This window comes from Lissotriton helveticus, chromosome 12 (genome assembly GCF_964261635.1).
Source record: "Lissotriton helveticus chromosome 12, aLisHel1.1, whole genome shotgun sequence".
In the NCBI taxonomy this organism is placed as follows: domain Eukaryota; kingdom Metazoa; phylum Chordata; class Amphibia; order Caudata; family Salamandridae; genus Lissotriton; species Lissotriton helveticus.
The window spans coordinates 98,419,656-98,563,834 of NC_136073.1; the positions used below are offsets into that span (position 1 = coordinate 98,419,656).

A 144,179-nucleotide genomic window follows, 5' to 3' on the forward strand; every position below is an offset into this window, starting at 1 on the left:
CTTTACTTAATGTTCCTACTCTTCCAGAGAGCATTTTGGGAATTCTCTGTTGTGTGAATTTCCTTGCAATCAAGTGTCTCCTTAATTTTTTTTGATTGTTTTTTTCTTGGGGTGCTCCTTTTTTCTCTACTTCCTTCCCTTTTTTGCTAAATTTCACCTGTGCCCATCTCCTTTTTTATTTTCCTTTTCCTTTTTCACCTTCTAAGATATTGCATTGAGTTAGTTTTGGCCGTCTCGCTACCATCAAAAGCCCAGACCTTCGCGTCCATTAGGAGCATAGGACTATGGATAAACCATTACCTCCTCGTCCTGTCTTCCTCGCCACAGTAAGTACCCATGAGCCTCCGGCTCCCACAGAAAACTCCCAGCTTAAATTACGCTCTAGTCTCCCTCTCCCTCCACCAAGATGGCTCCCAGTGGCTTCAGCCAATCACATAAAGGGACACATAACACACAGCACGACCTGCTTCTTTTTTCTGCACTGCTCCCAGTGCTGTCTCCCTGTCAAGGTGAGTGGGGCTGGGGTCCTGCTTTAGCAGCCCTTGGGTCCTGTGGTATTGCGCTGGGGGAATGTATTGTTTATACGTTTGACATTCGTTGTTCTGTTCCTGTTGCTTTCGTTTTTTTTTTTTTAACGGTATTTATTCCCCTGCGTTTGCCTTGGAACGCTCGTGTCCTGCTTTAGTGGACTTTGGAGGCGTTTTCTGTTTTCGGATCGTCGGTCGCTTTGGACCTCGATCTTTGTGGGGGCACCTTAGGTCCTGCTGTGCGGGGCAGTTTTGGTGTCCTTTTTTCTCCCGGCCGCGCGTCCTGGTCAGCGGACGTGGCGCGGCCGGGTGAGGTTGCCGGTGTTGCGGTTTGCTCCGCGTGTTTGGGGGCTTACCTGCGACCGTCTCGGGGGCTGATTGCGGCGCGCCTTCGCTTTTCTGGTGTATTTGCACACGTGCCGGTCTGCATTGTTGGGGGCGTGTGTGCGCGAGGCTTCTGGGTGCTTTATTGATTTGTGGCATGACGTGTGTGGTTTTTCTTGGTTGCTTGGCAACCTCGGGGCCTTTATTTGTCGGACTGGTGGTTCTGGCTTTCGCCTGTTTTTCTTCACTAGTCTTTTGTATTTCGACTGTCATGGAGGATGGTTCTGCTTCTTTTGATGATCCTGGATCCCTCGATGGGGCTTCTGGGTCGGGTGTCACGATTCCATCTATGGCATTATTGCAGCAGATGATAAATTCTGCTGTGGCTACTGCTTTGCAGGGTCAAGTCCCTGTTCCTCCTGTGAAACCGGCACGAGTTGATGGGACTGATGCTGCTGACTCTGACAATGATGAGGATCTTGATGTCAGGGGTTGCTTTGTGCAAGGTGCCGACCTGAAGGAGGTGCTGGGACACATTCGCAAGAACTTGGTGTTTCCTGAGTCTATTGTTCCTATGGATGACGACTTGTTTGCACAGTATCAGCGTCCTGAGCCTGATTCTTTGCCTTTGCATTCTTCTGTTTTGAAAGTTTTGGAAACTGAATGGAAGGATGTGGACAAGGGTGCTTTTCCACGTTTCTTGGGTAAAAGGTACCCGCTGCTGAATTTTGCCTTGAAATTCCCTTCTTCGGTGAAGGTTGATTCCTTGATGGCCAGCATGTCTTCTCGTGGGACTGTTGTGTCTGAGGATTCTTCTCCTGCTGACCCAATTGACAGGAAAGTTGATGGTGCGGTGAAGCGCACTTATGCTGCTGCAAATTTTTCTATCAGGGCTGCTGCCTATTCTTCCTACACGATCCAGTCTTTACTTAAGGACTTTCAGTCTGTTGCTGAATTATTGGATCAGGGGGAGGATGTTTCTTCGACTCTAGCTATGATGGAGCAGCAAGTTCGCCTCCTCTCGGATGTTTCTTTTGACTCTTTGGGGGCAGCGGCTTCGGCGGCTGGGTCTTCGGTCGCGGTGAGACGTCAATTGTGGCTTCGATCCTGGAAGGCGGATGCTGCGCAGAAAAACCTCCTGATGAAAATTCCTTTTTCGGGTGTGAAACTGTTTGGTCCTCCTTTGGATGACATGGTGAAGAAGACGGCGGAGGACTGTAAGCTCCTTGCCCCGGATCGTACTGGTCGTTCCCGTGCCTTTGGCTCCCAACGTGCCTTTGATAATTCTCGGAAGGGCCGGGCTGGTCAGCCCTTTCGTGGAAGGTGACGTGGCCGGGGCGCTCCTTCCTTTGCCAAGTCCCGGTTCTCCGGTGCTTCTGCCTCCTCTGCTCCCGCTTCCAAGTCATGACTGGATCATTCCTGGTGTAGGTCCGGTTGGGGGTCATCTCACTTGCTTCATGGACTCTTGACGAGAGACCGTGTCGGATCGATGGGTGCTTCAGGTGGTGTCCGAGGGCGTGCATCTTGGATTTTCCCAGGCTCTCCCAGACTGTTTCAGGTCCACTCCATGTCCTAGAGACGCTGTCAAGCGCGTGGCTCTTTTGGAAGGTATATAGTCCCTGGTTCTAAAGAAGGCGGTGATTCCCGTGCCCCCAGGTCAATTGGGGTTGGGTGTCTATTCAATCATTTTTCTGGTGACAAAACGCACAGGGATTCTGCGACTCAAGGGGTTTGGCCTTGGTCGAATTACATGGAGCTCAAGGCCGTCCTTTTGGGTCTGTTGGCCTTTTCAGATCTTCTTCGGGGTCACCATGTGCAAGTCCGGACGGACAATCAGGTGGTGATGTCCTATATCAACCATCAAGGGGGGTGCAGGGTTTGATCACTCAGTTGCCTCGGCCGTCAGATTTGTTGTTAGGCGGAGGTGCACCTGGAGTCCCTGTCTGCTGTTTACCTGCCGGGTCGGGAGAACTCTGTGGCGGATTGCCTGAGCCGTGTGTTTCCTTCGGTGGGGTCTTTGTCCCTGTCACCCTTGATGTTCAGGACGTTACGGAGGATGTTTGGGTCTCCGATTGTGGACTTCTTTGCTTCCCAGTGCAATGCCAAATTCCGCTGCTTTTGCACGATTATGCCTTGCCAGGATGCTTGGAGGGTGGACACCCTGTCGTTCCTTTGGCCGAGGGGCCTGTTATATGCCTTTCCTCCTATTCCCCTGATTCCGAAGGTCTTGCAGAAGATCAAGAGGGAGGGGTCGTTTGTCCTTCTGGTTGCTCCGGGGGGGTGCCGTCGTCCTTGGTATCCCCTATTGCTGGAATTGGCTGTGTCTCCGGGCTGGACGTTACCGTTCGTGCCTTATCCTCTGTTGGGTCCTCTTCTCCCTCTGCCTGTGTTCCGGTCCCTGGGTCTGTGGGCCTGGCTCTTGAGAGGGGATCGCTGATGCGTGCAGGTTGTTCTTTTGCAGTTGCTGGCGTCATTCAGCAATCTCGGAGGCCTTCTACTCTTAGGTCCTACGCTAAGCATTGGTATAAATTTGCCTCTTGGTGTGTGTGTCACGAGCTGTCGTTGGATTCTTTGGACCCTGCTCGTATTCTGGATTTTTTGAATGATGGTTTCCTTTTGGACTTGGCCATTTCCACTCTCAGGGCTCAATGGGCCACCATTTGGGCATTTCATGTCCTGCCTTTGGTTCACATTTCTCCTTTGGTGGCTCGACTTTTTAATTTGCTTTCTTTGCAACGTCCCCGTCCTATCTTATGTTCTCCTCCTTGGGACCTTCCTCTGGTATTGCGTTCCTTGCAGTCGGCTCCTTTCGAGCCTTTTGGAGTCGGTGGACCTGAACATTTTGACACTCAAAGTGGTGTTTCTTGTGGCTATTGCATCTGCCAGGCGTATTGGTGAGCTCGGTCTGCTCAGTTTTTTGGTCATTTTGTCTGATCGTGTGGTTTTGCACCCTCATCCTATGTTTATTCCTAAGGTGGATTCTTATTTTCACCGTTCTGCTGAAGTGGTTCTTCCGGTTTTTTGTCCTGATCCTTCCTCGGCTGCGGATTGCCTTCTCCACCTGTTGGATGTGCGTCGTGCATTGTTGGTTTATTTGTCGCACACTTCTTCCTTTTGTAAGGTTGACAATTTGTTTGTCAATTTTGGTGGGTCTCGTCAGGGCCTGAAGCCCTCCCTGTCCACTATCAGTCGTTGGATTAAGGAGGCCATACTGTTGGCTTATGGTTCTGTTTCTGAACTTCCCCCTCTTCCTGTTCAGGGCCGGTCCACCAGATCTGTTTCTGTGTCGTGGGCCGCTTTTAAGGGGGTGTCCATGGAGGATGTTTGCCGGGCTGCCACTTGGTCGTCCCCGCATACTTTCATGTCCCATTATCGCCTTCAGATTGGGGGTGGGGGTTCTGTTTCCTTTGCCTCTTCTGTACTGTCGGCTGGGATTCCTTGAGGTGTCTGTTTCTGTGGAATTTTTGTGCCTCTTGTGATTAAACTATGTTTCTCTGCATTATTTCTGTGGAGTGTTTTCCTTGCATGAAGCTGATTGCTTTGGTATGGGCTCATGGGTAATTACTGTGGCGAGGAAGACAGGACAAGGAGGTAATGCCCCGGTTACTTACCGGTAATCTTCATTACTCTGAGTCCATGTCTTCCTCGCCACAGTATAGTTTCCCTCCCGGCCCTGGTGGTGGCTTCATGTCTGCGGCTTGGTTTTTCAGGTCGTGCTGTGTGTTATGTGTCCCTTTATGGGATTGGCTGAAGCCACTGGGGGCCATCTTGGTGGAGGGAGAGGGAGACTAGAGCGTAATTTAAGCTTGGAGTTTTCTGTGGGAGCCGGAGGCTCATGGGTAATTACTGTGGCGAGGAAGACATGGACTCGGAGTAATGAAGATTACCGGTAAGTAACCGGGGCATTATAGCCATTGGCCCTCTTGCACTGTAACTGTGAAAAACAGCATGTGCATACCCATCTTTAAAAAAATGCACTTCCTCATTTTTAGGCACCCATGTGGGTTAATCTATGCCGTCATGTTCTTGTAAGTCATAGTCAACAAGATATTGTCTAATCACCAATAAGAATCATATTTTTCAGGTATGTGCATTAAAAGTAAATAGGATTTTCATATATGTTCGGTGTAGATGTTTACATAGGTTATGAGTAACCTTCCTGCTAGGAGGCAAGACTACTTCTGCATTCAAATCATGTGCAATTGATATCTCTTTTAATTTAAATGTTTATTGCAAGACTATGGTAGCAATATTTAGGCTGCATGTTATCTTTTCTTTTCTGTTCTTTTCCTTTCTTTTCTTTTGTTTCATAATAATCACCATTGCCATAGCAGGGCCTAATGGCTTTGTCTTTGCTGATTTTCTTTATTGTGATAACCACCTGTTCCCTCTCTTGTTGATTTCTCCCACTACACCTGTCCAATATTTTGAACACCTAATTGAGCACTCGATTTGGCAATGAGAGTGTCTCAAAGTTGAGTATTTAAAGGTTAGAAATACATATACTATGAAGAGAACATTTTTTGACATAAAACGTGGATTTTGCTGTCAATTTTTTTAAGACCTGATTGCTTAAAGACAAAAAGTGGAATAGAATGAGGGCATCATGCCTAATCTAGCTTAGTAAAGTGTGAAAACGTTTTTGTTTCCAGTTTCTTAGTGACAGATAGCAGTGCTCCTGAATTTTCCGGCATGCTTACTTCCAGATTCGCATTTTATTGCAGCGATGTGACTTACTACTGGAATTCTGAACTTATCCACTATTGTGCTAAATCTGCAACGCCGCAGAACATTTCACAGTAGTAGTAGGTTTAGTAATGGCTTACTAAATTGGTAATGTTTGGAGAGTCTACAAAGGTGTAACAAAGTGCGTATTCACAAATATTTCCATTGAAATTTCCCAACATCTCTGTACATGTAGCTACATAAAAAAAGTGGTGTAAGTGATCATATCGAACGTGAAAATGCTATAAATATCTCACAATATCACTGAACATGAAGAAAGTGTTCCACCATATTGAAAAATAGTTTTGGGTACTAGGAAAAAGTACACTTTACATATGCAATGTTCTGCTATGTTTAGCTGTCGTAATGTGGATAATCAGCAGTCCAAGGTGTAAAGGAGTAGGATTATTTCACCAAAAATAGATTACACAGTGCTTGGACTGCCTGTAAAGAGAAGATCAAACTTCTGTAATATAGTCAAACCGGAACTGTTATGCTTGACTAATATGGCTTACACAATTGCAAGGGAACGTAGAGAAATTAAACATTTTAATAGTACTAAGTATCTATAAAAATCCACATAGTCATTAACATTATAATGCATTCTTTGATACTTCTCCTCATATCAAACATTAAAAGATACACCAAAATGTGCATCATTTTTAATCATGAATTATCATGATTACTAGTGCACTATAATGCATTTGATATTACAATTTGATGTTTATGGATGGCAGATGGCCCTAGGGGGTAAGGACTGATGGTTTGGGTAACAAGACACGTACAATCTATACCACAATATTTCGTGAGACTGGGAAAAGTGTCCATAGTTTTTAAAACAGTTTCTCGATCACTCTTCCAAACTAGTGCATGGGTCTTTCAGTACAACATCATAAAGCTTTTAAGACACCTTCATCAGGATGAAAAGGTGACTTTACTTTGGCTATAAAATTAATAAATATCTTCTCTATTTTACACCTATTGCAATAGAATTGTTTTTTTCTAAAAATAATTAAACCCATTACAATGTGTAATATCATAACACCTCTCTTCAACATCTTTAGTACAATCAATGTTATTTAGGTTGTGCATTAAAATACAGAATTTAGGACATAATTTACATTCATTCAGTAACCAGACCAATTAATAAGTAAAATGCAAAACGATATTTTTTTTAATGAAACCTTGAATTGAAATATACACATATAGATGACATTTCAGGGCTAATCATAAACATGGTTTTAAAACTGTACAATATTATTTTAGCTGAATGATAGTCACCCTGTTCCCAAAGGCCTCTTTAGAATCAATTTGGACTATATCATCAATTTATTGAACATTTTCCAACCTTGCCCCACAAATGTAATATTACCCTAGGCATCTTACCAAGTATAAGTATGCTGAATTAACACATATCATGTTACGTTTCTAGCAAACAGACTTGTATTCAGTTTCATCAACAGCTCTACGCTCATTTCTGAAGTTGTCCTACCAAATATGACAACACTGATTAACAGTAAGATATTTTACATACCTCAAGGTACAGGCTTATACTTATAAATGTAAAGTCACAACAATGCAGAGGATGATTCCTTCTGAGAGTTAAATCTCTATACGCACCTCAGCTACAAATTACAAATGACAGCAAATTTCACCCTGAGTGGGACCTTAGTCCACTACCTCCAGGCTCCTCAGCCAACTTAAAAAACAACAGCACACACTTCTTTGCCCACCTTGTCGTCAACACCAATGCTTTCAACCTTCTAGGAGACATCAATTTCCATCTTAAAGATTGGATAGAACCCAGCTCAGCTGCCGTTCTTGACAAGCTGTGACTAAACCCCATTGTCAGGGAGCAAATCCATGCCGTCACACACATTCGAGACCCTGGTTTCACATTTTTAAACAACATTATAATCAAAACCACAAGACCTGTCACCTGTACAGACGTCACCTTAGTAAATTTTACAATCAACATTCATCAACCCAGAAGGGCCCACCCAGTTGGTCCAGCATGCAGACACTGGATCAACCTAACACAGGTCGAATAGAGGCCTGTCCTACACAAGAACACACCGGAACCCGCAAACATCCTGACAGGTGACATTGAGAACTTCAAGAAGTGGATCACCAACGGTGCAGACACTCTGGCATTTATGAAATACAGAAAAACTGTAAAAACCTGAAAATAAGCCAGATGGCACACAGAAGACCACAAACTGACTAAGCGACACTCCAAACAACAGGAACAGAAATTGAAAACCATGAAAAGAAGTGGAAAAGCATACCTTCAAGCTGTCCAAGGGCGGTACCATCAGCTCATTCGTGAAACCAAGAAGAAGGCGATAATAACATCAATAATTATTAATAAATAAAAATCAGCTTCAAAGGCAACAAAAAAATCTTTTCTGTCATCAAAGAATTCACCATTCTCACAGCTGTCACCAAAAATATCACCCCATCAAAAGATAAGTGCAAAGACCTCTTGAATTTGTTCTGCAGAAAAATCTCAACTATATACAGCAACTTCCCCCACAATATGATCCCCTGGTCTTCTCAAGAAGTTTCCCAGTCACAAAGGGAATCAACACAATCACCACATGCGACAATATTAGCAGAAAGGAAACCAAAACAATCATGTAGACCATGGTGGTCCTTGCCTTCAACATTAGAGCAATTCCTATCAGTGAGGCCCTTGCCCCTTCCGTCAACACCTCCATCAGAAGTGCCATCTTCTCGGAAACATGCAGCTGTCAATGCTCTCCCGAAGAAACCCTTGGCTTACCTGACTAAACTTGCCAATTTCCGTCCCTACCCAGCCAAAGTCCTAGAAAAAGCCATGGGACTACACCTGGTGGCCCAGAGACTTGGAGCCACGCCCACACGCTGCTCCCAAGTGAGAAACCTTGGAATCATCAAACTGGACATAACTGCTCCAGTTAATATAGAAGTCTTGGCCTGCTTTATTACACTAAGGATGCTGAAGAAAAACTTCAAGTGACTAACAAACAAACACCAAGAAAACAATCACCCAAGCAATCATCACCAGAAACCTAGACTTGGAAAGACTCTTGGGCCTATTTATGAGAGACCTGAGTGACTTTTGAACTGCATAAAGTAGTGCATGAATGATGAAAAGCTCTCATTTTGATTCATGTATCCACGCAAAGCCAACCTGTGTGACTTTGAGTGGTCTCAGAAATCATGAGTAAGGTGGCACAGCACAAATCACTGTGTCACCTTACTCAGCACCTGGGAAGCATACCATGGGTGTTTCGGTGTGTTTTCCCACTCACTGGAATTTGACACTGCCCAAGATTTACAAAGTGCTGCTAACCTGGGGAAGCACCAAATCCGTATGCCTCCTGAGGTGAGGCGTAACAAAGAGAAATATGTTTATTTCTCCTTGTTATTGCTCTTTCCATATGTGCTGCATCCTGCAGACAGAGGGAAATGCCCCCTTCCTGCAAAAAAACAATCCTGCATGCAATAAAGACACCCTTGCACCTAGCCTGCTGAAACAGTGCTAGAAACGGTGCCAGTACACAAAGAAAGAACAGGAATGCACTGTATAGTTACAATACACTGTATTCCTGCCCTTTGACTTTGTTGTAGGGCAGCACTGCCAGGTGCCCGGCTGCTTTGCCCTTTCCACAATCCAATAGAGAAGCCCCTCTGTATGCAGAGATTACCCATCAGCTCACAAGAAGAATGCAGGTCATCCAAACTGAGCAGCCAGAGTAATCCTCAATCTCCCATGCTGGGCCCACATCACACCACACTTTAGGAAACCCCACTGGCTCCTAATTCACAAGTGTGCACATTTTACACTGCCTGTCCACACCTACAAAGATATCCATGACACTGGCACTTAAAACCTGAACCGCTACTTTCACTTCCACCTCCCTTGAAGACACCTCTGCTATGCCCATCTCTCGCTAGTACACACCTCACACAAACACACACACACAAAAGCAGGCAGATGGCTGTGCCTTCTTGTACCTGGCCCCTAAAGTCATGAACAACCTCCCACAACACATCACAGCCTCCTTCTTTATTCTTGACTTTAGCAAGACGTTGAAGACCTCGCTTTTTGAGTTAGTCCCCGGGGCTGGCCACACACGCATGCAACAGAGCACATGGATACCGTCACGGGTGATTAGTGTGCTATAAAAACACAGATAACATCTCATAAATAGCAGCACAAATAGACAGATAGAAAATGATGACTTCTACTCATGCTGTCATCTTTAGCCTTGAGCAATAAGCAAATTAGGATTTGCACAAAGAGTTTCAACTCATATTAGTACTCGCTCTTCGGCACAAATGAGAAAGCACACAATCGGGCCATAGGGTGTAATCATTTTTAAAATGGCCTTCTGCCTCTTTACAGTATACAGAAGAGACGGAGATTAGATTATATGAGTTGCTTTAATGTACTGATTTTACCCATATTTTCAAACTGGGGCTCATTACCTCATCATGTAGGAAACAAACTCAGTCTCCTCATGGTTGGGAGCTACAGCTACCCACCTGACATTACAGTCTATATATAGACCAATCCGTGCCATTTCCTGAGCATAAAACTAGAAATGTGCATCCCCTTAAGAAACAGCTAGACCTCTACTTTTAAGTCACGGCTCTCCATTCTATTGTCAGTGGGTTGCCTGTTAAATAATTATATTCCATTATTCTGTCACAATAAATAAGATGACTCCCAGTTATTACTTAACCTATGCTCAAGTATATGTGTTCAACACATACTCCTAAAACACAAATATCTTATTATGTTTGCCTAGTAAATTCCTAAATGTTCATGCCCAGCATGGTACAATTATAGTCACTTTTTTAGCAAAACAAGGGCACCATTTTGTAATGCACAAAATGTTATTCCAAAAAATATATATCTAATACAGTATATTTACAGTACATGGTACTCTACATCACTCAGCTCTAAATAACTAACAGAAAAGAAGTTAATCAGCAAAGCCATCATTACACAATTCACAAATACTGGAAACTCTCTGTCAAATTTATAATTACGCTAATTCAATATGTAATCGGGGGTGGGGGCACAGCACCAAATCGGCCCTCACAACATGCTTGATGATAATGAATCTTGCCTACTGATCCTCCTGGACCTTTCCTCAGCTTTTGACACGGTTAATCATGAAAACCTCCTATCCATCCTGCAATATAGAATGGGTTTCTCAGATTTGGTGCTTCAATGGATCTCATCCTTCCTTCAGCACAGATCACAAAGATTCACGTCAAACCACTCCGTCTCCCAGCCTTCTCCAGTAATCATGGGGGTCCCCCGAGGATCCGCCCTTTCTCTCATCCTCTTCAACCTCTTTTTGGAACCTCTAGCTAACGCACTAAATTCCACGAACATTTTCTTCCACATGTATGCCGACGACACACTACCTGAAAATTTCATCCCTGGAAAATATTATCTTACACAATACCATCATAACGTCTACTCAAAATTTGTTAACCAAGAACCAACTCCGGCTCAACACATCCAAAACAGAGTTCCTGCTCATCTCCCCTCAGAAACACTTCCCCAAGCTAGATTTCTGGCTGACTTACTTCACTGCTTTAAACGGCACTCAGATTATCATAGACTCAGCCAAATCGCTCCGAATCCCCACTGACAAGCACCTGAATATGAACAATCACATCAGCAATGTTTGTAAAGTGACAAACCACTTGATAAGGACTCTTAGAAATATCAAACCTTTCCTGTCACAAAATTATTTCAAGCCGGTGGTACAAGCACTTGTCCTGCCAAGGCTCGACTATGGCAGTGCTACTCTCTGTGGACTTCCCAAATACGCCTTGACGCCACTAAAGGCCTCACTGAACTCCGTGGCAAGACTAATTACTGGCGCCAAACGAAACAAGCACATTTCACCAGTCCTTAAATCTCTCAACTGGATACCCTATGAAGCACAAATTCAGCTCAAGATTGCAGTTCTAGCACACAAAGCCCTTCACTTCAATACTCCCAGGTACCTGGCACAAAAACTTGAACTATCGTGTGGGGGAGAGCATCAAGAAGCGCCTCTACTTTCCTCTTGAAACCTTGCATCCTTAGCAAAAAGAGAACTTGTTGCAGAGCTTTCTCAGGTGCAGCCCCAAAGACGTGGAACTCTCTACCACCGGAAGTACGCAAACTCACCTCGACGACGCCTTTCAAACTGGAAACTAAAAGATTACAAATGAGCAAATTCTTACCCTAGTGGGTTAGGCTCACGGGATCGGGTGACTTTTGTTCTTATTACAATGGTACCTTCAATTGATACGGCTCTTCTACTTTGCTTGTTACTGCCCCCCCTCATGGCCCGCTTGCTTATGTTTATTATATGATTCCCGTTTTGTACTATGCATATTATTGACCCCCTCATGGCCCGCTTACTTCTGTTTACTGTATGATCCCTGTCTTTTACTAATTTGTTGTTGTCATTACACTCTTGGCCTCTCTTATAAAGAGCTCTCCTGGATCTAGTTTGCGCTATATAAAACTTTATAAATAAATAAATAAATATTCACAACATTGAAACCAAACAGACTGATATACCTAATTGTATAAAATGGTACACTCAACACAAAATAATTATCGTTTAAAAACTATACAAGATTAATGGTTCTACTAAAACGGAGACCCCAAAATGGAGAGAAATCTATAAGTCATTGTAAAATAATGCATTCCATACATTTGACGATCTGTCAATAATATCATCATGACGAAATGTCTTCAAAAAAAGTATACAGAATTGAATATATAGATATCACTATTTACAGTTATTATGAAATACAAATGTATACTTACCTATAGTAATGAGTAACATATAAAACCATGTTATCACCATACGTCAAAATGCTTTGCACTTTTTTTGTAAAGCTAGGTTAACTTCTATGACATGATCACAAAGACATAAATCATCAACACTGGTAATAATCTAAAGAAAGAGTCCACCATATTAGTGATTTACATCATTAGTATCTTCATTATATAACAAACAGCAGAAGAAAAATAATGAAGTCATGCATTAAATTGCACTAGTCCAGTTCTCTATTCATATCTCTGTTCATGATATCTAATTTAGAAATACATGAGGCTTCCTGAATATTAAATATTTTAGCTCTATCATTCACTCTACTGATATTCATTATTTTTGGGACAACAAACCAGTGCAAGTGTTCATGTGTACGCGCCTTTGCAAGAACATGCTTTACCAGAGAAGCTTACAGACGGTTCCTGATTCAACACCTGTGTTCAATGAGCCTGACCTTGATTAGTCTTTCTTCAGGTATGCCTCACAAAGGGCAGACCACAGGAACACAACACTATGTAAACAAAGGTTTTTGCATTGTAATGTGCATGCTCTCTTCTTTATGTTGAAACCATCCTGTCCCCCTTCTCTCTCTTCTCAGTTAATCAAACTGCTCCACCTTCTGAAGGCTATTCAGGCTAATGACTTTATTAAGGCTTTGGTGAGAGCCCTGTTGTCCCTTAGGGTCTTGGAGGCATTTCTTTACATCTCTGCTTGCCTGGCAAGGATCTCACTGCTGTGAAAGGAGCTACTGCCATGGTGGCTTCTACCACAGCGGCAAACTTTTTAATTTTTAAGAAACAGAGTGCCAAACGGGCAGTTTGTTTCTTGAAAACAATAAACTAATGGCCACATGCACAGGGAGCTTTCACCCTGAGGGTGTAGGCCATTGAATCATTGTCCCTACCTGTGTCTACCGTGATTTATGTAGTAGACACAAACAGGGATGATAAGGCAAAGTCATCTTGCTCAAAATGGAAGTGGACAACTGTCACTGTGACCCCAGTGTGGACCCAACAGAGGCAGACGTTATTCATCCTTTCCCTGACTCTAAATAGAGTAGATACACATCGGGTTTGGCTGCATGGGAGGAACACCGGTAACCTACTGCACTACCAACCATAAATAAACTCTTTGGTTGATTTGACAATTCCTCCAAACTCTGCTTTCCTGCAAGGTTAAGCTTTTCTGAAAGACAATCTTCTTACAAGTAGTTTGCTTGTCTTGAGCTGGACTTCAAGTAACAGTTCATTTTAACAACATGGACTTGTCAGAGAGAGGGAAGTAGCTTTGCCACTCGTGAGTTATGGTCCCTTTCTACACACAAGTGTTTAAATACCATAGTGCACTCTGTGCATATGCATATATATTGTATATGCAGATGTCCACTGAGCAATACCTAAGAAACAGGTTCCTGATAGAACCGAAGCATCAGATTGCTCTGATCAAGATCAAGCCTCCACTATAGAGGGAGAGGTTGAAACCCCTGAGGAAGACAAAGCATATCAACCCTTGTAGTGTAGCTCCTATTTTCCCAATAGGCTCTGTGCATTGGAATAGTACCTACAGCAGTAAAGGCCTAGGCCAGACGTTAACTAGGTCTACTACTGTCGAAACTAGACTTAATTTTTGGGTTTGCCAGCTAAGCTCAGAGTTCGCTAGAAACTTTCTCGAATGTTCAAGGAAGCATTAACTCCCCTGATTAGACAAGAAGGGATTTAGTTTCTGACAACCATAGAACATGACAACTTTGCTCTCCCCTAATCAAGAGTCAATCTCCAGAGTCGTGTGAGCACAAGGCAATTATTTTACTCAGTCAGTACGTGCATTCTTAGTCTCATCAGAATGTAGAGAAAAGGAAGAGACGGGCGTGTTCAATAAAAGATGTTATTTATTGATCAGTCTCTTTTCTCGTACAAGAGAAATGGATCGATATTATTGCGATACTTATAGTTAAGTAAAGTGCATACGTTAAAAGCAATAGTACAAAATAATACTGTAAAAACATTGATATGGTTTCTGAGCCATATGATGTTTAAAATGATTAAAATATATTTACATATACATATACATTTGACTAAACGCTCTCAACTGGTGTTTCTAAATACGCCTACCCCGTGTACCTGACCTAAGTCTAATGTGTGGGCGGGAATAGAAAGTTACAGTTTAAGTTAAGTTTGTTTTTTGCCAAGTGAATAACTAAAGAATTCTCTAGGAGGGGTTATTCAGTTCTGTACCTGGAATTTAGGATGAATGAGGAATGGTATCTCTTTCTCTGCTCTCGATATTCCAGGCTGCCTGCGAGGGCTGCCCAGAAGCGCCGGTGCTGGGTCTCTCGGCTTGAGATAGCAGCGCGTCTCTCAGCGCGTCAGGAAGGCGGGGCTGCTGCCTGCGGGGTCTGCTTCTGCTCTCTGCTTCGGCAAGTATGGCTGCTCCGTCTTGTCACCACGCGTGTGTTTGCATAGGGCAAGGTCGGCAATATTTATACCTTAAAGGTGCCGGGATTGACGTAAGGATGGACATAGGTACGTCAATAAAGATGTCATACGACTTGCTCGTTAGCACATTCTTTTGCAAAAGTTCTCTGTGAAATCAAAACAATGGCCGCACGGATTATCCAGGTTGTCATAGGTTTGATTTGTTATGAGAACGTCGTATGCCTTATCAGGGGCTGGAGGAATATCGCTTGTCTAATTAGATCTCAAGCGTTATGACCTAATCAGATAACACGTTCCTGTGCCGTAGTGTGACTGCGTCAGATAACGATATCTGCATCATGGGGGATTTCTTGCCTCATGGGCTGACTGTTAGTTGACTAGCTAGTTAGTTTAACCAGAATAGGGCCAGGAATAGGGGGATCGATTCAGAACCTATAGAAATACACGACACCCACTCCACGCTAACTATGGTCATATCTACTAATCTATGCATAGTATAACATAGTACAACATACTATAGAGTATAGTGTATACCTTACCACCCCAAAATACATAAATGCATTTTGAAATTTTCAAATATACTGGAAAATTGCAGTCATATATATTGTATGCACTTAAGCTATGAATTAAATGCAAAAGTAAACACGCATTTTATGCATTATTGCTTGTTGGTATATGAGAAATACACATGAAATGGCTCTTAATCTAGCTATACAGAAAAAAAGTCGAAACCATTTCATCACATAATAAAATATTTGTGAACATACCAGCGGGCAGCTAAAGTCTATATAAAGTATCTAAAAATAGAAATCTTAGTTCTCTAGGAATAGTTTCTTACTTTAAGCAGAAGATCAGTGTCCCGGGAAAAAATATATAGAAAAATATTTTAGGGGCTTGCTGAAAAAAGTTGCTGTCCGTGAACTGGATTGTAATTGTTCATGTGACTTTATTTTTAAAGTTGAAGGCCGAATTCAGGGAACGCCGTGTGCGAGTTTACTCAAAAGTCTCTATTTCTGTTCCGGAGAGAACATCATATCATTCAGGCTTTCGAAAAAACTGTCAACAGCTTCATGGGAAAGTTCCTCTAAGTCGGAAATTGGGGTAACCATGCATTCGTGCGCATGATTGTCTGCATTGACATTCTGATTCGCATTGCTGACAGAAGGTCGTACCTGTTCGATGCTGCTTTCATCTTGAACTTCACTACCCTTCAATCGCAGTGGTGAAGATTCCAGGAATGCCGTCATCAGGATTGGCAGCCTTTGAGGGCAGCACAGTGCGTGAACCTTGGTAGGGACCAGCAATGTATCTGCATCCACCGGTGCATCCGATTGTAGCGTCAGACAGGTGTCTAACACGCATTCTTCTCCGCATAGCAGACACCTTAGTACAGGTAAAACACACCTTTGCCACATTGGTCGAAAAGATAGAAACCAAGTCATGTTCAGGTCTCTAAGCCGGGAGAGTCCCAGGATTTTTGATATCCGGTCCCGGTATCCAATGGCTAGGATCGTTTCTTCCATTGTCGTCAGAGTTTGATCTGTGACATGGGTTGCCATAACGAAATATAAGGACTAGGAATAGGATTCCTGCAATTAGTCCCAGGATCAGGGGAAGTCCGCCAAAAATCGAATGGACGAAGTCGGGAAAAATACCCAGTATGGCTTTGAATGGTGTTAATGCCATAGAAAATACTGTCTTAAATACCTTTGAGACCCCAGTGGTATCAGAAATATTTAAGATTTCGCTCAGGATTTCCGCGAAATGTACGGGGGAATTGGTTGATAATAATGTATGTATCTCTGCAGTCGTCCTTGCGACTTGTAGATCATACGTTTCTTTTGATGACGTGAGCCTTGTAGGCGTCTGAAGAAGCACTGTTTTCATTCTGCTTAAAGTGTCTATTCGAATAGAAGTAATTTTCAAACCGGGCCATGCCCTCGCCTCCTTGTCTGGAAAGGAGCTGGGGAATAAAGAACGTCCACAGCACTTGACCTTCGCTGTAGTAGTTACTAGATAAGGAGTCCCGGGCATGAGACTGCAACATCTGCGGTCTACAATAAGAATGTAACTCCCATTATAGAGTCTTTGAAAGAATGGTTCTATTTCAGTTGCAGGCGCGCCTTGCTGGTGACATGAAAGGTTGTATGAATTCCCTTCACAGGCTCCGTGCAAACTAATACCGTTACACAGAAGCGTGCCGCTTAGTGACATAGCACAATTGTTGCCACTAAGAAACACTTTCTGTCCTTTATTACTGACACATGCATGTGAATAGGGCAGGTTCCAAGTTGTTTTAAGGTACCCCTTTCCCAATTTCTCGTACATGCCAGCCTGTATATATTTTTGGCAGTATTGAAACCTGAAGGTTGAGATTGGAATATTTATTATTCCGTGGATTATCCATTCACTGACAGGTCGTTCTGACATTGTCATTGGTAATCTTTCAAGTTTTTCAATGCTCAAGATTGTATAATCAGCACCCTTCTGCGCCATACCGATTTGTCTATCAGTAAGGTTAAAGATTTGGAATAGTGACGTTGTGTTGATTAAACGCCAAGGCACATAGCCTGAACGCAGATTTTGTAACGTCCAGCCAAGCTGTACAATAGAACGCAATTGTGACTGACCATGTTGTAATAACAGTAAGTCTTGCGATAGTATATCGATTGCTGAAGACACAATGCTGTCCAATGAAAAAATTCTGGAGGACAGAGTCATTAACCCATTGTCCACTACAGAAAGTGATTTTTCCAAATTAATACGGTCAATTTCCCGTATTCTCTCTGCTGTCTCAATTTGAGTAACCTTCCAGGCCTCATTGTATGCTGCATATACAGAGGCTGCTATGAAACGCTTTTGACGCTGTTTGCGTGGTCCCATTATGAAATCACGCAAGTCAGCACCATCAGTAAGTAAAGTTAGGTGTTGCTTAATTTCAGGCAGTGTGGAAGTCTGTAGCCCTTGAAGGCATAATTTGCCCACACTGTAGGTTGTTATTATCCCTGGGTGATGTCTTTGGGGATATCTTGGGTCTGGCCTGGTCATTTTGAAACCCTGTGTTTTATTCAGGAATCTATCTTGACAGTGATTTGTATCTGTGGGCCAGATCAACCATTGTTTCCAATCAGGATGTGTTCTGTTTTGGTTAAGTATATGGTTTATGTCTATTTCTTCGTCTGTTTTAGAGTTATTGCTAAACATTGTTGGCTTTGGAATAGACAGGTTATTTAAATCTTTGATTTTTGCTAGGCCAAGACAGGTGGTTTGTTGAACGGTGTCATTTAAAAATATCATTTGTTCTGGGACCATGCAGGCTCTAAACAAAGCTTCTAAACCCTGTACTTGCCATTCTTTTGTACCCCAAACACTTTTCAAATCAACATTTTTGTCCCAATAATCGAATCCGAAAGTATTCATTTTTTCAAAGAATGAATCAGAATAAATCAATTTTGTGTTGGTTATCATCGTTTTGGTCCCTGTCTTGTTTGACAATTTGTAATAAAATGTTTCAGCATTACTTGTGTTAAAACCTGAAAAATATGAATATTTGCCATACACGGTTCTTGAGCTCCCTTTTGGAGGTGTAGCACAATGTTCCCATTGATTATAATTTAAAACATTTCTAGGTTGTGCAGATTTATGCAAGAAATGGTTACCATAATGGTTATAGCAGTACATGCTGTCATAATTTGTAGAACCCTGCAAATAATCATGTTTTGTAAATTTAGCAGACATTACTAAGTCAGACATCATATTGTTAATACTTTCAAAGTCCCAATCATCAGCAAATGAGTTTGGTTTTGCAAAGTCACTCAAAGAGATCTTAATTTGGTGTGGATATTTCAGGATCTCGACCGGACCATAAATTTCATAGTCAGTGTTGTCCCAGGCTACCCCACCAGGTATCGGAATTGCTGTGAAGTTGGCTGAAGAAAGTTCTGAAGAAAGTTCTCTTTTCTCGACGTGTGAAGATGTGTGTGGTTTGAGGACCAAGTTGATGTTCTGACTTGCTGTGTCCATTTTAGCATATTTTCCCTCAATGAAGCGTCCCAAAGTAAATACCATGATGAGCCAAAGTATGAGGATAAATGCACCAAAACCCACCCAAAATTCAATCCATGGAGAAATCAGATATGTTTCTTTTAGTTGTTTCAAAAGTTCCTTCGCTTTGTCTTTAAAGGATTTTGATGATGGCTGTGTCTTTTGTTCGCTGAAACCGTCGGAGGAATCATCGAAGTTGATGAAGTAACCAGATGCAGTTCTGTCAATTGTTCCAATTGGTTCAGGATTTTTGTTTCTTGCATTTTCACTTGGTACTTCTGTATAGATTGGTGTGTCTCTGCTAAATGTCTTTATTTGGGTTTTCAGAGGTCTTAGTTCTATTGCATTGTTGCATAGTCCTTGTTGTTCTTCTGTAGGCGTTTCGAATGTGATGAGCCTCTTTGTTAGAACCTCTGTACTGGTAGCAAACCTTGGTGTTCTGCTACTTATTGGGAGTCCACTTGGCCTACCGTTGGTTATCGGCCACATGTTGTGGTTTTACCAGGTCGATGGATACAACTCGGTTCTCCTTTTTTCCAGCAAGTGGCGGTAGTACAACTGATCTTGTCCCGTTGACAGACAAGACAGGAACTGCTTTTCTGTAAGAAGGCCCAAATTCCTTCTTTACCGCGATCTTCTCCCTGACTAGATCCCCGACTTTTGGAATCCAGACAGGTCTTGCTGGGACAGGTGGTGATTCTTCAGTGGTTGTTGGCTGTTGTTTCAACTGTATGTTGCTCAGGTCTTATCTTGTTTTGTTTAAGTCCTGCAAAATAGCCAAACGGTCTTTGACATCAAAGGTTTTTTCTGTTACCACTGAAGTCTGACTATCAAGGTCAGAGATCAACATCCTAGTTCCGAATAATAATTCGTACGGACTGAATCCCTTCAGAGAATTTCTTGGCAAGTTATTTAGACTACGTTGGACACTTATTAGATGTTTGACCCACCCAGCTCCCGAACCTAATATCCTTTCTATTATAGATTGCTTTCTGCCTTGGTTTTTTCTTTACACCATCCCATACCCTCAGGAAGGAAGTGAGAAGATTCCCGCTGGGCTGTGCTCATTTGGCCATTCTTTCCCTCCCCCAGGCTGGATTGCCTGAGAAAAAGAAAAAAAAAAAAAATGGTCGAACGTAGCATGCTCTTAGCGTATATGCCATTTAGACTCGCAAATCTTGTATAACAGTCCGGACGTCAGCCGAGTGCTGTGGATCTACATTATAAGTGGGAACTAGCCTGTATATGTTAATCGCAAGCCATTCTTTTTACTGGTAATATTATCTGCCTTGATACGACGAGGTATTAAACTGCTTCTCTCCCCACTGCGATCTCTGTTGCAGTTTGGGCAGTTTTTTACAAACATGGTGTAGTGCAGGCTCATGCCTGGCCACCAGTACCGTGATTGTAATTCTTCCAGAGAATCTTTTAATTTAAGGTGTCTGTGACCCTCGCCCATGTGTGCATCTGCGATTAACAAGTGTCTCCTGTCCATGTTTGGAATCACTCTATCCCCCACTCCAGGGATTCGAGCAAAAGGAATGGAGTTTGCATCTATGATGTATGTGTAATTGAGTGGATAGTTGATCGGTAACGCTGAGCAGTCGCCTTTTGATGACGTTTTTACTACCAGTAATGTTTCGCCGTCAATGTATTTTAATGTACGCTTTTTTCGATCCACGGGAGCCGGTTTACTGGCTGCCGCTGCGGCTGTTTCAGCCAATGAATTCCCTACAACGTGAACGCCATCACGTTGATGACTCAGTGAGTGTGTCACGTGAGTCTTTGGTAGTTCTTTTTTCAAAAGAGCTACCTGTTCCCAGAGCAGTCTCTGTTTTATTGGTGCATCTGTGTCATCTTTGTAACCGTTCTGAATCCAGGTCTGCAAATCGCTGTTATATGATTTGACGCAGTAATATGAATCTGACACTATAAGTGTCGGGAATTCGCGATCCGCATTATCCAGCGCCATTTTCAAAGCTAATATTTCAGTTTGTAGTTCTGAATTAGTTTCTACTGAGTGTGATTTTATTAATAGAGGTCTTAGTTTACCTCCGCGCCACACTTCTTTTGTAATCTCACATGTGGGATTGTATGCATGTTCTCCCCAAACGGAGGGTTGAGCATGTCCGTCTGTATAAATTACACAGGCGTAGTGTCGTAGAGGCAGAATGTCGATTGGCAGAGGATACGTTTTTTCATATTTTATATTTTCCAATTCTTCTAGTTCTGGATCAAAGAAGTAGTATACTTTGTCCTTTGTGATCGAATTTACCCATTGTAACCATTCTGGATCCAATGTTGTTGTTGGTAAATTACACGGTGTTGTTAGTGCCTCGAAGGCTGATTCAGCTGTTCTGACTGTGATATGTCTACCGTCAGCTATGTCTTTTTCTCTAGCTATTGCGGTTTGAACTGCTTGAACAATTTTTCCTTTGTTGTTGAATCTCTGTTCAGCTTTTGTGTACAAGTGTGATTTGAATGCAATTGGTACCTTATCTCCCTCATTAGAGGTTAGGTATGTGAATCCGCATCTCCCTGGGATGACTCGGATCACAAGGTTGCGTGTATTATCACGGCTTTCTAATTTTGTTTTCATTAGCATGTCTGTTTGTAAGGATCTCAAAATTTCTGTGTGTGCTTGAGTCCAACTGGATCTTTTAAAGTCTGGTTTAATTAGATCATAAAGGGGTTTTACCCTTTCTGCGTAATTTGCAATGTAAGTTCTTCCGAAATTTAGGAAGCCTAGAATTGACTGTAGGTTTTTTAGTGTTTTAGGAGCTTGGATTACGGCACATTTCTCTAGGAAATTGTCTGCCAGGCTTTTGCCTTCACTTGATAATTCATATCCTAAGAATAGGACCGTCAGATGGGCAATTCTGGACTTTTTGAAGTTGAATTTGTAACCCTCTGCAGCGAAACCAAGTATTATGGTGTTCACTCTTTTCAAGTGAGTCTCCAAGTCATCATCTGTTAAGTAAATGTCATCGACATAAGATAATGCTTCATCATCATATTGTTGTAGTAATTCTGTTACTCTCGCTGAGAATACCCCCGGGCTGTTCTTGTACCCCTGGGCTAACCGACAGAATTGTTTTTGAGTGCCATTTACTGAGAATGCAGTTAAATATCTGCTCTCTGGTGCTATGTTTTGACAAAAGAATCCGTTGGAGATGTCCAAGGTTGTTTTGTATTTTTTGCGCACTATGTTATTCATTAGTGCAGCACTGTGTGAGTTTTGCACTGCAAAAGTTTTGCAACATGTGTTAAGGTGTCGGTAATCCAAAACTAGACGGTATGAATTGTCTGGTTTGGCGACCGGAAACAAAGGATTGTTCATTTGTGAGGTGCAAGTTTCAATCACCCCCTGGTATTCTAGCTGATCTAGTATTTCATTTACTTGTTTTTTAGCTTCTTGCTTAATTGGGTACTGCCTTTGTGCAGTTGGTTGTGATTTTAACTGGATTTTGTGAGGAGGAGACTCCTCATCCCATCCTACATGATTTTTATATAAAGCAGGTGCTAAGGCCACTGCCCACTTTCTAGCAAGTGTGTATTTTTTATGAATCGGTATTTGATTCGAGAAGGCAGGCATAATTACTTCTTCGCCATGAGGGCACTCCCTGACAAACTCTGGTGGCCAGTCTTTTTCAGCTAGAAGGATGTCATAACCCTTGGATAGGTTATCCCAAAATAGTCCCCTTATTTTCCTAGTCTTATCTCCCTCTATACGTAATGTTATCTCGTATATTTTGTGGGGCTTGCTAACTCTGGTATCTGCAGTTTCCACTTGAAGGTATTCATTCGTGTCCACTGTCTCCAGATGATTCATCAGGACTTTGCGAGCTATGCTCACCTCTGCTGCGCTGTCTAGCATTGTCTGAGCCCATTCTCCGTTTTTCAGTTGTGTCCTCAGTATTCTCGGCATTGTTAACTACCTTGATACTGGCTACCTTCTTTTTTGGAAATTGTAATTTCTTTTTCAATTGAGCAGGTTCCTTGTCTTTGGACTTGGCGTGCTCTTCTGATCGTCCTCTTCTTTCCGATTTCTGCGAGGAAGTCTGAAAAGATTGAGAGGGACGTGTATCAATGTCTTGATATCTATCAGGTTTTTTAATATTATCCCTATTTCTAAGGTTGTATCTACTCCCAGAAGGGTCACTCTGAGGTGACCTGTGTCTCTGGTTCGGAGATTTCTCCCTTCGCCTAGGAGACCTTCCTCTGGACTGGAATTTCTTTTCTTTAGGATTGGATTGTTTGTTTCCATCCCAGTTCTTTTTTGGTGAGTTATTATTATTAAAAAATATTTTTTCTGGACTAGTAGTCAGTTGCGGTTTTACTGGTATTCCACCTAGACTATCTCTGCCTAGTTCTTCATAGGATTTTTCTATGATTCTGGCAATTTCAGCTGGTTGGTCTGCTATATCTGTCTCTTTTAACCTCTGGCGGATCGCCACGTTTGCTGCTTCACCTTTTATGTTGGCTAGTAATATAGCCGAGACCTGCTTGAAGTCTTTCAGTAATTTCATACCAAGAGTTAAAGCAGGTTCTGGACCGTATTCATCTTGAATTTGTTTAAGCACATCTGGTATTACCGAAATGGATGGAACACCGTGTGTTTTTGTATAGATGGAAGCAAAGACTGTACCCCAAGTGTCACAGTCCTCAATGTGTGGTGCGATTCCCATTGGGAGACATATAGTCAGAATCCTGTGTTTTTCTAATGGGGTGGTGTCAGGAAACACCGCCTCTATTTGGGTTATTTTCTGTGCCAACCAGAATGGTATTTGTTCCCGTTTAGCTGGAACTTTACCTAGGCAGGATTGGATGTTCTGTGGTGTAATTTTATTTGTGTTCCCCTGGTGAGGGGTCAGCTGTGGAAGTTTAATCGCTGGCTGAATTGTTGAAGTCCGCATTACATACTGAACTAATTGTCTGTGAATTTTTAGTAATTGTTTCAGCTGTATTAACAGCTGTGGGGCAGGCATCTCATCGATGTCTGGATGTGGTGTGTATCCGGCTAAGACCGGCCACGTTGCTCCTGGTCTTCCTAAAGGACCGAGCCTTGTAATGTGATTATTATGTTTTAGGGCGCCATCAAATAAGAGCAAATGCTCTTGGAATTTGAGTGGTACTTCCACCTCCTCGAAAGGAGTGTACTCATTAGGAGGTTCCTCTACTTTGTAATAATGGAAGTACTTTGTTACAGCATTAGCTGCTGGAAAATTTATCCATGTATAGTATACCTCTGTCTGCCGATATTCGTGTGCCTCTATTACGAATATGACTGTGCCACCTCTAGGTGTCAGTCCATTTTCTATAAGTTTTAAGGTTATAGATCTCCTTTTGGCGACCTGGATGAGTATTATATCCGGGTCTGCCGCTTGCATGGTAGCATCAACATCTGCTATTTCAGTGGCTAATCTGATTGCCTCTCTTTCTCCATCACTGTCTGCCATTTTACAGACAGGATGGTATTATGTTTGTTTGCAGATCAGGTTTCTTTATGGAAACAGAGATTAGATGCACAATATTCTGGAACTGTTTTATCCTTCAACGTTGACTAGACCAAAAACCATACATAGGAGTTCCCTCCTGCGAGGTTTTGGAGGATATTATAACCTTTCACCCACTCCAGACGTCTTTGGAGTATTTGGGAAAAGGGGTCTGAGTGAGAAAGCACGACTGAGTTACTCTAAATGTCTTACGTTAGTTTTATCGCCCTTTCCAAACACGTTGGGCGCCATGTAGTGTAGCTCCTATTTTCCCAATAGGCTCTGCGCATTGGAATAGTACCTACAGCAGTAAAGGCCTAGGCCAGACGTTAACTAGGTCTACTACTGTCGAAACTAGACTTAATTTTTGGGTTTGCCAGCTAAGCTCAGAGTTCGCTAGAAACTTTCTCGAATGTTCAAGGAAGGATTAACTCCCCTGATTAGACAAGAAGGGATTTAGTTTCTGACAACCATAGAACATGACAACTTTGCTCTCCCCTAATCAAGAGTCAATCTCCAGAGTCGTGTGAGCACAAGGCAATTATTTTACTCAGTCAGTACGTGCATTCTTAGTCTCATCAGAATGTAGAGAAAAGGAAGAGACGGGCGTGTTCAATAAAAGATGTTATTTATTGATCAGTCTCTTTTCTCGTACAAGAGAAATGGATCGATATTATTGCGATACTTATAGTTAAGTAAAGTGCATACGTTAAAAGCAATAGTACAAAATAATACTGTGAAAACATTGATATGGTTTCTGAGCCATATGATGTTTAAAATGATTAAAATATATTTACATATACATATACATTTGACTAAACGCTCTCAACTGGTGTTTCTAAATACGCCTACCCCGTGTACCTGACCTAAGTCTAATGCGTGGGCGGGAATAGAAAGTTACAGTTTAAGTTAAGTTTGTTTTTTGCCAAGTGAATAACTAAAGAATTCTCTAGGAGGGGTTATTCAGTTCTGTACCTGGAATTTAGGATGAATGAGGAATGGTATCTCTTTCTCTGCTCTCGATATTCCAGGCTGCCTGCGAGGGCTGCCCAGAAGCGCCGGTGCTGGGTCTCTCGGCTTGAGATAGCAGCGCGTCTCTCAGCGCGTCAGGAAGGCGGGGCTGCTGCCTGCGGGGTCTGCTTCTGCTCTCTGCTTCGGCAAGTATGGCTGCTCCGTCTTGTCACCACGCGTGTGTTTGCATAGGGCAAGGTCGGCAATATTTATACCTTAAAGGTGCCGGGATTGACGTAAGGATGGACATAGGTACGTCAATAAAGATGTCATACGACTTGCTCGTTAGCACATTCTTTTGCAAAAGTTCTCTGTGAAATCAAAACAATGGCCGCACGGATTATCCAGGTTGTCATAGGTTTGATTTGTTATGAGAACGTCGTATGCCTTATCAGGGGCTGGAGGAATATCGCTTGTCTAATTAGATCTCAAGCGTTATGACCTAATCAGATAACACGTTCCTGTGCCGTAGTGTGACTGCGTCAGATAACGATATCTGCATCATGGGGGATTTCTTGCCTCATGGGCTGACTGTTAGTTGACTAGCTAGTTAGTTTAACCAGAATAGGGCCAGGAATAGGGGGATCGATTCAGAACCTATAGAAATACACGACACCCTATTGTTGTTTGGGGCCAATCAAAATGTTAGGGGTGTTCCCAGTTAGCTGTGTTGATACTGTAATTTCCAGCGTCAAGAGTGTTAAAGAGCTGTGAAAGCTGAGGTGGCCTCCTTACCAGGGCCTGGCACTTATGTATTTTACAAATTAACCACTGGGTGGGGGGCTCTACTTGCTAGAAGCCTAGCTTGTTCACCTCATAAATTTGAGCTGCTGTTTGGAAGCATCAGTATTTGTGCTGAAGACTCAGCATCTCTTTGAAATCCGGCATCATCTGAAATCTTGATGTTACATTCCTCGGAAATTGAGGCGCATTGCTAATTGTTTCCTGGTTCAGGTATGTATCAATATTTGTTCTGGCATTAAAGTGATTTATACTGAAATGGCTTGTACTTACTCATAAATGTAGCTTCCTATTACTTTTCAGGCTTGGCTTACTCAATTACCAGTGGCTTCAGGCAATGGTGTTTGCCATTGAGGAGATCAACAGGAACCCTGACATTTTGCCCAATGTCACGCTGGGATTCCGCATCTACGACTCTTGCTTGATCCGACAGCGGGCCCTGGAGGGAACCTTCTGGGTGCTGACGGGTATGGGGAAGCTTGCACCAAACTATAGATGTCTAATGAATAATGTCCTAGCAGGCATAGTTGGAGATGCGGGGTCATCATGTTCAATCGCTATGTCACGAGTCTTGACCCTTTACCGGCTCCCACAGGTATGAAAGTGTCTCAATCTGATCACCAACAATATCACCCTCGTATGTCAAAAGAATCCCTGGAACTGTCTGTAATGAGATGCATAGTGCCAAATTCCCAACACATTTTTTGTGGGGAGTTGATTCCTACTTCTGGGTTAGGTGTGTGATGTACCTTTTAATTTCCAGATGTAAAACAGTCTTACTAACTGAAAAAGCCTTGTTGAATAGGGCTATAATGTAGTACAATTATGAACTAGAAGGTTTCCACAGGGTTCCTGCAGCCAAGGCCAGTTTCTTCTGAGACTGTAAGGCCTGTACCACACTGAACATGCAGGTTGCACTACTCCTTTTGACTAATAACAAGAGACCTTGATTGGAAGAGTTATAAATGAGCTTGTTGTGCCTTTTACATGAGAAGTGTCGGGCCCAAGATGATGATGGGTGAAAAATCATAATTCTATCAGAGCCCAGAGGAAAGAATTTAGGACATTTGTCTCCATCAATCAAATATGTTATGTTATTGTTTATGTTATGTTATTTTTTATGTTTCTGTCACATATATATGTATTGTACACAAATCACCCAGTAGGGTATCCTTGCATTGAAGCAGGAGCAGAATTGTCTGAGCCAGAGTCTGGGCTAGGTGAGCAGCCAGGTCTTCAATTCTTGAATTCCACAAGAAAGGTAAGAGGAGGCTCTGATGTTCAAGGGCAGTGAAGTAGGGAAAGGCATGACTGACGGATCTTCTCCACCTATGCAGAATGTGCGTGTAAGCATGACTGGCTGAGAGGAAGTATATGGTAGGTGTGAAGAAGTTTATGCAGTTGTTTGTGGATTGGGAGCCAGGTGGAGCTCTTTGAGTTGTAGGGTGATGCAAGTGGGGGGCAGGAGGTTGAGGGTGAGTCCAGCCACAGAGTTCTGTCTGGCCTGGAGTCTTCTGCTCAGTTAATTATTGATTCCAGCATAAATTGTGTGACTTTAGTCGAATTTGGTGGTGATGAGAGCTTGGGTGATGGTTTTGCGATGGTTAGTGGGAGGAGATTTGAAGACCTTCTTGAGCATTTTGAGTGTGTGGGACCAGAAGATGGAGACTGCATTCGCTAGGCTGATCATGTGAGTTGGTTGTCTATTATTCTGCAGTTCTTTGCTTGGATTGCCGGGAGGGAAACGGGTCAAAGTTTGGCAGGCCACCAGGTGGATTCACAGAGCAAGGTGTTTTTGCTGAAGATTACTACTTCTGATGTGTCTGTGTTGTGCTTGGGGCAGTTGTATTTCATTCATCTGATGATTTTGATCATGCAGGTGGAGAATTTGGTCTGGGCAGAGAGGGAGAGCATGAGTTGGGTATCATTAGCATAGGATATGGTGCTGATTCCATAGGCATTGAGAGTGCTGGTGAGGCGTGTCATATAGTCATTGAACAGAGTAGAGCTGAGTGAGGATCCTTGTGGAACTCAGCAGATGAAGTTAATGTGATCAATGTGAAGGTGGCTATGCAGACCGACAGGATACTGGCTGTCAGAAAAGAGCAAATCCAGCAAAGTTCATAATCATGATGCAGGCTTTGTGCTGTCAATTGACAAGGATGGCATATTAAAAGTTGCGGAAAGATCCAGTATGATGAGGGCCCTGCTGTCACCTCTGCCCATGATCATCCAGATGTCATATGTGGCAGCGATGAGGGAAGTCTCTGTACTGTGGATAGACCGGAGTCTAGAATGAGTAGTGTCAAGAAGGTGGTTGTCATTAAAATCGATTGCTTAGTACTTGTTTGTCATCTTTTTTCCTGACTTCTGCTAAGTAGGGTAGCAGTGATATAGGCCTGAAGTTAGCTAGAGTCTTTGAGTCTGCAGAGGGTTACTTGAGGAGCAGGAGAACTATGGCATGTTCCAGGAGTCCATATATGTGGCAGTGATGAGTGCATTGTTCAATATTTGGATGAGGGGCCATTCCTTTAATACAGATACGGTGAGGGCAGGGGGCCTAGGGTGCTCCGGAGTATATGTACTGCATGGTTATTGGGGTTTCTCGAGTGGTGATGATTGGTTAGGTGGTCAGGGTGGTCCTATGGGTATTGATAGAGATGGACAGGAGGGCTGAGAGGATGGAAGGGTCAGATTGGGGCTTGATGTTTTCGCAGATGCCGGTGATCTTGTTGTTGAAGAATAGGAGCAGCTGGGGAGGAAAATCCTGAGAGGGGTTACGCTGATGGAGCTTGCTGGCAGCGGAGTGAAATCTTTCACAATGGAAAAGATTTTCTTGGTACTGTTGGTGCTGCTTTCGATATGGCTAGTCAGTGAGTGTGAAGCATTTGTGGCTCTGATTTGCTGATGGTATGAGTATGAGGGCAGATTTCTATGTACTCTTGTTTGTGTCATTGTCGAAAAAAATTCTGTTTGCATTCAAGTTGCTCACAGTGGCGTTTGGTGAGCCTGAGCTCTTGGGCGTACCAGTTTGCTTACGGTCTGGTTCTTCTAACTTTGTTGTCTTTGAGAGAAGCCAGGCTTTCTGTGCAGGTGGTGATCCAGGCTTTGAAGCAGGAGATCAATTCGGGAAGGGTGTTGCTCTGTCTAGGTTGGTGGTATAGTAGTGTGGATGTCCAGGATACTTTTGATATCTGGTTTCAGTCCTGTTGTAAAGATTTTGTGATGGTTGTTTCTATGGAGATCTGGGATGGTTATATTCAAGTTGATGAGGGTGTGGTAAGACTGGTTGATTTGTCTGGGCTTGCCTACAGTGATGTTGCTGAAGCTGGTGAAGATGGGGTCCAGTAAGTGTCCAACAGTGTGTGTGGGGCCTTCCATTTGCTCTTTGAGTCTGAAGTTGGTCGGGTACTTGAGGTTGGTTGTATTAGGGCCGCGGGGGTCCCCAGGTGGTAGTTGAGGTCACAGTGTAAAGTGTGTAAAGTGTGTACATTTTCTGTTGTTTAGTTAATTAAAACCAGAACAATTGTCCATACTGTTTATAGCAGCCATGATAAAAGAATCAAGCAGGTTTTAAAATCATTCGATTGTCAGATACACCAAGAAATATATCACAGATTTAAAATCAACTGTTAACCATAAAAACGCTCCAAGATTCAATGAAATAGTGCCTGTACTCTACTTTTTTCTACAGGGATTGCAGAAGTGACCTGGCAATTAACAGATGACAAGAATTAATCAGTTCATTACAGGCAGCAAGTCATTATGATTGATAATAGTAGTCTCTACATCTGGGTGGTCCAGTCCACTTGCTCCCTCCTTGCGGTATCGTCCTCAGGATGGTTGCTCAAAAATGATCATTTTTGCTGGCGATAGTCCTTCTGTAGGTGGACCCTCTCGTTGCTGTGTTGACTTTATTGCCTGTTCATGTATGTGAAGGAACTTAACAAGTTTACAGTTCATCTGAAGGTCAGATGGACCAAGCCCTTTGATAATAGCTGCCTGGAATGTTCGTATTCCTCTGTCCAAAAAAGCTTTTCTTAGTAAAGTGAGTCGTGCTGGGTGACGCTTCTTACAGATGCATATTAGGTGGATAAGATCTTCTTTTGGACTTTCACATAGACAACATCTTTTTACCGCTGTATATTTCCACTTTGAAGCATCTGCCAGTGGAGGATATTTTCCGAAATGCAAAGCCATTAGCTGTGTTTTTAAGTTGACCGGAAATGTTAGATCTAAGTAAGCTGTTGTTTTAGGAACCTTGTAGTTGTTGAGAACTGTCCAGGCGTGGGATCTGTGGCTCAAAATACTTTTGTCAAGCAAGAGTGAGTTACGTTTTGTGACTTTATTAAGTGTGGACTTAAAGGTTACATAAGACAGATATTTGTTCCAGAGATCTAAGGTGCAAGTATATTTAAGCGCATTGTGCAAATAGCGCATATGTGATACGTTAGGACCTTTCTCTTGCTACAAAGCCTCGTTTAGTTTAGAGCCCACCAAATTTTGCTTTATACGGTACCACACTTCAGTTGTTGAGTACAGCCTATCAACTGTTTCATTCATTGAATTCCAATCCCAATTGGGCAGGGCAATCCATTTGAGGGAGCTGAAAAACGCTTTTAAAATACTAGTTGTTAGGTTATTTAGGAAAATTGCATCTTTTCCTTGGAAGGCAACGCTGGCGTAGGTTAAAGTTGGTAGTGTTGGTAGTGTTTTTGCCGTTATTACAGTAATCAGTGGTTTGAGAGAGGGGGCCCCAATTTTACTGACTGAGGTCACAGTGGATGATGAAGGTGCTGGGGTCTAGGACCATGAGGGCGACAAAGTCAGCAATACTGCTGAAGTTGGTGCATTCATGGTACAGGAGAATGGTAGATGAGGTTGGTGCACAGGGTGTAGTTGGCGGTCATGAGGAGTTTAAAGGTCAAGTGTTCCACGTTGCTGGTGGTAATTTCTGAGGTGGTGAAGCAATAAATAGATTTTTTGAAGATGATAGCTATTCTGCCTTTGGATCTGTGTCTCCTATCCAATCTTGCAATCTTGTATCCGGAGGGGATTGTGGTGGCTTTGATGGGGTCTGGTAAGGTAGATAGCTAGATTTCAGTCAGGAAAAGCAGGTAAGGTGAGTGGTTGTGTAGCTGAGTACACATTTTGGTGGCATTAAACATTTAGTGAGGGGGCAAGTGTTCAATAGTATGCAATACAGGAAGGCATGTGGTGTAGTTAACATCAGGCGTGTGGCCATATTTGTTGAGTATGTTGGGTGTGTGGGTGGAGTCTATTGGGTGCGTGAGGGTGGTACAGAAGAACATCAGTGTTGGGTAGTGAGGCGAAATGGGAGCTGGGCCTTTGGTGTACTTTTGATGTGGCATTGTCTTACCTGCTGTGCATGTCCACATTGCAGCCTCCATTAATTGAAGGCAGTTTTGGAAGGAATCCAGTGATGTCACTTCCTGTAGAGATGGCTAATGGAAAATCCAGGGATGTCACTTCCTGTGCAGATGGATGATAAGAAAATACATAATATGACAATTAAGAAAAATAACAGACAACCAATATCTCATGGTCCCATTAATGTTGTAATATTTCTTTACCTTCATGCTGCAAAAGTGAAGGTCATAATAGGGTTTAGGCAAAAAAAGAAATGTTATACTTCCAATTGAGCATTTCAGTAACCTCCATTGAAATCATGGGCTGCTGCTCATGTTAATTTTTTTACATTTAAGGAGAGTTCTATATTACATTACCAGTTGCGGTTCCTCTTAATAGGCACAAGAGCGTCGCCTCGCCTGCTACAAGCGCAGCATGTGAACACATTTTACCACTTTATCCATCTGGCTGTGTGCAGCATGAGTGTGTTGTTGGGCAGGGCACATTCCTGCAGATTGTAGGATACATCTGCAGGTTCTCTGTGTGCATGTTAGATTGGCTGGCCGCATACAGCCAGCTAATCTGTCATGCACATTTTGAGCCAGCAATCCCAGAACTGTAAAACAGCAGAGGGATTGCAGACACAGGCCCCAGCTTCAAAATGAGCTGTGGGTGAGCCTGCTCCAACCAATCCTGGAGATGCTCTCAACAGCATGAGAGCAGCTAAAGGATTGGTTGGATTTGGCACTTGGCAGGAAGTCAATTTCTTCTCTTTCCTGATCATCCATGCCACTTCTATCCCTGTTTCCACCCACCTGCTTCTTGCCTGGAGAGAAGAGACTTGGAGGAGCAGCACAGCAGCATCACAGTAAGTTTTTTTTTTGTTATCACGCCCCCCAACATTCTAATGTTACTAGCCATCCCTGTACATTACAGATGTCAACAACAGGTAGTTGTGCAATTTTCCAAAATGTCTTTGTTTTTAGCAGATTACAAAACGTTTCATATATGGCAGCCAAATTGGCTCTTCAACTCCCTCATGAGGAGTCCACGTTTGCAACACTGAGGAAAATGCAGTGACTTCCCATGTCTCAAAGGATCAGTTTTAAAGTGAAATGACAGGTCTTTTGAGCTTTTCACAGGCTAGGCCCGCAATATATTTAGAGACTAATTTTCAGAAATATGTTCCAACTGGGCAACTGAGATCTTGTTAAGTTTTGTTTTAAAGGCCCGTAGAGTTAACAAACCCAGACTATTTGGCTGAATAGTTTTTAAGTAGCGGCGAGGGCTTGAAATGCATTGCTGTTTTAGTTGCCGGGTGCTCCACAACTTTTGATCTTTAGGAAGGAACTTAACACCTGGTTATTCCGACAATAGGATATTAGGATGGCAATAAGGTCACATTTAACACATCCGTATACCTGACACCACCAGGACACTATACCTAGTGCCATTCCATTACTTTCAAAGTGACCTTGCAAAACGTTCAATGTGGCATTTCATTTGCAAAAAGGTTTCCCTTTTCAAACACAAACCGAGGCCTTGACCCTCAAATGTGGTCCTAAAGAATGCATTACATGTTTCAAGTATAAATGGGGAACACTTTACCAAGGGACCACATAAGTAAGTTTATTTATAAAAACAATTGAGTTTCTATTAAAGTGCACATGAAGTTGTGACCTGTTTAGCAGATCCCAACTGGTTGGAGATAACACTGCCAGATATCCAGGATAATGAAAATGAAGGAACCACTCAAGCAAATGGGTGTCCTTTGTGCACGAATTAGTGCCTGCAATTAAAAGTGTACCTAATGGGTGCAAGCAATTAGTGCACAACTTATATCAGTTATTACTAAATTGACTACGTTTAACACTCCTTTTCTTGTTAAAGAGGATACTAAGGCCTCGACTCAAAATTAGAACTAGTGTTAAAAGAGCACATAAGTTTTCGCATAAATATCAATTTGGTCTTTTTAGTCAGACAAGAAGCATGGGCTGGCTCACACCTGACTAGACCAGCATGTGGTCAACGTTGTGCCCTCTAAATAAAATGTGCTTTTCTTTTAGTTGAGCATCCATGTTTGCCACAGATTGCATGAAATCTAATTACCTTGATGGCTGCTTATAATTAAATGGTCTTGAAGTGCAGTGAAGCTGGAAGTCCAAAGAAGCATATGAGGCCACTAAATTACGTTAATGTCTATTTTTTTTAGCAACAACATTGTAATCAGAAATGTTTTACATATATATATATATATATATATATGTGTGAATATATATATATATATATATATGTGTGAATATATTACCTACTGGCGGTCGCCAGTAGGTATATATAGTTAGGATTTTTTCTCTATGGGTTTTTTGAAAATTCTATGTCTAATAACTTTGGCGTTTGTGGACGGAATTGGCTGAAATTTTCAGGAAAATGGCACATTTTGTTTCTGAGCAGCCCCTGAAAATTTTGGGGGGGTTCGTCAAGGGGGGGCCGAGAAAAAAGGGGGGTCCCAAAACGCGTTTTTCCCATGTTAATTTCCATAGGGCGGTTGGCCTCACTTTTAGCCCGAACGGCTGAATGGATTTGCACGAAACTTGGCAAAATTGTAGGGACTGGTAGCCCGATGTGCCTTTTGTAGGTCTCAATATATGTGCTCCAGTGTATTTTGAGAAATTAACGTTTAAAAAAAGATATATATCTGTAACAGCGGACCTGGCAGCGGCCCAGGACGCGTACTTTTCGCGCAACGGAGCTTTGTGAAGCGAAGCTGATTGGTTCTCCGGCGTCTGTCAACATTCCAAACAGTCCGTAGCGGCCGCCATCTTGTCTCTCGGTAGGATCGAGAGACAAGAGGAGGCCAAAGCGAAGGGGCAAATGACCATAAGGGGGAATAGTAGATCCTCGGTGACCCCCTACGTTTGATGTGGAGGTTTTAAAAGGGCCCCGCGGGGCAAAAAAAAAAAAAATAATAATAATCGAACGGCTGAATGGATTTGCACGAAACTTGGCAAAATTGTAGGGAGGGGTAGCCCGATGTGCCTTTGCTAGGTCTCAATATATGTGCTCTAGTGGATTTTGAGAAATTAACGTTCAAAAAAAGATATATATCTGTAACAGCGCTCCGCTTCGTGTACTTTTCGCGTTACGGAGGTTTGCGAAGCTGATTGGTTCTCCGGCGTCTGTCAACATTCCAAACAGTCCGTAGCGGCCGCCATCTTGTCTCTCGGTAGGATCGAGAGACAAGAGGAGGCCAAAGCGAAGGGGCAAATGACCATAAGGGGGCATAGTAGATCCTCCCTGACCCCCTAGGTTTGATGTGGAGGCTTTGAAAGGGTCTCGCAGGGCAAAAAAAAAATATACGGTTTTTTTAGTTTTTTTGCGTGGAGTGCGCCCGGTTCGCGAACCGGGAAGCGGTCTGGGGAGCGTACTTTCTTGAAAATTAGTGAAAAAAGTTAGAGTAAAATAATAATTGTGAGTGATCAGATGTAGGGTAGCTCTGAGAAGAGCTTTTGGGTTTATGGTACATTTAGGTACTTATAAGTAGGTACCAATGCACAGTCTTAAATTCAGAGTGAAAACTCTGTTGCCCTCATCTGAGAAGTGAACTCCATCTGCTCTGTAGATATCTTGCATGTAGTAACGCAAGTTATTGTTGTACAGGGAGCCCATTCCATGGTCTCTCATGTAAGCTGAAACAGATTTGTTTACATGCTTCCTCGATTTCTCAATTTGTGGACAAAATTGGTTCGACCACCTCCATTTCTGTCTTTGGCATATATTTGAATATACCAAGGCAGTCTGAGGAAAAAGTGCCATCAATTGCTCAAAGGTGTCCTTTAAAAGCATTTCCAGGCCTACCCCAGTCAAAGTGCCCAAATCATTACCTCCACAGTGCACAATTAACAGGTCAGGTTTTGGCAAATGCATAAAGGTTTTCACCAATGGTATCAATTGGTGACATTTTAATCCTCTGTGGCCAAACCACTTAATTTCCACATCTTGTAAATTGAGGTTAGGTAAATTCCTGTTTTCAGCGTACCTTTGAGCCCAATAGATGTAGCTATGTCCAACAATCCAGACAGAAAACATGGCGAGAGAAGGTTCTCCTGCAGTCAGATGAAGTGTGGCAATGAAATGGCAGTTGAAAAAATGAGAGTGTAAAATGAAAAAAACTGAGGAGTTTCTGTGTTAATGAAGCAGTAAGAGTGATTGGTGGATTTTGATTGCTGAAAACAGAAAGTTAGTGTGCATGGATGAGTTCGTTGAAAGATGTATTTTGAGTGGCGAAGAAAAAATCATTAAATGAAAGAATGCTCTGGATATGCAGGTGCACTGAGAGTTCAGAGTTCAATTGCAACATTGTTGTGTGAGAGGTCTTGCAAGAGGTGGTTGCTATGCAGAAAAAGCAGAGAGGGGGCAGAGGGGGGAAGGGTTTTGCTTTGAAAAAAAGTGAGGGAAGAGTTTTGATTGGGTGACATGAGAGATCTGTGTGAGGAATTACAGCATTTCTGTGCTTTTGATAGCTGCAGACTCTGGAGTGCATACCTTTTGCTCTGCTGAAGACAAATTGGTGTGTTTCTGAGACTGTTTTGAAACTCAAAGTATTTGCTAAGGTGAGAAAAAATTTCTTTAATTTAGATAGAAAATAGTGTGCTTTAAGGAGAAAATTATGAAGAAAGTTGTGTTTTTCAAATGTTGCTTTGTCTCAAGTGTTTCACAAATAGATTTTGTTTCTTTGAGAAATTGTAATTGGAGAAAATGTGAAGTATTAGTACTGACAGGGCTTTTATGTGCATAGGAGTTGTGGAGTGTTTTCAAATTATGACTTGTAAATCGTTTTTGAGAAAAAGCAATGGTTTTAATATTGATGAGAAGGACATAATGGTGTCTGCTTCTTTATAAGGTAATTGAGAGTCTCTGATGTTATTTTTCCCATTTCAATGTAAGAAGTTTGTCTGTGGAGCAAATTGCTTGTAAATATGCTCCCACCTGTGCATGGCAAATTTAGATTTTGAATGTTTCCGTTACATAGGCATGTTAAAGGTGACTGAAACATGCTGCAAAGGCAATCAAAAAATGCTTTTATGTGTCTTAAGGACATTTTAAGTCATTTCCCCATGTGCAGTGTTTTCAAATTATGAGTTGAAAATCGTTTTTGAGGTAAAGGAATGTTTTCAAAATTTATGTGCGCCATATGACCCCAAATTTCTTTTTCAGGGGTGCAGCAGGGTGTTCTTGAGACACCCCTGCACCGTCGGAAAAATTCGTAATTTGCGATGAGGTAATTGCTAATCGCAAATTGCACCTTCATTCCTATGGGCCTCCTGCTGCATGGAAATGAATGGGTAATCTTGCTGAAATGCAAAGTCGAATCTGTATTTAAAAGGGTCTGCACCTCTGTACGGGTGTTCGCTATGTGAAGCACGAAAGTTTTACGGGCCGAACTCAAGGCCACCTCTCTCTGAGACAAAAGAGCTCTTATTCTTGCCATGCCGTTGAAATGTGCTCCCAAAGTTGGTATTTGTGGCCAGATTGAAAACTCCCTATGTTCATGTGTGGGAGGAAATAGAACATTTCTGCAGCAAATAACCCGTTCATTTACTGTTACGATAAAATGAATACTTTTAATTAACCCAGAACAATCTTCATTATTGAGCATCAAATAACTACCATTTTCCAAGAACTTCAACGTGGGGATGATAGCAGGAACTGGTGTGCCTTGCAACACGCAAGCCATATTTGGTCGGTGTTTGTTGCATGAACCGTGTAACTGTATGTGCCTACACATTAGTGAATGATCTGGCGTCTCAGTGCATTCCTCTCCATTCAGATAAAGTTCTTGATCATCTTTGAAAATCTGTATGTGTATGGAAGCGACCAGACGTCATGAAGAAAACCACTACCTAAAGGTTAATAACGACCTATTGGTATATATTTCATACAATTTGAAAACTTATATAAAGCAAAAGGCAGCGTTATTAAACCGTGGATAAGGCACGTTGCCAAAGCAGTCAACCTTTTGGATTTATACTGGAAATGTTAAAGGAAGAATTACGGAGTAGGGCCTGTAAATCTTTAATGGACAACGAGTAAAATTACTCCAACCATCATATTCCTCTAACTCCGGGATAGTAGGGGTGTTTAATTTTTTAGAAGTAGCCAATCCAAAGCATTTGGTCTGGGAAATTGTTTCATTCACAAACAACATATGATTTGGGATGAGACATGCACGGTGGAAAGCCTCAGTGCCTTGTACCTGCCAGGTTCGTGAACCCCAAACTGATGTAGATCCTGGATATTTTTACTCTGTGTTACGTTAGCATGGGCTCATTACTGGTTTAAACGCCATTTTTCCTTTTTTGTAACTTCTGCACACGATACTTAGTTGTTGCTTTAGCTTTCAGCCTACCTGCGTCAAGATCTATGCCTGCTTCAAGCAGGCGCAGGGTTTTGATGTAGCTTTGTCCTATCTGATTGTAAATGCGGCACACCGTGGGTGGCAGAGCAGTGGTGCACGTTAACTGGTGCATCCCTGGGGATGTGCTAGTTAATATAAATCTGCCCCTTTACATTTAATTATGTGCAGGGGACACAGAGTAGGTGAGGTTTATCCAAGGTTAAGAAGAGATGAGTCTTGTTCAGTGAAAAATTGGAGATAGGCTTCAGTATATTATATACTTAAGTAGTGTGTTAAGTTTTTGATGACTGTTATTAATTTACTGTTGGGTAATAGTGGTTAATAACATTTTTTATTATATTTTACCACAGATTCAACTGCAGATTATTTCAAGATTTTAGGATGCCTAGCAAAGAAAGAGTAAGAAAGGCTGCAAAACGTCAAAGACAGCAGGACCATGGAATAATGCAGCAGTCCTCTAACAAAAAGATTTGTCAAGTCACCAAGAAAGCACCGGGTAAGAGTCGAAAAACAGTCATAAGAAATATGTGTAGTAAAAAAAATATTACTACAGAAAATGTTTCAGTCCAGAAAAGGAGAAAGAATTCAAATGGTAAGGAAAGGCCAATGAGAAATGTTACTGCTAGAGTAAGAGATAACTCTATGCATGAAAGTAGAAGGAAACAAGAGTTTAGGGATATTCGTAAACGAATGTTCCGCAACAGGATAATTGGGAATTTGTTAAAAAATATTAAGAAAGGTCAGCAGAAAGTGGTTTTTTATAAGAGAAAAAAAATAGTTGAGAAAGTTATTGATCAGGCATTTGAAATTAAACGTAAGTTATTTATTTTGACAATCAATAGAATTAGGAAGCTAAACAAGGTAATTTATGATTTCAAAAGAAATAGTAGATGGAAGAGAATAGTTAATCGTAGTAATTTTTGTGAAGTTTTTTCTGGAGAATGGATGCATAGTTCAAGCTCTGAGGCATTTTTTAATGAGGAGAGTTATTTCCAGGATAATGATTTGGTGCATGCAGTTGACACCAGTGGTCGAGCTTATGAAGTGAAAGATGGTTGTCCAGTTGAACAAGAAAAACTTGTGAGAACAGAGATAGAAGAGGTGTTAGGTAATGAGGTTTTAGGGAGACGTCCTAAGGGTCCTGTGTACACCTGGAACTGTAGTAGTATTTGCAGTGTACGACAGGATTCCATCAATTTGCTTTGTGATTTTATACGGTCATTTAGTAAGAACAGTTTGAAGCAGAAAATGAAGTTGTTGCAAGTATTAGATCCTTGCAGAGTGAGAGAAGTGATAGGTTTGCATGGTCATTCACTGGCTTGTCTTTCCAGGAGAGTATGCCAGAGTGTTTTTCATCATTTCAGGATGCTAGCAGTGCATCATAATAAAGTGAGGAAATTAGTTAGAATGTTGTATTATGCTAAGAGTCCAGCAATTATGCTTAAACAATTATGCGCTGCTCTTTTGCATGGTTCTGAAATAGATGTGAAGAATATATGTGAAGAAATTGAGTTTTGTTACTTTGGAAGTAAAGAGGAGAATGTTGAAATTGACCAAGAAGAAGAGAGTAATGTGGAAGATAGTGTACAGGTTTCCAGTACAGATAATTTCCAGAGGGAAATTGCGACGTTTGAGGTGAAATCAAGTGAGAGGCCAAATTTCACTTGTGTGTGTTGTCGACGCACTTATTATAAGAATCAGACTAAGTTAGTGGATTTATATGGAAAAAGTGAAAGGGAAAATAATAGTGAATGGAAGGATTTTACAACATACTTGATGGTAGAAAATTGTTTTGATTTGGGATTGGATCAACGTGTGTGTACTTATTGTTGTAACAAATTAAATCAAAACCAGATGCCTGCTAGAGCAGTTCATAATAATCTGGAATTGGTTGAGATTCCTTCTGAATTGAAGGATTTAAATACTTATGAATCTATTTTGATTCAAAGTATCCATCCCTTTCAGGCTATTGTAAGAATGGAGCCAAAGACAGGGAAATTGCCTCCATCAGATTTACAGAGAGTGTGGTAAATAAATAAATAATACCCTATTTTTGACTAGACTTATAGCATAACAGATAGCTCAATAAAATAAGAGTCAAGATTCGAGGTAGTAGGAGTTTCTGCAGGTTTATTACAGCATAAGGACAGGATCAGGACAACCTGCATAGGAATAGGACAATAAGGCCCGGCAGCTGCCGGGGCTGGGTCTGGGATGAGCGCGCTAACATTTAATAACAAAACATTGACTTATATACATAGCGCAAACACATAGCATTACATTGCAGTGGGCGTAACAGTAGGTGGAGTAGAAGGCGTGACGCGTAGCAGTCGCGAGAGATAAGAGAAATAAGAGGTGTAACTGGGCGTATACATAGACATGTGGTGCAAACGTAACAGAATATGTCATGAATGGGCGGAAACATTGGAGGGGGCTACCTAAGGAGCCGGGACCTCTAACCTAATGGTGCGCGAAAACTGACAATAACGTGTTACTAGGAGAAGCTGGGGGCTACGAACTCTGTGCTAGGAGCAGAGACTAGAGTCTGGAGGGTCGGAGCGACATGTACCTAAACCCTATCTGGTATCTAATGTTTAGGGAACATGTTGATATAAACTAGAAGTCATGAGGGGAAAAGCTAACTTGATTCTAAGACTGGACCATGCATTATTCTACATGTAGTGCGTGAAGAATATTAAATGACCATTAAATACAGTATTTCTCTAACGTGGAGACGAGAAGGCTAGACAATGACGGAAACTATTGATGCAGTTCAGTAGCTTAGGAATGCAGAGGAGGAGGACTGAACTGATAGCTGGAACTATAACATACTTTTGGCAGACTCAGAGGCAGAGCCGGGGTGCACCGGGCACTGCAAGGCAGGAAGTAAGTGAAGGGTCGAGGATACAGGTGGGGGCTGCATCGCTCCTCAGCGAGGCTTTCAGGAGACAGGAGCTGAATCTGTGGTCCGGGCCCTTTTGAGGCCTGGAAACGGAGACTTTATAATTGAATAACGTGCACACTGAGAAACGTGGCAACATTACTTACATAGGCCTGATATTCGTAGTATTCACGAAGACTGGAAACTAACATACTAGAGGTGGACACAACTGTAATTGCGTCTTTAATCAGAAATGGGGAATAACATATGCATATTGATCATGCACACATAACATATGATGGATGAGGCGTAGGGACACAGAACATGGCAAAATTTACTTTTCCACATTCCCTCCTTGTCACTACGTTTCCATCAGGAAACATCAATATTCATGATACCGTCTATCATTTCATACAGTACCATTTGCTCGTCTCGAATTGTCTTGGAACGGGATTTAGAACAGGGCTTGGGACTGGGAATACAAGAAGTAGCACACATGCTGCAAATCGCAGGGCCACATTGTATACAGAGGCAGCAGCTGAATATGATCGCTACTGCAATACCTAAAAAGGACAGGACTTTCCAACCCCACGCGGAAATTATATTCCAGAACCAACCGGACCATGTCCAGGTGCCTGGATCTTGGTGTAACAGATGGGCAATTTTATGGAGTCTGGTTATAGCTGAATAAACAGACGGCGCGTTATTAGGAATGAAAATACAACAACTGGATCCGAGAATTCTACAGGCCCCGCCCCTATCGGCCAGTATGACGTCAAGGACGAGACGATTCTGTAAAACGACAATTCTCATAAAGGATTGCTCTTCAGTTAAGTTACCTAGAGCGGAGGCAGTCTCATCTACTACTGCTTCAAGGGTTCTTGTTAACCTACGGATGAGCTTACTATTTACAACTGTACCTAAATAAGGGAAAACACCTTTATCTATATCAATGAATTGCTCTGAGGCGGTTTCAGTATAATCGACAATCGGGAGGTTTCTCTTGTGTCTAGTGTGTACTAAGAAAGAATTCCTATGATAGTCAGGTGGGGCTAGAAAAACAGGTGGCAGTAGGAAAGCAATGTAACAGGTTCCCTCCCAATCGAGGGGCAGACGGACATATGCAGTTTGACCACAAATAAAATAAGAATGACGTGAAGCTTTGAAAATAGATTTCCCACTGTCACTATACTGGATAACAGTAGTACATTCACTATGACCTATATGTACAGAACCATAACCACGGACACATAATTCGCCTTTGACTGGTAGTACTGAAATAGCGGGTGAGTCTGGAGTAGTATCAGACTGAACATTCAGAACCATGAAATTCGACGAATAATTTCCTAAATTATATACTTCATTTTCTAAATCTAAACCTGTTCTGTGGGGGAAACCTTGCTTGTCTGGGAAACATGTACTGTTAAGAAAAGACATATCTGTTGAGGATGACGTTAACGTGGACCATGCTCCACACGAACCATTGTGTGAGAATGGATAAGGAAAGAGTGGCAGAACTCCCTTCGGTGTCTGGAAAGGGGGGAGTCGACCACACACCCAACAATTAGTGGCATTGCTGGTCTGGTGTGAATAATGTAACATACGGATAAATGTGTTATTACGCATGGCGAGGCGGTATGAATATTCGTGAGGAGGCAGATCACTAAACGTGTGCTCTACTGTAGCATGAGCAGACATATTTACATGAGGAACTGAAAAACACAGATAGAAAGCATAGCTGGTGCAGGAAATCATTATGCTGAGAAATAATATGAAACTCAGAAAAACGATACATTTGATTGAGCTTTGACTGACTCTCTCACTATGGGGGTCTATTTTATACATGTCAGAAACAGTCTAACCGTTTCACCTAGGGGAGGACTTATACAATCAAACTGGCTGACTTATTAGACCTGAGCTTTAACTTATACTCCTGTTGCAGAGTTTTCTCTAACAAGGGAGGGGTTGTAATAATGTCTTGTGCGGGACAGTCCTTTAAAACAATGTTCTGGCAATCCTTCGAATCCTGGGAAATGTTCTTGGAAATGTTTTTGAAGACTGGTTTCGATCCTTTGAAAAGTTTTACATGAGAAAGGTGGACCCACCCCTTCCTGCCTTCCAACTTGACGGCAGTTCGGGTGGTCAAGAGGACCTGACGTGGCTCTTTCCAACGTGGTTCCAGCGGACTTGATCTGTCGAAATTTCTGATCATCACAAGGGAGCCTGGAACGATCTCGTGCGGTGCCACCTCGGTATTGTCTGGAAATGCGGCGGCAACCTGTGAACGACATGAGTTGAGGGCAGACATCAAGGAAGCTAGGTAATCTGTCAGCATATTACATGAAACATCGGTAATACTTCGGGGTCTAGGAGTACCCCACATATTAGGGGGGCGGCCGAAAACGACCTCATACGGGGACAGACCTGATCTGGAATGTGCGACCATACGCATATAAAACAGAGCGACTGGCAAAGCTACTAACCAGTCCACACCCTTGTCTTTACATACTTTTGCTATACGGATTTTCAGAGTCTGATTATGCCTTTCGACTAGTCCAGCTGCTTCTGGATGGCGTACACAATGGAACTTCCACTGGTACCCTAACAAAAGGGAAACATGTCTCATGAGTTCAGATGAGAATGGCTGGCCGTTATCAGAATATACGACTCTAGGGAGTCCATATCTAGGGAAGAATTCACGAACCAACTGCTTGGCAGTGGTCGCGGCTGTGTAATCTGGGACTGGATATGCTTCTGTCCATCTGGACAAGGCGCATACAACTACAAGGACATACTTGAAACCTCGACATCGCTCCATTTGAATATAATCCATCTGGAGGACCTCAAAAGGGTGGTCAGGGGGCTGGAAACCACCTTGTTCCACCGGGACACTTTTACCTGGATTAAACTGGCAACATATCATACAGGTACGGACTTTCTGCTTGGCTGCAGCTCGTAAATGCTTGTTGAACCAAATGTTCTGGATACTGTCTAACATAGCTTTTTCTCCTAAATGTGCTGGACTATGTGCGGTATTGATAATGACTTGAACCATAGAATCGGGGAGAAACCATGTGGCTCTACCCTTCGTTAACCATCCTTGATCTGTCTGGACCCCTCCTTGTACAGACCATTTCTTGATTTCATCGGGAGTAGCATGTGACTGGATATCTATGACATCTTGAGTAGGGTCCTTAACTGTCATGCATGTAGTCAGATCTGGAATATGTGTCTGATTAACTGAAATGTCTGGAGTCTGTGCTGTAAGCTTGGCTGTGCGGTCTGCTAAATCATTACCTTGGGAAATTATGTCAGTGACTTTCGTATGTGCTTTGCACTTCATGATAGCAATAGATGTCGGTAAATGTATGGCATCTAACAGGGCTTGAATAAGGAGACCATGCTGAATCTTGGTTCCATGAGAAGTCATAAAACCTCTCTCCTGCCAGAGCACCCCGAAGTCGTGTACAACTCCGAATGCGTAACGTGAATCTGTGTAAACATTAACCTTCAGGTTCTTGGCATGTATACAGGCTTGTGTCAGAGCAACTAGCTCTGCTGCTTGAGCGGACAGGGTATCAATACGGTGTGTTTCAATAACTTCAGTGTCAGTAGTCACTGCATACGCGGCGACTAGTTCTCCTGTACTAGTTCTCATACATGAACCATCCACATAAAGTGTCAGGTCAGGATCTGGTAACGGAATATCTGTCAGGTCTTGTCTTGGCTTTGTCGTAATGTTAACTACTTCCACACAATCATGTGTGTCTGGATTTGAACTAACTGATGGTAACAGTGTAGCAGGATTCAGGATGTTGCAGCGTCTAATTCCTATGTGTGGCTGGAACAGTGTCAATTCATAACCTGTTAAACGTGCAATTGTCAAGTGCTGAGTTTGTGTTCGGTTTAAAAGAACTTCTACTGAATGTGGAACTTGTACTGTCAAGGAATGTCCTAAAACTATAGAATCACTTTGTCTGATAGCCAGTGCTGTGGCTGCAACTGACTTGAGGCACGCAGGCAACGCCTGGGCGACTGGATCTAATGTGCTCGAAAAATAAGCACAGGGCTTGTATTGACCTGCTTGATCTTGTGTGAGAACAGATAATGCTGTACCTTTGCGTTCTGTAACGAAAAGTGTAAAAGGCTTACTGTAGTTCGGTGTAGCTAGAACTGGAGCTTGACATAGGGCTTTCTTTAACTCGTTAAAACTAAGTGTATGGTCAGATGTCCAAGGGAGGACAGTCGATACGGCTGCCTCCTGTGTCGTTAACTGTATCAGTGGCTTGGCTAGAAATGCATACTGGGGAATCCATTGTCTACAATAAGAAGTAAGGCCGATAAAGGCACGTACCTCCTTCTGGGTTCTGGGCTAGGGAAGACTCGCTATTAACTGGATACGGTCGGGTGTCAACTGCCTACCCCTCTTGGACAGCAAGTGTCCTAAGTATACCACTTGCTGGACACAGAATTGAAGCTTCGAAGGTGACACCTTGTGCCCCATCTCGGCTAGAAAATACAGAACTGTAAGTGATGCTCGCTCGCAGTCACGTTCAGAACGGGCTGTGATCAGTAGATCATCGACATACTGGAGCAGGGCAGTGTCAGTTGGCATGTGAATGTTGTCTAGTTGTCTCTTGAGTGCTTGACTGTAAATACTAGGGCTTTCTGTGAAACCTTGAGGAGCGCGTGTAAACATATAGCTCCTTCCATTTAAACAGAATCCGAAAAGAAACTGGCTATCTGGATGAATTGGAACACTAAAAAATGCATTCTTGAGGTCAATAACAGTGAAAAACATGGCTTCGGAATCAATGGCTGTTAACAGGGAAGAAATGTCTGGAACAACTGGGTACTGAGGAATAATACATTTGTTAAGCTCTCGTAAATCAATCACTAATCGATATACTGGGGGTGCACTTGGATCAGTACGTTTCATGACTGGAATGATCGGAGAATTACACACATTGGAGTCAGTTTCTACAACTACTCCTTGAGCCATGAGCTCGTCAATAATTTTGGATAAGGCTGCTACAGCCTCAGGTGGCAATCTGTACTGCCTGATTCGTGGTAACACTACACCTGGTTTGAGAGTCACACGATAGGGTGTGATTTGCATGTAACCTACATCAGTTGGACCTTGCGCCCATAAATGCTGCGGAACATTAGACAATCTTGAATCAAAATCTCGTAATACATAGTGACCCTTAAAGTCACGTAGGAACAGACGTATTCCCTCTGGGGAACAGCAAATAACTGCACCTAATTCTTTCAATGTCTTAATGCCTAATAGATTTTCTGAACATGACTTAGTAAGTAACAGATCAGTAGTACGGGACAATGGACCTACTTCTAGAGTAACTGGCTTTGATATCTCATTAACTATGGGTTTTCCTGAAAATCCAAGGGAAACATTTCTTGAGCCTGAGAGCGGAGCCCCTGGAACTTCGGCGTGACTAATTGTGGTCCTACTTGCCCCTGTATCGATCAAAAACTTTCTGTCTTTCCCTAATACTTGACTATGAACATAGGGACCTTCTTGGTCTACAGGTATCTCGATGAGAGGCAAGCCTACCTCCCTCTCTAGGCTGTTTCATGAATATGACTGGTACTCTGGATACTCGGACTGGGCATACTGGTACATCTGTGATGTAACGTGCTGTGTTGCAGCAATAGGCTGCGGAACTGTAACTGTCTGTAGTGCATTCTGTGACTGAGGAGTCTGTGAAACTTGTTCTTGTCTCGGCGGACGTGGTCTTTCTTTAGTCTTACCAGTAGCTATGTTGTGTTTCAGAACTGCACACTCGTTTATAAAATGACCTGGCTGTTTACAATAATTGCAGTTCCCTTTAACGGGAGCCGCAGGGTGACTGGCTTGATTCGGACCTCTCTTCTGACTGTCTTGAGGAATGGACTGTGCAACTAGCACTTTCATTTTCGTGTCTTTCATACGTTTTCTTTCGTGTTCTTGCTCTTCTCTAATTCTATTCTGGTGATACTGAAGCATCTGGAGCATCTGGGACGGAGTATTTGCTTGCCAGGTGCTTTCGACTTTCAAAACTCGGTTTTTAATTTGTGGACTTGAATTCTCGACTAATTTGGTAACGAAAAGATGAGGGTATGACTCACTACTTGTCTTGAGACCACTATTAATACTGAAACATTTCTCAAATCTAGAATAAAAATCACTAATATCCTCATCTTGTTTCTGTTTACAGGCTGAGATTGCATCCCAGTCTTCTTTCCTAGTTGTCAATAATCTGGGTAAAACTTGAATCAATAATTCTGGTAATTCTTTACATTTATCTCCAAGACCGGTACCTGGTACTCGTGCCTTGTCTTCAGCTTCTAGAGCTGTCCAATCGATCTTTTTCTCTCCCACCTCCCATTCTTTTTCTTTTAACTTTTCATACACCCCTGCGGGTAGCAGGACCTTTAACATTTTAATGATATCTGGGTAAGTGTATTCTCCCATACGGAGCATGTCTTTTAATTCTCTATGGAACCCCGCTGGATCTTTGTCATGACAGGGAATTAATTTCTTCATTTCAAGAAGTTCCATCTTTGATATCGGAGTGTATACAAACACTCGTTGCATTACGCCGCCCGCCCCTTGGACTGGGTGGACTTCTCGTAACGGATTCTGTCTGTCTATGTAGAATGGTTTACTTTCTGGGGGTGAGACATGAACAAAATGCGGGTTCAGGAACGTTCTATACTTGTGGCGCTGTTCTAGAATGACACTAATTAAATCGGTACCTAGACCTCTCCATCTGTACTGGAGTAACTCGTTCAGGATATCATGTAACGGGCCTGGATCAGAATGTTGACCCTCATACTGAGTAATGAGGTGCTGGATCATATACATACCCACCAGTCGTTGCTCGGCTGGGGGCAGTTTCAGAAACATTTGTGCCACTATTTCGTCTGGAAAAGTGGTAGAATCAGTAATCCATCGGACTGCTGATCGGGCTAGTTCTTGTTCGTGCATGGTACTTAATTCACTGTAACCGACTCGTGATTTCAGAATGTGATCGGTAGCTTGAAATACTTGTTCTAAGGAACCTTGTTCTGGTGCTAGATGATGAAAAATAGACTTAGGTTCTGGACGTAAATGGCGATCTGGAAATCTGGATTTTCCTACATACGCTATTCTGGCGGGATTCTCGTCTTCCTCTTCAGGATCAGAGATACTTTCTTTCTCGCTTACTTGTGCTGCTTTACGCTGTTCGTGTAACCTTATTATTTCTTTACGAATTTTCTTGTACATACTTTCCATGGCACTAATGGTCTTGTGCTTACCCTCGGCTATATTATCACTCCACCTTGTTAGGATTCTCATTTCGGCGGGATCTTTAGACGGGTAATCTTGTTCTCTTATTAGACAATTGATCAGGAACTTTAATATCATGAGCTGAATCTCGGCTTTCCTTTGAGACATAATTTCGCCAATACTTTCTGGATCATCCCCTGTACGGATGAAACGATATATTCTGTCTAGATCTTCTTTCATATTCGGTAAGGTGACTAGATACTCGGTCACCCTTCTTACGCGTACGGAATATAAAACCATATTATACTCGCCTGGGACTGTGTCATAGATACATTCGGCAAGGGCTTGTCTGATTTCTGTAACAGACTTATTACTTTTTGGAGTACGCTGTGATGCTTGAGCATGTAATTCGAGTGCTGATAAACGTTTGTGTGGCGGCGGGGTTTGAGGAGGACCTCCTCCTGCGGCCCCTATACTAGAATCGTCGACTGACATTCTTCGTGCTTGCAGGGTCGGTAATTGTAACGTGGGCTGAACCTGTATGGCAGGCTGACCCGGGGGTACCGTAACAGGTACTCCGGTGTCTGGAGGAACGGGAAGTGCCTGATTTACAGGGACAGGGGGAGCGCGAACTGGATTTGCATATTCTGGAACTGTGTCGTCCAAATAGGACGAAATAAAAATATCAGCTGCGGTCGGTTTGTGACGTAGCTTGGTCGGAACTAATGGTGGCGGGAAATTACTGGGTGCCTCTGGGGTCGCTTTTGGCAAGCCTTCGGCAAGGAGAGGATACATACCCTTAATAAGGGCATGCCTCTGTCTGTCTGACTGTTCGGCTTTGACTTGTTCACCTATCTCGATTAATTCTCTTTCTTGGGCTCGTTCTTGGGATTCTCTACTTAACTCTGACTTTCTGACTTCCTTTTCCGTTCTTCTATGCGCTTCCTTACGCCATAACTCGATGGCATCTTTCTGTGACTGTCTGGCTTTCTTTTTCCATAATGCTTCCTCTACTCGCATGATACATTCGGCATCCCATGTACCCGATACGGGCCATCTATACTTTTCTTCTAACTGTTTGGTATACTCTACCCATAAATCTAGATACAATATGGCGCTTATGCCATGTTTCTGATACATAAAATGACCTGGACTGTCCCTAGGCGGAACAGGAACTGCTGCTTCCAGCAGACCCTTTCTAGTTTTTAACTGACGTAACTTGGAAAAGAGCGGCATTCTAAACTTGAATCGGAACACAATACAATACACGAAAAACAATAACAATTGGGAAAACAATTCAGGCATACCACGACGTTGAAAATACATTAAACAACATTATAAATAACAGTTCGAACAGAATACTACCTGAAAATACTGAAAACAGAAACAGAACAGAATTCTCGAGAACGGAACAGACTAGAGTTACTGGATGCACTGCTGTAACAGTACGGAACATACCGGTCCCATAAAGGAACGCATCAAGACCCGTATCCACCTAGGTGAACACTTCGTTTGTGGGCTTGGGTACCACCAACCCACGGACCAGGAGTCAATTTAGACTGACCCTGTCTAGACACTACCCCAGCAATGGTACTCACCGGGCAGCACGGAACGGAAGGCCTCGGACGGGACTGGACTACGACGACGAACTTCGGACTTCGGACTTCAGTTACGGGTGGGCCTCCGGATACCTCGGACCTTGGACTCTCGGCTTGGGCTCTGGTCGGGACTCGCCGCGTTCCTCCACCGTCTCGTTCGGATGCTGGACCGCCTCCTCCGTCTCCTCCGTGGGCCTGAGGGATACTTGGAGCAGAAATATCTGCCAGTGCACGGTATGGTTCCGTCACGACTGCAGAGGGTCAGGGGGTCGGCGTGGCTTCACCGACGCGTGGGGAAAGGGCAAGTCCCTATTCGGGCGCCATTATGTGGTAAATAAATAAATAATACCCTATTTTTGACTAGACTTATAGCATAACAGATAGCTCAATAAAATAAGAGTCAAGATTCGAGGTAGTAGGAGTTTCTGCAGGTTTATTACAGCATAAGGACAGGATCAGGACAACCTGCATAGGAATAGGACAATAAGGCCCGGCAGCTGCCGGGGCTGGGTCTGGGATGAGCGCGCTAACATTTAATAACAAAACATTGACTTATATACATAGCGCAAACACATAGCATTACATTGCAGTGGGCGTAACAGTAGGTGGAGTAGAAGGCGTGACGCGTAGCAGTCGCGAGAGATAAGAGAAATAAGAGGTGTAACTGGGCGTATACATAGACATGTGGTGCAAACGTAACAGAATATGTCATGAATGGGCGGAAACATTGGAGGGGGCTACCTAAGGAGCCGGGACCTCTAACCTAATGGTGCGCGAAAACTGACAATAACGTGTTACTAGGAGAAGCTGGGGGCTACGAACTCTGTGCTAGGAGCAGAGACTAGAGTCTGGAGGGTCGGAGCGACATGTACCTAAACCCTATCTGGTATCTAATGTTTAGGGAACATGTTGATATAAACTAGAAGTCATGAGGGGAAAAGCTAACTTGATTCTAAGACTGGACCATGCATTATTCTACATGTAGTGCGTGAAGAATATTAAATGACCATTAAATACAGTATTTCTCTAACGTGGAGACGAGAAGGCTAGACAATGACGGAAACTATTGATGCAGTTCAGTAGCTTAGGAATGCAGAGGAGGAGGACTGAACTGATAGCTGGAACTATAACATACTTTTGGCAGACTCAGAGGCAGAGCCGGGGTGCACCGGGCACTGCAAGGCAGGAAGTAAGTGAAGGGTCGAGGATACAGGTGGGGGCTGCATCGCTCCTCAGCGAGGCTTTCAGGAGACAGGAGCTGAATCTGTGGTCCGGGCCCTTTTGAGGCCTGGAAACGGAGACTTTATAATTGAATAACGTGCACACTGAGAAACGTGGCAACATTACTTACATAGGCCTGATATTCGTAGTATTCACGAAGACTGGAAACTAACATACTAGAGGTTTACACAACTGTAATTGCGTCTTTAATCAGAAATGGGGAATAACATATGCATATTGATCATGCACACATAACATATGATGGATGAGGCGTAGGGACACAGAACATGGCAAAATTTACTTTTCCACAAGAGGATTAAAGGGAAGAGTTGTTTATTTGCCTCTAGATTTGAAGAAAAACATTAACACAATTGGAGTAGAAAAAGTGGAAGAGGAACCTCTTGTTATCTTAGTTAATGGGGTTCTGACAAAGAATAAGAAAATATGGCAAGATTTAGTAGATGTTAGGAAAGTCAAAAGGGCAACATTGTATTTGAAAAAATATAATAAGTACTATAAAAATGTATATGTTGCAGAAGAGGAAGTAAGTGAGGAAGAGGATAACGATTTGTGTGCTGGTCAAATTGAGAAAGTAGAACCCTGTACTAGTGAAGAAATATATGAACATTATAGTGTTCATCCTTTGCATTCCAAGGAAGTCATGGGGAATGCTATTGAGTTGTTTCAAATGAAACAAGCGAAAGGGAGTCCCATTAGTGTTTGGGAGGAAAGTTTGGAAGCTCGGTGTTTCCCACAGCTTTTTCCAACAGGTCAGGGAGGAAGATATGATGAGCGACCTCATCAAATTCCTGCTTCTGAATACCGGACTTTGCGATTGTATGCAGGAGATCCTAGGTTTCGACAATGCATTCCTTATTTGTTTCATCTCCTGTTTGAAAGCGATCTGTCTGGACTGTCATATGCAGTGAACCACATCTTGAAAAGTGGTATACACATGCAAAACATCTCGGCAAGTGACTTTATGGATAAAGTCAATGTCCAAGACAGTATTTTGGATTCTCACCTGATTAATCTCATGGCGTGTCAGCGTGGTACTAATGAGTACTGGTACCGTCGTCATGGTGATTTAAAATGTATGCTAAGGAACTTAGGAACTCCCACATGGTTCCTCACTTTGAGCTGTGCTGAGTATGGCTGGGAAGACTTACTTGAATTTCTACGAGAGGCAAATGCTAACGTAGAAAACATCGAATTCAAGACACCCGGAGAACTGTGCTCTTTGGATCCAGTCAATGTATGTAGGTACTTCAATCATAGATTTGAAGGTATGATGTCTTTCATCATGAATAAGAAGAATCCACCTCTTGGAGAGGTGTTGGATTTCTTCTGGAGGAAGGAGTACCAAGCAAGAGGTGCTCCTCATATACATATGTTGCTGTGGATCAAGGATGCACCTAAATTTGGAACGGATGCAGAAGACTCAGTGATGAGTTTCATAGAACAGTATTCTACGTGTGCTGTTCCAAACGCAAAGGAGAAAAAAAGCCTACGAGAAAAAGTTCTACGTTTCCAAAGCCATCGATGTGGAAAGTACTGTCGTCGTAAATTCCGGAACAAAGACAAGTTCTACACCAAATGTCGTTTCGGCTTTCCACGACCAGTGATTTCTAAAGGAAGAGTGAACAGTTTGATGTCTTCGCTGCGACATAATATGATGAAGAAATCACCTAAAAACACATACAATTTGAAGAGGAACGAAGAGTCTAAGTACATCAACGACTACAACCCGGTGATTTTGTCCATGTGGAATGCTAACATGGATATACAGTTTGTGGCTGATAACTGTATGGCTGTGGCTCGGTATGTGACATCTTACATCACCAAAAAAGAGAAGACAGAATTGAAGGATATGTGGGAGGACATTTCCCATGAAAAGAGCCTCAGCAAGAAGTTGTACAGTTTCAGTCTGAAGATGTTGTCGCATCGAGAAATCGGAGCTTACGAATGTTCTGACCGGTTGTCTTCAGCAAGCCTCTATGCCAAGTCCAGGAGTATCGTTTGGGTGAGTGTTGGTCTTGCTGCAACGCGTAATCGAGTTCTGAAACCTGTGCGGGAAATTGAGTATTTGGCGGAAAAGGAGCCAAACAGTACCGACATTTTGAAGAGCAACATGTTGGATACATATTATCCAAATCGAAGCAGTCATCTCGAGAATGTTTGTCTGTATGAGGTTCTGCAAAATTACATATTCAAGAGGAACATCAAAGAAGATACTGAGAAAGGAGTGTATGCTGTAATACGAAGTGAGGGATGTCTGGTCAAGCAAAGAAAATGCCACTTGATAAACCATCGAAAATTGAGTGGCGAATCTCCTGAAAAAAAGGAGTTTTTCTATTTAGCACTTTTGCACCTTTTTAAGCCTTGGCGTGCAGAAGAGGAACTGCTTGGAGATTTCCTTTGTTATGAAGACTCATTCAATGGTGCCAAGGAGACCATAGAATGTCCTGCTTTTCCTAAATATGTAGAAATGTTGAATGTGGAAATTGAGCAGGAAGCAACGATTGCAGCCGAGATTGCCAGAGACAGTTCTCAGGACAGTCAGAGTTCTGCTTCATTGAGTCAGGATCCACTAGGAGGACCTCTTATCGAAAATGAAGCTGCCACTGCTATGAATGAAGTGGAAAGAGCCATGGCACATGCTCAGGAGGATGCGGTTAACTTAGAAGAGTTGGAAAGACAACTCAACGTTGAGCAGAGGAAAATAAATGACGAACTTACCATGCAAATTGATCATGGATTACGTCATGACAAGAAAGAGTGCTCATGTACGTCGTTGAAGCCTGTCCGACTGTACGTGAGTGGAGAAGCGGGAACTGGAAAAAGTTTCCTTATTAAAGCAATTTCGTGTTATTTGCAGGAAAGGACAGAGTCATCGCTGTCTTGTGTTGTCACTGCTCCAACTGGACTGGCAGCACATAACATTAAAGGGATTACTTTACATCGTTTACTGATGCTGCCAGTGGAGCATGACAACAAATTAGAATATCACAAGCTATCTGGAGATGCTTGTTTTGAAGTTTCAAGAGTCTTGAGGAAAATGAAACTTCTTATCATTGATGAAGTAAGCATGGTTTCCAATGTCATGCTTGCCTTTGTGCATTTGAGAATGCAAGAAGTTCTCAAAACAGAGTATGATGTGTTATTTGGTGGCAAACACATCATTGTTTTCGGAGATCTTCTGCAGCTGACACCAGTGAAAGGGCAACCTGTGTTCAAAATGCTCACGCATGAAGATACCAGGAAGTGCTTAGGGAGCATTGGCAACGTCAATATATGGTTAAACTTCAATTATGCTGAACTGCATGAAAATATGCGTCAGGCAAAGGATGAAGTTTACAAGACTATTCTACAAGATGTTAGAATTGGAAAAGTGACCGAGCATGGGAAAGAAGCTTTACATGCACGATTACTGACAAATTTATATCCAGACGAAGATGTTGTGCCTGAGAATATTTTTCAGAAACTTACTGAGAAAAAATCTGGAATATGTTTGATGCCAACTCTTGCAGAATGTGCCAAATTCAACAACAAAATGTTGCATTTAGAAAAGCAAGAGATTGTGAAACTGGAAGCTATTGACAGAGTAGAGCATATGGGATCAACAATTATTTTGTCTGAGAATCTGAAAACAAAATTGGATTTATTAGAGAAGAGTATATCTAAAACTGCGGGTTTTGAAAAGACTCTGAATGTGTGCTTGAACTGCCGTATAATTTTAAGAAGGAATTTACATGTTGAAAGAGGTCTGGTAAATGGATCAATGGGTAATGTTGTTGATTTTGTGAAATACAGAAATAGAGATGGAATTGAATTTTTAAAGATTAAATTTGATGGCATTGAGGAAGTACAGCTAATTGCTCGTTGTTCTGGTAGATTTTTGCTTGTAAAAGACTTATATGTTCGTCGTAAGCAGTTTCCTGTTTGCTTGGCATATGCGGTGACAATCCATAAATCGCAAGGTTTAAGTGTAGACTGTGCATTGGTGAATATTGGCAGTTCTGTGTTCAAGGAGGGTATGGCATATGTGGCATTGTCACGAGTTAGGACTTTATCGGGATTGTACTTGATTGAGTGTGATGTCACAAACATTTGTGCGGATCTAGATTGTGTTAAGGAATACAATAGGTTGAGAAGAGAGTATGCGCCACATTTGCCTCAGTATCCTTTGTTTGAGAAACGTGTGGTAGGCCGGAAACGAAGAAATGTGACCAATACTGGGGAGGTTGTAGCAAAAAGACGAAAAGTCGATGAACCTGAAATTATAAGCAGAAACAAAAAGGATTCTGTTGAAGATGTTGTTGGTTTTCAATTTGAAAACAGTTCTGGTGTCAACTGCTATGCTAATGTAGTGGTTAATGTTTTGTTTTCTCTAGAAAATGTAAAAGAAGAGATTGTGGTCAATTCTGATCAAAGATTTTGCAGTTTGTTAAATTCTGTGTTAGAGAAATGTAGCACTGATAGAACAAACATAGAAAGTGTGTCTGAAATTCGAAATCTGTTAGACAGATGTTCAGGCCAAACACAATTCTCTCAAAATAGTCAGCAAGATTGTCAGGAGTTTTTAATGTACATGCTTGATGTATTGCATGATGAAGGTGTAGATGTAGATCACCTGTTTGGGCTTTCTTATCAATGGCAGCATGACTGCGAGAACTGTAGGGTATCAAGTACTACTAGTGTAGACTCAGAAAGATTTATATATTTAACTTTGCCAGACAGTAAATCAGTCTCTTTTAATAAGCTAGTAAAAGCAGCTGATCACAACATGTAGCCAATGTAAATCTGAAATGATGTCCACATTATTTATACGAACATATGGCCAGTATGTCATTTTAATGTTCCAACGATGTAGGCCTGATGGAACAAAATTGACAACTTTAATTAAAAATTTTGTGGCTTCACAGTTGTCAATATCAGGAAGGACTTTTGTAACTGTAGCAATTATATATCATGATGGTCCTTCAATAACATCAGGACATTATACAGCTTATTTAAAGTGTAGAAATGGCTGGTCATTCTGCAATGATTCTGTTTTAATTTTCAAAAAAAAATTGCCGTATGACCTTAAAAACTCTTACCTGGTGTTTTTAAAACCAAAATTTTAGGGAAAGAATCACGGGATGTGCTCTGAGGAATTTCAAGAAGTTCTCATGGCTCCTACACGATTTGGCCTTGAGGATAAGTGTAGTACAGAGACATAACTTCTTACCATAACACTGGACTTTATGGAGAAATACGTGCACTTTGAATGAGTTCAGAAAAACTGTTTCTTTTTATAAGCTAATTGAAGCAGCCAATCAAAACATGGAGTAGAGGGAATGTAAGTCTGCAATGCTGTCTACTGTTTTACATTGCTTTGTGATTAAAAGTGATGTAGAGAATTAAATAATTGTACTAGTCATAAAGGTAGTGTAAGTCTGCTTCATAGTAAGCAGTATCAGTGTGATAGGAAATGTAGAACATGATTGAGCAAGAAGGGGAAGATATTACTAGTCCAGGATTGTGTAAATGATCTTCAACATTTTAATTCTGAAAGTTGCGGAAATGCGAAAAGACGGGATTGGCTAACAAGAAATCCAAGAGTTATACATGGCTCTGACAAGATTTGGCCTTGTGGAAAATTGTGGTAGAGAGCAAGAAGTCATTTATTGTATGTAACATGTTTTTGAAAACGATGGAGGTTTTCTTTCAGAAAGTGGCGGGTTGAAAGTAATAACAGCACAACAGAGTGTAAGCTGTTCATAGGACATCCTTGGCCGTCATGGAAAGTAAGTTAACTTTAAGGAGTTCTGAATTCTGATTTGTAATTTTGTATGGGTTTTTTAAACACAATCATTTTGATTGTGTTTTTTTTTCCCCGCTGTTATATGATGAATACCTTCAAGTCACTGTTTTAGTGAAATTTGATACATTCTGAGAACAGCAAAAATAAACCATTTAACATGTATAATTAATTCTGTTCTGTTTGCATTTATGATGTACATGTAGAACTGTGTAGGAGGCATGGAGAAGGTGAGGCTTCTGTAAGTGTCAAGGTTGTTGCATACAGTGCTCATATTCTACGTAGTCTTTTATATTTCATTACTTTCACTGTTTCTGACTGATCTAAAAAATTTTTTTTTAAAAAGAACAGTAAGTATAAGGGAATGAAACAGACAGTTATGTTAAAAGAAACACAGCTATAGGGAATAAACTAGGGATACTGTTACCCGCAATCCTCTGCTGATGATGTCACTGAGCATGTCATGAATGATGTAATATGTGACATCATCAGCAGTGGATTACGGGTAATAGTATCTCTAGTTTACTCCCCTATAGCTGTCTTTCTTTTAACATAACTGTCTGTTTCTTTCCCTTATACTTACTGTTCTTTTTAAAAAAAAAAAATTTTGGTTCGCTTCCGGTTCGCGTACCGGGGAGCGAACTGGGAAGCGAACTAAGAGAAATAGAGGTTGGCACAGTTGCAAATATTGTACCAATTTTTTAATAACGGGGAGGTAGTTCTGAAAAGAACTTTTTTTTTAATTGTTTTTGTTGTTTTATATTTTTTTTATTTTTTTTCTGAACATTTTTTTACTTTTTTTGAATTTTTCTGAACAGTTTTATATTTTTTTTGTTTTTTTTTCGGAGGGGGCAACGAAAACGATTCATTGTAAAGGGCTCAACAGGAGCAAGAAAACAAAAAAAAAGAATTTATTGTTTGGGGAGTTTCGGACAAACATGAGCATGATTGTCAATAGCTCTGTTGATCAGAGTGATGCTACTTTCTCCGTAGGAAATGAATCCACTGCAATGTACGCAGACTTGTTTTACTTCACGAAATCTCGTTTGTATATTTGGCACCATCTCCCTGCCCTCTGGTCCCGTTACTTCCGGTACAACAGATCTTCTGGCCATAATAGGGAGATTATCTAGGTCTTCCTGTTCCTCTTCTTCCTCTTCTTGCTGAATTATAACTTTAGCAGGTGGTCCACTCTTCCTTGGATGTGGTGGAGGTGGTGGGGAAGCACCAGCTGAAGCTAGTAAAGAAGCCATTGCTCACTGGTAACAAAGGGTCTTTCTCTCACAATGATGAAAGTCAGAGTGAGGAAAGAAGGAGGGATTTTCACCATTTGGGAAAAAAAATAGTTCTCAACCAATGAAAAGTGTTCATTTTAGATCATATGACCTAGTCTTACATCATTAGGAAACCGAAAGTGAAATGAACCAATGAAAAGTGTTATTACCAAGTCACATGACCTGCTGTGTTTTCGTTACGCGCTTTGCAGGGCCTCCCGGTTTGCTTCCAGAAACCTGTGCTTTGCGACTCGGTAAGCGTACGAGTTCGCTAACATAGCACGTCATATGACGTATCACGCGACAACGCGAAACGTCATGCGGACGGGAGGCGTCACGATGTTGTTTTCTAACGCGGCAGTTGCGGTAAAGAAACGTTTACCGGCTCGCGGTCTATTTCGCGGCATCAAGGTCAGCTAACGGGAAGCTTCCCGATTCGCGAAGCGGGAACGAAGAAAAAAAAATATTTTAAAAAAAAGTTATTAATAAACATATAAAATATATTTTTGGATTTAAAGAAGAATACATTTTACAGCTACAGATATTAGCTGTTAAAAAACCAATGAAATTCACTGAAAAAACCATAGGTTATAGACCATATATAGTTAGGAATTAGCATTTACAAAACCTTGAAAATTCACTGAAAAAACCATAGGTTATAGACCATATATCGTTAGGAATTAGCATTTAAAAAACCTTATTTTACTCACACAAAACCATTGAAATTCCATATATAGTTAGTTGCACTAACTATATATCGCGCACCCGCAATCCACTGCTGATGATGTCACATATTACATCATTCATGACATGGTCAGTGACATCACTGATGACATCACTGATGACATCTCAAATGACATCACTGATGACATCACTGATGACATCTCATTTGACATCAATGACCACATCACTGATGATATCATTCATGTGACAATACAATGCATCTCCTCACATTTTAATATAACCTCTGTTTCACCCAGTGTTAAATACAGAGTATAATTTTTGAAACCATTGACACACCAATAGTAGTTACTACATACGCACTCACTGATTCCTACGTCTACACACACCTTCACTCATTCACCCATACAATCATTCATACATACAATCACTCATCTTTACAACACTATCATATGCACTCATACACCTATACAGACACTCACACTCTGCCACTCATCCATGGAGTTACTCACACACCTAGTCAGTCCTGTAAAGAATCAATCACACTTCCATTTTCTTGTCTATACAGTTAAACATAGAGCACCTTACATTTTCAAACATATACTAACACATACTTACTTTCTTATACAATCATTGATACAAGTACACATTGATCTGCACAGAGTCACACACCTCCCAGCCAGCCACACACACACTCAGTCTCCCATACAAATACTTGGAGAATTAATCAATAACCCATATAGTTAATCATATAGCTACTGATCAACACATGCAGCAGTTTACAGAACAACAGACATAATGATGCACAAATTAAGACAGTTTAGTCACTAACTCATGCACTCAGTGAGACACATTTAATCACTCACTCATACATTCAGTCATGCACCTACTAAATCCTTCGTCCAGACACTTATACATCTACTCATTCTTCAATATGTAAAACATATTTAAACTTTACAGAAACACACAATCACTGGATGATGTCATCAGTGATGTCATCAGTGATGTCATTTGAGATGTCATCAGTGATGTCATCAGTGATGTCACTGACCATGTCATGAATGATGTAATATGTGACATCATCAGCAGTGGATTGCGGGTGCGCGATATATAGTTAGTGCAACTAACTATATATGGAATTTCAATGGTTTTGTGTGAGTAAAATAAGGTTTTTTAAATGCTAATTCCTAACTATATATGGTCTATAACCTATGGTTTTTTCAGTGAATACATATATATATATATACACACACACACACACATATACATACATATATATCATTAAGTAATTTATGATTAACTCCTATATGATGTTAGATAAATTTCCAGCCTTCTCCATTGTTTTTTATGGAAACCTGTAGCAGCACCAGTGGTTCTCCATGTGTGATACGTAATTTACTCCAAGGCTGGTCTGGGCTACATTTAAGCCTGTTATGGGAGCATTATAGTTGTATTAACTTTAGAATTTCAATTTGGGAATTGCAGTGGTATTACTATTTTGTGGGTATGTGTTTTGTATTACCATTACCATCCTACACTGCTCATTAAATTTCCATGAATCTACCCAGTTTTGAATGATTACTCTCCCCAGGTTCTTCACACTTTTATGGCAAAATAGAATAGTTGCATGTGCAGAGGGGCAAAGATCTGCATGCAGAAAAGATATGCAAGCATCACCAGTATGCTTGCGAACTGCATTCTGTAGTAAGTAAACACTACCACTAAAGTACAACTTTATGATGTAATATTTTGATTGCCCTATGTCCGAGGACACCAGAAGCTTTGTGTAGAATAGGGCATAAAAGGAGGGGGGATAGGCATATGCGTAATAACATGGTTGGAAACTAGGGGGTTAAGTAAACTAAGCAGTAAAGGAAATGAGTATAGCTTGAGTTCAGGTGGCCAAGCAACATGTGTTTTAAAATGTTGTTATTCATAAGTTACATTATAGGCCTGTGATATTTAAGTGCAAATTCACTTTCAATCCCCAGGATACGTTCATTTAAAATATAAAGAATAAGTAGCGCTCTTGAAATGGTGGCACATGGTAAGTTACTATCAGGCTATTACAGTTCTCAAGTAATACAATTTTAAAAAAGATATGCAGGTAGAACTTTGATGGGAACAATATAATTGTCTTGATATTTTCTTGGATGGCTGGAAATTTTTCTTTGAAGAGAGTTGATTTTAGTTTTTTACCCAGGTCAGGTTTATGTTTCAGGGTTGTGCATAGAGCCTCCCAAGCAAAATGAAGCATAACAACACCCATCCTAATAGAACGTCTTAAAATCCCTGGGATGAGGAGAGTACAGAAAAAGCGTGTGCTTGACTGACCGTTGCCCTACTTCATTGAGGTAGTGACGTGGGGCATAGTCATAGAAAGGGTTGCGGTTCCACACTTTACCACTTTCAAACTTCTTAATCTTGCTTTCACAGATCAGTTACTTTTCTTCAAGCCCCCTGCTGAGTGATCGCATTCAATTTCCGTCTTTTTTCCGGACGGTCCCTAGTGATGACTTCCAGTCCCGTGGGCTGGCGCAGCTGCTAGTACACTTTGGTTGGACATGGGTGGGCCTTGTGGCAGAAGACAATGACTATGGTCAACAAGGTGTCCAAATATTACAAGAAGAAATTATCAAGGCAGGACTTTGTGTGGCCTTCTCTGAAAGCATCTTCACAAGTAGACCTGACAAGAATGCTTTTCACATTGTTCAAGTAATTAAAGAATCAACAGCCAACGCCATTGTCATTTTTGCCAGTGATGCTGAGTTCACTCCAGTTGCCGATGAAATAGTAAAACAGAATGTGATTGATAAAGTGTGGATTGCAAGTGAGTCTTGGTCAACTTCACCACTAATATCTGCAGAGAAGTACTCCAATATCTTCACTGGAACCATTGGATTTGCTATCCATAGTGAGGAGATGTTGGGTTTTAAAGAACATCTCAACAAAGTGCACCCTTTACAGTCTCCTAGTGATATAACTGTTAACATTTTCTGGGAAAACGCTTTTGGGTGCAAGTGGTTGAAGGAGAAACATTTGTCAGGTTCTTCGAAAAATGAAACACCAGAGTGTACAGGGACAGAGAAATTAGATCACATCCAAATCGGTTTTAATGATGTCAACAACCTAAGAGTTGCCTATAATGTTTACACTGCTGTCTATGCCATTGCTTCAGCTTTACAGGATCTCATGCTCTGCAGACAGGGTCAAGGCCCTTCCCATCTGGTGAGCTGTTCAGATATTAGGAACTTCCGGCCTTGGCAGGTACACTTTTTACCTTTTATGTGCTGTAAGAAGCTATTCACTTTTACCTGTAATACATTATCTGGTGTATACGTTGCTGATTTTGGGACATTCAATAAATGGAATTTACGGATGAACGTATATTTGCAATGTATATGACTCATGAAGTTCATGCTGAGATACTTGGAGACTTTTCAACCTGACCACCAAGATATATGACCCACAAAGTAATCAATTAAATATAATTGTTCTGTCTTGCATTAATGACTGACGTTAATTGTTTTTAGGTTTCACTTCATTGGTTATGGGGTTTGTATATGGTAAACACTGAAAAAACAAAGGGTAAAGTAGTTATATATTAGACATCTAACAATAAACAATATTAAAAACTGTTTTACAACCAAAAATCATGGGAATTTAGCAATTATACCTAACTGACCTAAATATTACTTACATCACCATATATGTCCGATATCCTCAGTGAATTAATATGAGAGGTCATATGGAGTGCATCATTGCAGTATAAGCTATTTCAGGTTTTTTTTTTGTTTACAAACTGTATTTCTTTAATTTTAGAAAACCCACACATAACCCCACTTTAACCTTTGGATTTTCAGTGAATTGCTGTAGTCTTTTTTAATGTAAGTTACATTCTTACTACCTTATTTATGTATAACTCCACTTTAACCTTAGTTTTTTTCAATTCATTTCTATGACTTTTTTTTAAGTAAAGTCATATCCTGTTATAGGTTATTAGTTTGTGCGGAGGAAGGATCCCCCAGGACACTCACACAAAGGCTAGTGGGTCAGAGTATATTTGGCCCACCACTTTATATCATTTTTAACTTTATTTTTAGGACTTGGGGATTGGTCTCCGAGTCCTTAAAAACTGGCATCCAAATCTTTTTACATGTTGTGGTCAACTAATCATGGCGCTTCGCCCTAAAGGTGTTTGTTTCCTGGAGTTAGCCCATCAGAATGCTTTTTTGTGGTTTATTTCCCTCTGGAGTCCTGATGGAGTCCCATTGCACAAGAGTTTACAATTTTATAAGCTTTAGTTTCACAGAAATGGCTGAACAGATTCACCCCAATACAAACAAAAAAACACACTTTATGGATAGCTACCTCGCTTCCATCCAACTTTGGTGTAATTCTCTTCAGCCACTTTTTTGCTTTATCGTTTTCTATTTTAACTCATGTGTGTGCCCGCCTCAAGTAAAGACCTCAATCCTTGCTAGGTAGAATCACTAAAGTTACCAAAAGAACTTGAACTCAACCTCCTGCTAGCCAGCGGCACAGAGCAGACATTGTGTAATATATTTATGCAGTACCACAATTAGTACTAAAGTCAAAACACAACATAAAAAAAATCTGAAGTAAACTTAGACAATGTTTAAAAATAAAAGAACACCAAAGAACAAAAATCGAATAATGGATATTTGTTTTTAAAGTTTAAGATTCAACATAGTGCCAACTGTGGTCATCTGATTGCGCTCGATCTACACTTAGGTGCGAGTAAAGGCTAACTGCGATAGAGCACAGTCTGGTTACAGAAACTAGGTTCAACCCCATCATAAGATGTACCTATGGATGAATTGTTTAAAATGGAAGTCTAAAGTCCTCTGTGTAGCAGGACAGCAGGTTGTGGCCGAAGAGGGTTCCGCAATGTCAGATAGCAGCTGGGCAGGTTCCCAGTTAAAACATTGACTTTTGACAGCAAAGCTCAGAGGGCGAGACATTTAAATTTTACACCAAAGAAATGTCTCCTATTACCCTAATACTTTGGTGCATTCACCCGGTGAAGATGTCTATGTTCAAAATTGGTCACACTTTTGATCTTGGTTTTTTCCAATGGGGCAAGGCTGCAGTCTGTAGCCAAAGAGGGCTCCACAAGGCCAGATACCTTCTATGTGAGGTCCTTCTAGATAGGAATTGCTGATGCGAAATAGCTCTGATTTGGACCTACCCAAATCTTCAGCCCATCTGTGACACATTCATCTGATCAGCTTGGCAGATTGTTTCCAGTCCTCTAGAGGTCTTTGGAGCAAAAAAGTTTCTAAGACCCGGGTTTTAGGGGATGATAAGAGGAGTATACTTTGACACAGCCCTGGGTTCCAGCAGTTCAAGAACATAACTTGGGAGTCAAGGCTCAATCCAGCAGATATCACCAGCAGGGTCCAAGGCAGGTCCAGTTAGAAGTTGCCAACTGGGAAGTAGTAGGAAAAGCCTCTTGTAGCTTGTTGTGCCCCTATAGCTTGAGCATGTTATCCTCATGACCCTTGGAGTTCATGTCTTTTTCCTGGGTGCACAAGCGAGAGTAGGTCCCGACTCCTAGGCTCTTCTCGGGTCTCAGACAACAGGTTCTCTTCTCTTCTGATTTTCCACAGGTCCAATGGTGTTCTGAAGAGGCTACTGTGGGTGTCGGCTTTATGCCTAACACCTGTTTGTGGATGTGGATGCCCCTGGCCCCTCTCTAACAAATAGGGAAAAAGGTCCCAGAGCTAACCCTACCTACTTTTGCAGTAGTTCATGTGTGACCTACAGCAAACTATCCCATAGTATCCTTCCCTGTCTAAGCCCAAGATGGCAAAACCTTTCTTCCAATGTGAGAGCGTGAGTGCATACCCCATAGGTATGGCAAGGGAAATAAGCACCTCATCTATTGTCACTCTAAACTACTTTGTAGGGCAGCTCCTCTACCATTGGATTTGGTGTTTGTCTCACGACAAAGAAAGGTCCTATTCAAATGTTAGCAGCCATTGGCCTATGACAAGGTAGGATCTTGGAAGTAAATCAAGTTCCTGGGTGCAACCCAAATGGTCACTCTTCTTGAGGAACAGAAACACCTCCCGACACACAAGATTTTTTTCATGCACTGAGAGCAGTTTTCACACCTCAACAAAGGGGCTATTTTGCAGCTGGGAGACAGTTGGATCTGATGCAAATGGGCCTATGGATGCTTTAGGTAGGTAAAAGGTCACTTTCTAAAAGTAACGTTTCCATTATATTTATTATAAATCTGACTTCACCAGTGAATTGGGCTTTTAATCAATATGACATAAGGCCATATATGAAATTTGCAGTTGTTTCCTAGCCATAGATAACATTATTAAATGCAATATTACATTCCAATACTTCCCTAAAGAGCAACCAGCCTTGCCAAGATAACTTTTGGGGATTTTTCACTGGACATGTGTAAAATAACATTTCTACATATATTTTAAAAAGGAGTACACGCTGCCTTTGGTAATAAGGCCTACTTATAGGTGCCATTTTGCTATTTAAAAGGAAGGTTTTGACTTTTTGAAAGGTTTTTTTTGTGTCTAATTTGCTGTTTAAAAATGCAACAGACAGGCTGTAAATGGTAGAACTGTAGTTACGTTTGCATTGCCTCTGTCGTGGATGGCATAACAGGTTCTACAGTCCACTAGTGACCTTTAAATTACAGGCCATGGGTACATTTTGTAATTCATAATATGGACTTCTAGGTACGTTCAATATAACAATTTCAACTTGATAAAAGGAGGAGCACAGTCACTCTACCACAGATTAGCAAAGTGTACAGAGTTCTACAGCTTGTCAATGCTTTCAAGGCAAAAATATGGTGGTATACACGTACAAAATGGTCTTTGCTAAGGTGGAAAAACATGGAGAGACCATCAGCACTGGCACAGTCAGATCCAGGTCTATATTCCACCGTGAAATCCATATACTGTAGAGAGATGGACCACCTTGATTCATTTGCATCAGCCAACTAAAGTGTCTATGGTCTGTCTGAACCGGGTAATGAGTCTCAAAAAGCTATGATTTCAGTTACTTCAGTTGCCAGACCACTGCAAGTGCTTCCCTCTCCAATGCATTCCATTTTTGCTCTCTGAATTGTAGGTGCCTAAAGTTTGGTCCAGGCCCCCCTAATTTAGTTGTGAAAGAACAGTCCCTATACCATGCTCTAAAGCATCTATGACTGCAAGAAAATCTTTACTGAATTCAGGTGTGTCGGGTACTTTTGCTAAATACATGGCTTTCTTCAGGGTGTCATATGCATCATCAAATTAACTTTATTCGGCAAACAGCCATAAAAGTTTCAACTATAAAGACAATCCAAGTTTAAAATACACAATTCAAGTTTAAAATACATTCTTTTGTCCATTAAAAATGTTATATAAAGGATAAATGTTCCTATACAAGCTAAAAACATGATTGTACATAGACAAAGTAATGACCATCCAGTTTGGTTCCTGTTTGACATCATTAATTTCCTCAGTCCCCCTTAGTTACTGTACTTCATATCGTTTCCTAATGCCCATTGCTGATTTGATAACATTTAATACTGCAGTGCAAATAACAGGATTAGTCAATGATTGCAAATATCTGAAGCTCTCTAAATGTTTACATGGGTGAATGTTCTTTAACAAGGGCACCAAAAATCTGCTGCTTGGATCTTTATAAAGTGCACAAAAAAGAATAAAGTGCAAAGTGCTCTGAGTAGTACTATTTTTGAATGGGCAAAAAATAAGGAGGTTCTGTCCACCTGGATTGTTTTGGGAACCCTACCAAAAAGTGCAGCGTGCTACGATGGAATCTTGTTAAAAGAAAATGCAACTGGCTGTTCGTGGTGAAGGAAATGTAATATTGCTGTTCAAGCATAAAAGGGCAACTGGGGCCGGGTGCCTCCAATTGTACATGGCGCATTTTTGCCCAGACACTATACTCATCTTTAATTTTGCCCTTCGCATTAGTGGGGATGCTTGACGGGGTGTCGAAGTACTCGCCCAGCCCAATCTGGAGTAACCTATCGCTCACAAACCGAAGCCAAGGGATCCTCAGAGACTTGTCCGAGTTAATACAGTCTTCGATGATCTCTCTTGAAAACAGTAACTCTTCTGAGGCCCAGGTTTTGGCCCACAAACATAAGGGGGCAGTGCGGATGTGATCTTCTATATATTCCATTCCCACTTCTTGGTAAGAAAATGAGGTGGCAGCACTGCTAGGAATCATCAACAGGCATTTTATAAACTTGTTCTCCACCACTTGCAACGGGCGGTTTCTTTGGTAACCCCACACCCCCGTCCCATACAATGCAGCCAACATGCATTTTGTCTTCTGTAAGGTAACAAGCTCAGGCACTGGCTTGTGGCCTAACATACAAGCAAACCTAAAAAGCCCCTCTACTACTCTGCTTGTTTGCTGTGCTCTAGCCGTGATCAATGAATCCCATTTCATAATCTTACTAAACATGTTACCCAGATATATAAACTGTCCCACCCTTTCAATGGGCTTACCCCTTACAATAAAACTTCTAGTTTTAGACTTTTTTGGGCTGCATACCATTATGTAAGACCTTGAGAAACTAACCCTCAAGTCTAGTGCTGCCATAAAGTTTGGAAAGGCGTCCAGGGTGGTTTGGAGGCTGTTAGCCGTCAAGGCCATGAGTACAGTGTCATTCGCATGCGAAAGTAGCAGAACTGGCTGTCCTTTGATGCGTGGGAAATCAATTTTCTTACCTTATAAAAAAGCTTTCAGGCCGTTCGTATATATTAAAAAGGGGCTAAAATATACCCCTGCCTGACTCCTTCTGTTGAGGCAATAGGCCTCATCTTTTCCCCCTGTGCACCAAATCTTATGGAAACAGATGTGTAGGTATGTAACCTTTTGAGGAGCAGGATTAGAGCACTTTCAAATCCCATGTCTGTCATTAGTGCCCATAATTTACCCCTGTTCACAGTATCAAAGGAAGTCCATGAAGGCAAGGTGGATAGAACCACTCTTTGCCCTCATGTACTTGCCCATGATCAGGGATGAATTTAGGCACTGCTCTGTGGTTCCATGTCCCCTCCGGAACCCATACTGCGTTTTTGAAATGATACCCCTGCTAGTCACCCAGGTCTCCTTAGGGCAATGATTACCCTACCCAATACTTTGGCGGTGGAGTCAGTTAGGGAAATGCGCCTATAGCAGGCAGGATCATTTCTGTTCCCTTTTTTGAACATGGGTACAACTATGGCCTCTTTCCAGGACTAGGCCGGTCTTTACCGATTTACCAACCTGAGTAAGCAGGGGTGCCCAAAGATTTTTTTTTAAGTTAAACAGGTCTAATGGGACTCCATCTGGACCTGGAGCTTTCCTACTCATCCCCTTTGCAAGTGCCTCCTCCTCCTCGGTCACTGTGAGTGGGACACTAAGCTCTACTGCCTGTGTCAAGTCCGGCCGGGAGATCCTCATTATACATCAACAACTCCCTACCGTTTGGATTAAAAATGGGCGCAAAGTGTGATTCCCAGGTATCACCTAGGAGCTAGTCTCCATTTTTTCCACTTCTTCAGTGAATTGGGGGCGGTTGATAATGGCCCAGAAACATTTGCTATCTCTAAGAGCACTTGCTCTTTCCACATCATCCCACACTATGCGCCTCAGCTCCTCTTTCCTTACGATGAAAGTGGCTTTATATAAACATCTTGCATGTTTTATTTGTTGCATATTGTGGGGGTGATTGTAGACCAGTTTTTAAAATGTTGCGGGCTCTAGAGATTCTACATTAAACCAACGTGCCTCGCGGTGCTGCTTAGGCCTAGCTGGACAGGTTAATCTTTCAGCTACATTAGCACAAAGCCGTTCATAGCTCTGAACAATCGTGGATGAGGAAGAATCCTTCCTGTTCCAAGCAAACCATTATCAGGTCTAATTCGGAACAGACTTCCTCAAAGAGTGTTGCATTTATTTTCCCCCAGTTTACTCTTACGCCTTTATTATGATTGTAATCGATCAAGTGACCATCACCCCCTGAAGTTCTTGCTATTACTTTAAGCGAAACAATTAATGGGTTGTGGTCACTTGCTATTTCCGGAGCCACTTTCCCTACCCCCACCAACAAAAGTAGGGCACTGGACTCAAAAACTGTTATTCAGACTGACCAGTTTATTCTCGATGATTATATTATTCAGCGCCTCTCCCTGTGGGGTGTGAATGAAATGGGCCAAAGGCTGATCATCAGTGTCCAAGAAACCACAAACTTTTTTGTTACTAAATTCACAAGATGAACAATTAAAATCTCCCACCCATAAAACACATAAAGGTTGCCACTTCCCAGAAACATTAGTAATTTCCATTTGCAGGGCTTCTATGACATGACAATTCCTTGGGTCAAAAATGTTATAATACCAGTTTGCAAGAAGGACTCTCATCTGCAGCATGTTAGTAATCATAATCAATTGGAACCACTGAGAGGATCTTACTCAAGAAACTTTTAGGGAGCTAAATCTAACTGAAAATAGGGCTACCAACCCTCCTTTTTCATTCCCCGACAATAATGCTGTAGCGGGCACCTCAAAGGCCTGGTAACCAAACATCTCTATACCTTCTTTGGCCCACATCTCCTGTAAGTAGATGACATCAATATCCCTGATATATTCCATCCAAACCTGGTCTGTTAATTTAGATCGAATACCTGCAATGTTCCAGGAGATTAACTTAACTATGGGTATAGGGTGGGCCAGATCCATATCTGATGGTAACACCGATGGGACCAGGGGACTAAACACGGGTATCTGTGACAACCCCTCCCCATGGCGCCTATTTTCAGGGGTTATATTTACGTCCACCGTGCAAGGTGTAGGGCTATTCCTATTCACCTTTCGCAAGACGTCCAAAAAATGTATACTAATATTTTTAAGAGGCTTTGATTTACCAGATGCCATTTTAATCCCAGCTTCCCCTGCATCAGCGTATGGGTGGCCCTTTGACTTTGTCAAATGCCTTTTAGCACATCTTTATCCAAATCATCTTTTTTGACTGCTTCTTAAAGTAAGCTCCAACAAGGGGCTATACTGGTGCCATATGCACCAACTTGTGGGCCCAGATACACCACAGAACCCTGCCCTATAGATTAGATTAGATTAAAATACTTATAAAGTTCATGACTGCCAAAGCAAAGAGGTGTCCCAGCGCTAAAGCGAGATGAGAAGGGTTGCAGTCTAGGGATTAGAGTTGAGAGAAGAGCCATGTCTTCACAAGCCGACTGAAGGCTTGGTGGTCAGAGATGTTGTGGATGTGTGTGGGAAAGGAGTTCCATAAGGTTGTGGCCAGTCGCCTAAAAGAGCGGCCACCAGATCTGGCTCTTTGGATGCGTGGAATATGAGCGAGCATAAGATTAGCTGAGCATAGTGCACACAGTGGGGAGTAGAGGGAGCACATGTCACTCAGAATATTTGGGCCGATACCAGTCAGAATCTTGTGCACGGTGCAGAGTGTCTTGAAATGTACTTGATGTGCAAGGGGAAGCCAATGCAGACGAGAGAGAAGATTAGAGACATGACTGTACTTAGGGAGAAAAAAAATGGCATGTGCTGCAGTGTTCTGAACCCGCTGCAATCGGTTCACAACAGCCTTATTAGAGCCAAGGAGAAGCATGTTACAGTAATCCAATCAGGCCAATATGCAAGCTTGGATAATCAGCTGCCGATTTTGGGCATTAAAAAGGCCGAGTATGAGTTTAAGGCCTCGTAGCAGCCCGAAACATTTCCCTGCCACTGATTTGGAGTGTGTCTCAAAGGTAAGATCTTTGTCAGGCATAATGCCCAAGTTTCTCACTGCAGGTTTAGGGGCCGGAGGCCACCATTCATCATTCCAGAGATGGTAGTCTTTGCCAATCAGAAGGATCTCAGATTTCTCAGAGTTCAGCTGCAAGAAGTTAGCTGTCATCCATTCTGCAATGGCCAGAATATCTTCTTTAAACTTCGCTCTGTCCTGGCTGGGATTGTTAGACAAGGTGATCATCACCGATTGGGTGTCGTCAGCGTACGACACCAAGGAGATTCCCCTTGCTTAGGCCATCCTTTCCAGTGGACTCATGTATATGTTATAGAGCTAAGGGCTCAGCGCTGAGCCCTGAGGGACCCCACAGCGCAGAGGATGGATACAGGAGGCACAAGGAGGGGCTATCACTTGAAAGGTCCGATCGACCAGGACGGAAGAGAACCACGACAAGGCTGTGTTACTAATCCCTATCTCTGCCAGACGGTGGAGCAGGATTTCGTGGGAGACCATATCAAACACCGCACTCAGATCCAGCAGGACCAAAGCTGAGGTCCTGCCAGTATGTGCTATGGATTTCAGTTGTTCTACCACCGTCAGCAATGCAGACTCAGAGTTATCAAGTATATGATTAACTTCCGGAAAATGAGTTAGTGTCGAGTTCACATGAGCTTCCAGAATTTTGGATAAAAATGGGAGCAGAGATATTGGACAATAGTTTTCTGGCTTGGAGGTGTCCAATTAAGGTTTTTTAAGGAGTGCGACCACTTTTGCATGTTTCCAAGATTTTGGGATCACCGCCGAAGTGAGGGATAAATTCAGTAGATCAAGGCACTTTGGTAGGAGACCCTGTTGAGCTTTCTTGAAGGTGTCCGGTCTAAGGGGGTCATCTGGAGATCCTGATTTAATTTGATTCACTAGTCTCTCTAGGTCTTTGAGGAAGATGATGGGTAGAGAAGTGAGTGAAATGGTCTCAGAGCAGATGTGCGTATTCCTCTCATTGATGTCATGAGTTCCAGTGTGATCAAAGTTTTTATAGATGCTCTCCACTTTCTCAAGGAAGAAATTAGCCAGCTCCTCGCATTGTTGACTGGAGGAGTTGGCACTACCCGAAGCCGAGGGAGAAGTGACCATATCCTTCAGAAGAGAAAATGTTTTTTTACTGAGATTTGTGCTGGTGGTAATCAGGCTAGAGTAGTGAGCAGCTCTAGTTTTATGGACTAGTTTGTGGTAGGATTTGAAAGCTGCTCTATACTGAGATTTAGCCTGAAGGTCATATGTACGTCTCCATGCTCTTTCTAGAACTTTGCAATTCTTCCTAGCTAGGGTCAATTCCTCATTAGACCAGGCGTTGGCCAGCGTTCCTTTAGAATGGGTGAGTTTGAGAGGAATGCAGGTATCTAGGGCTTGGGTTACCCACCTATAAAAGAGTGTGTCAGCCTCTTCCATATTGAAGGATCTGTCTGGTGGATTTGTCCTCAAGGCTGTGAGAAAACCCTCCTGGTCAAATTTATGCCACAGCCGTTTCAGTGATGGGGGCTGATTAGACTGGGACTTAGTCAACCAGTGTTAGTCGCATTAGGATGAGAGAATGATCTGTCCAGATCAAGGGGAGAGGTGTTAGAACTTCCAGTGACTCAAGGTTCGAAAAAACAGGATCAAGGAGATGCCCGGCGCTATGCGTAGCACCGGGAACCAGTTGGGTCAATTGGCAGGCTGCTAAGTCTCCTTAACGGCTAATAGTATATGGCGTTTCTAGCATTTCCAGGTGGAGATTTAAGTCACCTATAATATTAAAATTGGCAGTCTGGAGAGCTAGTATTGAAGTAGTGTTTGCCAGGGCTTCTCTAAAAGTTTTAGATGGGCCATCTAAATAGTCAGCACTGACTGCTTCAGGGCCTGGAGCACTTCCTTCAGGTTGTACAGATGGTTATCCCATCTGAAAATAAATAGACGGTACTGACCTTCTCCAACACAGCCAGAAGCCAATTGACCAATGTTTGGAAGGTGGCAGGAGCATTCTTCAAATCAAAAGGCAAATTCTTGAACTGGAAGTGCATCCTGATGACTGAATCTTACCCTCATTGCACACAAAATAGTGCAAGAGAAGGTGTAAAGGTTAGCAGTTAAGGAGTGTGACCATAAAGATCACTTTGAAGTATAAAATAGTTCCATGTACATCTGTTATAGATAATTCTCGAAATGTTTTAAACAAATTTACAGTGAGACTTGAGACAATGAGGTGTCAAGATCCACTAAGACAAGATGGTCAGAATATACCTACCCATTGTTCATAAAATTCTATGTCCTTGCACTTTTCAAATATTAATATTCTCATAAGTAACAAATAAACACACAGTTTCTACATATTTCATAATCTGAGCACATAACAGCTGTACTTTAATAAGAAAAACCCCACTTGCACTTAGCCACCAGTATTGAAAGTATTAACACCAATACACTTAGTAGTTTGAACAACAAGGGTCCGAAGCAGTACAAGCAGACTTGTGAAAAACCACATAAAAATGTTAAATAACTACAAATGAATTAAGAGCATTATCATTTTTGCACATTTCATACTTGTGAATACTTCTCTCCTATAGCTTCTTCCTTTCGTCAAAAAAGTGAAGTTTCACAATAAAGTTGGAGCAGAAATATTTTTTGATGAGAATGGCAACATCCCAGCTCAGTATGATATCATGAACTGGCAGTTTGATACCATGGGCACGGTCAAGTATGTGAAGGTGGGCAGCTACGAGTCCGGCGCCACAATGGAAAAAGGTATTTTTATCAATGTCACTGCCATCAGATGGGCTGCAGGATTCCCACAGGTATGAGAACTATTTTCTGAAAGATATTAACTTTGGGGATAGATACTCCAGGAATAAAAAAATAAAGTTATTTCTTTAATCTCATGTAAAAAGCAATTAAATGGAAAAATGCAAGAGAGAATCTAGTGCAAAAGCAAAACTGAAAACAAGGGTGGGAACAATAAGACAGGGTAGCCACCTTCATTTTGAAGGGTACATTCAATTTATAGAAGGCATTATTGTCATTTCCATTTTACCATTAGGTCTTGATTCAGTCACTGACTAATGGGATGGATAGCTGCAAACAATGTGCCTTAAACATCATCCTCACAATCTCAATACTGAATGGTGAATGCTAAATTCTGGCTTCAGTGGTCCTCCTTATGCCATTTTGGGAGGAAGTGTGATTTGAACCAGACCTACTCTACATTGAGTTGGAAGGCAAAAAAACAGTCCTGTAAAAGCCTAATTGGGAAACTAATAGAAGTTTTCTTATGAATCCTTCATTATTTACCTAAAGCTCCTACTGAATTAAACTTGATCAGTATGAAAAGTCACTTCTTTGATACACCAATCTGATAAATGTATCAAAGGTAGATAGTTGTTTCAGAAGAACAAACATTCTTACTTTTTCAATTAAGAATGTGTAATGCAGCTCCACATTTTTTCAACCAAATGAACATGTTAGTGGAATCATCTTGAACTCCTCTTTCTAAGGAAATATCAGATCAGCCATTGGCCACCTGTGAGACATCCTTTATCACACATCCATTACCACGCAGTGTGTATATATATGGTAGGTTCCCCCAATTAGAATATATATATATATATATATATATATATATATATATATATATATATATATATATATATATATATATATATATATATATATATATATATATACTGGCAGTTGCCAGTAGTTAGTCATAGTTAGGACCCAGTTTCCATAGAAAAAATAATTTTTAGATTTGCCAATAATTTTGGCGTTGTTTGACAAATCTTTGTGAAATTTTCAAAACTTATGGGGCGGTTAGGTCAGCTGCTGTGCTGAAAGTTTCGGGGTGATTCATCAAGCGGGCCGGAGTAAAAGAGGTTCTCAAAACACAGCTACGGCTCGAAATGCTGAATGAAAGTACACTAAATTTGGCAAACAGGAGCTCCTGGTTCATAAAGCACTCTTTTTGTTAAATGGTGTAAATCCATTCAGTATTTCCAGAGAAATTGAAAAATGTTTCAGATAAACAATTTGGCTGTGGAGGATCTGCTAACCCTCCCGATCTCGAGACTTCAATCTGATTGGCTGCCAACACTTCAAATCAGAAGTGCTGGCAGCCATCTTGTGACTTGGTTGAACCGAGTCACAAGAAAAAAGGTTACAAAACCTAAAAAAAAACAAGAAAAGAGGTCAGGGTAAAAATACCCTGACACCTAGGCCTACTCAGATGGTCCCACAGGACCCTAGGGCCAAAAAAGGCATTTTATTTAAATTTTTGAAAATTAAAATAAATGAAGCGTGAGCTCATGTGCTTTGCTTCCTTTAGGCCCGTGGGTGGGCCAGGTCCGGGAGGCAATCATAAAAAGAGACATGGGCCTGCATGGGCCCTCGCAGCCCTGAGGACTGCCATACCTCCCTGGGGCTACTTATCAAACCTCCTGGAGCCCTAAATGGCCCTGGGGACAGCCACCACCCAGGGCTGCATCCAGCAATGTCCCGGGGTGCCACCCCCAGGGTATGTAAATTATAGTGCATGGGGGGGCTCCTGCCCCCATGCAGCCTCAGGGACACCACCTCCCCGGGGTTTCTTATCAAATTGGCCGGGGCTGGGCTGCCCCCTCCTGGAGTCATGAAAGCGCAAACCCCAGGGACCAGCTCCAGCAATGTCCCAGGGTGCCCACCGGCCAGTCCTTAGCAAACATTGTGCTCGCTTTGAAAAAGAGAGAGCACTTTGCTCTCGCTTGTTCAAAGCAAGCGCTCTTTGCTTTTTGCCCCCAGGGATCTGCATGTCAGGAGGTCCCTGGGGGTAAAAAGCCATGCCGGCTCCTGCAGGAGGCAGGATCCGGCCGGGACCGAAGGGCCATCAAGCTCCCCCCACTGTCCCTAAAAAGCTGGCCATATCCCAGGGGATGGGGTCCCCGGGCAGACAATGGCATGGGAGGGGGGCCCCTAAGCCCACCTCCCTTGAAAATGCATAAGAAAATGCCCATGCCCCGGGGGGGGAGGGGGGTGGAGGTCCTCAGGGCCTAATTTTGCCCCCTCCCTTTTCCAACTGAAAAAAAAGAAAGGCCTGGCCCCAGGGACTGGTCCCCGGGGTCGAAATTGGCCTCAGGAGGGGGGCGCGCGGACTCAGGACCAAAGTGACCAGGAGGTGCGTTTGCAGAGTGGTGGAGATAGTAGGCGTGGCATCTGACCACCTATCAGCAATCTAGCTGTGTGGGGCTTACAGAGGTAACAGGAGGGCTAGTTGGCCTCCAGGGATCCTCAAGAGGCAAGGAGACTTCATCCTCCAACTAAGAACATGCCAGGAGGCATGTTTGCAGAGTGATTGGGTTCGGCCTTCGACCACATCTCTGCAGTCCCACTGGGTGGGGATTACTGGAGGTAATAGGTAGGCTGTTTGGCTCCTAAGGACCCCCAGCAGTGAAGGGGACTTCATCCCCCAACCAAGAGCACACCAGGAGGCGCGTTTTAAGGCTGGTGGAGAAAGGGGGCATGGCCTGCTATCAGAACTCCTCAATCATGCTGTGTGGGACTTACTGGAGGTAACAGGTGTGAGTGGAAGCTGGCCCACAAGGATATCCCTCGGCCCGACTACCCCTCTTGTTACCCCCAGTAAGTCCTACACAATGGGATGGCTAAGAGGTCTTCAGATGCCCCCCTTTCTCTGCAAAAACACCTTCTGTTGCACTACTGGGTGGGGAATGAAGTATGCATTGCTCCAGAGGGACCTTGGGGGCCAAAAAGCCCTCCTGGTGGCTCCTATAAGTCCTACATAGCGGAATTCCTGAGAGCTGGTTGGAGGACCAGCCCCCTTTCTCCACCACTCTGCAAACGTGACTGCTAGTTAAAAAAAACTTAGAAATTCACTGAAAAAACCCACAAGTTTTAGGGATGTTTTAGTTAGGAATTAGCATTTAAAAAAACCTTAGAAGTTCATGGAAAAAAACACAGTTTACAGGAACGGTATGGTTAGGCTGACATTTCACTTGTGCAAAACCTGTGAAATTCAGCCGTTATAGTTAGGTGAGCCAAATAGATCAAGGAACATCGACCTGAAGCTCAACATGGACAAGACAGAAGTGCTGATTTTCAGAAACAAAACATCTCCAGGGGATGCATCCTGGTGGCCCTCAGAACTGGGACATTTTCCTACCCCCCACTGATCATGCTAGGAACCTAGGCATCATTCTGGACAACAAGCTAGTCATGACGACTTAGGTCAACTCGTTTTCCTCCTCCTGCATCTTTATCCTCTTGCCTGCAGTGTAAGATAATCAAACGGATACCACAAAGCTCAAGACACACCATCACCCAGGCCCCTATCTCCAGGCAACTATAGAATGGCAACACTCTCTAGACAGGGATGACAGTGCACCTCCTCTGCAGTTCATCTCCTGTAGCGACTGCAGACCATACAGAATGCTGCAGCTAGGCTCATCCTGGATTTTCCAACACAAACCCACATCCCTCCCTACCCCAGTGAACTCCACAGGCTCTCTGTACCGAAAAATGCCAATTAAAGCTCCTGACTAATGCATTCAAGGCCCTACACAACTGCGGACTTGCCTATTTGAACCACCGTCTGAACTTCCATCAACCCACCAGACACCCCCACTTCGTGTCCTTGCTCAAACCCTCACTCCCCGCATCAGATGTAGAGGTCAATCCTTCTCCTACCTACCAACAAAGACATGGAATAAGCTACCCATTCATCTAAGGACCTCCCCATCTCTTCCAAAGTTCCAAAAGTCCCTGAGGACCTGGCTATTCAGCTGATCAACTTGACCCTTTCAGCGGCTGGAGATACTCACTTGTGACAAGTAGGGCTCTACAAATCTTTTGATTGATTGATTAAAGAAAACAATAAATATATTTTTCTCAGGAACTGTGACTCACCCATAATTACATGGGCGCTATCTACTTTGGTGCCACTTTTAGGCACAATATTCAAAGGGTCACTGACTGTTTTACAACAATGCATGAATGTAAATGTTGATCTCATGAATGCCCAGGGGCCATATGATAAATGTGGCACATTTTCCTGGATTGTGCAGGTCGCACCATTTGAAAGGTGCACTCAGTGCAATCCAGGAAAATGAACCACAATATGGTGAATGCGCTGCACCCACGGTAGCTGCGAACTCAAGCTGCCTTGGGGAACGCAAATTCATGTGAAAAACGGAACGGCTGCTTAAAGCCGCTCTGTGTTTTCACAGTGCAGGCTTCAACCTGCCTGCACTTTTAAAGGGGATTAGAGATCCCTTGCAGGTGGGTGCAGCCATTGACTGCACCCTCCTGCATGAGGATGTCTGGGGGCGCCCATGTGATCTCCTTTACCTCTACCATATGGCTGCCATTAGGGATGCACCACATTTCAGGTAGAGAACTGTCAACCAGCCCCGAGAGATTCTGTGCCTCTCCGCCCGCGTCTTTAATGAGGCATATGCGCAAAAGGACTCCCTCATTTACATGGGGCATGCCCCAATGCTAATGAGGGAACGCCCACTGAAGATACCACATCCACTTTATGTGCGCTAGCGCTATCAATATTAAAGATGGGGCAGCACAAGTGTTTACGTCCCCTTCTGTAAAACCAAAGGTTCCTGGGGTCAGGCAAAGAGAACCTAACGGCCCGCTGCTCCCCCGGGGCACCTTGAGTAATACGGCACCAGATGTTTTAAGGCACAATAAAAATTCTTGTGCAGCATTTTATACATTGAGCTATGAAATTATGATATCTTGAGCTCTCGCTTTTGTGTACTGCAGAACCTATATTGCAGATAGTTGGAAAATTTGTGAGACTACTGAAGCTTTTAGGAAGGGTCTTTACCAAAGTGACCAGTCCACAGATGGGCAAGATGGGGGAAAGTGTTAAACTTTCAGCAGGGCTGTCTGACTACACACAGAAGGGCATAAGGACTGTTCCATGAAGCCTTCTATAACAGTGTAAGGTGTCTGAATTGTTTGCCCTAAGTGTGGCAGGGTATGCTCGGACGTGAGTCCCTTGCTCACTTGGCCATTGGATTCAAGATAGCCTGGCTGATGAGGATTATGATTTCAAAACCGGTCCCAGGATGCTTGTTTCCGGTCCATGGAAGACATGGCTTGGCAGTTCGGGCTGGACTGTTCCCATGAGGCACAGGGTCAGACTGATTTGCATATAGCCATGTCTGAAATGGGGTGGCTGAGTGGGCTAAAGAAATGTGATGGATTAAGCCCAGATCAGTTGACTGGGGGTGAGTGTTTGATTTGCTCAAACGCTCCGTCCATCATCCCCTTTTGTATCGCTTTGTTTGCCCTAAGTGTGGCAGGGTATGCTCAGACGTGAGTCCCTTGCTCACTTGCCACTGGATTCAAGATAGCTTGGCTGATGAGGATTATGGATCCGAAACCGGTCCCAGGATGCTTGTTTCCGGTCCATGGAAGACATGGCTTGGAAGTTCGGGCTGGACTGTTCCCATGAGGCACAGGGTCATACTGATTTGCATATAGCCATGTCTGCAATGGGGTGGCTGAGTGGGCTAAAGAATGGTGATGGATTAAACCCAGATCAGTTGACTGGGGGTGAGTGTTTGATTTGCTCAAACGCTCCGTCCATCATCCCCTTTTGTATCGCTAGGTACTAGGACCGTCAAACACCAGTACTTATGGCTTATGCCCTTTATGGCTGTTAAAAATGGTTGGATAGAGTATGCTCCTAAGCCAGGCAGAACCCATCACTCCAGTCAAGTCAAGTCAAGTCAAATGTTCTTTATTCGGATTGTAAAACATCCATAAAAGTACACATAAAATCCAGCAGAAATAAAAACACAAATTACGTCCCATTTGATTACAAATTCATAGCGATGCAACTACTTCCATGTGCAAAAATGCAATCGTTAGTGCAAAATATACATTGTGCAATAAGCAAAGTGCAAAATATGCATAGTGCCAGTATTTCAGTCAATTAACATAGAAGCACGGGACCGTACAGCTGCTTTAAGAAAGCAGCTCACTCTAAAAATGGCCTCGTCCGTTTTTAACAATAACAAATCTTTAAAAGCTAATTTTAAATCCATCAGAGCGTTTTTTCTACAGTACGGCATTAGAAAGTGCAAAGTGTGCATTCGGTAAAAACCACAAAAGAAAATAAAATGAAGCAGACTTTGTTTGCCGCCTATATTACAGGGACAGCTTAGATTTTCCACATTTTTATTAAATCCTAACGGGAAGCTGAGTAGATTTATAATGCTTCCATCCCTGAACCGAAATAGCAAGCTCCTGTTCCACCTGCCAAGCTTTAAACAGAGGTAGCCCTGGGGCAGAGCAAATGGTTTATCACTTGGCTCCATGAGGGAAGTATATCTAACTATGGTCGGCTTAGCCGAGTCAAGCCTTAGCCTCTCCTTACGGTAGGAATCGTAAAGGGCCTTTTTTATTAGGTTCTTGTGCGTGTGGTTAATCAGTTATGGGCATGTAAAGAGATGACCTAGCCCCACAATCGATAAACTATTTTCCACAGCCTTAAACCAAGGAATACCTTTGGCCCTCTCGCAATTTAAGCAGTCCGTAATAATATCACGTGACAGAGAGGCAGCAGGATTACACCAGATTTTTATCCAAAACAATGGAGGTCGAGTTCTTATGAAATCCTCTATATAATGGAGGTTGAATACCCTGTGACAAATATGAGTTGGTGCGCTAATGACCCCCCCCAAAATCCTCCGACAAAATCTATTTTCTTCAGTCTGTAGTTGGGTGCAGTTGGAATAACCCCACACCTCAGCACCATAGGTGCCTACAGGAAGACATTGTGTTCTATAGATTTGTAACAATGACATGATCACGTCTGCCTGATTGGGTTGGCGAAGGGAGGTTAGAAAATGTATAGCCTTACTCATTTTTTTCCTTCCCTGAGCGACATGTGGTTGCCAGGAGCCAGTGTTTGAAAATAACAACCCCAGATAGGGGAAAGTGCAGGTGCTTTTTAGGATGTTGTCCCCTGATTGGATATGGCTTATTTTATAGCTTTTAGGGCCGCAAGACATTATAAAAGATTTTTTAAAATTGGTGCAAAGGCCCAAATCTGCCATATATTTAACAAAACCCAGGATTAAAATTCGCAAAGCATTGGGTGGGCGGCCCATAAGGACCGCATCATCCGCATAGAGTAATGCAGGGACAGGTTTGCCATTAACTTGCGGAACATCGTTAGTTATTTTGCCAAAGAAACACTCAAATCATTTATATACAAGATAAAAAGCAGGGGGGCCAAGACACAACCCTGTCTGACCCCCCTGCCGATTAAAATATCGTTAGAAACTTCACCATCATTGTTAATACGGACACGTGCTTTCAGGTCGCTATGAAGATGTGCCAGAAAATAAACTAAAGATTCATCTAGGCCATAATTCAGCAGGACAGACCATAAGCGGGAACGGTTAACAAAATCGAAAGCAGAACTTAAATCCATAAAACCAAAGTATAAGGGTGATTTTTTGGCAATCGTATATTTTGCCATGAGTAGGTTTAGGTTCAAGCACTGCTCCACCGTGCCAACTTTGCTTCTAAAGCCTAGCTGGCAGGGATGTAAGATGCTGTTTTCTTCTGCCCAAGTACTAATTCTGTTAAAAAGGACCCTGCCTAGGACTTTTAACGTATTGTCAATTAATGATATGGGGCGATAGCAACCGGGGTCGAGTCTATCGCCTTTTTTAAATATTGGGACAATGGTGCTACAAGACCATGTTTCTGGGACAGTGGTGAGGGATAAATTATTAAAAACGTTGCATAGCAGGGGAGCCCAGAAATCTGGTTCAGATTTAATTTGGTCAATAGATAGGCCATCTGGACCAGGGGCTTTGTTCCCAGCGCTTTCAGTAATGGCATCCTCCACCTCCGACAACAAAATGTTTAAAGACTTGATTACTGGGGTGGTTTCAATTGGGTTACCAGACGCAGAGGCATCATAGATCTTAGAAAAATGGTCAATCCACACATCCCCTGTTATGTTACAGTTGATAGGGGAGATATTAGAGCCCAATGATCTAAGCTTCTTAACGGCCCTCCAAAACCCTGCAGCTTCTCGCAAGGCGGCTGTGCGGACGATCGAGTCCCAATGGTCTTTTAATAGCTCTTCAGATCTAATTTTTAGATAATGTTTATATCTAGATCTCAGAGTCCTTACCAGGGATGGATCACGCGGAGCAGCAGTAAGGGCAGCCCTGAGTTCCTGGTTAGCTTTAGATCATGAGGTATCAAACCACCTAGCATTGGTATTAATAAGGGCTGGGACAGGTTTGGAGATTTCAGTTTTTATTGCCTTACAGAGCTCACAAAATGAGTTGACAATATAGAGCCCCGGGCTGGAGGTTGATAGACATACCGAGACTAGAGTAGGATGTTTTTTGATAACTCTAGCCAGGACATCCTGGTTGTCTATCCCCTTCCAAGCCACCCTTAACCTGTCCGTTGATACAATTAGGTTTTTGGCCCCAATTTCTGTTTTCTTCCTCAGGGTTTTATTTGATTTAAGGCAAATTAGAATGGGATAGTGGTCACTATACGAGGACCTGATAACCTTATATTTCAATAAAAGATCCTCGAGGAGAGATGAGATGAATACGTAATCTATGGTGGTAGAGCTCCCACGCCCAATATAGGTAGGGACAGGTACATTGATCACATCAGTATCTAATTTCTCCATTACGTCAACTAAATCGCGTGATGCCAACAGGTCAAGTAATTCTTCTCCTCTCCAACAGGGTGGAGTTCTGGGATGGATGTGGGCGTTAAAATCGCCTCCCAGGCAAATGCCATCAAATCTGCTGTGTTTTTGACCATCCACGACTTCATCAATGAAGTTAAACAGATTAAAAAAGTTAGTGTTAGGGTGGGTTATAAAGTCATTGTTATAGAAGTTAATAAGACATAACTTTAACCGGCCCATATATTTCAACGCCATAAAGTTATTGTTATTAGTTGGCAGTAGTTCAATTTTAACTCCAGCTGTAATTTTGACCCAAGTTGATAAACCCCCACTGGGGCGACCAATGGGCGGGGAGGGGACAATCAGATTATGGCAGCTATAACCCTCAAGGAGTAGGGATCTTGTGCACCAGGTTTCCTGCAGCATTAAAACATCAAAACTGGTGACCCAATCAGTCCAGGACTTTATGTTCATTTTCGCATTGAGGCCGGCAATGTTCCAACTCAAGATTGATAATTCATCGGAAACTGTGGTAGAAACATGGCCCTGAGCACCCTTGGTGGGGTCCGATGACAACCTATGCCTGCCTGGGGAATTAGGCGGTATTACAATGGGACGGATGGACGAAACACCTGCGGGGACTTCCTTATTGATATCATCTCTAGCTGAAATGTGAGATGAAATGTCTAATGGTCAGTTCAAACTACATGTATCTGCTACTGCAGTGTATCTGTTAAAAAGTGGGAAAGACGGTGGTACTGGAAAAAGTGGAAAGGACGGTGGAGCTGAAAAGAATTGTATGGGTGGTGGCCTGTAAAAGTAGGCCAAAGGCAATGGGGTAACAACAGTAGATGGTCCAGGGTAAATACTGTTGCGATTGAGTATGTGTTTAGTAGTGCCAGGGTACCTGAAGTTTAGAACTATGCAGTCCCCATTAAAGTCTTTGCGTAAGGGGCCAACCCAACTTACACGACTGGCAGACAGCATTTCGTTTGAAATGTCGTGGCCTACCCCCTTGTGCTTGGTCAGCCAGTCAATACACTTATTGTTTAGCTGGACCCAGGACTCACCTTGTCCCTCCTTAAGGGGTGGGACGCCTGCCAATACTAAGACGTATGGGCAGGCGTCATGTGGTAAATGGAGGGCAGGTTCTTGAGATTTTCTGGGTCTGCTGGCTGCTGGTTGTTCCTTCCTAGCGTTATTGCAGCTTTGGATTGCAGGTTTCACAGGGATTGTGTTAAGGCCCTCCTGTCGTGTGCCATTGGGTGTAATAGTGATGTTAGAGGAGGCGGCAACTGCGAGAGAAGTGGGCTTGGCTTTAGTGGCAGGTTTAGTTTGCCCTATGTTAGTATGGCTAGGTATATTATTAGCTGTTGGGGTACTGCTGGCAGGTTTAGGAACTCCCTTCGTGCTGCTAGTACTAGGCGCGCCACACAGGAAAACCTTGCCAGCAGACTCCAGATCTTTCAAAAGGCGATCGCCCCTCAGCTGGTAGCGGCTAATCGCCCCTTTCCTTTTTACCTCTTCCTTTTTAATTAAATTTTCTAATTTATCTAACCTTTTAAAAACAATATTAAATTGCTTGATCATTTGACATTCTAATTGTTTAAAAATAGAGTCCACAATTGTCTCAATAAAATTCCCATTTGGCTTGGGTTGAATGATGCTCTCAGTCAAAAACTCAGTCTGTGTGCCCAAGGAATTGGAGTCATCAATAGAAAGGGTTATGGGGGTAACCGAATCAGCATTTTGCAGCATTTCGGTGTTAACAGTGTTACCCTCAGATTGTTGCTGTTTCCCTCTGGTCCACATGCTCTGCGGAGTTGGTTGGTTTTTGTTGCGAGCAGGTGTGGAGTTACGAACTGTACAACACTGTCAGGCTGAGAGAGAATGGTTATGACCGGACTGCTGTCCCCAGGCAGCATTTCCAACGATGTTACCATGGTAGATGGTTTCAAGATGGTAATTGCTGGAGATAGCGGATGAGTATTAAAAGGGCTAACTTGGGGTGACTGTAGGTCAGTGGTGCTGCAACCCAGTGACATCCTCCTTTCCATGTTAGCAATTTCCTCCTGCACCATTGTTAGGGCGTTTTTCAGTAAGCATTCAAAACAGGGAGGTGGAATAGGGGAACAGACAGGGGCAGGCGTTGTAGACGTGATATTACGCTTCCCCATGATGATTTAACCCCAGCTCACCTCTTATTGCAGATGTCAGAGCTGTGGCCCAGCCTCTTCTGGCCTCTGAGGGCCTAAGAGGGCCCGCCCTTTGCCCGGGCTTCGCCCGGCGCTGCCCGCGCGCTCCCGCGACGCGGGAGATGAGGCAGTAATTTAAGCGCCTCCTGGCACGATTAATCCGGGTGCGGCTTCCGGCCGCAAAGGCTGCTGCTCGTGGTAGTTCTGTTCCCTCGTCCCCTCCTCCACACTGCGGCCGCACGGAGATGGAGTTGGAGTGCGGCAGCGGGAGGCGGGCTAGCACGGCGGAACAGGCAGCGGGTCCATGAAGGTTCTCAAATGCGGCCCCACAAGTTCGCACAAGGACGCCAACAGACAGGTCAGTTTTGGCGAGATCCCCACTCCCCCGGAGATGAGGCAGTGATTTAAGCGCCTCCTGGCGCGATTAATCCAGGTGCGGCTTCCGGCCGCAAAGGCTGCTGGTCGTGGTAGTTCTATTCCCCCGGCCCCTCCTCCGCACTGCGGCCGCACGGAGATGGAGTTGGAGTGCGGCAGCGGGAGGCGGGCTAGCACAGCGGAACAGGCAGCAGGTCCGTGAAGGTTCTCAAATGCGGCCCCACAAGTTCGCACAAGGACGCCAACAGACAAGTCAGTTTTGGCGAGATCCCCGCTCCCCCGGAGATGAGGCAGTGATTTAAGCGCCTCCTGGTGCGATTAATCCGGGTGCGGCTTCCGGCCGCAAAGGCTGCTGGTCGTGGTAGTTCTGGTCCCCCAGCCCCTCCTCCGCACTGCGGCCGCACGGAGATAGAGTTGGAGTGCGGCAGCGGGAGGCGGGCTAGCACGGCGGAACAGGCAGCGGGTCCGTGAAGGTTCTCAAATGCGGCCCCACAAGTTCACACAAGGACGCCAATAGACAGGTCAGTTTTGGCGAGATCCCCGCTCCCCCGGAGATGAGGCAGTGATTTAAGCGCCTCCTGGCGCGATTAATCCGGGTGCGGCTTCCGGCCGCAAAGGCTGCTGGTCGTGGTAGTTCTGTTCCCCCGGCCCCTCCTCCGCACTGCGGCCGCACGGAGATGGAGTTGGAGTGCGGCAGCGGGAGGCGGGCTAGCACGGGGGAACAGGTAGCGGGCCCGTGAAGGTTCTCAAATGCGGCCCCACAAGTTCGCACAAGGACGCCAACAGACAGGTCAGTTTTGGCGAGATCCCCCAGTCAGGATAAGGGAGTTACACACACAAGATAACCCTTTCTCGTCCCCTTGGTAGATTGGCCAGAGCAGTTAGGCTTATCCCAGAGGTGATGTGTAAAGCGTTTGCGCACCACACACACACACACTAGTGACACAATCAATACACCACAAAAAAGACAAAATAATATATAAAAAAATACATTTCTATATTGCATATAAACATAGATCACATAAATCAATAATCACTTTGCCAACAAGAAAATTGTCATAATATCACTGTTGGTGCAATAGGATAGAGACCTATGTGTTGTACACATCTTAATAATACGGCACGGCGGATACAAATGCAAGTCCTGGGATAATATTCCTTATCCTGACAAGAAAAGGCAAAACCAACATATATCATGACATTAGGGGATAAAATGCAGCAGTTAGGGTAGGGAGAGAAACACTTGAATCATCAATCATCATTGTATGAAATAAACAATTTATGTGCAGAATCCCATGTGTGTCTATTACAATATGGTAATTCAGGCCAATTGTGGGTACACAGGAGCCCATGCACACCTACCACAGTTAATACGGTAACTATACTGGTCACCAGAACATCAATCCTTTAAGCAGGCCTCTGTTGAGGACTCGCCCCTGGATTGCCTCCGATGTTCATCCAATTTCCTATCGAGAAGCGAGGGCCTCCGAGGTCTCAGGCAATCAGTGGAGCCAAATACAGTGTCCCCAAAGGTGTGACCAAAACTGAGGAGGGGGCCACCTACTGGGGGATTTACCAGGGGTCCTCAGTGGGTCAACTGCATGCCAAAGATTCAGAAGTTGGCTGCCCGTAAAGAAGGTGTGGGAGGGCCTCTCAACTCCCTCACACCCGACTCAACTCCTCAGGCCAAAACAACAGTGTCATCAACAAAGTCAGCACAACACAGATGTGTGACACCCCAGAGGCCACTCAATATGGGAGACGTATCTCTGTCCCCAAGGCACAGAACCCTGGGTGATTGGGCAACCCTCGCATCACTGGGACTTCTTCTGCTGTCAGCACAGTGCAGCACTGGGCAACGCAAGGATATAGAATATCAAGCTCATCCACTCCCTGTGGCTGAAGTTGATTCTTCAAGTGGAAGCCTGGTCATTCTGGCAATGCGTCCTGAGGGTCTCCTCTCGAGCGCTGCAGTGGCATTTGGAACCAGTGGATGGTGTCATGGAGGGCATCCTCAGGAGACCGAGAGAGAGAGGGCTGGATGTGCAAAGAATGTGGCGCCCAGCCCACAGCCTGTTCAATACAGTTGACTGCACTTCAAATTAAACCAGGGAAAAACACTCACCACTCGCTGTGCTGAGTCGAGTTCAGCGCTCTGCATGTGATGAATACTAACATATGCTACTATCAGGCAACAAGCAGTGTTGTCCTGGGATCCTTGAGTGATCCTCAACTAAGCTGGGAGGGGGCCAGCCCACCCATCACTGGAGAGCAATGGAGGCATGAAGAGCAGGTGGGCAGGCAACAGGCCAGCAAACTAGTGTTCTTAGCGGAGCGACAGTTTCTCTAGTAGTAGTAGTAGAAAAGCTTTATTCGATTTCACAGTATAATAAAATCATAAAAGCAACAGTGCATTCAATAATTAATACAGTCGAAGAAATTACAATTCATATCAATTATACATCAATAAAAATTTAAAAGCAGATTAAGCTTTTCCTTTTTCTCAAAATACTTTTTTTTTAAAACGGTCATTATACTAACACAGTACATGTCATTTAATAATAATAGAAATGTTAAAGCAGGGCGTCATTGACTCCATAAACCCTGTTTTAAAAAGGGTTTAATCCATCTAGCCCTTTCTGAAGAGTACAATTTACAGAAAAAAATCACATGCAGTGTAGATTGGTCAGAATAGTTATCGCACGGATATTTGCAAAGCATTCTGGACCAGTCGTTAGTTTTTGGAAAGGTAATCAAACGAAATAAATACTCAAATCTAAATCTGGTCAAGATGTATCTATCAAACCCCTCCTGACACCAGACTAGGTAAGGTTGAATTGAGATGAGACCAGGGTAAGTTGGTGTTGAACTACTGTTTTTTTATTTAACTCTACTCCTAGTCTTAAGGTATCAAAGTGAAACCAGCATAGTACCTTTAACTCTTTCCTAGAAATGGTAGTTAGAGAATCAGGATTGCTATAAAACTCGGGTCTCCCCATATCTTTGGTGAGTTTACAAATGTAATTCAGCCATGGGATCTTTGTCACCTGATCTAAGCCCATAGAATCTTTAATTATTACTCGGTTTAAGGATAAATCTGGTGAGGTCCAGGCTCTATGCCATAACAGTAAGGGTTGCATGTTTATTATGTCGCTAATATGGTGAATCCCTAGTTCAATATGACAATTAAAAACCGATGTACTTTGGGGAGTTGCTAAGACGAATGTTAAAAACGCATTCTCTACCCTTTGAATAGGTGATGCATCATGCACCCCCCAGACGCCTACTCCATATGTGGCTATACAGATGCACTTAGCCTGGTATATTTTTAATAGGATTTCCCGGGGCCTCTTACCCACTTTTTTGGCAAAGATCATTACTGCCGCTGTTCATCTTTTGAACAGCAATGTCCGATTTTTTATAGCTGGTCCCCAGGGTCCTGATTCCTCCAGAAGGATACCTAAGTAGGAGAATACTTTAGCCGGTGCGATTTTCTCGCTCCCAGAAACCAGGGGGCAAGATCTTTTTTTACCTCCTCCGCAAGACATGACAAAAGTTTTTTGGACATTAAGTTTCAGTCCCCGGGTGTCCATAAAATTTATATAGGTATTTAGTGCCATCTGGAGACTGAGTTGGGTTCTCGCCATCAAGACGGCGTCATCAGCATATAAGAGCGAGACAATCTGGGTATTATTGACCTGGTAGGAGTCCTTTACTCTGGTCACCAGTTCCTTTTCCAAATCATTAGTATATAAAGTGAAGAGGAACGGAGCAAGGACACATCCTTGTCTGACTCCTCTTCTTACATGAAAGGGCTTGTTGCATTCACCTTTCAAACCGTACCTCACCCTAGCAGTAGACCCTGCGTACAATTGCCTTAAAAATGATATAAGTGCTTGTTCTACCTTTAAATCTGCTACAATCTGCCATAGCCGACTGTGGACTACGCAGTCAAATGCCGCGGTTAAATCGACAAAGACTGCAAACATTTTACCTTGCTTGGCCTGGGTATATTTCCCATGTAAAATAGAAAAATTCAACACCTACTCTACTGTGCCCCGCCCCTCCCTGAACCCATATTGGATTGGGTTTAGTACGTTATTGTCTTCCACCCATTGTTGTAGGCGATTTAAGATAACCCTTCCGGCAACTTTCATAAGTGAATCGAGCAAGGAGATGGGGCGGTAGCATGCGGGATTTTCCCTATCCCCTTTTTTAAAAATGGGGATAATTATAGATTCCGACCAAGATTGTATAAAGCCCTTCACGCAGCTGGCTTCGAGGACACGGATTAACAATGGGGACCAAAGGTCGATCGAGTATTTATATAGATCTATCGGGGTCCCGTCAGGGCTCGGCGCTTTGCCTCCTTTGCTATCTTTTATTGCTGCCAGTACTTCTTCATTTTTGATGTAGATATCAATTGGTGAAAATGTTATTCGCTCCTCTTGGGGGGTCATCATCCATAGTTACTATTTTATCCTTTCCCCCTGGATTATACACCTCGGAGAAGAAGTCTATCAATAAGTCTTCAGTAATGGCTACCTCAATTCTAGCTCACTCCCTCGTCCTAAAAAAAAGGTGCCTTGACAGCTCCCCAAAAAAGGGAGCAATCCCTCCTTATCGAGGCTTCCTATGAGTTGGACCAGGCCTGTTCCTTGATTAACCTCTTGCGCCTATTTCTTGCTAGATTATAAGCCTTCCTCCTCCCCCTCACTTCCTCACTGTCCCTCGGAGTTCTTTAGAGGTCAATTTTTTAGGAGGGAATGGGCTTTAGTGCAATTGGTATCGAACCAACCATTTTTGCAGTTTTTAAGGTTTCTACATGGACGGTTCAAAATGTTTTGTATGATCTTAGTAATATCAGAAAAGGAGCCCAATATTTCTTAGTGGGATAACTCTTCATGGAGGCAATTCATTATTGGAATTTTTGCCTGTGTCATTATTTTCAAATTTGTGGCCTCTGGGTCACTCTTGGCCCAACTTAGTGTGTAGCCATTCTGGCGTTCCAGCACGCACCCTTGGGTCCAAGCTAAAGTCTCAACCAGAGGGCTAGCACTATTATGGGGGAGTGATATCTTAACACTAAGCGGGAAGTGGTCACTGGTCCGAAATGAATGTCTAACAAAGTCCGCCACACGTGTTGCATATCAGTTTGAAAAAATAATAAAATCAATCAAAGTGCTATGGACTCCGCCCACAAACGTGGGACTAAATTCAACCGGTGGAGAGTACAGCTTATTTACAAAGCCTAAATTATGTGTTGCCATGACTTCATTAAAGGCGTCACCCCCGTTAAAGTGAGTAAAATGGTCCTGTTGGCCAAGGTCCTCATTCTCCAGGTCCACATGGCCGCACGAGGGGTAAGAGCAGATGTTATTATTGAAATCGCCACCCCATAGAATAATGGAATCCTTCCCCGACAGATCACTTATCCTCTCAAGTTCTTCATTAAGTTTGTGTGTCATAACAGTAATGAAGCCCTTATCCAGATTATTGTACATGTTAATGATCACTAGCTCAACCATTGCAGACACTTTGATGATTACGATTTGATAATAACTTGATGATTTTACAGTTTTTATCCACACAGACCAAAGAAGATTAGTAATGTACACACAAATCCCTCCTTTGTGCCTCCCACGACTCTAGCGATCCGCTGGAACATGGAATGTTTTGAAGCTGTTAAAATGTGTTTCCTCCAATGTCCAAGTCTCCTGGAGACAGATGATGTCAAAGTTCCCAATCAAATCTCCCCAGATAGGGTTATTAATCTTTGATTGAAGCCCAGATATATTCCAAAAGGCTACCCTTACCCGCCCCTCGATGTACATGGATCGGGTTCCACTTGGGGTGGCCCTCCCAGCCCCCTTTCTTATATCCCCTGGGGCCTGGTCATTGCTCTTGTGTCTACCACATGGTAATGAATCAAATTGCAGTGACGTATTTAATTGACAGATAACCCCCTGCGATGCCGCAGCCATACTCCGGGTTTCGCCTCCATCGGGCGTTAAAGGAAGAACTACGTCTGTGGGGGAAATGATGTGTACCACAGCTTTGTTACTCATATTTTCCCCCGCAGATACTCTATCTCCTAGACTTTGTAGGGCTGTGCGGCCGCTAGTGATTTTACATTTTCTAGATTCCCTGTCTAGTGTATGTCAATCCACATCATCTAACTAATGTAGGGGTCCAAACCTATTGGAGACTTCCGGATTATATCTTGGAGTATTATTGAAAGGGTGACCGGTTAAGGGAATGGACCTCTTGTGGATCATGTTGGGTTGATAGAAAAATCCAAGCGGGAGCACGTTTATCCCCTCCACCCACCTACTATTGATACCAGCCCGATTCAAGAGTTCTTGTACAAGGGCGGCGGGAGAGGCTAGTGATAAGACTACACAATCCCCTTCTAATTACTTTTTACTCGGGCCAAACCACCTCACACGTTTCACCATTTTAAATGAATGAAACATCTCTTGCGTTAAACCCGTCTTGGGTCCTTGAAAGTGTATGGCTTTATTTCTTAGTGATTACCAATTTTCACTGTCTCCCTCGTCTGATAAGGGGACGTTAGCTAATATCTAGGTATACGGGGCTGCTGCCGGGGGAATGTTCAAGTTAATCAAGATATTACTTTGCGCCTGGTGAGGAGATTTTCTAAATTCCATTTTTGCGGAATTATCGGTCATAGACAAACTAATTCTTTGCCCTCTATTTGTTTGTGTGTCAATCGTGGGCAAGCACTCTGTGACCGGCTGACTACGCTTTGTATTGCTGTCCCTATCTGGGACAACCTGCTTACTGCTTGCGCCTTTTAGTTGCCCAGATATAGTAACCAAGCTGGACTCTATTTGACCCAGTCTGTTCCCCATAGTAGCTATAGCTTCTTTCACAAACAGGGTTAGGTCGGCAAAGGATTTCAGTATGTCAACCAATTCTGTGTTCTTTTTGCCTTTATTTACACGTTGGTTACCACTTGGTTTTGGACACACTTTTGTACTATTCCTAACTGCCTTTTTGGCTGAGCCCTCCTTTCCTATCACAGCTCTGCTATTAGCCTTAGAATTTTTGGGGGATGGCAGGGCTTCATGGATCAGTGGGGGTAATGCAGTGACGGCTGATTTCTTCGATACACATGCTATTTTGTGGGGAGGAAATTAAGTCCCTTCCATGTCGTTTACAGAGATCTCATCACAACCCTTCTGTACACACCCATTTTGAAATCCTGCTATTTTTTCATTCGGGATTGCAATACGAATTTCGCCATTAGATTCCTGGGAGGTAGAGTCATTTACACTAGTGGCGATAGCACCCGACGACTCTTTATTCAGCTTCTCCTCTACATTTGAGATTTGTTTCTCTATCGCTCCAACTGCCCCCGTCAGGTACTTCAATAGAGATGTATTTGAATCTTTAACTTTGGTCATTTTACTGCCAGATGGACTAGTTTGTAGTTTTCTTTTACCCATTTAAATGACATATACGTAAAACCCTCTCCTTGGTCAATAATATGAGGATTGGTCACTTAGAAATGGAGAATACGACTATAAAACTACCCAGCAGAACACAATACCTCTACTCGATAGTAAAATAGGAGCAAAAATACACAGCCTAATGTGCCAATTAATTCAAAGTGTTCCACCGACTTTCAACCAAATGCCCTGAATGCCCCTCACGATCTATTTGGCAGATAACAAAGTTAACAGAGTTATGCTTGTCCCTATTGACTAGGGGCTGGAAACAAAGGTAAAAACAATACAAGTTGCCAAGGTTTCCAATGTACGAGCAGTTCCCTGAAGGCAAGTACAACCAAGTGACCTGGCCCAGCCCGACCTCCTCCGGCCTATGACGGGCACGAACGGGCACGGACGGTCCCGCCCTTCGCCCGCACTTGTCCCGCGCTGCGGGAGCCCTACTCCTGATTTAAGCGCCTCCTGGCGCACACAATGACGCCTCCGCCGCGCCTCAAGGGACTTCTGGGTAATAGAGTCCCCCTGGCGCTGGCGGGGTAGTTCCTTCTTAGCCCCCTCGAGATGGTAGCAGGGGCCAAATTAAGCGCTGGAAGTTCCATTGCAGCCCCCACGGGCTGTTAGCAGGGAGCAGGCAGGGTGGCAGAGAAGCTCCGGTTCAGTGCAGGGACCATACTGATGCCTCCTTGCCACTCTTCACAGCACCTCAGGATAATGTGGGAAGAGCCTGTAAAATATTTGCCCAGGAACAATTATTATGGCACTTGACGCCCTACAATGAACTACTTCTCCCAGAATGCAGCAAGAGTTTAAATCAGTATACAGCCAACGTAAACCAGCAGGAGAGGCACTTTTTTTTAGTTTCTCTAGTAGCCCACCAGGTAAGTAGAGCAGTACAAGAAAGCAAGGACCAAGTAGTGGTTTTCCTGGAAGCACAGCAGTTCCTCCTGGTGCAGTATTTAGAGCCAGTACTGTTGGTTACAAGTCCTGTTAGACCTGGTATCATTGGTGTGAGTCTCCCTTCCATTGTTTACTGATTGCCTCCTCTGTTTTTAATATGTTTTGCTAGTTAGATGTTTTGGGCACTGTGCCACTGCTATTCAGTGCTACAGTGCAAGTGCTCCCTATGTTAAATTGATGTGTTGATTAGTGACTTCATGATTGGGTTATTTGATTTACTTGTCAGACCCTAGTGTAGTGCACCATGTGTGCGTAAATCAAATGCTGCTGATGGGCTTGCAGCACTGGTTGTGCCACCCCCAGAAGCAGCTTGTAAAGCGTGTCTCAGGTCTGCCATTGCAGGGCCTTTGTGCAGTCTGTGACTGCCATGTCGACTTGGCAAGTGCACCCACTGGCCAGTCCCTAAACCTTCCCTTTTCTTCATATCAGACACCCCTAAGGTAGGCCCAAGTGCACGGTGCATAGTAATTATAAGGTAGGACATGCCCTGGTGTATGTGGCATGTCCTAATAGTGAATTACAGCCATTTTCGTTATTTACTGTTGCAAGGCTACTGTAGTAAAGTAGTAGTAAGTATACTTGTAAAGCGCACTGTTACTCCATCTCGGAGTGTCCTGGCGCTGTATACCGCTGGGGAACCCGTCCTGGCTTTCCCTGTGAGATGGTCCCTCCTGGGCACCTCCAAGGTGAAGCCAGGCATCCCCAGCGCTGATGGGGCTGTTGTGGAGATTAAGCAAGCTATTGCCCAGAGTTGCAGAGTGGGACCCATGGTTAGCGTAGGCACCTCGGCGAGAATTATCGAGTCTGCGGACATTGACCCAAGACCCTGCCGCATCGGGAATTGAACCCTGGTCCCGGGCCGATCTCTGCTTCAGGGTCTGCCGCTTCTAGCCAGTGAGCCACATGTTCCCCATAGGCCAGAATGGGCAGTTTGATTATTGCACATTATAATCCTAACTGACTCAGGGAACTAGGTAGAAATTTGAGTTTAGTATGCCTGAACTCAGAATGATAAAACACATCTCTTAGTGAAGATGGTTCTAACATTCTGTGTTTGAAAATACCACTTTTAGAAAGTAGGTATTTTCTTGCCTAACTATCCAAGCCTGACTCTGCTAGGTTGTGTATTCCTTGTCTACAGTTTTAGTGGCAGGGGCTGGGGGATTCCAGGAGACTGGGTGAGTCAACTCATGGCTGAATAGAGAGATCTACATGCAGATGGGTGGGAGGAGTTGAACCTGGGACCTGAATAGGGCTGTGCCTTCCCTCCTCAATGCTCCACCTCCTGTGTGTCTGATGTCCCTGGCCTACACTGTGAAAGGAAAGAAGGAGCCTTGTCGACAAAGTGCTCCAGGACTGACCAGAACTGGTTTGGACTAGGCAGAGGCCTCTCTGCTTTCAGAGAACAAAGAGAATTCGAGTATAAATTGGGGACCCAGACCCCAAGACTTTAGATCACTTTGCAAACAAGACAAACCTTTTGCCAAGGAGAAGAACCAAGGAAGCTGCAGGAGTTTGGACTGCCCATCTGCCAGTGTACTGTTTACTGGGTTGTCCTGCAGTGGTTTCTTTATTGCCAAGGAAAGGAGAAGGAACCTTTACAGAATTTTCATCATCTTGCAGAATATTATTACAAGGGCGTGAACTTGTGCTTGCCTCCTGTTGAAGTCACAGGGACAAAAGACTTCATTACCAGCTCCCCCCTGAATTTCCTTGCTTGGAATTCTGTATGCAGAAGCCTGCGTGTCGCTGGGAGCTGGAAGCACGACGCATCGAGAAGAAGCGTGTTGCAGCTGTTGCCATTGCATCGCCAGGGAAGCGTGTCACCGCTGCAGAGGTTGCCGCCGCATCACCAGAGAAGTGTGCCTTCGTCAAAGCTGTTACCCGACGCATCACCGGCAAAGCGTGTTGTAGGGCCTGTCACGGCTCCAAAGCTACAGAGTTCACCGCACGGCTGCGGGGCGTGCAGGCATCGTCTTCACGTCGTCGCAGCAAGGGTGCCATCCTTTCACATCGCACCGGATCGTTGCATCGAGGCGCCATCTTGTCGCATTGCAACCCGGAACGCATCACGAGAATCTACGCATCACCTCCTCTGCGGTAAGGAACAAGACGCATCCCCTACTCTGCACTAGCATTGAGGCGCGACGCATTGTCTTCCCCGAAGCAAGGAACCAACACATCTCCATTCCTGCGAACCTTTTGTTTGTTTTGTGTTACGCATCCAGGTACTTTTCTGAGAATTTTGTCGCATTCATCACCAACTTGAATTATGTAACTACTACGATCTTTAAGCCAATTTTAAGTACAGTATTGTGGATTTTTGTTGTTTGTGGTCTTGTGTTACGTCTATATAAAGAATACTTATTTGTATAAAACCTGTGTAGTGTCCATCTGTAGTGTTTTCACTGTATTACTGTGTGTATTCACAAATGCTTAACACACTGCCTCTGAGATAAGCCTGTCTGCTCGTGCCAAGCTACCAAGGGGGTGAGCAGGGGTTATCCAGTAGTGTAATCCCCTTTCCCTGACTTAGAAGCAAGGGTCCCCATTTGTTCAAAGGTGTATACCATTGCCAACTAGAGACCCCTAGCTCTAACAAGTCCCATGCAGTGTCGAAAACATGGAGTCAGAGCCCCTGTACTTATACTCAAAATATGGAGGTAACTTCCTTCAAAAGAGCTTTTTAAAGTGCACAACACCTCCATTAAATCTTAGCTCTGGCTACAGACATCAGTAGGGGGTAAACAAACCAATTGCTTGAGGGCAGGGCTCAGCCTCTACAAATGGAAGTGTGCCCCACCTCCCTCTGTCCCAGGCCAGGAAGACCATTCAGTATGCAGATGCATGCCGATGCACCCTGTTACACCCCCCCATTCTGCACGATGGCTGTCTGGAAAGTCTGCAGAAGCCCAGCTGTCATGCTACCCTAGATGTGGCTTGGAGTCAGGCTGCAAAGCACGAAGAGTCAGACGCACATAAAAATGCCCACCTCCTAAAAGTGGCACTTCTCTAATATTAATGAAAAATCCACTTACCCCAATAAGCAGGATTTATCACCACTATTCCTAACACACCAAACATGGCAAAACTACTTCTTTCAGATCAAAATTACCATTGAAAAAGATATAAGGGAAATCCCAATGCAAACCTATGAGAGGAGCAGGCCTCACAGCAGTGATAAACCAAAAAGGCTGTTTGTCACTACCAGGACATGCCACACAATGAAGGCACATGTCCAAACTTTTACCTACATAGCACCCTGCCCATAGGGCTACCTAGAGTCTACCTTAGGGGTGACCGACATGTAGTAAAAAAGGAGATCCAGGCTTGGCAAGTAACTTTAAATGCAAAGTCGCGTGGCAGTAAACTGCATACACGGGCCCTGGAGTGGCAGGCCTGAGACAGGTTTGAAAGGCTACTTTGTGGGTGGCGCAAGCAGTGCTGCAGGCCCATTAGTAGCATTTAATTTACAGGGCCTGAGTATATGGGATACCACCGTAGAACTGACTAGACTAACAAGTTAATTAAATATACCAAGCTGGTGAAGACCAATCTTACCATGTTAAAAGGAGAGAGCACATTCAATTCTGCACTGAATAGCAGTGGTAAAATGTCCATGGTCCTCAAGTCAAGAATATCTGGTCAGAAAAAATATAGGGAAGGCAGAATGTTTGGGGATAACCCTGAAGAAAGGTCCAGGTCCAACAAGGGCCCATCCCATGTAGTCCAGAATTCTCAGTATGGCGCAGGACTCCTCTTTTAACTCCTTCCAGCCTATCCTTGTTCACTTTGTTGAACTTTTATTGAATACTTAACTGTGAGTGAAATTTCCAAGAACAAACTTCATACTTTCATTGTGCTAAACAAATGCACCCAAGAAAAGCAAAATGAAGATCCACCTTGGTTGAAGTCCTTCCTTATCCCAAAATAGATTCTTTTCCACTGCTTCTGCAACAAATAATGTGTGTGTTTCTGTACGATTTTCTGTAAGATGCCCTGACATTTCTGCCATACGATGTTGTCAATAAAAACTATGATAGATTGCATGCACATCTGCCCGTTTAGACACTCATTGTGTTCTCCTATATAGCTATGCTGTACTAGCTCTACTGCAAAGGAGCATAAAAATACTATAAATAAAAAAAATGTGTTGCTTTCTACTGAAGGTCCCAATATCTGTGTGCAGTCCCAGCTGTTCTCCTGGTTTCAGAAAGCTTGCTTTGGAAGGCGAGCCTGTGTGCTGCTTCGAGTGTATCCGATGTCCTCAAGGGGAGATTTCAAACCAAACTGGTATGAACTATATATCTGGAGCAGTAATGAGTCATATATGGCAGTTCACTTTTAACATGACATTGATTTTATCAGAATATCTATGTTAATTTGTACTTAAACATTCTGCTTTACCTTTCTTTCAGACTCTGCTGAGTGTTACAAATGCGGTTGGGATTCTTGGCCAAATGTAAAGAAGGACACTTGTGTTGCAAAAATTATTGAGTACCTCTCCTATGAAGAACCCCTTGGAGCCACCTTGATGACAATCTGCATTTTCTGGTCTTTGTTCACTTTTGTCATTCTAGGACTCTTTAAGCATTACAGAAACACCCCCATTGTCAAAGCAAATAACCGCTCCCTCAGCTACCTGCTGCTCTTGTCTCTTTCCCTATGTTTTCTGTGCTCATTGGCTTTCATAGGATATCCTACCACTGTCAAGTGCCTTCTTCGTCAAGTGGCCTTTGGCATCACATTTGCTTTTTGTGTCTCTTGCATTTTGGCAAAAACCATTATGGTGGTCAGTGCCTTCAAAGCAACAAAACCAAACAGTGACTTAATGAAATGTATTGGACCACATTTTTCATACATAGTCATCTTTGTCTTGACATTCATTCAAGTTATTTTATGTGCGATATGGCTATTTCTGTCCCCACCTTTCTCAGCCTACAACACCATCATCAAACCTGAGATGATAGTAGTTGAATGCAATGAGGGGTCTCCTCTAGCTTTTTGGTGCATGTTGGGATATCTTGGAGCGCTGGCCTCTACCAGCTTCATATTGGCCTTTTTAGCCAGGAAACTGCCTGACAGCTTCAATGAGGCTCAATTCATCACTTTCAGCATGCTCGCCTTCCTCAGTGTTTGGCTGTCGTTTATACCAGCCTACCTAAGCACCAAGGGCAAGTATATGGTGGCAATGGAGATTTTTGCTATGTTATCTTCTACATTTGCACTGGTTTCTTGTATATTTTTCCCAAAATGTTACATAATCCTTTTTAGACCAGACAATAATTCAAAGGAACATCTTATGGGCAAAAAGGTTTACAGAGCAGGGCATTAACATATAAGTTGAGAGTATACAGTTTTTTTACTATTCCATTTTCATATGATATGTTTATGACAACATTAAAAGGCATTATTCGCCCAAACTGAGTTTCTCATTAGTGGCTTAAGTGTGAAGAGTCTACTGATCCTTTTTAGTTTAAACTGCAAATAATGGAGAATATATACACTTATAGATGGGTAAAATCTTTTATTAACAGCTATTGCTATGCCATAGCAGTCAGTTATTGGATTTGAATCCAGTTATTGATACTAGTGACTCAACCAGAGCAATACATAACGTATAGATTTGTAGTTGACTAATAGGGAATTTTCGCCAAGAGGCTCTGAGTGTCATCAAATAGACAACAAGACTAAAGCTCGAATTGGGAGCTTGGAGGACTTGCTGGCGCCTAGTTTGGTCCCATGTAATAATGGGGACAGGCCGAATATACCATCAAGGTCAAAATTCCCTTGCCCGACCACAAGATGGCTGACACAGTGGTCATACTATTACTCTAGGATAAAAACCGGACATAGAATTGACCTTCACCTATCCCCATTAAGACGTAGAACGTGCTGAGCTTACCTCAGACCGCGGAGACCTAGCTATCTGGCCGATGCCCAGTGGAGCTACGTAATAGCTATGGAGGAGATGGGTTGTGGACTTCCCACTCGACCTGCACCTACCCAGCCTGACTTTGGACAGTCTTTACTTCGTCTCTCCGCCGTACCTCCCTCTCACCTCTCTACCCTTACCCCCTTCCCCTCTAAGCTCCTTTCATCTCATCTTCTATGCTCTTTAAACATTTTCCATGGAGACCTAGCCATTTGGCTGATGCCCGGTGGAGCTACTGGATAGCTTTAGAGGAGATGGGCTGTGGACTTCCCCGTTGGCCCTCACCTACCCAGCCGGACCTTGGGCAGATTTTCCCTTCGTCTCTCTGTCGTATCTCCCTCCTACCCCTTTTACCCTACCCCTTTCCCTTTCCCTTCCTTCTCTCCATTTCCTTGTCTTCTATGCTCCTTAAATGTTTTTGTCTGTGACTAATGACCGTGGAGGCCTAGTATTCTGGCCGACGGCCAGCAGAGCTACCTGGTAGCTAAAGAGGAGATGGGCTGTGGACTTTCCCCCTCGGCCGTCACCTACCCAGCTGGACTTTGGGCCGATTTTCCTGCATCTCTTTGCCATATGCTCCCTCCTACTCCTTTACCCTACCCCTTTACCCCGCCACGCTCCATTTATTTCGTCCTCTGTGTTCCCTAAATGTTTTCCTTTTGAGACCTAGCTAATTGGCCAATGCCCGGTGGAGCTACCTGATTGGTATAGAGGAGATGGGCTTTGGGACTTCCCCCTCGACCGTCACCTACCCAGCCGGACTTTGGTCAGTCTTTCCTTTGTCTCTCCACCTTATCTCCCTCCTACCCCTTTACCCTTACCCCCTTCCCCTCTACACTTTCACTTATGTCGTCTTCCATGCTCTTGTAATGTTTGTCTAGCAACTGATGTAAATTGTAACTGATGTAATTTTGTGGAACCTAATGTAAAGCACTCTGATACCTCCGGGTCTAGCCAGCGCTATATAAAACTCTTAAAACAAAATAAATAAATAAATAAATAAAAGATAACAAAGAATCCTGCAAATACAGGCTTCAGAGAGCCGTGTCGGCCTAGCCTAGAAGATCTTTCAGACATAGCAACACTTTTTTGTTATCAACCATGGTTACATGACAGCAGCGAGTTGCCTATTTTACAATATAGTGTAAATACAAGAGATTTCCAATGGAAGAAATGCATAAAAACCTTTTTTTTCAGTTTTTCTGAACAAGGAAGTGGGTCATCAACTGGTGAACAGTCTACATATGCTACAGGAGTCGAGCGAAACTAGTCACGAGTCACATATAAAAGCTCCCTCTTGATGTCATGAAACAATTACAAGTAAAAATGTAAATTGTCATTTGCATGGCTGGATTGAGGCAGAAGTCGTAGACGTTGGAGAGGTATGGGAGTGTAAATCTATGGCTTTGAAATGTTGTATAATGTAAATAGAAGTTGCTAGTTAAGAGAAATTCAAATATCACAGATATTTCGTCACGTTCAATATTTTCCTCTAAGCTAAGGAAGATATCAACATCTCCTACTTTCCAAAATCTTTTGAGTTCCTTATATTTCTCCACACCTTTTCTTTGTCGTCCTCATTGTCATCAAGACTGGAGAGGAACACACTACTTTTGGATTCCTGGAATCATGAGTTCAGTGTGGATAGTTTTGACAACATGTGGAAGGATAAATATGGAGGCTGAACTTACTAACAACCTACATTTACAATAAATGCTGCAGTTAAATTGCCTCTTCTGCATTAGTTACAAGAAGCAAATGTTTTGATCGGTTTTACTCATTAATAATATAAGCAGGGCATACAAGACTGACGAGGATCTTTAGTTCATATGTTTTTGTTGTTTTTGGTGAGGTCTTTCTGCCAGAGATATTTCAATTCATAAATGTGCAGTAGGTAAGTGTATTCCAATGTTTTGTTTCGTATTTTGACAATCTTGCAAATGTCTCAGATTATTCTGATCCTTACTGACAATGGCAATGGCCTTCTATGGTGGCTCTCTCATTACATGAGGTTATGTTTAGTCGCTGTGAAGGTCTGCAGTTTAATGACGAAATTATTTGCTAAATTGAACGAGTTGTTTTTACATATTACTATACAACTATCGTGCTCTATTTTAGAAGGCTGGTGCTGTTTTTGTGTTCCTTCAGGGGATGCCTAGGTTCATGTCGTTTTAGCACATGACTATTAAACTTATTTTGTTTCAATGATTACAAGCTTATGTATCTGCTGATTGTATTACTTTTCTTTCGGGTTCATGAAAAATCTATTAATTATAAAGACAAATAACAAAATAAGATAAACTAATTTGCATAAACTGTTCTTTTCTGTTCTGGAAACCAGACTTAAAACACTAAGGAACTCTTAGTCTTTGGATAAATACCTAGTACCCAACATGAGAATTTGCAGCTTAACCACTGATGATCCAGGCACAAGCATCAGGCAATCTCCAGCGAAGAGCATGTTCAAGGAATATCAACAATCTGAAAGTCAACAAAACAACACAATATATGTTGTTTTTCTTTTCACATTCTTACTTGATTTATTTGCTAATATAATTGTGTGGTTATATATTAACAACAAATTCCAATAAACAGACCTTTTATAAAAAAAAGGAAACAGCACAATTACATTTCCACACCAATTTTGAGAATGGCGAAAAGGCTAACGCGCACAAAGAAGCCATGGTCATTCAAATTGGGAAAGGAGAGCTGAAGATATGAATGTTTTACGTTGTAGGGCAAAAAGCACCAAGAATAACTACAGGGTCAATCAAAGGTCAGTGGCCAGGAGTAAACTGGGCATAGGGGCAATTTCAGAATCGGTGAGATGGAGCAGAGGTTGCCTACACCAAGAGGGTCGTCCTAGTAAAGTTTATACCTTTCGAATTAGTTTAAAAATAAATTCCATTGTGGTGAGACCCAAGGCTGTTGACAACTAGGAACCTTCAATATTAGACATGTCATTGTCAAGCTCCTACTGAAGTGGATGGCTTTGCTGCCAAAAAAGAAGGGAGGTAACAACTGGAATTTGTAGCCTTCAAAGCCACATTTCAGTTCAAATAGATTTTCTCCCTTGCCATGGTTCAAGATTTTACCTTTGGACCTAGGGCGTGATTTGAAGTTAGGGTGCTGGTAGACCGACAGACAGTGTAACAGAGTACATAATGTCTGCCACCCTGATGGACGACCACCCATCAAATTGAGAGATTGCCGCCAGCACAGTGGTGATGTTTGTACCTTCAGAAGAACGCCTGTTGACAGAGCCAATGGGGGCATTACTGATAAATGCTGATAGACTGTGTGACACTAAGCAGGCCAGGCAGACTGAAAGTGTGGCAGATAGGGTACACCATCACATTGTGATGCATGCCCTGTCTGTCAAACCTTAGTCAGTTATGGAAATTTAAAATCTTCCAGTGGACCAAGGTTGGAAGCCGTAGCCCGTCATGGCTCCATGAGGATACCTTTCCCTGGAAATCCAATTAACCTATTTTCAGCGTGGCAAAAAGCGGAGAGCATCACAAAGCTGGTTTTCTTGCTAACCCAGGGTGCAACCCTCCTGGGCAAGTCTCAGCACCTTGCCCCAGTCACCAGGACTTGAAAAAACTACTAAGGGCCTGATTTAGACCCCGGCTGATGGGTTAGTCCATTACAACGATGACGGATAACCCGTCCACCAAAATATAAATCCCTTAAAATATAATAGGGTTAATATTTCAGTGACTGAGATATCCGTCACCATTGCGATGACGAAACCCATCTGCCAAGACCTGATCAGGCCCTAAGTCTAACTTTTCTCTAAGTGCTTTGAAAATTCCTTCTGCCTCTACTCGCAGGGAAGCCTTCTATGCACCCGGTCTCACTCCTTGTCATGACACATCAGATAGATCACCTTATGCCTAAGAAGAAATATACATATCATACCCTCTTCGGAGAAATAGAGAACTGGAAGGAGTCCCTAACTCCTCCCTCTAAAACGTTATACTACTTAAGACAGGGGGTGTTATTAGTCAGATAAACCTGTCAGAGTCTCACCCCCTGCAGGATATATAATTGGGCGGTCCGAGCGCAGGTTACCGGCAACCCCACACTTGCAAAATACCTTTTCTGCTATGGCAGAAAAATGCTCGAACACTCTTGCATGCTGCAAATAAAATTTGAATGGCTCCAAATGACGCGTTTCAGCTTTTGCTTTGTGCACGTTCATCTTGCACATAGATACACATCTATACAGAGCCACATTCTGACACCTTAAAACAGTTGACGCACACAATAATTGGTATTATACAATATTCTGCTATTTATTGTGCACAAATAATATCTAAAACATTTGTTTCAGAATTATGGTAATTATCATTTGAGTCTTAATATTCATAACTGAAGTCAGAGCTATCCCCAGGAAAGCCCCAAATATGTTTCAAACACATCCCTTTTCCTTTTGGTCTAAAGTTCCGATCAACTATTACAATCAATCAAAGCAAAATATATTTCGTTTTATATGTCTAAAACCATAAAAGTACATCTTGACAATCAAAAATAAACGTCAGTAAAATCATAAGAAAAAATGTAAACATATGTTTACACTAGTGATAAAAACCAGGGCTAAATTACAATAAAACCAATAAACCGTACATGATATGAATGCCTTATAACAACATGTCATTAATAGGTCAAATTAATGTGTTTAACTATAGAAGCTGGCCCCTACCAAGACTATTACTGGCACTAAGTAGACAACATCTTTAGGAAGAGACAGCAAAACACACGTATTGCTGAAGAAAATGTAATGCCGAGGTGCAGTTTCTGCACAGGTATTTCCTCAATACAGGTTTAACGAAATTGTCCCGAGGTATATTACAAAAAGAGAAAAGAAAAAATAAGGTGTAATGTTCCTTGAATGGAACAACTGACACGCGCATTTGGCAAAAGTTCTCGAACAATCATTAAGGTGGGGGAATGTAAACATAGGTTGTACCAACCTGAGTGTAAGTCTTGTGAGTACAATCTCTGTTGGGAGCTTTGAATAAAAAAAGGTATGGTTGGACACCCGTCAATGGTAGTAAATCTAGATGCAAGTTAATGGAGATCTTAGGTTTACCTAAATTCGCCCTTTTCTCTTTGAGAAGCCGCATGCATGTGTGCTTGAGCTTGGACTTATTGTGGGTTGTCAAACAATTCGGGTTTCTCCAGCTTATTGGTTAATGTTTTAATATTCATCAGTCAAGGAATATCCTTAACACAATCTAAAGCTATACAATCCTTTATATTTTGTCTATTCATTTATGCTTTCTCATTAGTCCACACCCTGTGCTACAGAAATAATGGAAGAAGTCCAATGGGATCTTCAATATACGGCAAACCAAATTCTCTATGACACAGAAAGAACCCAAGCTCTGAGGAAGTGTCAATATTATCTGAAGGTGATCATTTGCAGAAGTCTGTCGACCCGGGGACTTGCTCCAAAAGTGGCCACTAAAATACACTTGACAAATGGTGGATATTTGTTTTAACCCTATCGCTGCCAGGCCTCCCCCCCTCCCCCCAAGGGTGCCACGCACTTTATTGACTATTTGGGGTAGTTTGCGCCTATGCACCCATAACTTTTTGACCACATAAGGTATCCATGCCAACTTTGCATCATTTTCTTCCGACATCATGGGGAATCTAAAGGTACCCAGGTTTTGTGAATTCCCCAGGAAGGGATCAAGAAATTATGTAAAATACTGTTACATTTTGGGTTTTTGGGGAAAAATGGGAAAAAAGTGCTGCAGAAGACAACATCTGTTTTTTTCCCTGCAAATGGTATCAACAAAGGGTTTGTGGTGCTAAAATCACTGTCTTCCTAGCCTATTTTCCTATTTTTTGTGGTAACAACCTCCTTCCAGTTAGTGGTAGAAATGGGTGTGAAAGCCGTAATGGATCCCAGAAAGCTATACATTTCTGAAAAGTAGACCCAATTTTAAATTTAGCAAGGGGTCATTTGTGTAGATCCTTCAAGGGTTTTTATGGAAAGGAACTGTTGAAATAAAAGAATATTGAAATGTAGTTGAGAAAAACTGCCATTTATGCCTACATTTTCACCTGTAAGTTCTTCTAAAAAGCTTTATACCGTTAAGTCTGCGGGACCCTTTTGGTTGCAGGGTTATATGAAGTTGGTAGGTTCACCAAGAATCCGAGGTAAACAGAGCTAATAACTGAGTTGCACCGTGCAATGCTCTTTCATTGTTACAAGGTATACAGTGATTCATTTGGTAAAATATGGAGAGTGAACAATCAGTATAAAGGAAAACTATGTAGTTCTGAAATTGGAATAAGACATGGAGTTTAGTAGCAGTGGTTATTTGTGCTTCTCTGAATTTGTGGATAACTATATTAGCATGTAAATTAGTGGGTATTCTCAAATTGACTTCTTTTTTATACCCTATCTTACATTTGGAAGGTAGAAATGCATAGAAAGGCAAATAGTAATAACATTTGTTCTACTATTTTGTGTTTCGCTAAGACGCCCGATAAAAATGGTACCTCACTTGTGTGGGTAGGCTTAGTGCCCGTGACAGGAAACAACCCAAAACCCACCGGGGAACCATCAATTTTTCTAGTGAGAATGGCCCTTCTTTTGCACTGTGCCTGGCTGTGGGTTTTTGGCCCTAGCACTGCCGGTACCAAGGGAAACCTAGCAATCCTGTAAAACAATTAACAACTAGACACCCAGAGGAATCCAGGATGAGGTAGGCCTAGAGCCCGCAACAGTAAATAGCCCAAAATGCAATGTGGACACATCACATTTTTCTTTTGCAATGTGCCTAGCTGTGGACTTTGGGCCCTAGCTCAGCCGGCACCAAAGGAAACCTAGCAAACCTGTACATTTTTTAAAACTAGACATCCAGAGGAATTTATTATTGGCTGACTTGTGTGGCTCTCACCAGGTTCTGCTACCCAGAATATCTTACAAACCTTGAACTTTATTAAATAAAAACAAATATTCCTCACATTTCTGTGATGGAAAGTTCTGGAATCTGCAGGGAGCCACAAACTTCCATCCACCCAGCATTTCCCCAAGTCTGCTGATAGGAATGTTACCTCACTTGTCGGTAGGCCTAGTGCCTGCAGAAAGAAATGGCCCAAAACTTATTGTGGAGACATCAAAATGATTTATCACTAGACAACCTTGTTTTTGCAAGGGAGTCCTCTACGTGTTTGGTCCCGGGCTTGACAGACTCCTTTGGGTGTCTTGTTTTCAGAAATGTCTGGATTTGGTAGGATTCCCTAGATGGCTGCAAATGCGGGGCCACAAAACACAGGTGCCCCCCCTTGCAAAACCAGGTTGTTTTGTGATAGATAATTCTGATGTCTCCACAATATAATACGTTTTGGAACCTTCCCTGTCATGGATACTTGGCCCACCCACACAAGTGAGGTACCATTTTCATTGAGAGACCTGGGGGAAAGCTGAGACGTAGAAAATGTGTGTTGGCTTGGTGATCCCACAACTTTACCACACAGAAATGTGAAGACAATTTGATTTTTTAAGCTAAATTTGAGGTTTGCCGCAGATCCTGGGTATGAAAACATTGGGGGATCCACACAAGCTACACCTCCCTGGACTTCCCCCCCCCCTACCCCACCCCCAGGGGTCAAGCTGTCAGAACTGTCTGCATTTGGTAGGTTTTCCTAGATGGCCGACGAGTCCAGGACCAAAAACCCAGATTACCCCTTGCAAAAAAACGTTGTTTTGTGATCATCATGTTTTTTATGCCTCTACAATACGTTTTGGGCCCTTACCTGTTGCGGGCCCTTGGCCCACCCACACAAGTGAGGTAGTATTTTTATTGTGAGACTTGGGGGAATGCTGGATGGTAGGTTTTTTGTGTTGGTTTGCCGATCCCACAACCTTTCCACAGGAACACATAATATGTTTAGCTAAATTTGAGGTTTGCAGGGGATTCTGGATAATAAATCATTGGGGGATCCATGCAAGCCACACCTCATTAGACTCCCCTGGGTGTCTAGTTTTCAGAAATGTCTAGGTTTGGTAGGTTTCCCTAGATGGCCCCCGAGCCCAGGACAAAAAACACAGCTGACCCCCCTTGCAAAAACAGTTTGTTTTGTGATAAATAGTGGGCACCTGCATTTTTGGTCTCGGTCTCTGCGGCCATCAATGGAAACCTACTAAAACCAGACATTCATAAAAACTAGGCACCCGGAGGAGTCCCGGGATGTGTGCCTTGCGTGGATCTTTCAAAGGTTTCCTACCCAGAATCCCGTGCAAACCTCAAATTTAGTTAAAAATTCAAACTTTTCTCACATTTCTATGTGACAAGTTTGGGAGATCCCCGCACATCACTATAAAAATGATACCTCACTTGTGTGGGTACCTAAAAAAGAGTCAGCCTAAACTCCTATGGACCTACTTTGGTTCCACCTCAGTTTTTCATTTTATAAGGTGTTAGGTTCTGTGCTTTGAGCACCCACAAAAGGGAGGTATCATTTTAATCAGGAGACGAGGGGAACGCTGGGTGGTGGGAAATTTGTGCCAGTGCGGTGATCTCCCAACTTACCCACAGAGAAATGTGAGGAAAATGTGACTTTTTAGCTAAATTTAAGGTTTGCAGGGGATTCTCGGAAATAAAATACTGGAAGATCCATGCAAGCCACTCCGCCGGCCAAGCGCCATCCATGCACACGACCAGCCAAGCGCCATCCATGTACACAGCCAGTCAAGTGACAGATCAAGCACACCACTGTGGTAAATAAATAAATAATTACCGGTACTATTTTTCTATGCATTAACTAAAAAGGATAGCTCAATAAATAAGAGGCAGAATCCGGGGTATCTGAGTCATATTGGCTTTAATTAGATAGCTCGAGCCAATGGACCATCGCGTTCCATCACCTGCAAAGGTTTTGGAAGGGACAGGAATGACAGTCTAATATCTTATTAACATCATACAGTATATATAGTAAAACAGTAAAATTACATTGAATACAGTAGGCGTAACAAGTGACAAACGGAAGATAAGAACATATGGGCGTGAAAAGAAGGCGTGCACAGGGCGTGCACGGAGACAAGTGATGTAAACGTCACAGAAGTGTCATAAGTGGGTGGATACATGGAGGGGGCTACCTGGGCAGCTGGAACCTTTAACCTACTGGTGCGCGCAAAACGGGCCATGACGTGTAACTGGGGAGAGCTGGGGGCTCTCACTTCTAGCACTAGAAGAGGAGACTAAAGTCTGGGATGTCAGGACGACATGTACCTATAGCATATCTGATATCTTGTGTTTGGAGAACATGTTGATAGAATCTAAAAGTCATCAGGGTAAAGGCTACTTGTCACTAAGGCTAGTGTATTCATATATTTCCTAATGTATTGCGTGTGCTATGAGTCTTATATGGATATTAATTCAGTAATTCTCTTGCATGGAGACAGGAAGACTAGACTATAGATGAAGATGTTTATGCGGTTCGTTAGCTAGGAATGTGAAGCCAGGGAGCTGAACTGATAACTATAGGCATAACATATTCTTGGCAGACAGGCAGGCAGGCCAGGCCGGGCACCGCGCTGCTTGGCAGAAAGTAAGTGAAGGGTCAGGGATGCGGGAGGGGCTGCATCGCTCCTCGGAGTGGTTTCAGGAGACTTGAGGCTTGAATCTGGTGTCAGGGCCCTGTGAGGCCTAGAAACGGGGACAACTCGATGAATTAACGTGCACAATGTAAAGACGTTGGCAACATAGACCTAATACTTGTTGCTTTCACGGAGGACTGGATAACTGGCATACTAACGTTGGACACAACTATAATTGCGTCTTTATTCGGTCAAGGGATAAATATGCATATTAATCATGCACATATAACATACGATGGGGAACACGTAGGGACACATGACAGGGCAAAATTCAATTTTCCTCATTCCCTCCTTGTTCCCTACGTTTCATTCAGGAAACATCAATATTCATGATACCATCTATCTGTTCATACAGCATCATTTGCTCGTCTCTTATCTTCTGGGAATGGGACTTTGGACTTGGAATACAAGAGGTAGCGCACAAGCCGCAAATCGCAGGGCCACATTGTAAACAGAGACAACAACTGAATATGATCATTACTACTATTCCTAGAAATGACAGTACTTTCCATCCCCAGGCAGATATTATATTCCAGAACCAACCGGACCATGCCCAGGGGCCTGGATTCTGGTGTAACTGATGGGCAATTTTATGAAGTCTTGTTATAGCTGAATATACAGACGGTGCGTTATTAGGAATGAAAATGCAACAACTAGATCCGATGACTCTACAAGCTCCGCCCCTATCGGCCAGTATGACGTCAAGAACAAGGCGGTTCTGAAGAACGACAAATCTCATAGCAGATTGTTCTTCTGTTAAGTTACCTAGGGCGGAAGTAGTCTCATTCACTACTGCTTCAAGGGTTCTGGTTAACCTACGTATTAGCTTACTATTCTGGATAGGTCCTATAAAGAAAAAGAAACCTTTATTGAAGTCTGTATACTGTTCTAAGGCAGTTTCAGTCTGATCGACAATTGGGGACTCGATCTCCCTTCTATGTCTGAAGTGTACTAGATGTGTATTTCTGTGATAATCGGATGGGGCTAGGAAAACTGGTGGCAGTAGGAAGGCAATGTAACATGTTCCATCCCAATCTAGGGGCAGACGTACATATGCGGTCTGACCACATACAAAATATGAATGTTGTGAGGCTTTGAAAGTAGATTTCCCACTGTCACTATACTTGACCACAGTAGTACAATCACTGTGTCCTAGGTGTACTGAACCATTCTTTCTAACACATAATTCGCCTTTCACTGGTAGAACTGTTATAGCAGGCAAGTCTGGAGTAGTCTCGGACTGAACATTCAAAACCATGAAATTGGAGGAGAAATTACCTAGATCGTATACTTCATTTTCTAGATCTAACCCTGTCCTATGGGAAAGACCTTCCTTGTCTGGGAAACATGTTCTATTAAGAAGGGACTTATCGTCTGAGGATGATGTTAACGTAAACCATGCTCCACACGAACCATTGTGTGAAAACGGATAGGGAAAGAGTGGCAGAACTCCCTTCGGTGTCTGGAAAGGGGGGAGTCGACCACACACCCAACAATTAGTGGCATTGCTGGTCTGGTGTGAATAGTGTAACATACGTATAAAAGTATTGTTGCGCATTGCAAGTCGGTAGGATAACTCGTGAGGGGGTAGTTCACTAAAAGTGTGCTCTACTGTATTATTGGAGGAAAGATGTACAAGCGAATCAAGAGGAGGAAAAAATACATGTAAAACATAACTCATACATGTGATCGTAAGACTCAGAAATAACATAAACAATAACGTAATAATACATCTGCTGCGCAGATTCTTACAATAACGTATTTTCTTGGAGTTTCGTCTAACTCTCTCACTATGGGGGTCTATCTCATACATGTCAGGAACCTGTCTAACCGCTTCACCGAGAGGGACTTAAACAATTAAACTGTCTGACTTGCTAGACCTTAGTTTGATTTTATACTCCTGCTGCGGAGTTTTCTCTAACAGGGGAAGTTTAGAGTCAGTATCGGGGCAGTCCTTAAAAAAAGTCTTTGGACGGAGTCCATGAAAACGCTTGATGTGGCTGGAGTGTAGCCAACCCTTCCGGCCCTCCAGTTTCACAGCGGTCCTTGTGGTCATCAGAACAAGTTTCGGCTCTTTCCAGCGGGGCTCCAGCGGGCTTGAACGATCGAAATTCCTAACAAGGACGAGGTCGCCTGGAATGACCTCGTGCTGTTTCACCTGGGTGTTGTCTGGAAAGGCAGCCGCGACCTGTGAACGACAAGAGAGTAGTGCAGACATCAAGGAAGCTAGGTAATCTGTCAGCATATTACTGTCAACATCAGTGATTTTACGTAGCATAGGTGTACCCCACATGTTCGGGGGACGACCAAACACAACTTCGAACGGTGACAGACCTGAACGGGAGTGAGCGACCATTCTCATATAAAAAAGGGCGACTGGCAGTGCTACCATCCAATCTACGCCTTTCTCGGCACAAACCTTTGCTATACGTATTTTCAGAGTTTGATTGTGTCTCTCGACGAGGCCAGCTGCCTCGGGGTGTCGTACGCAGTGGAACTTCCACTGGTACCCTAACAGAAGAGATACTTGTTTCATGAGTTCGGATGAGAATGGCTGTCCATTGTCTGAATACACGACCCTGGGCAAACCATAGCGGGGGAAAAACTCACGAACCAACTGCCTGGCAGTGGTCGCGGCAGTGTAATCTGGAACTGGATATGCTTCTGTCCATCTGGACAGAGCGCATACAACTACGAGGACATACTTGAAACCTCGACATCGATCCATCTGGATATAATCCATCTGGAGGACTTCAAAAGGGTGGTCAGGAGGATGGAATCCACCTTGTTCCACCGAAACACCTTTTCCTGGATTGAACTGACAACAGATCATGCAGGTACGCACTTTCTGCTTCGATGCTGCTCGTAAATGCTTGTTAAACCAGAGGTTCTGGATGCTGTCTAACATAGCTTTTTCTCCTAAGTGTGCTGGACTATGTGCTGTGTTAATAATGACTTGAACCATGGAGTCGGGGAGAAACCATGTGGCTTTTCCCTTCGTCAACCATCCTTGATCTGTCTGGACCCCTCCTTGTTCAGACCATTTCTTGATTTCGTCTGGGGTAGCATGTGTCTGGATGTCTAGTACGTCTTGTGTAGGGTCCTTAACTGTCATACAAGTCGTCTGATCTGGAACATCTGTCTTTGTCATGTTAACTAGGATGTCTGGAGTCTGAGCTGTAAGCTTGGCTGTTCGATCTGCTAGATCGTTACCTTGGGAAATAGTGTCAGTGGCTTTCGTATGTGCTTTGCACTTCATAATGGCAATGGCTGTCGGTAAATGTATTGCTTCTAACAGAGCTTGAATGAGGGGGCCATGCTGAATCTTGGCTCCATGAGAGGTCATGAACCCTCTTTCTTGCCAAAGGACTCCAAAGTCGTGAACGACTCCGAATGCATAACGTGAATCTGTATATATGTTTACTTTCAGGTTCTTGGCTAGTATGCAGGCTTGGGTCAGAGCGATGAGCTCTGCTGCTTGAGCAGACAGGGTATCAATGCGATGTGTTTCTATAACTTCAGTTTCAGTAGTCACTGCATACGCGGCTACTAACTCTCCTGTACTTGTTCTCATACATGAACCATCCACGTAAAGTGTCAGGTCTGGATCAGGTAATGCAATATCCGTCAAGTCTTGTCTTGGCTTTGTCATGGTGTTAATAACTTCCACGCAGTCATGTGTGGCAGGGTTTGATGTAATCGAGGGTAACAGTGTAGCAGGATTTAATATGTTGCAGCGTCTGATTTCTATGTGTGGCTGAAACAGTGTCAGTTCATATCCTGTTCAACGTGCAATTGTCAAATGCTGAGTCTGTGTTCGGTTTAAAAGAACTTCCACAGAGTGTGGAACTTGTACTGTCAGGGAGTGTCCTAACACTATGGAATCACTTTGTCTGATGGCTAGAGCTGTGGCTGCAACTGACTTGAGGCACGCAGGCAGAGCCTGGGCTACTGGATCTAATGTGCTAGAAAAATAAGCACAAGGCTTGTGTTGTCCTGCTTGATCTTGTGTGAGAACAGATAATGCTGTACCATCACGTTCGGTAACAAAAAGTGTAAAAGGCTTACTGTAGTTCGGTGTCGCTAACACAGGTGCATAATAAGGTGAGAAAGAGTTCTCCCTAATAGGTTTAGGTCCCGAGGGGGGAGAGACAAATTATGCAAAGAATACTGAACCTCAGTAAGGACCTATATTTCTTTTTTACATTGAATCAATCTCAACATTTTTAGAGGATGCCAAAGAGAGAACTATAAAGTATTATTCAAAATAGATTTATTAATTTTCTAATTATCTAATTTACAAACATACTTTTCATGACATAGAAAACATTAAATTAAAGATGCCCTCTAATAACAACTACACTGATCTTACACACAGACATTTAACTAGTTTGTATCCGTGACAGCTGATGTTAGGCCTAACATCAGCTGTCACGGATACAAACTAGTTAAATCCACCATAACTAGCAGAACTATACCATCTTGTGTCTCTAGTGTATTCTGCATAGCACACCTCAGAATTGTTAAATGTATTAGTCTATTGTTGTGTATAAATTAGTCTTATTTATGAGTCAGTTTTAGAATAGATCACAGTATGATTGGTATGTAAGTATGTCTGTGTGTAAGATCAGTGTAGTTGTTATTAGAGGGCATCTTTAATTTAATGTTTTCTATGTCATGAAAAGTATGTTTGTAAATTAGATCAAATTTTGGTTGAGTACACAATGACTGATTTAGTTGATAAAATGTGTCTAAAAATCTTTTTATAAAAATGTGAAGAAAATTAATAAATCTATTTTGAATAATACTTTATAGTTCTCTCTTTGGCATCCTCTAAAAATGTTGAGATTGATTCAATGTAAAAAAGAAATATAGGTCCTTACTGAGGTTCAGTATTCTTTGCTAACACAGGTGCATTACATAAAGCTTTCTTTAACTCATTGAAAACAAGTGTATGTTCCTGTGTCCAAGGGAGGACAGTCGATGTGGCTGCCTCCTGTGTTGTCAATTGTATCAGCGGTTTGGCTAGATATGCATACTGAGGAATCCATTGTCTGCAGTAAGAAGTGAGGCCGATAAAAGCTCGTACCTCCTTCTGTGTCTGGGGCTGTGGAAGATGTGCTATTAACTGGATACGGTCTGGTGTCAACTGTCTACCCCTCTTGGACAGCAAGTGTCCAAGGTATACCACTTGCTGGACACAGAATTGCAGTTTCGAAGGGGACACCTTGTGCCCCATGTCTGCCAGGAAATACAAGACTGTCAGTGACGCACGTTCGCAGTCACGTTCTGTACGGGCTGTGATCAATAGATCATCGACATACTGGAGCAGGGCAGTGTCAGTTGGCATATGAATACTGTCTAGTTGTCTTTTAAGTGCTTGACTGTAAATACTAGGACTTTCTGTGAAACCTTGAGGTGCACGTGTGAATTTATAGCTTCTTCCATTTAAACAGAATCCGAAAAGAAACTGGCTGTCTGGTTGAATGGGGACACTAAAGAATGCGTTCTTGAGATCAATAACAGTAAAGAACGTAGCTTCAGAATCAATGGCAGTCAATAGGGAAGAGATATCTGGAACCACTGGGTACTGGGGTATGATACATTTATTAAGTTCTCGAAGGTCAATCACTAATCGATAAACTGGAGGTGCATTTGGGTCAGTACGTTTAAGAATCGGAATGATAGGAGAATTACATACATTGGAGTCAGTTTCTACAACTACTCCTTGAGCAATGAGCTCGTCAATGATTTTCGATAAGGCTGCTACAGCCTCAGGTGGCAATTTGTACTGTCGGATTTGGGGTAATACAACACCTTGTTTCAGAGTGACACGATATGGTGTAATGTGCATACAACCTACATCAGTTGGACCTTGCGCCCATAAATGCTGTGGTACATTCAGTAATCTTGGATCAAAATCACGTAACACATAATGACCTTTAAAATCACGTAAAAACAATCTCACTCCTTCCGGGGAACAGCATATTACAGCTCCTAAATCTTTCAATGTTTTAATACCAAGTAAATTTTCTGGACATGATTTCGTAAGTAACAAGTCTGTAGTTCGGGACAATGGACCAACTTCTAGGGAAACTGGTTTCGATATTTCATTAACAATAGGCTTTCCTGAAAATCCCAGGGAAACATTTCTTGAGCCTGAGAGTGGAGCCCCTGGAACCTCGTCATGACTGATGGTAGTCCTACTTGCCCCTGTATCAATCAGAAACTTTCTGTCTTTCCCTAATACTTGACTGTGTACATAGGGACCCTCTTGATCTACAGCACGGGTACTCATAGTACGGCCCGCGGGCCGCTGGCGGCCCGGCAAGCCTTCCCTGGCGGCCCGCGGACCTAGCAGATATCGTACCCGAGTTTTTTTTTTTTTAAAGTGTGTGTCTGCAACCAGAGCGCCACTCGGCAACTCTGCTGCTCTGTGGGGGCCGGGCGATTCCCGCGATAGTCCGAGTGAGACTGCAGGGGCGCTGAGAGGTGATCAAGGCCTCATTAACATGCCAATGGCCTATTAAAGATCTGTCAAGAGCTCGGGTGCGGTTGTTTGTGTGTGGGCCTGCGCCTGGAAGCTGTCACAGCCCGGGCACACACAGCGAGGGTGAGGAGACAGAGGGAGGAAGGGAGGGAGCCGCATTTCAGAACCTGCACTTTATTTATGATGAGCAGATTTCAGAGGAGGGGGTGGGAGGGGGAGGGGGTGGATAACGCACACTCATTTTGTCCAACATTAGTATAGCATTAAAAGGGCGTTGATAATATAGGAGAGACTGGAATCCCTTTATTAAAGCGTGTCTCCGATTTCCATACGGTAGGCGACTTGTGACATCTCTAGTCGCCTGTGAAAAAGAACTGACATAGCTGACACGCCTGATGCCAGAGCCAGCGGCAAAGGTGAAAGGGAGGACATGGAGCATCAATAAAGCTGCAATTTAAACATTCAAAAACGAAACCTCGCATTTTCTGAATGAACGATGATCTGTGGAACGGAGACATTTATGGCAACATATATATATTTTTTGCAGGCATGCATTAGGAAATTATAGAAAAATATATCATCTCCGTTTCTGTCCATGCATATTGCTTCTGCATTCTGCAGTACAACATTTTTTAAAAATCTGACATGTATTAAACTGATTCCAATATCTTTTTGCAAAAAAGTCTAACTGCCCTTTGGTGTGTTTAATTTTGTGGTACAGGTACGACTTTTATTCATCAGGTCAGCAAACATACTATCGATTTCATATGAAAGTGCAACAATCCAAGGACTTTAAGCAGTTTGTGGGAAGGGTGATGGAGTCACCATGTATTATAAGAAATAAAGTACCCTGTGATTTGCATTAAAAGGATATTGCAAGGCACCCCAGAGTACCAAGACCATATGAAGGGAGGGAGAGGGAGGGAGGGAAAGGGAGGCAGACGGAGGGAGGGAGACAAAGGGAGGGAGAGGGAAAAATAGGGAGGGAAAGGGAGAGAGACAGAGGGAGAGCGAGGGAAAGGGAGGGAGAGGGAGGGGGGGAGAGCAAGGGAGGGAAAGCGAGGGAGGGAGGGAAAGGAAGGGAGAGCGAGAAGGAGGGAGGGAAAGGCAGGGATAGGGAGGGAGAGCAAGGGTGAGAGGGAAAGGGAGGGAGACCGAGGGAGGGAAAGGCACGGAGACAGAGGGAGGGGGGAGAGGGAGACAGAGGGAGGGAGGGATTGGGAGGTAAAGGGAAGGAGGGAGGGAGAGAGAGGGAGGCAGAGAGAGGGAGATCTCAGAGAGAGGGAGACTGCAGAGTGAGGGGGAGGGAAGGAGAGAGAGGGAGACCGCAGAGTGAGGGGGAGGGAAGGAGAGAGAGGGATACCTCAGAGTGAGGGAGACCTCAGAGTGAGGGAGACAGAGGGAGACCTCAGAGTGAGGGAGAGGGAAGGAGAGAGAGGGAGACAGAGGGAATGAGGGAATTGAGGGAGAGGGAAGGAGAGAGAGGGAGACAGAGTGAGGGAGAGAAAAATAGAGTGAGGGAGAGGGAAATAGAGTGAGGGAGAGGGAAACAGAGTGAGGGAGAGGGAAACAGAGTGAGGGAGGGAGACAGAGAGAGAGTGAGACAGTCAGAGTGAGTGAGACAGAGGAAGAGAGGGTGAGAGACAGTCAGAGTGAGTGAGACAGAGGGAGAGATGGAGAGAGGGAGTGAGAGAAAGTGAGAGGGAGTAAGAGAGTCAGAGTGAGTGAGACAGAGGAAGACAGAGAGACAGAGGGAGAGCGGGAGGGAGAGAGAGAGAGAGAGAGAGGGAGGGAGGGAGAGGGAGAAAGAGAGGGAGGGAGACAGAGAGAGAGATGTGTGTATGCCGGGTCTGGTGGCTCAGTGGACGAAGGTGTCCGCTGCAGGGACCTGTGATCAACCTCATGGTCGCAGTTTTTTTTGTTGCTCTAGCCCCGCCCCCTTCCCCACTGACCCCGCCCCCACCGGTGCGGCCCTCGGGCACAAACCACACTGTAAATTTGGCCCCCGAGAGAAAGTTTGTGAGTACCCATGATCTACAGGAACCTCGATGAGAGGCAAGCCAACCTCCCTCTCTAGGATGTTTCATGAATACTGCTGATATTCTGGATAATCTGACTGTGCGTACTGGTACATCTGTTGTGTAACGTGTTGTGTGGCAGCTATAGGCTGCGGTACTGTAACTGTCTGTTGTGCGTTCTGCGGTGGTTGCGTATTTTGCGGAACATGTTCCTGTCTAGGAGGACGCGGTCTCTCTTTCGTCTTACCTGTAGCTATGTTGTGTTTCAGAACTGCACATTCGTTTATATAGTGACCTGGCTGTTTACAATAATTGCATGTCCCTTTAACGGGAGCTGCAGAATGACTAGTTTGATTCGCACCCCTCTTCTGACTATCTGGTGGAACAGACTGTGCAACTAGAACTTTCATTTTCGTGTCTTTCATACGTCTTCTTTCGTGTTCTTGCTCTTCCCTGATTCTGTTCTGGTGATACTGTAACATCTGCAACATTTGGGACGGGGTATTAACTTGCCATGTACTCTCGACCTTTAATACTCGATTATTAACTTGTGGTAAAGAATTCTCAACTAGTTTGGTAACAAAAAGATGTGGATACGACTCACTACTTGTTTTCAAACCGCTATTTATAATGAAACATTTCTCAAATCTGGAATAAAAATCACTAGTGTCTTCGTCTTGTTTCTGTTTACAGGCTGAGATGGCATCCCAGTCTTCCTTTTTCGTGGCTAGTAATCTTGGCAAGACTTGTATTAACAGTTCGGGCAATTCTTTGGCTTTATCCCCAAGACCAGTACCTGGGACTCATGTGTTATCTTCGTTCTCTAACGCGGTCCAGTCAATCTTTTTCTCTCCCACCTCCCATTCTTTTTCTTTGAGTTTTTCATATATGCCCGCAGGCAACAGGACCTTTAACATTTTGATGATATCGGGATACGTGTATTCTCCCATACGGAGCATGTCTTTTAATTCACGGTGGAACCCTGCTGGATCTTTATCGTGACAGGGTACTAACTTTTTCATTTCTAGTAGTTCTATTTTCGTTATAGGGGTGTAAACAAATACTCGTTCGAGCTCACCCCCCGTTCCCTTAACAGGATGCACTTCTCGCAACGGATTCTGTCTATCTATGTAGAATGGGGGTGAAACAGGAACAAAATGCGGAGTCAGGAACGTTCTGTATGTGTGGCGTTGTTCTAAAATGACACTAATTAAATCGGTACCTAGACCTTTCCATCTGTTTAGGAGTAACTCGTTCAGTACATTATATAAAGGACCTGGATCAGAATGCTGATTCTCATACAGTGTAATGAGGTGCTGGATCATATACATACCCACCAGTCGCTGCTCGGCTGGGGGCAGTTTCAGAAACATTTGAGCCACTACTTCGTCTGAATACGTGGTAGAATCACTAGTCCATCGCACTGCGGATCGGGCTAGTTCCTGTTCATGCATGGTACTAAGCTCACTGTAACCTATTCGTAATTTCAGAACTTTATCGGTAGCCTGGAATAATTGTTCAAGAGAACACTGTTCTGGTACAGGAGGAGGAAAAGCTTTCTTGTAGTCTAGGCGTGTGTGTCTATTAGAAGGTCTCGTCCTACCTACATACGCTATTCTGGTGGGATTCTCGTTGTCTACATCTTCGTCTGAAGAGTCATTCTCTTTCTCTGCTATTATTCTTGCTTTCTCCCTCTCGTGTATGCCTATAATTTCTTTACGAATCTTTCTGTACATGGTTTCTATACTATTTTGTGTCTTGTGTTTTCCGTCTGCTATATTGTCACTCCATCTTATCAGGACTTTCATCTCTTCTTTGTCTTTATCAGGACGATCCTGTTCTCTTATTAAACAATTTATTAGAAATTGCAAAATCATGCCTTGAGTCTCGACTTTCCTGTGTGCCATAGCTTCGTGAATACTTTCTGGTTTCTCCCCTGTTCGAATGAAATGATATATTCTGTCTAAATGTTCTTTCATATCTGATATGGTAATCAAAAAGTCTACAACTCGTCGTAAACGTACGGAATGCAATATCATGTGGTCTTCACCTGGCACTGGGTCATATCTACAATCAGTAAGGTACTTTTTGAGGGCTTCGTACGTGGCCACTTTTGGCGTACGCTGTAATGCTGCGTCTCTCAGCGTCAGGCGCTTTGTTTGAGGCGGGGTGATAGGAGTACCTCCCCCTGCTCCTCCTGAACTAGAATCATCAATTAATACTGAATGTGCGGCTGCTGGTAACGTGACTGGTAAAGTAGGTGTACGTAATGTGGGTTGGTCCTGGGGTACTGGCACATTAACAGGATTCCCGGGACCAACGACTGGGAGGGACAGGAACTGATTCTTCGAGTAACCCTTTTCTGGTTTTTATCTGACGTAACTTCGAAAACAGCGGCATATTTGAACCGTACTTGAACTTGAACACAATACACAATGAACACAGTAATGAATAGCAGACATTCACTCATACCACGACATCAAAAATACATTAATAACAGTTCGAACAGAATACTACCTGATACATTGAAAACATAATACTTGAATTTCTCGAGAACAGACTTACTAGAATTACTGGATGCACTGCTAAAACAGTACAGAACATACCGGTCTCTTAAAGAGACTCGTCATACCGTATCCACCTAGGTGAACACGTCGGACCGGATCTGTGTACCCAAACCCGTCGGACCGGGCACAAATTAATGAACCCGTCTAGATACGTCCCAGCAACGGTACTCACCGGAAAGCAAAACTGAAGGCCTCGGACTGGACTGGACAGCTACGACATCTGGTTACTGCTACGCACTACGCATGCGCCTCGGACTTCGGGCTTCGGAAACAGGTGGGCCTCCGGATACCTCGGACCTTGCTCTCTCGGCTTGGGCTCTGGTCGGGACGATCCGCCTTCCTCACCGCCTCGTCTGGATGCCGGACCGCAGTCTCCGTCTCCTCCGTGGGCCTGAGGGAGACTTGAAGCAGAAATATCTGCACGTGCACAGTAGGGGTCCGTCACGGCTGTAGAAGGGTCAGGGGGCCTGCGTTACATCGCCGGCGCGTGGGGAAGGGGCTCGTCCCTGTTCGGGCGCCATTATGTGGTAAATAAATAAATAATTACCGGTACTATTTTTCTATGCATTAACTAAAAAGGATAGCTCAATAAATAAGAGGCAGAATCCGGGGTATCTGAGTCATATTGGCTTTAATTAGATGGCTCGAGCCAATGGACCATCGGGTTCCATCACCTGCAAAGGTTTTGGAAGGGACAGGAATGACAGTCTAATATCTTATTAACATCATACAGTATATATAGTAAAACAGTACAATTACATTGAATACAGTAGGCGTAACAAGTGACAAACGGAAGATAAGAACATATGGGCGTGAAAAGAAGGCGTGCACAGGGCATGCACGGAGACATGTGATGTAAACGTCACAGAAGTGTCATAAGTGGGTGGATACATGGAGGGGGCTACCTGGGCAGCTGGAACCTTTAACCTACTGGTGCGTGCAAAACGGGCCATGACGTGTAACTGGGGAGAGCTGGGGGCTCTGACTTCTAGCACTAGAAGAGGAGACTAAAGTCTGGGATGTCAGGACGACATGTACCTATAGCATATCTGATATCTTGTGTTTGGAGAACATGTTGATAGAATCTAAAAGTCATCAGGGTAAAGGCTACTTGTCACTAAGGCTAGTGTATTCATATATTTCCTAATGTATTGCGTGTGCTATGAATCTTCTATGGATATTAATTCAGTAATTCTCTTGCATGGAGACAGGAAGACTAGACTATAGATGAAGATGTTTATGCGGTTCGTTAGCTAGGAATGTGAAGCCAGGGAGCTGAACTGATAACTATAGGCATAACATATTCTTGGCAGACAGGCAGGCAGGCCAGGCCGGGCACCGCGCTGCTTGGCAGAAAGTAAGTGAAGGGTCAGGGATGCGGGAGGGGCTGCATCGCTCCTCGGAGTGGTTTCAGGAGACTTGAGGCTTGAATCTGGTGTCCGGGCCCTGTGAGGCCTAGAAACGGGGACAACTCGATGAATTAACGTGCACAATGTAAAGACGTTGGCAACATAGACCTAATACTTGTTGCTTTCACGGAGGACTGGATAACTGGCATACTAACGTTGGACACAACTATAATTGCGTCTTTATTCGGTCAAGGGATAAATATGCATATTAATCATGCACATATAACATACGATGGGGAACACGTAGGGACACATGACAGGGCAAAATTCAATTTTCCTCACCACCAGCCAAGAGACAGTCCACTCCCAAAGCCAATGTCCTATCCATGCAGACTGCTAGCCATGGGAGACTCCACGCTCACTGCCAGTGGAGAAGTGTGGCTCAATGGTTAGAGCGGAAGACCCTGATGCAGAAGTCTGGCCCGGGACCAGGGTTCAATTCCTGCCTCGGCGGGTCTTGGGCTCAATTTCCTCAGACCCGATAATTCTCGCCTCGGTGCCTATTCTAATCATGAGTCCCACTCTGCAACTCTGGGCAATAGCTTGCTTAATCTACACAATGGCCCCAACAACGCTAGGATGCCTGACTTCACCTTGGGGGTGCTCAGGAGTGGGCATTTCACAGGGAAAGGCCAGGAAGGGTTCCTCAGCGGTATTCGTACAAGCGCCGAGATGCCTCCGGGTAGTCGTGCGCTATAAAAGTACATCTACATCTACAACCAAGCACAAGTCCATACACACTGCCAGCTAAGTGCAAGTCCACACACACCGCCAGCAAAATGCAGGTTCACACAAAGCCAGTTAAACGCCAGTGCACAGACCATCAGCCAAACTCCAGTTCCTACACACACAGAAACTTTTGCTAGTGACTAGGGGTTTTCTGCCCCCTTGGGGGTAGATGAGCCTAAAATAATTCTGCTGTTCTGCCCCCAAAGGAAGGCAGAAGCAGTCAAATGTGTTCACACAAAAATGGGAGCAACGCTTGCTAGGGGGCAGCTCCCTTGACATGGCAGAAACATATCACAGGCGCCTAGCAAGCTTTCTGCCCCTCGGAGGCAGATCTGGAATATTGCCTCCATATGTCCATTTAGGGCACCCCCACCCCTAAATGTGCGCATTAAAAGAATCCCTGATGTCACATGCACGTTATGCTTCCCCTGTGGGGGGCAGATTAGGGGACACTGCCCCGACCTGTGCCCGGGGGGGGGGGGGCAGAAAGACTGTGCCAATATTCTGGAAGGGTGGGGGCATTATAATGCCCTTTTAAGGCAGCCCCCTTTCCTAAATGTGCACATAACAAAAAATCCCTGGTGTCTAGTGTGTTTTCTGCCCCCCCGGGGCAGATTGGGGGCTACTAATCCCATCTGCACCCAGGTGGGGCAGAAAGACTGTGTCACTATTTTAGAGGGGTAGGGGCATCATATAATGCCCATTTAAGGCACCTCCTAGTCCTAAATATAGGCATAGAAAAAAATCCCTGGTGTCTAGTGTGCATTCTGCCCCCCAGGGGGCAGATTGGGGACTACTGCCCTAATCTGTCCCCCACGGGTGGTAGAAAGACTGATCTTTTCCTATATTTAATGGGTGGAGTAAATGCCCTTTCCCAAGGGGCCCCTCCCCTCTCCCTACTGTCTAGTGGGAGGATCCCTGCTTGGGGATCGCCCTTCTGTGGGAGAGTCTACCCTTCCCAATGATACATCTCCCACGTGTCTACATGCTCAGGGGCCGAGATAGTCCCCTGAGCATGCAGGCAAAGAAAATGATATGAGACGATCAGCTCATTTAAGTTTCTTTTTAAGTGTATTGATGTTGTCACTACACTGAAACAAAAAAAATGCCTCCGGCAGCTGGGGAGCTCGTACCCAATCCCAGCACCCGAAGCTCAAAAAAAAAAAAAGAAACTCCTCTACTGTTCTCAGCAGAGGGATTTCTGACTGCGGTGCTGAGGATGTAATGGTTACTTACGTCCTTGGCACAGCAACACCACTGCCGAGGACGTAACCATTACATCCTTGGCATGGAAGTGGTTAAAGGCTTTACACCTAGCTTTGAAGAGAATGCAAAAAGAAGGGTTAGCATCCTTGCAAACTGGTAAATTCTAGTGTTAACTTGCTGCTTTCACTTACCTACTGCATCAAAATGAACCCCCAAGTTTGAGAAGGTCATGGTATGTTTAAACTGCACATTATTCACAAAGTATCAATGATGAGAAGACATGCGAGTGCTACAAGTCAAAAATGAAAGTAAGATCTAGATCCCTCTTGAATATCATGAAATTATCGGGAAACATCTGTGGTGCTATTGGATTTCCCACCAAAAGGACTGCATCGTACGCATACGATAACGCAGGGATCAGTCATTGACCAATCAGGGGCATGTCCTTGCACCTCTTCATCAATACGATATGAAAATTATTGATATAGAGGGTAAAGAAGAAGGGGCAACGTTCACCCCTTATTTATGGAAACATCCTCAGTTCATTCCTCTAATGTGGATTTTCACTTTAGCGGTAGAAATAATATATATTTACTACACTAAGTTAATGATTAACCTGTTCACCCCAGCCTCTTCCATCAGATGCCAGAGCTTACTGTGGGAGGCTCAATCAAATGTGCTGGAGGAATCCATAAATGCTACTGAAATTGTGATCTATTTCACAGGTGTATAATTGCTGATTAATAACCGGGATGGGTAGTTAGGGGGAGACACCTTCCATGCTGATTTTGGAGCCTTGCATGACACAATCAGGAAACGTTTACAAGTTTTAATCAGGGCCTTGGAGGAGCAGGTGATGGTTTTATTGGTCGATGGGCACTCAGAGGCAGGCGTCTTTCTTTTGTGCCCTCAAAACAGGAAAAAGAGAGGTGAGCCAGGAGACCCTTCTAGACAAGTTCCAAGTCCCTGGCTAGTCCTTGAGCTCTTGGGTCTTTGAATGATTCATCTTGTTCTAGCTGGAGTTAGGTGTCTTTTTCCAATCTAGCCTTTTTTCAGGTTGAATCTTCCCGGGATCAAGAATGTTCTGAGGAGCTTCTGGTTAAGGTAGCAGATTTATCCTGTGGGCTAACCAGTGTTTGGAGAAATTCTACCAAAAGTCCTAACTATGTTCTTGCTTTCCTCTCACCTCCTATTGCCATACTACCTCTTTGTGTTACCTTATAATTACCCATGAACCCCTCTTTCAATATTACAAAACCAGTTTTGCTACTAGAGAAGTCCATCTTCTGCTTCTTAGTCAAGCCCTGATTTATATGAGCTTTCCCCCTAACCAACTGGATCAAGACAATTTTTCTCTCTTCCCATGACCATGGCCTGGCTGTTAGGGAGGGTCAGTGATATAAATTGAAGTCATTCTTGGCATTTCAGACTCAAAAGACTTGAAGCTAAAAACTGCCATTTCTTCTGCCAACTGTTTTAGTCCAGTCTCAGATAGCTCAACCCTGCTAAGTAGTCAGTCATTAACACCAATCTGCTCTTCCTCGTTCGGAGGCAGGTTATTGTCCTTTATGCCACAGTTCTTTACTCGTCAAGCCCAGGACGGTATTCTAGTACAGAGGCAGGGCTGAGTGTATTTAAACAATAATCCAGCCAGAGCACAGTCAAAATATCTTTTTGTCCAACATGCTGGTGGTGTAAATACACCCAGCAGCCCTGCTACCACCCAGCTGCGAATCCCATGGGTTCTCCTTATCTCTGTCACCTCATCAAGTGTATGCAGGGCTTCTTATATATAGACCTCCTGGTCCCTTGGTTTTTTTTTATGACGACCTTCACGTGGTGGTTTCAGCCTTATGTATGAGATCGACCCACTGCCTATTGCTGGGAGACTTTAACATTCATTTGGACTCTAAAACCGACACTGATGCCATTAAGCTCCTGGATGTTACTGCTCCACTTGGTTTGTCCCCTTGTATCACCGGCCCTACGCATGAGAAAGGCCATACTCTCGACCAAGTGTTTTCCACCTCTCCACTTGATGTTTTCCCTCCCGAACCGGTGCTATGGTCGGATCACCATCTAGTCAACTTTCAGATTCCAGTGACAGATACATTTTCATTCAGGCCTTCAGAACGCCCGCGGCAAACGGCGAGAGCCTTCCTTCGTGTATCCCCTGACATGCTGTCGCATGCTCTTTCCATTCATCCATGCCAGCTGTCAGGTAGTCTTGAGGCCGATCTCGACCTTCTGCACAGATGGCTTGTCGATCGATTCGACGAGTTAGCACCTGAGACCAGTTCTCGCAAAGCCAACAGTCGGGCATCTGCCCCGTGGTTCACGGCCTCGCTCTTCGATCAGCGGCGTAGGTGCAAGAAAGCGGAACGTACCTGGCGCAGGCATTATGAGGTAGCGGACAAAACTGCATATAGGGAAGCAATCAAACTCTATCATAGTAACATCATGCTAGAGAAAAAAGCCTATTATGCCAGAAGAATCGAGGCCGCCGCAGATACTAGTAAAGAAATGTTTCTTATAGTAAAGGAGTTCACTTCACCTAGCTCTGTTTTGCCCACACACTCTCACTCTGAATTGTGGGTGTCGCATCTCGCCAATTTCTTTATCACCAAAATCAAAACTATTCAAGACTCTTTTCCCTCCACTAACCTGTTTTCTCCCCCAGACACTAATTTTCCTCTGTACACGTGTTAAAAGTTAGGCTGCAAATGTCAACATTATCGGCACCATCTTGCTCTCCTTGAACCCATTCGTGCGCGTAAACGGCAGCCATTTTGAGCACCATGGCCTCCCTGCCTCTCGCTGATAGCCAGCGCGTCTCTCTCTCTCTCTCGACCTAGCAGGCATTCCCCCCCGCGCACCGACAACCCCCCCGCTCTCACATGTCTAGGGTCGTAAACCCCTCTTCAGCGCAGCTCTGCCTCAGAACCCCATCCTGTTCCCAGCGCGACACCTCCCTCCATTCCTTTCATGGTCCCAGGCCCTTTGATACAAACCCCCTTTCCTGTGTGCCCGTTTGTCTTCCTCGTTCCCAGGCCGCCACCTAGCTCTGCGGATACTGTTTATTGCCCCCCCCCCCGTACAGTAGGAAGCTCCCCTCATCAAAGGACCCCCGAGTTGATCAAAGCCCCCACCCTATGAGATCCGATCAAACCCCCACATTCCGTGAGTCGGCGGAATGTCCAGCTGCGCGATAATCATCACCTGTTGTGACCGGGGTGGGGACTTCAACTGTAAATGTGTGTGGGAACGGGCCTGAAGGGGAGATTCAGAGGATGTCCTTTCATACTTCAAAGCATAACAAGAATATGTTACCTCCAATAAAGATGATGAAAATGTGTATAAGAGGCCAGGCCTCAGAGATGCGGTTAGAGCACCTCGTGACGATACTTGCTGTCCGAACTGATGTGTTCTCCTCTGGAGAGAATAAAAACCCTTGTTTCCTGCCTTCCAGTCTCCAGCGCCTGCCTCTTCATTTGTTAATATCTTGTGGGTTTAGGAGGCGACACCGCCGGGCAATACTTAAGGATCTTTTATTCTGGTTGGTAGCCTGACCTTTTACAATTGGCGTCCCAAGCGTGGGGCCCATCAGCGACTCGTGGATCCAGTGGGAGAGGTCCTGACGACAGAGTGAATGACTGCAACGATCGGGAGTGCACCTGTCCGATAGACCCTCGTCTGACAGCCGATCATCCGAACTTCACTGGTTCCGAATAGACCTCTCTCGAGTGATCTACGGTCCTGACTGGGAACCATCAGGAGTGCCGTGAGGATCACGAAGAAAAGAGGACGATCGGGCGCTGGATTCGGAAGACAAGAAACTGTCCATGCGGTCCGGGTAAGGTCGTGTAAACACGACGAATTGCGAAATGGTTATTTGAATTGTTTAGAAAATACTAGTATTACTCTTTGTTAATTTATTTGGAGATCCTCTGTCTGCAAACGGAGAAACAACAGGCTCTCTCTTTGCAAACAGTGGAGGATAGGTAATGCAACCGTCGTGCCTATCTTTCTCCCCCACTGATTAATTATTTGAAACTGAACTATTGTTCGCGGACTGTTTTCTGGAGATTCTCTGTCTGCAAACAGGAAAGAGCTCCCCCCCCCCCCCTTTTTACAGATAGTGAAAGGGTAGGTAACGCAGACCTTTGCGGGCCTACTTATTCTCCCCACTGAATTGTTTTTATTTGATATTGGTTCATGAGGTGTTCACTGCCTGCAAACAACGTACAATAGGAATATTCTGTCTAGTCTTTGCACGCAGTGATAAGATAGGCAGTGCTGACTTTTGTCCCCGTTGTGCTTCGTCATGTCTGTCTTCTCCCCACTGATTAGTAGCCTGTTTAGCCCGGACCGCTTATTAGAGATGGACCATCCGGCTCCACCGGAAGGCACCCCTAATAAGGACATGTTCATGAAGCATGGATTGATCGCTATAGCCTATAACAAACTGTGGCATAAATATACGAAAAAGAATGGAGATAGTCAGTGGCCACTGATAGGATCCTTCGATGATGACAAAATAAATGCGCTAGAAACAGCCCTTGGTAAAAACAAGACAACGCCCACTATGCTTGATAGTTTCGGCATGTGGCGAAAAGAAACTGAACAACGTAAAAAGAAAATTGAGAGTAGGTTGGAAAAAGAGCTGCGAAAAGCAGCCCACCTAGCTGCTCAGAAACTAGAAGGAGAGATAAAGGAAAGAGAGAAAGCCAAACAGAAACTAGAAAGGGAAACATCAAGCCAGTGTCCGGTTAGAACGTCCGCCATGCTATACCCTGATTTACCCTCGAGACAGCGAGTCAACGATGATCTGCTGTTAGGTCCTCCAACCATCTACATGCCCCCTCCATATGCCCCTTCCCAACCCTTAGCACAGCACTCGCCACCCCCAGGTACAAACGAGGGTAGCGCCACAGCTTCGGCCCCCATGGCCTCTGTGCCGGCCGAACCCCTTGTGCCAAATACTACGCAAACGACCACGTTAGACGACCCTGAGACCCGAAGAGCTGGTTCTGCAAGAACAAACAGATTAAGCAAAGATGAGCGAACAGGGATCGACAAGATAGCAAGGACACTGGTAGAAAGGAAGGAAGATGAAGGGTACATCACAGATATGTTTAAATCGTATACAGGGAGTCACAGACGACACTTTACCGTACGACTGTGTTACCATGTCTTGAACGCATACGAGGACCGATATCGAGACAAAGGTCCCGAGAGCCTAACGACTCTGTACCGGAAGGTCGATATCGGGGATGAGGGCGAGTGTGATGTGACGGACCTCCTTACGCGTACGCTTGAGGTTTTCCGCCACCTCACTGAACGGGAATCGGGAACTAAACCCACGACATCCGTGGCGACCGAACCACAAACTGAGCAACCTAACACCATGATGCCAATACGAGAGGCTGCCCCTTACTGGGTTCCTCCACGAGGTGCAGGGACTCACGATGATGCAAACCACCAAGATGCAAAAGGAAGGGTAGTGTACAACTGGGTCTACCAGCCATGGGACCGGCAAGAGATTCTGACATTCCGGAAATCTCTGCCTGACCTACGTAAAAACCCCACTGCCTTCTATACTGAATTGGGTACAGCCCTAGGTTCAACGATTATGACCCTGGCTGACATCGACTTGTTTTTCGGGTTATGTCTACCAGCTGATGTGTGGAAGCAAATCCGGAAAGTCGACCACCATGAGCTGTTCGGACATACCTGGACACAACTCGATGACATTGATAAACAACGAGGACCAGGACAAAAGCCTTTGAAATCCATTCTAGACCTTCCAGATAAAATCGTACAGAAATTAAAAACCCTGATTCCAGAAAAGAAAGTGGACTGGTCGATAGTAACGGCCTGTCGCCAGAAACCCCAGGAGGATGTATCGGAATACTTCTCCCGGTTCGAAACGGTGTTCTCCGATTACAGCGGCCAGGACATGACCACTGCAACCGGACACCATCTGTTTGTCCAGAATTATGTTAAGGGTCTGTCATCGGAGGTCTCCCAGAAACTGCAGGCTAGCGAGAGTAGTTGGGCAGCCTCCAAACCTACGGCTATCCTCCAGATGGCCCAATATTACGAACATCAGAAAAATGAAAACGATAGGGCAACAGAGAAAAAGAAGAAGGATTTGAAAGAGAGGGTGATGATGGCCCAACTGCAAGGGGTGACTATAGGACGAGACCAATACCGGGGAAATTATCAGACGAACGCCCCTAAGTCCCAGGACCGTACTTCGACTCCCCACAGTGGACGTACAGACCTTAGAGAGGACCAGTGCGCTTTCTGTAAAGGAACTGGCCATTGGAAATCCCAGTGCCCAGTTCTTCTGGACATAATCAGAAACAAAGACCCCAAGGACATAGGAAATGGGCCGAGAAATAAGGGACAACAGCGAGGGCCCCCAAATGACACGACTAACGACAGATCAGGCAGACCAAATACATTTGATCGACCCAGACAGAACCAATACCAGCAATCTGACTATGATGACGCCCACAACTTTGCATAGGACTGCCAAGGGCAAGGGAGGGATCCAGTCGAGCTCTATGTTGACCAGCAAGGCCCTTACGTCACTGCTAAGGTCCTGGGTACCAAGTCTCCATTTCTGGTAGACACTGGCGCAACACGTAGTGCGTTATCTAAACGACTGATTCCGGGGGCACCCTTGTCTGGCTCACTTATAACATCGACAGGTTTCGATGGAACGCCCTCCACTAACCCTTTGTCCGCCCCGATCCTCTTTGACGTAGAAAATAACACCACTGACACCACGTTTTTGCTTTCCTCCAATAGCCCTGACGCCATTATGGGACTTGACTTATTGAAACACTTCCGAGCGACGATCAGATGTTCTCAAGACGGAGTTCGAGTTTTTCTTTACGACAACCCCGTTCTGCTTAGACATTGCCCTCCCCGACGCATGTTCTCCATCTCCGACGCCGACACATCCCTGCTTGACACTCTGCCTCCGTATTTGTGGGCCAAGGCGGATTCGGACGTAGGGCGCATGTTGATCGACCCAGTGCACATTACTGTCCGACCAGACGCAACTCTCCCAAAACTTCCACAATATCGGATATCGCCCGAGGGCGAGAAGGCATTGGTAAAGATTATTCAGTCACTAGTCGACGCAGGAGTGGTAGAGGAAGTAGTTAGCAACGTTTGCAACAGCCCTATCTTGCCCATCATCAAGAAACAGGGAGAGGGAGATGAGAAAGCATACCGTTTTATCATTGACCTTCGAGAGATCAACAAAGTTGTGGTACCCCAGTACCCTGTGGTCTCAGACATCACCACCATCCTGACTTTGATTCCTTCTACTGCCACCACCTTCACTGTCATTGACCTCAAAAACGCATTCTTTTCCATCCCCATCCACCCAGACAGCCGATATCTCTTCGGCTTCACCCTAAACAACCGCTCATATAGGTTCTGCCGAGCACCCCAGGGCTACACAGAAAGCCCTAGCATCTACAGCCAGGCCCTCAAGAGACAATTGGATCAAGTCCAGTTACCCGATGGAGTGGTGTTAGTGCAATATGTCGATGACATCCTTTTGGCAGCCGACACCACTCCATTAGCAGTTACTGTCACCATTCAACTCCTGCACTTTCTTGCGGAAAATGGCCACAAGGTCTCCAAGAAGAAGTTGCAATTCTGCCAACCCCAGGTCACTTACCTAGGCCACCTTTTGTCCAAAGAAGGAAGGAAACTCACTCCTGATCGAATCCAAACCATTCTCGAAACTCCTGTCCCTAAGACCCAGAAACAGGTTCGCTCCCTACTGGGCCTCACCTCCTTCTGCCGACAGGGGTTACCAAACTTTAGCCTCGTTGTGAAACCGCTGCTTTCTCTGCTAGGTAAAGACGTCCCCTTCCCACTTCCTTGGACCCCCGAGTGTCAAACCTCCTTCACGGAACTACGAGATGCCCTTTGTTCGGCCCCTGTCCTAGGTACCCCTGATTACAAAAAGCCCTTCTCCCTTTACACTCACGAAAGGGAGGGGTGCGCTTTATCTGTCCTGACCCAGGCCATTGGCCCTAAGCAACGACCGTGCGCTTACTTCTCTGCCACTCTTGACCCTATAGCCAGAGCCTTACCTGCCTGCCTTCGAGCTGTAGCTGCTGCTGCAATCTCTATCCGACAGAGTGAGGGGATCGTACTCTCGAATTCCCTCACGGTACTGGTACCCCATGCAGTTGACACCCTCCTGAACCAAACCAAGACGCAACACCTGACGAGTGCACGACTGACTGGATACGAACTGACTTTGCTTGCACCCCATATCGCCCTGAAAAGATGCACCACACTGAACCCGGCAACTCTGTTACCCTTGCCAGAGAACGATCCCAATGTGCACCCTGTACATGACTGCGTGACTCTTACGGACGAACAGACTAGAAGTAGGGTTGACCTCAGAGACACGGCTTTCCCTGACCCTGATGGGGAGCTGTGTGTGGACGGTTCTTGCATCAAACTCCCCGATGGCACCACTTCCGCCACCTATGCAGTCACCACGGCTCGAACTATAGTCGAGACAGCCCACATCACGCAACGATCTGCCCAGGCAGCGGAACTGATTGCCCTGACACGAGCCTGCATCCTGGCAGCAGGAACCACAGCGAACATTTACACCGACAGCCAGTATGCCTTCGGGGTGGTTCACCATTTTGGGCTCCTTTGGAGGGAAAGGGGATTCTTGACCTCACACGGCACCCCCATTTTGCACGGGGATCTAGTCTCCGCCTTGATCGAAGCTGTCCTTCTCCCCAACAAGCTTGCAGTCGTCAAATGCCAGGCACACAAAAAGGTGACAGACATCATTGGGCATGGAAATGCACTAGCCGACATCACAGCCCGAACGACAGCTGAAAATAGGACGACAACACATATGTACGTGACCAGGTCACAAGCAGAAAAATGGACTGACGCTAGGGACACTATTAGAGACATTCAAACGGCTAGCAAACAACACGAGTTGACTGAATGGACACGGGAGGGATTAAAAGATGATGAAGGCTGCTGGCGGACAAGAGACACAAACAAATGGTTGCTACCTGACTCGTACCTGCTTCCCATACTGGCTATGGCACACTCCCCTGCCCACATAGGATCAGCCCCCATGATTGAACTTGTCTCCAGAGTTTGGCACAATGATAAAATCACAGATTCCGCCAAACGTCTAGTCCAACAATGCTTGATATGCCTACAACACAACCCCGGGAAAGGAACTGTAGTACCCCGGGGAGGATTTGGGGTCCCAAACCACCCATTTGAGGTCCTGCAAATGGACTACATCCAGCTAGATAGGTGCCAAGGCCTGAAATATGTACTTGTCGTGGTGTGCGCATTTAGCAAGTGGGTGGAAGCATACCCGACCCGCGACAACACTGCTATGGCCACTGCAAAAGTACTGTGAAAGGAGTTTTTCCCCCGTTACGGCCTTTGTCGCATTTTATGGAGCGATAATGGCCCCCACTTCATAGCCGAAGTCATCCAGTTCATCTTGAAGGGGTTGGGCATTAAGCAGAAATTTCACGCAGTCTTCCACCCCCAGTCTGCTGGACTAGTTGAGCGACACAATGCCACACTAAAGCTTAAACTGGCCAAGATAGTGGCTACCACGGGTCTGAAATGGCCAGACGCCCTCCCACTGGCATTGCTATCGATGCGTTCCACCCCCACCAGACATCACTTAACACCTTACGAAGTTGTTTTCGGTCGACCCATGAGTATCTGGTCTGCACCGAAACCAACTTCCATTCATGACGTCCCGGACGTCCTAATGTCTGATTATCTGTATAAATTGACTGAAACTCTGTCTGTCATTCATCAGCAGGTGCAGCAGGCCATCCCGGATGCTTCCAGGGGTCCGGGTCACGCCATCCAACCTGGGGATTTCGTACTGATCCGGAACTTTCAGCGGTCGAAGAGTTTGGAACCCCGGTGGACGGGCCCCTGGCAAGTGTTGATCACCACCCGGACGGCTCTTCGTGTGGAGGGGAAACGGCACTGGCTGCACGCACACCACTGTAAGAAGGTCTCCTCAACCCTGGCCACGACAGAAAACATCGACGACCAAGAAGAGCTCCTGAACAAGGACCGACCGTCGCTAACCTGCTATCCTGATACCGAAGCACTTGAACTTTCAAAATTCTCTGATCCCACTGTGCCATCCAGAGAAGGGTATTTCCTGCGTCAAAAGGAGGGAGCTTCGGCTAAGTAGACCACGAACTAAGTTGAATCTCAGAACGGTGACCCAAAGCAATCAAGGGTTGCCTGGAGAGAAGCTAACTAAGTCTGTGGTTCTGCCCACTACCGAGCACCTTGAAGATGAAGATGATGGAAGCGCCAGATAAGAAGATGATGGAAGCGCCAAATAAGAAGATGATGGAGACAACAGGAAATACTCACTACAGAAACCCAGGAACAGACAGACTCCACAGCTCAAAGACAATTGCACTCTTCATCACAATTCTTTTCTGCTTTCTCCTCATGACCACACTCTGGATTGTGGAAGAAAATGCACCTGCTCACGAAACATTCCTGACCACTGCTCAGCCTACCACCATGAAGGAACATTATCTGATTTCGCTCTCTCCTCAACTCAGAGAGAGGCGAAGGGAGTTTTGGAATAACTCTTTCGTACAGCTCCTTCACCAGCACAATCTCGCCACCAACGCCACCAACTGCTGGATCTGTGGGTTGCTACCCCACGCCGCTGGACACTCGATACCATTCATCCCCTCACCCTTCTCAGTTCATGGCTCCTGCCTTGCTTGGCTGATCCTCCTGCAAGAAAGCTATAAGGACAATGCCACCTCCAGCAAAACCGTAGCGCATTTCTTCCACGGGGTCTGGCGAAACAAAACAAAGGCACACTTCTGCCCGCAGACCTCCAACGACTCAATCCACATGGACATCCCTGCTAAAGAACGAATTGAAATGCAGGTGTTCAACAATCCAACCAGACCCACTTTCTCCTACCTGCGGAAATGAACGGCTGCCACTCTGACTGTGGCCCTGTCAGTCATCAACGTCACAGGCCACATGTGCATAGAAGGGCATGGGACACAGCTGGTGGGCCGCAGTGCTTGCCGTTTCACCAGAACTTTGGACACCACGGATCCACCTTCCTTTGTGTCGTCCCCAAACATATATTTTGTCTGCGGCACAAAGGCCTACAAAGGCTGGGGGGGCACTTGTTTCATCTCCTTCGTCCTTCCTCCGACTTATGTGGCCCCAGCGAATCATCACAGGCAAAAACGAGCCAAGGACATTGAGCAGGCCGACTCAACAGGAGCGCAGTTCCTCGATGCCTAATCTTGATCCTTTGGCCTATGCCAATTACAGGCCTATCTCCCTTCTCCCGTCACTGGCAAAAGTGGTGGAGAAGCATGTCCACATCTCTCTCTCCAACTTCTTGGAATGTAACAAAATCCTTCATGATACTCAGTCGGGTTTCTGTGCCAATATGAGCACGGAGACCGCTCTCCTTGAAGTCACCGATGCCATCCGTGAGGTGTTAGATGAAGGTGGAAAGGCCATGTTGGTGATGCTGGACTTGTCGGCGGCCTTTGACAACGTTCCCCATAGCGGTCTTCTTTTAAGACTCTGGGAGATCGGGCTACGGGGAGTGGTGTTCAGCTGGTTTAAGTCCTTCCTAGCTGGCCGCTGCCAAACGGTCTGGGTCCCCCCTTTCTCCGCTGAAATGCCGCCATTGGAGGTCGGGGTGCCTCAGGGCTCTGTCCTGAGCCCCACCCTCTTTAATATCTATCTGGCACCTTTGGCGGCCTTGGCGGAGTCCTTCAGTGCCCAGATCGTTTCCTATGCTGATGACACCCAGCTTCTCTTCACCTGCAAGAAGGGCTCGGATTTTGACAGCGTGCAGATCAGAGGCTGCCTGGGGGCATTGTTTGAGTGGTTTGAACATCATAGCCTCAAATGCAACTCCGATATATCAAAGTTGCTGTTTTTTGGCTGTCCCGCCGATCCCAGATGGCAGTCTTGGTGGCCTCCGGCCATGTTCCCTCCATCGGCTGTTTCCACCAGGGCTAAGAATCTGGGAGTGCAGATCGATGAGGGTCTTACTCTAAAACCTCAGATCCTAGGTCTTGTTGGAAAGTGTTTTGGCATTTTGAAAATGCTTAGGAAATTTCTTCCTATGCTCTCTCTGGCGCATCGAAATGTCACTGTACAGGCCTTGATAGGCTCCCTCCTGGATTATTCCAACGTCCTCTACCTGGGCATGCCTGATTACCTGTTATCGCGCATACAGGTAGTGCAGAATTCGGCTGCTAGAGCCATCTATGGCCTGCATCGTAGAACCAGTGCAAAGGAGTTATTGGAAAAATTGCATTGGCTCCCTATTAAGAAACGGGTGGCTTTCAAGGCACTTACACTCGCCTTCAAGGCACTGCACAATTTTATTTTTTTTGCAGAGTTTTATATAGCGCGAACTAGACCCGAACCGAATCAGGTATCAGAGCGCTTTACATATTTTTTCAGTTGCGTTACATGAGGACACACTTTCATTTTAGGCACGGGGAGATTAAGTGATTTGCCCAGAATCACAGGAGGTTTTGGCGTCATTACCGAGACTCAAACCCAGATCCCCAGGTCCGAGGTCGAGCGCCCTAGCCGTTAGGCCAACGATTCGGGAGCAAAATATATTAGAAAGCGACTGGCTTTCTATATGCCGGCCAGAACACTGAGGTCACCCTCTCTGGCCTTGGCATCTGTTCCATCCATACGTCGGGCCCGGATTGGGGGTCCTTCCTTCTGTTTTCTGGCACCCAAGCTATGGAACTCTTTGCCAGCTCACTTGAGGAAAGTCTCTAATTTGCTGACTTTTAGGAAAGAGTTAAAGTCCTGGCTCTTTGTTCAATAGTTTTCTGTCCCTCCTCCGCTCCCAACAGCCGCATCGGGTTTTTTTTAAAAGCTCCGGGACACTCCTCGGAGTAGCTGAGCGCTATTTAAAACCATTAATAACATAACATAACATAACATTATATGACATGTAACTCCCACGCATAAGTGCGTTTTCTGAACCAATCCACAATGGTTTTACAGAACAACTAAACAGACCAATTGAGAGATACCAATATTACCAATATCATTTCAGGGCCAGAGTACATGCATTGTGGTAGTGAATATCAGTGTCACAGTGCAGTGCATTTGAATACCAGCACAAATATGGTCCAGGAAACAAGCAAAAAATCTGGGATGATCATGCAGATAATGCAAATAGCTATACATGCTTATTGCACAAAAACAATGCCACCCTTGCAACTAGAGATCTTAATAGCGTTGTACAGAAACCAGGCTTATAGCAGGTCATCGAGAATTTGGAGTTTACATTGTTCATCTGTGCATTTGAACACAAGACATATGAGCTTGAAAATTCATTCTACCTTGCGACAATCATTTTTGGCGCCCCCACACCTAATGACTGCTTACTCAGATCAGGCCTGGTTCTATAGGATAGGCCGGGTGGGCCAGGCCCACCAGACATCACCCTCTGCCCTCCCAGTCATGACATGAAACCAATTGCGAAATGCACATTAAATGTGTCTTAATCTGTGTCATGGGACTGAACATTGTGGTGTTTTCGAGCTGCTGTGGCATTGGCTAGGCCGTCTGTCATCCCTTCGCAGCCACTCCCGAGTTTTTCACAGGTCATTCAAAGACCATTTATGCCTTTATGGACTGCTTAGCCAGGCTTTTTTTCCACTACTTCTAGTACCCCTTGGGTCACTACTCTGACAATTTCTTACATTTGTATCTTAATTTTACTGCCACAGAGGGAGAATGCATTTATATATCTATTTATTTATTTTTGACATTTTTAAAGCGCACTGTTACCCGAAGTTGTCCTGGCGCTGTCTGATCGCTAGTGGGCGTAGACAGGGGAGTTAACGTGTAAAGAGCCAGGTCTTAAGGGCCTTCCTGAATATAAGCCAATCGGGGATCTGTCTGAGGCTTAAAGGCAGTGCATTCCATGCCTTGGCGGCTCCCAGAGATAGGCTTCTACCTCCCCAACGGGCTTTCCTTACCCTAGGGACTACAGCCAGCCCTTGCTCAGCTGACCTTAGAGCTCGTAATGGCTTTTACCACTGGAATAGAGGGATCATGCATTGGGGGCCGAGGCCATGCAACGCCTTGAAAATCACACAGAGTGAATTGATGGTCGGAGAGGATGAAGTTAAAAACTAGCGCTTCATCTAAGTTGGTTGCGCCAGGCGGCACCATCCCTCTGAGTGATTTATGGTAGATTATAGCCAGCCCTCCGCCCTTCTTCTTTTCTCTGTTCTGCGTGAGACAGACATAGTCCGGAGGAGTAGCAATAACAATATCTGGGCCTGAGGCTGCGTCTGTCCAGGACTCTGTTATAAAAGCAATCATGACCTTAGCGTCCTGAATGAGCTCTGCCAGTTCAGTGCTATGTTTTACCAGGGATCTGGCGTTAAGTAACATGCGTTTCATAGTGACCGGCTTTTTTATCTCTGTAAATTTATGAGGGACCGTGGAGGATGGTAAGGATTGCCAAAGTATATTAGGAAGGGTCTGCTTACAATTGACTCAGTGATGAGGATAGGTCGACCCGTCATCCCCCATTTCAATGATGACGCAGCCTTGTGTATGAGTGTTACCGCCCATCGTCCATAAGGAATCACGATTGTAGACCTGCCGCGAAGTAGATTTTAAAGCCACTTGACCAGGGGTCCCGGCCCTAGGCACAGGTCCGGCACGGACGGGCGCAGACGGGCTTGCCTTTGGTGCCCCGCCGGCGCGCCCGTTGCGCTTCCTAGGCCAGGGTGTCATTTTATGCAGGCAGGGGCGGGCGGGGCGGAGCACTGGACTGCTCGCCTAGCTCGTGTTCCTCACTCAAAATGGCGGGGCCGGTGGGGCGATATCGCAGGGTTCAAGCCCTAAAGGTGCAAATGCGCAGTTTTAAAATCAGCAGTAAAACAAACACACTAGATTAAAATTCAATAGCAGCAACATGAGAGAGAAACTATCGAGTCCCGGCTTCCGCCTCAGGACTGAGAGCACACCACTCACTAGCAATCAGCGGGGATGCGGTTGCCCAGCATTTTTATGCAGGCAGGGGCGGGCGGGGCGGAGCACTAGACTGCGCGCCCAGCTCGTGTTCCTCACTCAAAATGGCGGGGCCGGTGGGGCGATATCGTAGGGTTCGAGCCCTGAAGGTGCAAATGCGCAGTTTTAAAATCAGCAGTAAAACAAACACACTAGATTAAAATTCAATAGCAGCAACATGAGAGAGAAACTATCGAGTCCTGGCTTCTGCCTCAGGACTGAGAGCACACCACTCACTAGCAATCAGCGGGGATGCGGTTGCCCAGCGTTTTTATGCAGGCAGGGGCGGGCGGGGCGGAGCACTAGACTGCTCGCCCAGCTCGTGTTCCTTACTCAAAATGGCGGGGCTGGTGGGGCGATATCGCAGGGTTCAAGCCCTGAAGGTGCAAATGCGCAGTTTTAAAATCAGCAGTAAAACTAACACACTAGATTCAAATTCAATAGCAGCAACATGAGAGAGAAACTATCGAGTCCCGGCTTCCGCCTCAGGACTGAGAGCACACCACTCACTAGCAATTTCATGAAAAGGTATATCACGAGTAGGGTTGCCACCTTTCCAAGGGAAAAATATAGGCCATTTGTTGTTTCGGACTGCTGAAAATAGTATTGGAGGTATTCATTTGTAACATGACGTTTCGATCTTTAATTATTAGCCATGGATCATAAATGCCGCTCTCGAACACATTTAAATGTACTTTCTATTCATATGTGCTGTTAGAAGTATGCAGAAATAAGTGCTAATAATACCAGCTGTAGGTGCTTTGTGTACTGACTGAGACAACAAAATACTGGTAGTGCCGGTAGAAATCTAGTAACCTGACAACCCTAATCACGAGATTTTGTTTGATGAGGGATCAGTAAATTATTAATTTCCTTCACCCTCCATTGCTGATTGATGTCATAATGGCAGCATCTTAACTTATATCTGACACCCTAGATGCCAGCAGTCAATAACATGCTGAGTTACTCCAAGTAGCTGGTCATACATCCTCACCTCATTTTTACCACTCACACTCACCCTGCACTCACAGAAATCATACTGCACTCACACCACTCACCATGCACTGACAGTGTTCACCCTGCAGCCACATGAGCACACTACTCACCCTGCACTCAAGTGACACTTCACTTACTTGCCACTCTCACTTCACACCCTGCAATCTCACTCCAACTCATACATCACTCACACTGCATTCATTCCTCCCACTCTGCACTTCACCCACACGCAAACTCATATGGTCCCATCATTCAACCTACAGCCACTCCTCTCGCCCAACTCTCACAGTGGCACATTGCTCACCATGCACTCACATAGGCACTCCCACAGCTAACCCTTTGATCTCATAGGCACACCACTCACCATGTACTCACACCATGCAAAGAAGCACATCGCTCACCTTGGAGTCACACCACTCACCCTGCACTCCCTCCTCCAACCCTACACTCACACAGGTACGCCTCCCAGCCTGCAGTCATAGAGGCACTCTGTTTACCCTGCCTGCACACAGGCACAATAGACTGCCGGAACTCATAGGAGCACACCACTCACCCTGAGCTAACTCCTCTAACCATGCGCTCACCAGTCACCCTCACAGGTCACTCTGCACCCTTGCCACTCACCCTGCAACTGACACACAGGCAGACTAGTCACACTGCATTTACACTGCTCATACCACTATGCACTCACTCCTCTCACTCTGTATGCACTCCTCTCACTTGACACTCACATGTTGCCCGCCTCTCGTATTGCATTCATGCAGCACAATTGACACTCACATCTGCACAGTTTTCACCCTACACTCGCACCAGTCAAGCTGCACCCTCTCACATTATTCCCCATTACCCAGCAGAAGACAAAAGATACCAGGGTGTAGCAGGTGCAGTGGCACTTGGGCCCAGAAGCCAGAGGGGGCTACTGAAACCAGATCATTATGGTATTCAAACAGGAGATCCTTTTTAGGTCGAGCCTAGCGCATCGCGCCTGCGCTGCCTATTGGGAGGCTTCTGGTAAGCACTCCAAACTTCCCAGAGACTTCTCTGTGTGGGTCGGACTCCTCCCACACATTCCATTGGCCTTTGCACGTGGCTTTCAACAATGAAAGCACGCAAATTTTGCGCTTGTTTCTGAGACATTTTTGTTCACTCTAATGTCCCGTACCTCATGATCTGCTTGGTATAAGCTTTGCTGGTTTTATTTTACAGTTTTACAGCGCCAGTGTTCTAAGTGTGAGTGCGAGTGATGAAAGACTTGCACTGACATCTCTGTCATCCTTGAAAATTGTTTACCAACAGCACTGTTCTCAGAAATGTCCTGTGAACTCTCGTCAGACCTCGACTGACGCACTGCTTGCCCCCATTTAGAGAGCTTGTTTGCCAGGGCTTCCCAGCAGGGTCAGGTTACTGCGCCCATGGAAAACGTTCCCCATGCTGACAGCCGAACATCACTCTATACTCCTCGGCCCTCTTGAAGAGCCGAGGAGTATAGTAGCTTATACTGACACCCTGTCGCCCTCCCCACAGAAGGCCCAAAACAGTAACGGAACATCGAACATGAGCCGCTCTTTGGTCGACATTGCCCTACGTATTTCGGAAAATACACGTGCCAACTCTCACGCAGAGGAAAACAGCCATAACGTGCTGTCAGAAGCGGTCTAGCTTTTTACATGTCGGTTGATGTCTCGACCGTGATGCTTGTAGACAACCCTTTAATTAACAATAAAATAATCGGCCCCAATCAAAGGACAAAGGTTTGGCAGGGGTGTAGCGTCATCAGTTTGATCTCTGAATCCATGGCATTGTATTTTCACACACCTTACTGGCAATTTTTTTAGTCACTCCTGCTCGCCAAGCTCTGATGTAACCGTGATGACAGATGAGGTAGGAATTATTGTGTTGATTGAGACCCAGCACGTTTCTACCAGACGTGGAAACCGCCACAGGCCAAGAGTCCATCTCATCACAGTGTTGACTACAAGCATTGGCAAAGCCAAAAGATCTCGCAACACCTATGCGAGATCTTTTGGCTTTGTCAATGTTTTTATAGTATACATGCAATCAGACCCGATCGAAGTGGGAGACTCCTGATTTTAAGGCAAAAAAATTGATTTAATTTGGCCGTCTCAGGTCTGAAAATATTTCTCCTTCAATAGAAGTCAATGGAGGAAATACATTCTTCTGGTTATTTTTTATAAATCTTCCACTTTCCTCTTTTAAAATGTTGACAATATAGCCATATTGTACAGCAGGGCTGGCTTCAGTGTAGCATGGCTGGAAGTAATTATAAAAAAAGAGCTATGACGCGGTCAACGCTGGCTGTGTCATACATTTTTGTTTTATTTACTTTTAGCCATGGTGTAACATGGCAAAGAAACATTGGCAAAGCCAATAGATCTTACATAGACGAGACCTATTGGCTTTGCCAAAGCTTGTTGTTTCTTGCACTCTGGTCCATGACACACTGGCTATGCTATTGACAGCAGTCAGAGATGAAGGCTCTTGGAGGTGAGGCTTTTTATGTTTGTGTTTCAAGTTTAATATTATAGCCAAACACTGTAACTTCTTCCTCAACTATTTGAGGGCTCATGACGTGAGAACACGGTGCACCTTTCTTAAGACCGCAGTGGGGTCAGCAGATTGATGTGGTGGGATCACCTGGACTGTAATGGAGCCAGATCATTCCCAAAGGCATAACCTAAAATGATGGGGCCTCCTTGCAGAATTGATGAGGAGCCATTGAGTTGCCCATATCTCACAGATATACATTGGCATTGGGATGACTTGTGCCCTCTGAAGGGTTGAGAGCCTCCCTACACGAAAGGCTGCAGAGGCCCTGTTACACCCTTGAGCATCCTAATCTATGCTATAATCTGTCTATAAATATGCAGAAATTAGGTGCTCTGGGACACAGCTTTCAAATTTAAATTACAAGAGAAAACTTAGAGTTTATCAATGAAAAGTTTAACATACCGTCATAAGTAGAACAAACAAGTTTTAATCCACTTTTTAAACTTTGATTGGTGGTAATGTGCAGATCATTTAATGCATTATCAGTGGTCATTATTTACACGTAATTGTATGTTGGGGTGGTTGATCAAATCTGGAAGAAGGAGCCTATGTCCTGCTTAAGGGCATAGGGTTGGATCTCCTGCATTAAGTGGCAACCATCTCTTGTGAAAGAGGCAAACACCTTAACCCCTTAACCGCGGCGTAAATTCCGGCTCAGTGCGGGTGTTTCATTGAGTTGGCGGGCCACGTCGGCCAACGGACGTGTGCAGCACTACCGAGGTAGTGCTTGCGACGGCCATTGGCCGACGCGTGCACGCGAGGGGTTAAAGTTGATGTAGGCTGAACTGCTAGCCAGTTGCAAGCCTGGTGCTTGTGGTAATGAGATGCTGTTGGCTCTACCCATAGCCAGCATCAATGCAAAGTGTTTTGTGTAGTTGTACTAGTAGACTAAATGAGGGATTAACCCAGAGAGAGGTGCAATAAATCAGATCGCTGTGTACTACGCTGCGCGCAACCAGCTTCCATTCTGTCTGGGATGAAAGGTGGCATCTTGTTGAAGGGCCTCATCTTGAAATTATGATTAAATGGCATCCTGAAGCTCATGGGGTAGGAGCTTTTTGGAGGTACACCGCTGTTACTATAGGTTCACTCACTTTTGGCCCTTCAATGCTTGATCTTGAGGATTTTCTTTGGCTCAACTTCACTTTTTGAGTCTCTGCTTTGTCATCAGTTCTCATAGATATCTATTATGTCAAACTACTCTTGCTTATCTTCCTTACTCCTCCTACTCAGTAGTCTGAGATGGTGGAACTGCGATTTTAACAGTTCCACGTGGTATGGCATCCCCAAACTCCTGGGCAAAGAACATGAGGATTGCAGCCCGGAGAGCTGGTAATTTCAATCCCATTTCCAGCAGTTCTGTCTAGGCGTCATTCCATTTAGGAAGCTTTCTGGAGTTACGAGAAGCATTCACCTGTGCGTGTTGGATGACAACTTCCCTCCATGTTCACACAGACATTGTTTCCAGTCATACACTTCAAACTCAAAAATCATTGGTATTCGGTGTTTGTCTAATTTGACAGGAGCAAACTAAGAGACTACAACAAACAAAATGCTTACATCCCTGTACCACTACCCACTCTTAAATAAGCCTTAGCTCAATGTACCACCGCTCTACCCTCTACATGCACTGTATATACCAGAGTCTACTGTTAATATCATGGTGCCTGTTTGGATGTAGATATGATGTAATCTAGGGCTTGCAGGCTACCTCCATGTAATGTTTGAAGGCGCGAGGCAGCGTCACCGCCGTCCCGCGCCGCTGCAGCGTCCCTGCGCTGACGCGTGACGTCAGACGCGGGGGATATAAAAATAAAGGGGCGTGGCCACGACAGTCAGTCGGAGCCACGAGTAGACCATAACTTCGGCTCCTGTAATCATTAGCGTAGCGCGGCCGCTAATGTGGCGCTAGCCACACCACATACGCTGCACTCCAGAAGGACCAAAAACTGGGCCCACCGTGGCCCACCCGAAGGCACCTTTGGCCCGTGTAGATGAAAACTACTGGAGCCGGACCTGCCTTGGATTCTCTCATTACCACTGGGCAAAAGTACCTCTCATCTCTTCAATCATAAGTTATTGGTAAACCCAGCACCCCCTTGAGCTCAGCCCCCTCTCCACGGGTCAACGCCCCCTGCTGCTGCACCAGTTGCACTACCCTAAAGCCGGCCCTCACTGTGTTTTAGATTTGCCAATATTTGTTTTCAGCAGTGTTATTCCAATAGGTTGACTTGAAAGAAGCAAGACTCCATACCCCAGATGCCTCAGGTTGAAAAAGCAAGGATCAGGGTGGAAAAATGGTGTCCCTGTTGACATGGAGTCTTCAGGTGACCTCAATTATGGTTTGCTCTGAC

The 144,179-nt window shown here is 44.0% G+C and overlaps 1 protein-coding gene across 1 annotated transcript; it reads left to right on the forward strand.

Moving 5' to 3' along the window:
- Positions 1-1,629: 1,629 nt before the first annotated feature.
- On the forward strand, positions 1,630-98,491 carry LOC144797939 (vomeronasal type-2 receptor 26-like). The gene is made up of 7 exons (XM_078668743.1): positions 1,630-2,174; positions 26,448-26,739; positions 61,097-61,888; positions 73,039-73,216; positions 82,210-82,325; positions 97,326-97,449; positions 97,575-98,491. Exons 1-7 carry the CDS (start codon positions 1,630-1,632, stop codon positions 98,489-98,491), a joined length of 2,964 nt encoding a protein of 987 aa, XP_078524869.1.
- Positions 98,492-144,179: the final 45,688 nt, after the last annotated feature.

Coding starts and splice junctions, on each gene's coding strand:
- LOC144797939 (XM_078668743.1), top strand. CDS start 1,630: ATGTCTTCTCGTGGGACTGTTGTGTCTGAGGATTCTTCTCCTGCTGAC. Junction 26,740..61,096: donor CCCTTTACCGGCTCCCACAG/GTATGAAAGTGT, acceptor TTGCTTTCACAG/ATCAGTTACTTTTCTTCAAG. Junction 73,217..82,209: donor CGGCGCCACAATGGAAAAAG/GTATTTTTATCA, acceptor CCTCTCCAACAG/GGTGGAGTTCTGGGATGGAT.